The sequence below is a fragment of the Juglans microcarpa x Juglans regia genome, chromosome 3S (assembly GCF_004785595.1).
Source record: "Juglans microcarpa x Juglans regia isolate MS1-56 chromosome 3S, Jm3101_v1.0, whole genome shotgun sequence".
Lineage (NCBI taxonomy): Eukaryota > Viridiplantae > Streptophyta > Magnoliopsida > Fagales > Juglandaceae > Juglans > Juglans microcarpa x Juglans regia.
In genome coordinates, this window is record NC_054599.1 from 3,668,483 (window position 1) to 3,793,588 (window position 125,106).

The window sequence follows — 125,106 nt, forward strand, 5'->3', positions numbered from 1 at the left end:
TGCCTGCTCCCATGGCCTTAAAAGGTTTGTCTGGAAGCATTGTCCAGTTGGTGATAACCATTACGCTAACCGTACTGGTGGGGAGTAGCCCTTGCACGACCCCTGTTATGGTCGACTTCCTGGTGGTAAAAACTCCGTCTGCATACAATGCTATCATTGGGAGGCCCTCCCTCAACAGTTTAAGGGTTGTCATGTCGACCTACTATCTCAAAATGAAGTTCTCAACTCCCCAGGGAGTGGGGGAAGTCCGAGGAGAGCAGGTATCGACGAGAGAATGCTATGTCCAGGAGCTGAAACAAAAAGATGAAAGGCCCACCTCAAAAGGCACCAACAGAACAAAATAGGCCGAACACCACTGAAGAAATTGCGACAGGCCTCCGTCTACAACTCTTCTTGCCAGTTTTGAGGGGGGAAGGGATGGTGCACGACTTCAGAGAGAAGGATGGACGATGACCTCCCCAGACCGGGATTTCGTTTCCCTTAATTTTGTAACATCTCTTCACCTAGCTTGTACTTTCCTTTTCATTTAATAAAAATGCGACCTTTCTGGAATATGCAGAACATCTGCTCCACGATTTCCTATTACCAATAAGGCGCCAACAATAAAATGCGCAGCATACGAAACCTACGGCAACAAGATCATCAATAGATTACCTCCCCTCGGGGCACCATAGGGAAAGGTAGGCCTAAGGGTTGCCTTATCCCTCTTGCGGCGGAGTGAAGGTCAGCCTTTGGTGGCCCAAAAATGAAAATTTACCTTTCTTGCGAACGTCAACAGACGGGTGTGAATCTAGTTATAAACTGTTTGAAAAACTTACCTCCCCGTGATATACTATAGGGAAGGTCGGCCTAAAGGTGGCCTTATCCCTCCCGTGGGGGAGAGTGGGATTGCCCTTATGGCCCCCCAAATAAACTACCACAACCTCCGCTGCAACGAAAAGTGGGATCAGCACCAGTCTGACCCAACACTTACCTCTCCTATGATATTAATGAGCGGGAGCGGGTCCTGTAACAGACTGTTCGAATAGCTTACCTCCATGCTGGAATCAACAAGGAAAGACCGGCCTTATCCCTCTCGCAGAGGAGAGAGGGTTTTACCTTCAATGCGGCCTGAAGAACTTATCTCGTCTCCTATCATGGTGAAGAGCGGCCAACCAATTGCTATTCAAACTTATTTCCCTGCGAGATACCACAGGGAAGGGTAGGCGTTAAGGTTGCTTGTCCTTCTCGCGACGAAGTTCGGGTTAGTCTTCAACTACTCGAAATTAGAAAATGTACCTTTCTCGTAAGTGTTAATAGGCGGGAGCGGGTACAGTGACAAATTGCTCGAATAACTTACCTCCCTATGGAATTCAAGGGGAAATGTCAGCCTAATGGTGGCTTTATTCCCCCACGGAGGAAAGGGAGATTGGCCCATTGTGGCAACTCGAAAATTTACCCCGACTTCCACTACGAGTGAAGAGCGGGTGTAGCACCAGTCTTGCCCAAAATAGTACATTTCCTTATGATGTCAACGAGCAGGAGTGGGTCCAGTAACAGACTGCCCGAACGACTTACTTTCTTGCGGGACTCAACAGGAAAGACTGGCCTAAAGGTGGCTTTATCCCTCCCATAGAGGAGAGCGGGTCTTGCCTAAAGGTAGCCTTAAAATCGTTGTCCACGTTTATGGACGAAAGAAATGAGTTCAAGATCTACAACTGTGTGTGTTTTAGACAGTGATAGCCACCACGACACCATAGCAACAAAAGCCCTTCTCCACTGCTACCAAGCAGCAACAAGTTCGGTGCAGGCAGCAAGTTGGGAGAAGAGTTTTAAAGTCAAACCCCATAAGCAAAAGGGCAAGAACGAGTGAGACACAATAAGTAAAAGGGCAAGAACGAAAACAAGGGGTTTGGGACCCCAACAATGAAGGATTGGCGGCTCTACCCTCCGACGCTAAGACCGCCATAACCAGCAGCGACCTAAGCGCTACCAGAGGACCTGTTGCCCACTAGGGTGTAAAGGTTTCATCAGAACCATGAAAGAAAGAAGAAAAGCAAAGGAAAACAAAAGAACTGTGAACTCGAGCGATAAAGCAAGAATCACAGAATAAAAGAGAAAGATAGAAATGAGTGTAATGGATTTTGTAACTTAGAAAAGGGTCCTTATATAGGCGGGGTTGATGCTTGGCTTGCCAAGGTGTCATAACTCCACGAATCACCATAAGTCGCCATGTGTTCCCCCCCTAGGAGAACCAGAATCCTTTGATTATTGCAACCGCTGCAGAGCATATCTACTGATACAATGTGCAGAGTTAATGCTAGTAAAGAACAGAGCCATGGCACGAAAATCAAAGGGTCTCCATTTAATGCGGAAACGTAACTGACATGGTGTTGCCATGTACACGAAATGCAAGCGGTCACTCAACAATACAACCAGGCCAGCTGGGAACTCGACAAGGCATAAGGTCAGAGGAAATAAGAAGAATTTTTCCTGGACCCGTTTGGGAAGAATTAACGGGGTAACTATAAGGGATTTATTCCCATTACTTAGAACCCGCTGGGTTTCTAACCATTACCAGGCTTGAGAGTGCTGAATAGTAAAAAAGGCAGGTAAGCCTAGCAATTAGTGAATGCTTTCAGAACCCAGAAATTTGCACGAAGCACCAAAAAAAAAAAAAAAAAATTGGGAGCGGAAATAAAAATGAAGAGCAAGGAAGGAAGAGAAAAATCAAACAACAGCGGGCAAAAAATCAGTTGTAACAGCTAAACGCTCCGGTTTGTCTCCTTAAAAACTTGTGTAAATTCTGTTTTACTAACACAATTATTTTTTGTGGTACGAAAATCGACTAGTTTCAATCGGCAAAGTCAACTCCACTAAATGAGAACCCCATCAATAACTTACCGTCCCGCGAGGCAAAAAGGGAAAGGTAGGCCTAAAAGGTTATCTTATCCCTCTTTCGGAGGAGTGCAGGTCGGCCCTTGGCCACCCGAAAACATAATTTTCATCAGCAGAATCTCCATTAATAGAATCTTCAACAATGAAATCTCCATCGAATGAATCTTCACCAACAAAAACTAACATTCTGACTATGTAGAAAAAAGCAAACAAAAAGAAAAGAGAAAAGAAAAAAGCAAAAGAAGCCAGTGGGGTAGGCCGAGAAACTTCAATGGCTAAGCAGCTAACGGGGTCAAAAAGATTAAACTGGATGCCAGCGAGGTAGGCTGGGAAACTTCAAAGGCACGACTGGACACGGCCGCCCGAATAATGATTAAAACAATGACTGTACTCTAAGAAAGACTATCCATAGAGGATAAGCAAGCGCAGCGTGACCGCCCAGCGGGGTAGGTAGGAGCTCTACAGACCCTTTTACCACGGTCCCCCAGGTCGGACGCACAAAAACAAAAAAAATATATATAGAAAAGAAAAAGAGGCAAAGACGAGACATTACAAACAAGATATGTGCATTAGTCAATGTGTGTATATATACAAACAATTGAGCAACAAAATGAGGATACATGTGTAAAAAAAAAAAAAAGTATGACGAAACAAATAAAATCTTTAAGTGTCAACGCCAAGAGCATCGGTCTCAGCGACAACAGGAGCGAGGTTGGTCGATTCAGCGGTAACAGGAACAAGGTCGGCCAGCTCCACTAATGCTGGCACATATACAGCGGGACCAGGGAAAGCATTCGGCATAAATTTCTTTCCCAGTTCACGGTTGGTTTCAAAGGATGCCTCATTGGTGGGAATCTTGGCAAGAGCGAGCCGTTGAAGGTACTTGGTTAAAGATCTCGAACGCAGCTCCGGACTCTCCAGAAGGAATGTCCGTATTGATATGCAATCTTCAACAATCACACGTCCCCACGCCTCGTTGCGAAGTTTCGGGAACCATCTTAGCTGCCCTTGTAAGGAAAGGGTGGCGCCCTGAAGATTTTGGTTCAGTTGCTCCAACCAGTTCATCTCCTCCTGCGCCCAAGATAAGTCACCTTGGAGACTTTAATTAAGCTGCTCTAGTCGGGTTCTCTCATCTTCCAACTTCTGCTTACTTTTCCTTTGATGGCACTCTAGCTTCTTCAGTCTCTTGCGCTTGCTTGATAGGTCGAGCCTTGTCCTCTCGAGTTCGCACTTCAACTGTTCCCTCTCCTCCAAGCTTTCTTGAACGGTGGCCTTCTAATCTCCACGATGGAGTCTGTAAGCTGAGAGCTGCCCTGGCAACATAAAGAAAATATTAAGAAAAAGGAAAAGAGAAGAAAGTAAAAGGCGGGAGAGAAGCGGTCGAACCTCATAAAAAAGCCCGATAGGTACTCAACAACCCAACCAATGGCTTCCTCTCGGCTCCCCTCCAGGGCTAGCTAAAATAGAGAAGGAAGGGCCTCCGCAAGGCCTGGAGACTCAGGCATTTCGCAGAGACTTTAGCATGAGCAGGTGGGTCATCGCTCAAAACCCCCAGATGGGGCTGATCGCAGCATTCGGAAGAAAGTCGTCACCCACTAGACACTCAGCCCGGGCGAGTAGTTCATCACTCAGACTCTCACCGGCTGCATCACTTATGGAGCTTCCGCCTTCAGAGAACTCCACCTGGACGGGTGGGTCGATGACTAGACTCCTCTGACCATCATCAGTCGAAATCTGCCGAAATAGACTTTTCCTCTCTGGGAATGCGGCTTGGACAGAAGAATCCACAGCAGGACTCTTCACAACCCAGAGGATGGCAACGTTTGGAGGGGACTTACTTCCTGTATGATCTCCTACCTCCACGGGTTGCTTGAAGTAACCTCCACCCCTTCATCAGCTACTTCAAGAGAATAATTCACGAAGACCGAGCAGGATGAAGAAGGAGGGGAGATCTATGAAGAAGAATATTGTCCCTCATCAGGAGCGATAGATTCGAAAATGTTTTGAAGGAGAACGTCCATCCAACCTCGCCCTTGGATGCCTCAACAGTGACCACTGATAGCGGCACCGCGGGAAAAGTACTTGTCGGCTCACTCGCCACAACTGGCGCTAGGACCGCCACTGTAATGGGATGGCTAGTCTCCAAAGTAGCTGATCCCTGCATTAAAGGGTCCTGTACCTCGGGAAGAGGCCTATCCTCGGCCGAACACTCTCCCGACGAGCTTTCTTCCCCTTATCCAACAAAGGAAGGTTCGAGAAACGCTTCTAAAGCGGAGCGACTTGGGGCCGCGTAACAACCGGCCTATTATCAGAAGGAAGGTGTCCTAGGGGAGGTAGAGAGCTCCTAAGACTCTCCTCAGAAAGGAGAATCTCGGGAAAAACACTATCGAGATGGTTTTGCACCCATTCCTGCACGATTACAAAAAGCTTCGCTTCGAAATGCTGTCGGACGCACAACCTTATCTTCTGAAATTTTTCCCCAGTCTGTCCATATGGGAAACTCCTGGCGATTCACCTGACCTACCAGAAACTCCTATCTGTGGCCACATACAAAGAAGAACTTGGGAGACCAGTTTTTCACCTTCCAGTATTGCAGCTCCAAGGTGACTAGAGCATTGGATGTCTTAAAGTTGCATACATTCCCCTTTAGGAGTAGGACCCTATGGGCAAGAAGAAAGTCGTGGCTAGTAAGGTCTGTGTCATCCGAAAAGGATTCCAACACAGCCTGCCGCTAGATAATGCTGCAGCAAATCAATAATCTCCAGGTGTTTGGATGCAGTTTGGAAGGGGCCAAGCCTAGGTGGTCTAGAAGGTCACAGATAGGGTGAGGGAACGACAATCTCAAACCGCATGAAAACATGGAAGGCTATAGGGCTACCTTACTGGAATGACCCTTTGCATTGACGGCGCCCTCGTCGGGGCTAGAAACTTCGAAAGAAACAGACTCTGGTACTTGGAAGGTAAGGGCTAAGGAGGCCAGCGTTGATTTGTTGGTAGTCAAGCGTCATCCGCTACCCAAAAACAATGACCCAGTGTCAGTAGAGCCCTCGCCGAACATGTTGGGTTGAATAGATTTTTTAGAAGCCATCACTGCTAGAGCATGAAGTAGCAAAGAAGACTGGTCAAAGAGAAGAAAAATCAAGAGAATTAGAATGGCGGGACAATCGCAACGTAGTGGGCGGAAATCAGGTCCCACTCCCACGTTTTATAAAAGAAGGTGACAGTTAGATTCTCATGAATCATAGCGACAAAGATACTCGCTGTTTCGGTTTTGGAAAATGTGGTTTACGAAGCAACGTCAACATGAAAAGCCGTTTGACACCCATTCATTAATGAGGTTGAAAATATGTAATGAAAAGGTAAGCCCATCATGGAAGATAGGAACGTCGTCAGAAACATCAATAAGCAGAAGCCTCTTGGACCTCAGAAAGTCTAAATGAAGTTCCTGGCCTTGGTAAGGAGGCGGGACAGAATCGTGATAAATCCCCACCGTACTTTTCCGGTGAGAATTAGCGGGATAATTGTAAGGGAATTTTTCTCACAAGGCCCAAAAGGCCCTATCAAGCCTGGCCCAGAGTAGAAAGCCATGAACTTGGCCCACTAGGAGGCTCCTCTGTACATAACTTGCAAGGGGATGGTGTTGCAAAAGATAAGACTCGTTGATCTGATGACCCCTCGAATAATTTCTAGTCCTCGAGTGCCCGCCCACACGGCATGCGTGATTTATAGAGAACCGTTGATCTACTAACAAAAAAGACATGAATGGACAGAAGGAAAACAGACTAAGATGAGAAGGTTGGAGAACCACGCCGCATTAATGGTTCTGCCACTCGGACTGCACGTCACATTAATGATGCCGTCGCAGAGCCACTTCGTATTTAAATATTTTGACAAAAGGAATAGCACGGGGAATGCGAACTTCATGATAGAAGGCACGGTCTGCTCCTCAGGCCTGTAGTATAAATAGTAGATCATAGGTACGAGAATATCTCTCTGATCCCTAAACTTTCTTACTTATTTACTACACTTCAAGAATATTTATTAACTTTAACATCAGAGGTTCCAGGCCCCAAAGCCGCCCTCTCAAAGCCACACTCTTTTCCTACCTTACATAGGGCCCACTTTTGAAGACCTGAGTTATTAGAGTTTGGTCCAAAAGTGTGAGAAACATGACATTAACAGAGGGGAATCAGGGTTATGGTACTTCCATGCTTTTTCTTGGGCTAGACATGGAAGACCAAGTGAATGTGTGTTGTTTTTGGGAGTTGTAAGCGGTATGCCACAGCGCCGACACGACTGAGGATCTGTAACGGCCCATAAAAATGGGGAGACAACTTCATACTCTTCCTGTGAGCCACTGTTTGTTGTCGGTAAGGTTGTAGCCGGACATATACCCATTCCCCTATGTCAAAAGATCTCACATTTCTCCTCAGATCTGCATAGTATTTCATCCTCTCTTGGGCTTTTTGTAGGTTTTGGCGCAACAATTGAGAAATCAACTCACGAGATCGAAGGGTTGAGTCCACGGCCTCCACTTGTGAGTCTCCTGGCAGGTAACTTATTAACTTGGGATGTTGATAGTCGTATAGGGCTTCAAAAGGGGTTAAGAGGGTAGATTCATGCTTGGAGGTATTATATCACCACTCGGCTAAAGGAAGCCACACTACACAATCTCTAGGTCGATCACCAGCAAAGCAACACAGGCAGTTTTCTAGAGGTTCACAGCCTCTGTCTGGCCATCTTTTTGTGGGTGATAGGTAGTAGAGAAGGCTAGTTGAACCCCCTGTTGTCTAAACAACTTACCCCAGAACCTACTAGGGAAGGACTTGTCTTGGTCAGAAATGATGGTGTTAGGCATACCATGTAGTTGGAAAACGTGTTTAAGGAAGAGTTGGGCTGGGGTAGTAGCTGACTATGGATGAGTTAAAGGTATGAAGTGGCTGAATTTGGTTAATATTTGTACAACCACTCACAAATAGTCAAAGCCTTTGTAGGGTTGTAGGCCCTCAATGAACTCCATTGTGACATTTTTCCAAGATCGAGAGGGCATTGGTAGTGTCTATAAAGTTCCCCTGGAAGAGTGTTCTCCTGATTCACCCGTTGGCACACATCACAACCCTTAATGTATTCTTTTACCTCATCCTTCAATCTTGGCTAGAAAAATTCCTTTCTAACACGATGGATGGTCTTATCATATCCAGAATGCCCCTTGTTAGGCTACTGGGCAGCAGTTCCAGCAACTTGAGTTTGAATGTTTTATGGTGGGTGATGTACAACCTTTGCTTGTAATAAAGCAAACCATCCTTGTAGATGTATTTAGGCCTCAATTCCTAATTTCTCCAGTTCTGCAAAAGAACTTGCACTTCAGGATCATCTAAATACAATTGCCTTAATTCTTCTAGCATTTCTAACTTAGGTACTGAGACCATGGTTAATGCTAGAGTTACTAGACCAACTTCCTCATGCCTCCTAGAAAAAGCATCAATGACCTTGTTCTCCTTCCCCTGCTTGTACTCTACTTAGAAGCCATATCCTGGTAGCTTGAGCACCCATCTTTGCTACATGGGTGAACCAATTTTTTGATCCAACAAGAACGTTAGACTTTGGTGGTCGGTTTTGACTATAAACTGAGATCCTAAGAGATAGGGTCTCCACCTTTGTATAGCCGAGACTAAGGCTAGTAACACCTTTTCTTAAGTAGACATGTGTAGTATCCTTCCATTCAAAGCTTGGCTGTAATAGGCAATAAGGTGTCCTTTTTGCATCAGTATAGCTCCCTCTGCCTTGCCCAAGGCATCACATTTGATAGTGAATGGATGTGAAAAGTCCGGAAGGGCAAGGACATGTGGATTCATCACTGCCCATTTCAAGTTGAGGAAGGCCTCCTCATCTTCTTGATTCCACTGAAATCCATCCTTCTTTAATAAGCTAGTTAAAGATGCAGCTATTCCTCTGTAACCCTTTATGAAGCGCCTGTAATATCCAGTCAGGCTTAGGAAACCACGAAGGCCCTTTATAGAGGAGGGTCTTGGCTACTCTTCCATTGCCTTAAGTTTTTTTGGGTCAGCTTTGACCCATTGGACAGAAATAAAATGCCCCAAGTATGCAATCTCTGAGCTGCCAAATCTGCACTTGGACAATCTTGCAAGAGCTTGTGTTGTCTCAATGTGTCAAGAGTGCTTCTAAGGTATAGTTGGTACTGTTCCATATTCCTACTATAGACCAAAATATCATAAAAAAACATCAATATATACTTTCTCCGAAAAGGCCAGAAAATAGTATTCATTAAACTTTGGAATGTGTTAGGAGCATTGGTCAAGCCAAACGGCATGACCAGAAATTCGTAGTGGCCTTCATGGGTACAGAAGGCTATCTTAGGTATGTCCTCAGGTTTGATACAGATCTAGTGGTATCCAGATCTGAGATCTAGTTTAGAAAATATTGTAGCTCCACTTAATTCATCTAGCAGTTCCTCAACAACTAGTGTAGGATATTTATCCTTGATTGTCACACTATTGAGGGCCTGATAGTCAACACACAACCTTCAAGATCCAATTGCCTTCCTTACTAAAAGCACGAGGAATGAATAGAGGTTTTGGCTAGGCCGTATTACTCTAGAGATCAGTAGTTCTTTTACAATTTTCTCAATTTCATCATTTTTAAAAAATGGATATCTATATGGTCTGACTGATATGGGTTTTGTGCCAAGGTGGAGGACAATGGAATGGTCATAGGATCTATGTGGGGGCAGGATGTTTGGTTCAGAAAAAATATCTTGGAAGTGGTGTAGGAGTTTTTGGATTTCTGAGGATGGTTGCTGCTTTAAGTGGGCCCATTTTCCTTTCAATAACTACAGTAGGACCCCTTAGCACTACATGATGTTACTGCCAGGTAATCTCCCTTCTTCAATGAATTTTTGGGTAGTGAGCCCTTTAAGTTTGACTTACTTTCCTGCATGAGTAAATTGCATTAGTAAACTTTGAAAATTCCATCAAATGGTACCAAGGGTTTGGAGCCAAGAGACTTCTAATACTATGTCACAGCCCGCTAGACTTAGAATATAAGCTCTAGTGTCAAAGAAAGTCCCCTGTATAGACAAGGGAATCTTGGTAACCATCCCTTCACTATCCACCATGGCTCCATTAGCCACCTTAACCCTTGCCCTATCACTATTGTCACAAGTCAACTTAGTTTTATGTAAACCCCCAACATAAAAAAAAGTTATGGGTGTTGTCTGTGTCAATAAGCACCACTAACCAACAATTTCCCACAGTCGCCATAACCCTCATGGTCCTCGGGTTCAGTGAACCCATTATAACATGTAATGAGATCTCAGGGTTATCTTTAAGGGGCTCTAAATGAACTACATAGTCCACTGTTTTTCCCTCACCCACACTTATCTTCTGTAATTGCACATCCTCAGGTTGGTCATAAATTTCTTCAATGAAATGCAACTTAGGTTTCAGGTTAGCCTCACAGTAGTAACAGAGGCCTTTCTCATGCATGTCCTTCATCTGTGTTTTAACATTCTCTTAACATGAGGAGGTTATGATTTTTGTGAAATGTATATTTTGTGATCTTATTATGATTATTTAAAACATAGAATCTGATTTTTAAGTGTTACATAAATCGATTTTAGCATAAAAGTTAAAGTTGAAAGAATTGCAACAAAAATCAAAGATTTTAGCCCTAATATATTCGGCCTAAGTATAGTTCTTATAGTTTTGATGTATTTTAAATTTTTTTTGATTAGATATTTGGGTTTAGGACAAAATTTACATAAAGAATGTAATTTTTTATGAGTTTTGGAGTTAAGATGCAAAATCCTTAATCTAGAAGAAAAATGGTCATTTTTCCACAAGTAAATGGGTAAAATGGTGATTTTTCCATAAGTCAGTGATTTTATATTTCTAAATATTTTAGTAAGAAGTTTCTAATCCTTAGAAACATTTCCTTTCAGTTCACATTATTTCGCGCTAGTTTTTCGTCACGTTACAGTCACTGTAAGTTTGCCTCTAACTTACTTTCAGGATACTTGTATATGTAATTGTATGGTGGTAAGAAACCATTATTCATGTTTCTTATGCTTATATATGTTATGTTAACACCATGTTTCTTATCTGATACACGTTATATTATGTCATGCTATGATTTAATTCTAGTTCATACTTATATATTACATGTTCTATCATGCCATGTCATGTTTATATGTTACTCATCACATCATGTTATGCCATGTCATTTGTCGCACAATCAATTATTTCATATCATGTCATGTCACATGTATAAAGCATGTTACGAAAAATAGTATTTTTAAGTTAGTCGAGTCTATATATTTATCACGACCCCAAATGTTAAGATGAGGCATTATCTTAATAAAACTTCTTTGTTCATGCTGGAGTGTTTAAATTAGTGTAAAATTCTCTAGGTTGACAATATAAAAATCAACAGGTTTTGAATTAGACTTAAAGAACTAGTTTCTAAAGTGAAGTCATGCACCGACACTGGTTGTGTACATTATGCACTCACAACAGGTGCAGATATCTATAAAGTGATGCATATGTTAATGTACTCACAACTGACGTAGATACCTATGATGTGATTGTATATTGGCAGAGGCAAACGACTTAAGGGGACCTGTGTAGCATCTACATTTCATTTTAGTTAACCAGTTTAAATTGTTAAACAAGATTCCAAGTTTATGTTCAGTTTCAATACATATCAGTTTTTAAGTTATGTCAGCACATGTCATGCTATTTTGCCAAGTCATGTCACGTTCATTCATGTTCACGTCAACATTCAAAAAACTGTCATGCATACATTTGTAAACTATTAATTTAAGTTGGCTGTTAACTTGTCGGGATTTGTAATCAAATATCACTTGATAGTCTCAACTTCCATTCCTTCCGGAATAATAGATCTTGTGTCAAGATCTGGACAACCAGTTGAAGATCACCTAGACGAGGTCAAATAGGCCGCGATACGACAACGAGGAGCTCACCACGTCAATGATCTAATTTTTAGATTGGATTATGATTATCTTGGTTGAATTGCGCGAGCTACTCATTAGACTAGTTTAATAGTTATGTTCGTTTAATTATATACTTAAGGAGCACTATCTCCAGTACTCGTGTTGTTATAAACCTTTTGGACAAGTATTGTAACTTTTGGACGTTAGTTATTATATGATAATGAAGTATGTTTATGTTATTTTGGAATATGTCATATCTTGTGCATAATATTGCTTAAGAAAATAATTATCCGCTGCGAATATTACGTATTGTTAGATGCATGCTAGGTGCATTGTATCTTTATCAGTCACGAACGAAGATAGATAACCTTGTATTGCATATCCTTACGATTCAGAGTCTACCAAATCCCAAGCAGAATCAGGGGCTTATTTGGTACAATAATAAAAATATAGGGTTTGATAACCCAAAACTTGGTGCACCTTCTTCGCGCGTGGATGTACCCCTCCAATCACGAGTTGTATTCTCGTAAGCTCGTCCCCAAATCGGCCGACGCGCGTTGCAAAAGCCGTTGTGTTTCCGTACTATTGGTTGCAATGGAGGCACGTGGGAGAGATTGTGATTACGCAATTTTCATTGGAGTCCAACGAAATGATCGATCGATGCCACGACGTTTACTGAAAATTTACAAACTCTCGTCCTTGACACGTGGCACTCCAGGGCCAGACCCACTTATCGACAGAATTAACGTCTATTTACCGCTTCCCACATATGATTCTTATGTGTGAGCGCAATACACGTGAAGGAAAATTCTAGATGCCCCGCTGGGAGCTCCCGCTGAGCTCTAGTGTTTTTTTATATGTGTTTTTTTAAAATTTTGTTTTTATATAGATATTTTTAATATTTTTTAATATTTTTAAAAAATAAAATAAAAATCACAATATTATTAAAAAATACTTCTTTAATCACGAAGTACAATAAAAAATAATTTTTATTCTACGTCGTGATTAAAGAAATATTTTTTAATGATTTTTTTTTTTACTTTCTGATTAAAAAAATATTTTTTAATGATATTTTAAAATTATTTTATTTTTTAAAAAATATTTAAAAAGTGTAAAAATACTCTATATAAAAAATAACTTAAAAAAATACACAAAAAATACATGCTAAGCCCAGCGGAGCCCTCAGCGGGGCTGTAGCATGACCCTACACGTGAAACCCGCAGACTGATTAACATAATCTGTTTTATGGGACTGCAATTACGGAGTTAACCTTTGTCTTTTTAATCCGGCCAGGACTCGATGAATCATGAGGGGAATGGGACACGGCACCCCTCGTGATAAACCAGGATGTTTTCGGTAATTCGCTTTCCTCGGAAGGATAAAAGTGGATTATGATAAAAAAATTACTAGATTAAGAATTCGCCGGGTTAATAAACGCGACCGGAGAAAAAACCTACCGGCGAGAGGGGTTCTATATTTCCTATATAAACCCGTCACCACGCCCTTTGTTCCCCCACATATTTGCATTCTCCCTTCGCTCTCGAGCTCTCGCTCTAACCTATTACACACACAGCCTCTATCTCTCTCTTCCTCAATAGAATTCCTCTTTAGATTCAAGCACTCCCTTAGAGGTAAAATTCTATCTCCAAACAGTGAATTTAATATCTAATATTTAATTTTAAGTTTTAATTCTTTATTCGACTTAAAATGGATAATTTGCTTATATCAATCAGTGGCATGAATACGAATGAATCATGAGGTTGGCCATCGGATTAGTGCCTCAATTTCCGAATGGGGGAGATATGAACATGTTCGATCCGTGTGAGAATGCTGGTTTAGTGTGTAGATTAGTGGGGATTAGGTGTGTGGTATGGGGATTCGAGCTCTGTGCCAAGAGGGATTAGTTTTGAAGGTTTGACTGCTTGATTCTTTGAAACCCTAGAAAACTAATGCCAGCTTAGTTGGTGATGTGGGGAGTATTGTGATTCGGAGGTTGATCTGTGCTTTTTTTTTTTTGCTTGATAAGTGATGGGAGTGAGGCCTGTTCTATGTGATGCATATGTAATTGAGTATATGAAAATCGGGGTTTCTGGATTTGGTGCACTGTTACTCCCCGTATGTATTTTTAGAACTGGGTGGTGGCAAGGGCCGCTAAATCTTTTGGTTAGGATTATATGCATACAGGTTCTGCTATTTGGTGTCATTGCTGGGTCTTAGTTAGCAATATGAATCAAGGTTTTAATTTCAGTTTCGGCCAGAATTTGCCGTGCGGGAACGGTATGAAATATGAAATTATGGATCAAGGTTCTGTCATTTGGTGTCATTGCTGGGTCTTAGTTAGCAATATGAAATTATGAATACCTACTAGAAGGTTAATCATGCCTATATCATTTCCTGCTCTCTTGTATTCTCTCTGCACATTACATGCTTTATTTGAGTACTTGGCAATGGATAGTGTTGAGTTTTTATCTTGGAAAACTTGATGCACATGTCGAAATTAAAAAAAGGTTTCCATTTTTAGCACTCTATGCATTGTGAATTATGGTTTGATTCATTCAACCTATTAAATAGACTTTAACTGAGTGAGATCTGGGTTTAAGGTTATTCTGTTTTTTTCTATTCATGTGATTTTCGATAGGTAAGGCTTTATGCATCTGTCTTTAAAATGATCTCATATCTATATGTTGGCTTGCTTTTTAAATTTAGCCCTGATTGCTTTCTTAGCTTCCTTTCTACTGTGCTTGTAGACTAGTTTGCTGAACTTGATCCACCGAAACCAGCGGGCGATTAAAACTTTTATTAGCAGTTTTTTGTGGATCCTTCTGCCTTGGGTCATTGCTGGCATGTCATGTGAATTTTTTGTTAAAGAGAAAACTAGAAGAGCTTCTGTTGAACCTGTTTTCAGAAATAGTTTCGATTGTATGCATTTACATATGAGATGGGTTCGCGTGGAAGGCCATTATTTGATCTCAATGAACCCCCTGCTGAGGATAATGAGAGTGATGGTGTCCTCAGCCTCCAGCCGCAAAAAACACATCCATCTATGAAACCCAACACTGCTAACTTGGTTGCAGCTTCAACTGCTCCCCAAAGAATAACAAATAATCATGCCTTTTCACATGCATCATCAGTATCCGGCTTTCAGCCCTTTGTACGGCCCAAACATGCACATGGCCCTGAAAAGGGTACTGAACAGGAGAGGGCTGGGGATAAGAATCCCAAGACTAGTAATGATGAGGAGATGAGAGCCTCACCTTCATTTGTTCAGGTTTCAGCAGAAGTTCCATCTGCTGAAAGAGAAGAAGGAGAATGGTCTGATGCTGAGGGCTCTACTGATGCATATGGAAACACTAGTTTGAGTGAACGGGGTAAAGCTTCACAAGAGCGAGGAACATCTGAAGTGAGGGATCGCTTTGCTTCTGGTGTAGCTACTGACAATATCTCTTCTGGTGTCAAAACTTTTCAAAGTATCAAGGATGAAAGTAGTACTTGTGCTGCTTTAGAATTGGATCCAGATCCCAGTGATCAGAAAGCCAATAGTAGTCGAAATATAGAAGGAAATGCAAGAGGTGATGTGTCCTCAGATGGTCTGGAGGAACCTGGCTTGGTCCCAAAACAAAGAGAAGTTAATGGTATTGAAGCGATCTGTGCAGTTAAATGTGCAAATAATCCTGGAAAAAGGAAGATTGACCAGAAAAGGGAAGAAATGCTAGGCAAGAAACGCAGTAGACAGACCATGTTTCTTAATTTGGAAGATGTCAAACAAGCTGGTCCTATGAAAACTTCAACGCCAAGAAGGCAGACCTTTTCACCACCAATCACAACTCGTTCTGTGAAAGATGTCCGTAATGCTCCTCCATCTTCTGAGCGAGTTGGAGAAAAGCAGAGTCAGCCAATGATGCAGGATCAGAAACAACTTGATGTTGCATGTTATGAAGGAGGCACCTCTTTGGAATCTACTGAACTCAAATCTGAATGTAACGGTGATATGAGCTCTGGACTACTTGGTAGGCCTCGGATGTTAAATGGTGAAACTGATTTTTCTGCAGAGGCATCCCTGCCACCCATTCCTAGACAGAGTTCATGGAAGCAGCCCACAGATTTGAGGCAGCCAAAGAATTTTCTGGTCTCAAATAGGAAGTCGGCTTTGATCACTCAAAACTCCATGGATTCCAAATTGGGAAGCAAGAAACATCTTCCACTTAAGAAGCAAACTTCTAACATTACTCCATATCAGGACACGTCGGTGGAGCGACTTATACGGGAGGTGACCAATGAAAAGTTTTGGCATCATCCAGGTATAATGTAAACATATGTTTTTGTTAAGTTTTAGCTGTAATTATGTCTATTGGCTATTTATTTTCCCCATTTGAGTTTCGCCACATCTGAATGATGTGTCCTTCCCTATTTCTCATGTTAATGCTCTAATACTCTCCGATTATTATGTTTTTCAGAGTATCTCTTATCTGCACTGAATTGATACTTAAAAAATTTCACCATGTAATTCTTGCCATCATTTTGTGCCTCTTTCCAATCATCTTTCTTGTGCTGTGCTTGTTTATATGCATGAGTGATGAAGATTGTTTTTCCTCTTTATATTTTGTGTCGTTATGAGATCTGAAGTTTTTGCCACTCATTGTCCATATCCTATTCCCATTAAAAGTTGGAATTGCGGATGAAGTATGATTCCTTGCATGAATTCTGAATGAGTAAAAGCTGATGTTTTGTATTGCTCAGGCCCACACATAGCGAAGGGGTCCAACCGTGAGGTGATCCTGTTAGATAGAAGAATATATGGGTTATGGGTATGGGGTCAATGTGAAATAACAAGGATATGATTTACTCTCCTATCAAATGCAATTTTAGAATTTCGAGCACCAAATGCTTCAGAGGTTTTAGATTTTTTGGTTGTTTACAGTAATAGAATGCTGTTAATATGTATAATTCTGCTTTCCCCTTTTATATACAGAGAAATAGATTGGGAGGTTTGGTAAATTCTAGTTAGCCGTTTCTCGTTTACATCCTATATACTTAGGTTATGTCTACTCTTCTATTAAAAAAATTAATGATTTCCCATCAAAAAATAGATTGGTAGTTTTTAACAATGATCTCTGCCCCTTTTGAAATCTATAGGAAATCACTAATCCATTCTATTTTTTTAAACTTATAAAAGAATAAATCTCATTTTTTAACTTCCTATCTTGCTACTTTCCCTACTTTTAGCACACTTCTCCCTCGTCATGTTACAAATAAAACCTGTTCACCCTGTTCTGTAATAATTTCCACTTCAGTTATGCAGTTATGAAAATCACTAATTTTATTGGATTGCAGCCATATCATATGTGCCTGTGGTTGATATGCTCAAGCGTTTTGCTGTATGGTCTATCAATTCTATTGTTTTTTCCTTGTCTTTTCTCTTGGTCGTTTCTTTGTCCCTTGGAGTGTAAATTTGCCTTTGTTATGTGTGCTACTAATTAATATTTTTATGCATCAGAGGACACTGAGCTCCAATGTGTGCCCGGTCAATTTGAATCGGTAGAAGAGTATGTTAGAGTATTTGAACCTTTGCTTTTTGAGGAATGCCGGGCACAACTCTATAGCACTTGGGAGGAGTTAACTGAAACGGTTTCAAGGGATACACATGTGATGGTCCGTGTAAAGAGTATAGAAAGGCGAGAAAGAGGTATCAAAAACTTTTCATTCAGTTAATTAGTTCCAATGTCAATTGAATATAAATCAAATGAAGTTTACTCAGTTGTTTGGCCATTCTAGAAGATAATTTAAATTCAAATTTAGTAGAACAGTAGTAGTCCTGTATATTTTCTGCAACCTTCAATAGGCTGAAACATTCCTATAGGATTTCTCAATTTCATAAGCAATGAGTTTTTCTTCACTCATTTTTTTTGCGCTGATGCCTTTTTTTCTCTCTCAACTGATCTAGTGCAGAAAATAATTCTTTCAACTTCCGTGGAGCTGTGTTTTAGAATTATATTTTTGATATCATATATTCATTTTCTTAGTGCTATCACACATTCGTGAATTTTATGTTTGACGTCTGTGCTTATATAAGCAAGGTATTGTTGTTATTGCCCTGCTAATATCAACTAGTTGAAATGTTTCTTTATTGTCTCAGGATGGTATGATGTGATAGTCCTTCCTGCAAATGAGTGCAAGTGGACATTTAAGGAGGGTGATGTTGCAATTCTTTCATCCCCCAGGCCTGGAGCAGGTTTGATACAAGAATAGCACTTCTGATTGTTTAACTTGTATTATGAATATTGGTGTTTTCACGGTACTTCTACTGATGTTAATTGTCATCATGTTAAGCAGTTAGATCTAAGCGGAGCAACACCTCCTTAAACGAAGATGAAGGGGAGCCTGATATCAGTGGACAAGTAGCTGGTACTGTCAGGCGTCACATACCTATTGATACTCGTGATCCTCATGGGGCAATCCTTCATTTTTATGTTGGGGACTCATACGAACCTAATAGGTTTGTCAGAATGCTTTACTTTTCTTTCCTAGAGTTTGATGGTTCTTGAATCGCTTGTCACTGAAATTTTGTTCTTGGAGTTGTTAAGTGTATGCACCCGTTGGCCAATATGTTGACAATTTTCATCTTGAATGTTTTTTTATTGTTTTTTCCAGCATGGTTGATGATGATCACATTCTGAGAAAGCTTCATCCCAAGGCCTTTTGGTATCTAACTGTGCTTGGTTCTCTTGCAACGACGCAGCGGGAGTACATTGCATTGCATGCATTTCGCCGTCTCAATGTGCAGGTGACAATATGAATTTATTTTATATGGTCTTAATATTTTATGCTATATAGGGATGTTTATACGAATAGAAGCTTACAGATAAGTCTTCTGCAGATGCAAACTGCAATCCTTCAGCCTAGTCCTGAGCACTTTCCAAAGTACGAGCAACAGTCCCCTGCCATGCCCGAATGCTTCACTCAGAACTTCGTTGATCATCTGCATAGGACGTTCAATGAACCTCAGCTAGCAGCAATTCAATGGGCTGCAATGCACACGGCTGCTGGTACAAGTAGTGGGATAACAAAGACATGGCCCTTCACTCTTGTTCAAGGACCTCCAGGAACAGGTAAGACACATACAGTCTGGGGAATGCTAAATGTCATCCATCTGGTCCAGTATCAGCACTACTACACTTCTTTGCTCAAGAAACTAGCACCTGAAAGCTATAAACAAGCCAATGAGAGCAATTCTGACAATGTTGCTATGGGTTCAATTGATGAGGTTCTTCAAAACATGGACCAGAATCTCTTCCGTACACTTCCAAAACTTTGTCCAAAGCCTAGAATGTTAGTCTGTGCTCCTTCAAATGCTGCAACTGATGAGCTTCTTGCCCGTGTTCTTGATCGTGGATTCATTGATGGTGAGATGAAAGTTTATCGGCCCGATGTGGCTCGAGTGGGGGTTGATTCACAAACCCGTGCTGCCCAGGCAGTTTCTGTTGAGCGGAGAACTGAGCAGCTTTTGGTCAAGAGCCGTGATGAGATTTTTGGATGGATGCACCAGTTAAGAGGCCGTGAAGCTCAGTTGTCTCAGCAGATAGCTTGTCTTCAAAGAGAACTCAATGTTGCTGCTGCTGCTATTCGTTCCCAAGGATCCGTTGGCGTTGACCCAGATGTTCTTGTGGCCAGGGATCAGAATCGAGACACATTGTTGCAGAACCTTGCAGCAGTGGTTGAAGGCAGGGATAAAGTTCTAGTTGAGATGTCTCGCCTAGTTATTTTAGAGGGTAGGTTTCGTGCTGGTAGTAGCTTTAATTTGGAAGAAGCCCGTGCTAATCTTGAGGCAAGCTTTGCAAATGAGGCCGAGATTGTTTTCACTACTGTCTCGAGCAGCGGCCGCAAGTTATTTTCTCGTCTCACTCATGGTTTTGATATGGTAGTCATTGATGAGGCAGCCCAAGCCAGTGAAGTAGCAGTCCTACCTCCCCTTTCACTTGGTGCAGCGCGGTGTGTTCTTGTTGGGGATCCTCAGCAGCTCCCAGCAACTGTTATCAGCAAGGCAGCTGGAACATTGTTGTACAGCAGGAGCCTCTTTGAAAGATTCCAGCAAGCAGGATGTCCCACAATGTTATTATCCGTGCAGTATCGAATGCATCCTGAAATCCGGGATTTCCCTTCTAGGTACTTTTATCAAGGGCGCCTTACTGACAGTGAAAGTGTTGCTAAGTTACCTGATGAGGTTTACTACACGGACCCTCTGCTTAGACCTTACATATTCTATGATATCACCCATGGACGGGAATCTCATAGAGGTGGATCTGTCTCTTATCAGAACATAAATGAAGCGCAGTTTTGTCTTCGTTTGTATGAACATCTTCAGAAAACTTTGAAATCTTCTGGTATAGGGAAAATCTCTGTTGGCATAATAACACCGTACAAGCTCCAACTAAAATGCCTTCAACGTGAATTTGAGGAAGTCTTAAATTCAGAAGAAGGGAAAGATCTGTACATCAATACTGTAGATGCTTTTCAAGGCCAAGAACGTGATGTCATAATCATGTCTTGTGTGCGTGCATCAAGTCATGGAGTTGGATTTGTCGCAGATATCCGCCGAATGAATGTTGCTCTTACTCGTGCAAGAAGGGCTCTTTGGGTATAGTTTTCTATTATTCCTTTCATCTAAGCTATTACACAAGCATCTGCACTCAGCCCTACATGTCCACCATACGAAAATGCATGATTCTAGGTTTATTTTCTGATATCTTACTTGATTCTTTGACAGGTGATGGGGAATGCCAGTGCCTTGATACAATCTGATGACTGGGCTGCGCTGATTGCTGATGTGAGAACCAGGAAGTGTTACATGGAAATGGATTCTCTCCCAAAAGATTTTCTCATACCTAAGGGCTCAGCTTACACACCATTGCCAGGCAAGGGATCATCTAATACAAGGGGGTTGAGATCAGCGGGTAGACATAGACAGTTGGATATGCATATGGAGTCCAGGTCAGGGACACCATCAGAAGATGATGAGAAGTTGAGTGGGTCACTGATAGCTAGGAATGGGAGTTACCGGCCCTTAAAGGCATCGATGGAGAAGTCTTTGGATAACTTTGATCAATTAGGTGATAAATCTAGAGATGCCTGGCAATATGGCACACAGAAGAAGCAAAGTTCTGCTGGATTTGTGGGGAAGAGAGAGATGTAGTTGTTGATTGTTGGGTGCAATTATCTTAGTGCCTTAAGGGGGAGCTTCGGTGTTAATTAATTTTATAATGCTGTGATGCTTGCACCTATTGTCACAGAGCACTCGGGGAAATCTCTGTTTGCTGGCTGAGCTGGTGAGTCAGACACTTGTGATTTGTATCAAGTTTGGGCTGAACCGTGTGGCTGATTCTTTGCGGAGGGAAAAAGAGGGTTTTGGAAGAGACAGCTGTCGATCTGCTTGGAAAGTTTGTTCACGTTTTTGCAAGAGCTGTTTTGCTCGAATTGAGTACGTGATTTCTTGTAAGGAGCCAGATGCTCTTGGGTGGATCGGGGGAAACCATACCACCCCTAATCAACCAGCTTACCATTGAAAAAGGTAAGAGATCTTCTTCCTCCGATGTTAACACAACTGTCTCTGTGGATCTGAGCATATTGCACTGTCTTTTGATACATGTCATCTAGGAATCCAGTGGTGGCCTCAGAAAAGCTGTAGCCTACTAGAACCTCTTTAGTTGCATCTCTTTTTACATTTGCGGTCAAATCCATCCCAAGTTGCCTATATATTGATGACCTAAATTGATGTGGGACTGGGGAAGCTTCCTGCCATGGCCCTGTCACTTGTGGTTCTCTTCTCAGACGTACAGTTTACTCATTGGCTCTTGGGTACTCTCATACATTATATTGCTTTAGTTTAGCAGTTCACATTTTAAAGATGGTATGTACATTCTTTGGACATGCAAATGCAAATGACAGGGCATTTAGTTGCAAATGCCCTTTTACTGGATGACATCTGAAGTGTTGTGTAAACTTTTGGAGCCTTTTTTTTTAATCTCCTTCCTTCTAATTGTTCGAAGGAGAAGCAAAAAATGACGTAGCTGCCTTGGTGGAAGGAAATACACAAATTTAAATTTATGTACAGTGATGGAAGGGAAACACTCCCCTTAATTTTGGTGGCATTTGTGATGTCAAATGGCTTGTACATACATCTTTACTAGTTGAATCATATATCATTCTTTTTTTATTTATTTCTTCAGATTATTAGCCAATTTGAAAAGTGTAATTATTTTTTTCTAGCAATGCTCTTGCCGAATGATTAATATATGGTAAATTTGTGCTGAATGAAAGGTACTTAACTTATATGAATAAAATTTACAAATTGATATAGTTATATGTATTATTTTAATTTTATAACTTTTTTGAATAAACCAAGTATTAATGTTATTAAATTACATTTGTATTTGGATAAACTATAGAGCTTGAAGAAAAAGTCTATTAGTCATGTGGATAGGACGGATTCGGTGGGTCCATGCCAACAACAGTAGCAAATCAAATGGCATGTGTAAAACTTTTCATATCTTCAGGCCCACATGTTGGCTGAATCTGGGCGCTACGCTTTCCTGTGCTGACCAGTGGGTCGGTGGGCCCTTAGGAGTTGGTAGTTGAAGTTTCCTTCTTTTTTTAAAAGGGTGAATTTAAAATGTGTCCGTTTTTGTTTGATTTATTATGTGGAGTCCAGTGTCTTCGCTGGATTATAATTTATCACAGCACCTCTTTTTACAGTAAAAAACGAGGGGAAAAAAAACTTGGCTTGCCTTTTTTTGCCCCTTATTTGCTCACACAAATAAAGTAATTTCCTTTTATAAAAAAAAAAAAGAAAAAAGTAACTTCCTATTTTTTAAAGGTTCTCGATTTGTTTAAATAAAAAAAAAAAAAAAAAAAAAATTCAATAAACAGTCATTTTCTCTCGTTTAACATAAGACAAAAGTCAAAACATTTTTTGAAGGAAAAAAAAGAAAAATGAAGAAAAGTAGGCCATTAAGGCTGAATCAAAAATCGACAGGTCAATTCTTCTGACTTTTTCAGCATTAAATGCCCCTAATCCATGCCTGTACCATGCACAGGTAAACTCATGGGGATAATAAGGATGTATATATAATTTTTTAAAATTTTAATATAAAATATTAAAATAATTTCTTTTAAAATTTTAAAATAATAATAATATTAAAAAATAATATTTTAATAATATTTTATCAACTTAATTAACGCAACTTAAATCTGAAAAAATATGCTGAAAAATGTCCATATTAATTATGTTTTTAACGTGATTTGTTGAGACCCTGTCCCTGTCTCATTCCCCCGGCATCGTCTGTCATGAGTCTATCTCCTATCGCTATGAGTGGATCCGAAGTAATATTCTTCCGAAATAGTCTACACCCATCTTCCATCTTAATCTCCTAGTCATATACCTCTTTTCTTTGTTGACCTGGTTTCTGCCTGCTGAGAAGCTCCGAAATACTTGCCTCCTTTCTGTGCGGCTTTCTGGCTCATATCCCTGAATCTTTCAGGTTAGCTCCTTATTTTAGCATTCGCTTTTCTGGATCTTGACATCGTGCGCCCGGGATCCCATATTTCCGTTGATTTACTCTGTTTGTTTTATCGCATTCAGAACCGTTAAACTAACCTATTTCTAAGGTTGGTAATTTGGGTACGTTGGGCGAATGATGTGTTTGTAAAATGGTTGACCCTTTTTTTTTTTTTTCCTTTTGCTTTTTAAGAAATCATTGGTCCTCATTACGAGCCCGACAGGTTGATTTGGATGGTTTTTGTGAGTCATTTACGTCTTAGATTGCTCATACCGTTGCTGGGTTAATTGAATCCGATCCAAAATGTGGACCTCCATGTCACATTACATGCAACTTTTAGATGATTTCGAATTGCTAATGTGAAAGCTACCAGCTTTTATGATTTTTCCGGCTGTTTATATCGGATGAAAAACGTAGAAAATCCTTCACTGTTGGATGTATCAAACAGACCATGTACCATGTTTTAACATAAGCCCCACGCGCTTGGCTGGTTTGCCAATTTAATATATTTTACAAATGAGAGCCAGGAGCTGGCGGTCGAGTAACTAATATCAGATGATTTTGATTTGTTTTTCTTCTCCTACGACTTCGAAGAGATAAAATGAACGGTATTTAGTCAAACTGGCAGTCGATAGGGAGTAACATATAATTTTGCTGGATACAAAATTGATGTCAATCTACTCGGCCTTTTCACTAAGTGGTGACTAAAATTTAAATAGAGACGTTATTATGATTGCATGTCATTTGAGCTCGGTTTTTAGGTTTGGACTCCCTCAAGTTGGCTGCCAAAATGGTGTTAAATCACGGTTTACAGAGGACCCGGGCGGAGAAATTACAGATGGTTTATATTGTTTTTTGAGGCTATCTGATTACGTCTATCATACACAGAACATTTCGGGGATTATGCAAGCTGCTATCAAACTGATGTACTTGGAGGGAAGTTGCCATCAATATAAGGGTGTATTTGTGTTTATCCCACTTAAAGAATTCTATTTGAATCATGTAAATGTGGGATCTAGAGAAGTATCTTGACTCGTGAGAGACTTGAGGAAGTAATTTAAACGTTTTTGGATCCTGCCAATGGTATAGTCTCAGTTGTTAATATTAAAGTATAGGCCAAAATATTTGATCCAGTCGCATGCAGCATAATTTTGATCATGCAGGAACTCTGAATATCTTTAAGGGTTTTTTTAAAATTGTTCACGTTCTCAAAATATCTATAAAGCTAGTGACATTAAAATATCTATTCATTTTTTCTTTCAATTTTAAATGAAGATGCCTGTGCACGGGGAAGATATTCTCAATATCATGCTTTCTTCATTTTGTGTTCCCTTTTTCTTAGTACTAGGCTTTGTAGTTTCATCCCCCCTTAAAAGGAGGAACTAGGTGATGTGGGACATAAAATCTACAAAAGATGCAGTTAAATAAGTTTTATCACATACAAGAGATTACTTTTGGGATGACTCTGATCAAGATTTCTCGCAATGAAAAAATAACCTTTTTCCTTTGTTTTAATCTCAGTCTCAAGCAATTTTAGTGCTTATTGCTTCATACAAGGTCATCGATTGAGCTCTCATTTGATTTTGTTATTCGATGACTGAAAATAAAGGGCAAAGAAAAATTTTCATTCAAATTTTGTTTTGTTCTTCAATGTTTTTCTTAGCAACAAAGCATAGCTATACTGTGGATCAATTTTCTGCTTATTTAATAATATTATTAATTTTATTTGTTCCTAAGGGTGCATGTAAGAAATTTCTCTGGTTGGCTGGAAAAGGAAGAAACTTAGCTTTCGTGAACACATTGTTATTCTTCTAAGCTTCTACTTGTTTCATAATATGGAACAAGAAGTATGCTTTTGTTACTCATGCTTGAGCTTTATCTTACTCGCGAAATGAAGAGTAAGCAATGGCACTCAAGTAGTTCTGAAGTTTCCACTATTGACCTACAGGTGTCTTTGGAAAATATGAGTGTGGGCTTAAAGAAATCCCCTTCGAATGGATTAGATAAGCTTTTGACATCTGATGAGCAGCAGGCTAAGGTACCTGACATTTGTATACTTGTTTAGTTTGTCTTGAAAATGCTACCATTTTTGTGGGAAGAAAAGCTTTTTAAGCCTTGATATTCTTTTTGCAGATTAATGAGTTGAGAAGGTTAATAGGGCCATTGCCAGATAAGTTGTCCATTTATTGTTCTGATGCATCCATCTCAAGATACCTGCGGGCACGTAATTGGAATGTCAAGAAAGCAAGTAAAATGCTGAAAGATTCCTTGAAATGGAGATTGGAATACAAACCAGAAGCGATACGCTGGGTACACTTTCTGTTAATCTTGATACTATTCATCTCTAATTTTTAAGTTAGAATCCCTGGACGGAAGGCATGCTGGATTCTACTTTTAATGTCCGCTTGTAACATCCTTTTATTGAAAGTTTATGAAATTAGGCTACAAGTAGTGATTCAGAGGCTCGATGATCTTGTCATAATAGTACACCTTTTTGTTTGTTTGTCTCGTTAGTCCTCCTCTCTCTCTCTCTCTCTCTCTCTCTCTCTCTCTCTCCTTTTTTCCTTTAGGAGTTCTTTTTCATTTTTCTTTATTTCTATTCTTCACATTGCACTATTCCGTGGGTCAGGTTCAAAGTTCTTGACCAAAGACCAGTTGTTTCATTTCTGGCTGGAAAGGTTCAATCAACCCGTGCCTGTTTGGAAGGCTGCCCAATTCTCCAAATCCAACTACCACGCTGTAAAAAATTTAAAACTGATAGCCAAGCTGAAGTTATTTAAATAGTCATGGAAGAACTGCTAGAGTCCAAACTTTCTTTAAAACTGATTCAAGCTTCAATGAACAGATAAACTCAAACTCTTTTAGCCTTTGGGTTATACACTTAAACTCAAACTCTTTTAGCCTTTGGGTTATACACTTCCAGCATTGTGATACATCTTTATATATTTATTGTTTATATAGGTGCTTTTTGATATAACATCTTGAGAACTCATGTTTCTAGATGTCATTGTTTTTGCTTGTGATGTAATGTCTTGAGAACTCATGTTTCCAAATATCATTGTTTTTGCTTGTGATGTAACATCTAGAGAACTCATGTTTCTAAATGTCAATGTTTTTGCTTGTGATGTAGGAGGAGGTTGCTCATGAAGCAGAGACAGGGAAAATCTACAGATCAACTTCTATTGACAAGCATGGGAGATCAGTTCTTGTCATGAGACCTAGTCGCCAGGTTTCATCCACAATGCTTTCTTACCTCTATGCTCTAATGTTCTGGCTATCAATTAATAATTGAATAAATTTTCTTTCCGGGCAGATGTGTTCCACACAACCATCCTTTTAATTGTGAGGAACATGGATCTTTTTTGTCAAAATATTAATGGTTGGGATTATGCAGCATAGCTCCCAAGATGTCATTGTGAGTTGTTAGAAACTAACAGCCTGTGTGCTTCTGGTGTGCAGTTCTGATATTTTTTTATTTGAAATATAAGAATTTTCTTGTAGGATGTGTTTTCATGCATGGAACTAATAGTACATAAATAATGACCTGGTGGTTTAAGTTTTGGAAGAAAAATATGTGCCTTGCGTTGCTTTTACTTGATGCTTTTTTCATGTTTATTTTGCTTGCAGAACTCAAAATCAACAAAAGGACAAATCAAGTATTTGGTCTATTGCATGGAGAATGCCATTGTAAATCTGCCACCAGACCAGGAACAAATGGTTTGGCTCATTGATTTTGAGGGTTTTAATTTGTCAAATATTTCAGTGAAGCTGACAAGGGAAACTGCTCATATTTTACAAGACCGCTATCCCGAACGCCTGGGTTTGGCAATATTATACAACCCGCCCAAGTTTTTTGAGCCATTCTGGATGGTATACACATTAAGTTGTTTTTCAATATTATTATGCATGCTATTTCTATTTATTACGTATGATTTTCTGGTAGAATTTTAGGCTGCGTTTGGATGTTGAGGTGATTTTAGATGATCTGGGTTAATCTATGAATAACAGTACTTTGTAGATCCCATTGGGATGTGTTTGAATGTTAATAGGTTGAGATGTGTTTGAATGTATGAAATAAGTTTAGATGAGTTTAACTTTTTTATGGAAAGTTGAAAAAGTAGTAGGTCCCATCAATGATTGATTTGAGATGAGTTGAGCTCATTCCAACAAACAAACATGGCTAGTCTTCCAGTATTGAAATAAAACCTGGCGAAACCAATCAAGATTTAAATTGAAATACAAGATTTGTATTTGTTCAATTATTATAAAATAAATTAGTCTTTTTGGCAAATTACACAAGTTTGTGCAACACGGTGCAAGATTATGGTCAGAAAGATCGTGTGTCTACAATCGGTTCTTTGTTCCTAATTACCAGTTTTGTACATCATTGACATTCCATTTTTTTCTTTATTTGTTGCGAAGAGGTTAGTTCATAGTTCTGTTACTAGTTAGTTTTTGACATTGGCAGAATGTATTAATGTAGGTGGTGAAGCCCTTTCTGGAGCCCAAAACTTACAATAAAGTCAAGTTTGTTTACTCTGATGACGTCAACACCAAGAACATAATGGAGGATTTATTTGATATGGACCAACTGGAGTCTGCATTTGGTGGAAATGGTGACGTGGGTTTTGATATAAATAAATACTCAGAAAGGATGCGAGAGGATGACAAGAAGATGTCCTCTTTTTGGACTAGGGGAAATCCTCCCTTAGCATCCCCACAACCAGCTTTGACAAGTGCTCCAATAGATTCAATCAATTTAGGCTCAGATTCTGACGCTTCTGATGTTGAGAAAACAGACTGTTCCCCTTCTCAAGGGGTGGAATTGGAAGTTACATTCCCAGGTCAGCAAATGCCAGACACCGATGGTGGCAAAAGTGCCATCTGAAATGTATATATTAGAATGGAGACATAACAAAGTTTGAACTCCTTGGTTAAGGTATGGTGACTGAACCATATACCAAATGCCCTTTGCTGACCATTTGACATTTAAATTAGAAACCTGAAAAAGTTTCAGATTTATGTGGACTTATGTTAGCATTGTGAAGATTCCAAGGATTATTTTGCCTTGTAATGAAAAGCAAATGAATTCAAAACATCATTACAGGCAGATGTCTGTCTTTTTGCATTCTTTCCTGTCTCTGATTTAACCAAATCTCAGGCATCTTCCTTGAGAGGGAGAACTACCAATAGACCACAAGAGCACTTGCAACTACCTCCCTCACTGATAAAGGTAAGAAGTCAGTGTCTCCTTCAGTTTGGCAACAATGCTTGTTGCATGTTGTATGCTGTTCTTTACAATTGCTTTTCCTTATAGGTGACCTACCATTTGTACTATGAACCAGGACCATCTATGGGATGGGGTTCTTGACACTGGTTTTGATTAGGGATGATATCCGCAAAAATTAGATAATGGCATGTAGTGGTACTGTAACACCCCCTTCCCAAAGGCTAGGAGTGTCACGTACTTTTCATAAAAATAAAATCCGGCAAGAGATCTCAAATTCCATAAATGAAATCAGAAATTTATTTTGTAGAAAATGTATAATAAAAAGTCTTTCAAAAATTTAAATGAAATAAACTGAACAAAACTCATGTCATAAAAGTATGTTTTATTTTAGAAAGTTTGAACTAAAATTTAATACTCCTTCTATTCCTGGCCTACCTGCTCATATTCATCATCCTCACCTGGGTGGTTAAAAACATGAAAACAAACAAAAATAAGTCGAAGACTCAGCAAGAAATCCATCACAACGTAAACATACTAAACACAAGGTTTTCATAAAAATTTTCATGCTGAGAGTTTAAATTCATGACTATTCATACTGATGCTTGTACTATGCATGACTGTTTTAACTAAATTAACTGACTGATCTGACTGATTAATCTGACTGATTTGATTTATCTGACTGGCCAACACACTTAACCCTGTGTGCGAGGTTGTGCACCAGCCCCATATCCCACGGCCGCAAGGGGAGCCGCTGATAGTATTCTGGCATACTATGGTGGACCACGACTGAGTTCGTGGCTTGCACATCCACCCTGAAACTGAACTGCATTGGTACCATGCATCTGAATGACCATCTTATTAACTAATCTGATCTTATCTTTCACTTGGATTTAAGATGGCTTACGTATCTTATACACATAAGATGCATGACATACTACATACATAATCATAATTTCTGAATTTAAACATGATGCAGAATGACAAAATAGTATGCTATGCTAGATGGCATGTTTGCATATGACATGAGTGGTGTATAAATAATTGGCTGGAAATGAACTGGCTTGAATATTAATTATCTATAAACTGAACTGTGATAATCCTAAGCTTGTGATCAAATTACTTACCTCGCTACGTTTCTTCTTGAATAACACTTCGTAACTTGAGAGAGACCTATATGAAATAATAATTATCACTAAATTTATTTGGAAACACAAAAGTACTAATATCTTACTTAATTAAATTCACAATCTAAAAGATAGTCAAGTAAATCTTTTGTTTAACATCATAATCAATAAATCCTGGCATTTAAATTACTTAGATACTAATTTATAATTTAGTAAAATATTCGAGCTATTTTAAAATAATTCATAAAACTTAAATTCTTAAAATAGGTTTCATTTCTTATAATTAACATAATTAAACAATAAATAATAATATCATTTAAATATTCTTAACATGTTTCCTTATTAAAAATTACAACTTTAATAAATATATTAAAATCTACTATAATAACATTACAGGTTCATTTCATACCATAGATTTAAAGATTTAAACATAAACGATTAAACACTTGCTATTTACTATGAAATTTATTTGTAAAATTAATAATAAATACTATAGTTTAAAATTCCTTAATATAACGTAATAATTTTATTAAAGAAAATATGACTAAATAGACAAAGGAAATATTAACTAAAATATTAGGCTCAATAGTATATTTTAATAAAATATATTTCAAATTCTTTCAACACTTTCTTAATAAAAATGAACACTTGACTAATATATTTATTTAATAAAATTAAACTCAACTTGAAATATTAAACTTGACTTCAAATAAAATGATGTAATAATATTCAAAAGAAACATATATTTAAACTTAAGGTTGTAAATGTAATTATGCTTGAAACACTATGGAAAGGAATTAAAAAGGGCAATAAAGTAATCTCATTTAACACCTGCACTTAGTAAATTAAAACCTAAAACCAAGTAATATATGATGTAGAGAAACAGAGGCAACGGGAGAGGCGTCCGAGGCAGGGGCTCACCGAGAGAGAGAGGTTGACGTGTGGCGGTTCCGGGTGGCTGGCAGGGGTTGGCGACGCGACTGCTTTGTCTGGGCAGTGGTGTGAGACGCCGAGAGAGAGAACGTGAGTCGGAGAGAGGGTGCTCTGACACGTTGAAACACTGTCGAGAGAGAGAGAAGGGTGGCGACGGTCGTGGGCTGTCGGAAAAGGAGTGGGTGTGACGGAAAAAAGATGGCCGGCAGTTTCTGTGTCGTCGGAGGGGTGGTTCGGCGTCCCTTGGGGTTGCTACCGTGGAAGAGAAGCAGAGGCTTCTTCACGTCCGTGGCTGCTGCGGCGTGCCTTGGCTGCTGAGGATGGTCCGCTGTCTTCTGAGGTGACTGGTGGTGGCGTCGGCGTGTTCTGAGCAGCGTGGAGTCGCCGCGGAGGAACGTGGGTGACGGTGGTGTTGCTGCAAAGGGGAGGAACAGCACTGGTGCTACGGTATTGCATGGCTGGGTAGTGTTTTCTCTTGCTCCGAACGTCACGGTGGCGGAAGTCTCTTCACAGTGGATGTGCACGGTCTGGACGGTGGAGTTGCTGTGGTGGTTTCGTCGTCGAGTCGTGGCCCTTCATGATTGCTGTTGCCGGTGCTCTGTTTGAGGAGTGTAAAACAGGGCTACGACGTGGGGAAGTTTTGACGAGTGCACGAGTTTTCCTTCTCTGTGGTGGTGGTTTGCGGCGCGATAGATTGTGGGATTTCTCTGTTTTTTGGTGAAGCAAAATAGAGTGTTAACGAATGGTGGCATCCTCGTGGTTCTGCGAAGTGAAAGAGTTTTGGCACAGGAGGAAGCTGCAGCTGTTTGGGTCCTCTTCATGCATGAGGGAAAAACGTGCATTTATAGAGTTTGATTGGAGAAAACCTTAGATGAGAACAAGAGGATAACGTGCATGAGAGACGTGCATGGCATCAAACATGGAACGAGCCTGACGTGAAAAATGGATTCCTGGCTTTATGGGCTCAGGGCCCATAAAAAAAAATATTTTACCTAATCCAATAATATAAATATTTAATGATATTATCTAACATAACAAGTCCAATAAAATTCGATATCTACCAAATATATAAAATAAAAAAAATCTTAGGCACGTAGTCTATAAAAAACTACTTAAATGCTCAATTGGGCTTATAAAATAATTGGCCCATTATCCTAATTTAGGCCCAATGACATTCTCATAAATTATCCTTAATAATATTGGATCGGGTCGTTACAGTTACATCCTATGAACCATCTCTGTGGTGGGAATAAGGTCCCCCATGCTTCTCAGGCAATTAACTTCTTGTTAGTTATCACCAAAGCCTAACTACATTAACTAAATAGGCTTATGGAGTAGGGTAGGGACCTTAAGATTATTTTGATTTGAAATTGAACTGCCGTTTCCTTTCCTAATCATTGCTACACACTAGATAAATCCTTTGTAATTAATACTTCAAAGAAAAAAAATCCTTTGTAATCAGTTTTGAACCCAAGTCCCTTAAACATGAAGGAAAGATCCACAGTGTGCTAGGTTTCTTCAGCCCTAACATCATAGAGAACATAATTCATAACTCACGATTTACTTTGGAGGATTTTTTTACTGGGCTAAGAACCTAGGGATGGAATAACACTGCCTCGTTTGGTTATGCAGTTTAGATGAGATGAGATGAGATGAGATGAGATATTTTGTTGAAAGTTGAATAAAATATTATTAGAATATAATTTTTTAATATAATTTTTATTTTGAGATTTGAAAAAGTTAAATTATTTATTATATTTTGTGTGGGAGCTTGAGAAATTGTAATGATGAGATGAGATGATTTTGTATATCCAAACTAGGCCCTTGATGTTGTCTATCTAAGAAGGTGGACTGAACCATTAAGATTGATGCTTTCCATTTTGTTTTTTCCGATTCTGTTTGGTGTTGGTGGTGTTTCTGTATTTCCGACTTTATGTCAGTGTGGTTTTGTTGATGTTTTGTTAGTTGGTTTTTTTTTTTTTTTTTTCATAGGAAAATAAAGTGAAATTGGCTATTAGACTTTTGCCCATAGCAATATTTGGTTCCTTTCTCCTCCGTGTTAGGAGGATGGGTGTGTTGTTCACTTCTCCTCTTTTGGAGGATGGAGTTTTGATGCAAGGTGTGTTTTCCTTTGCTTTAATACAGAGAATGATACTCTTGTTGAGAGTTTTCATGAAGTTTAGACAATGTCCGTCGCAAAGTATTTGTGTACGGTATGCTTACAACATATGTTAGTTTGACTTGTAATTTTGAGTCACAAATGTAACTTTTTTTATAGAATGAAATGAAGTCTATTTCTTATAAATATATATATATATAATATATATATATATGGCTAAGAATTTGACTGAAAAAATGGACTTTGCTTGCTTAGATTTTCAAAAAAACACCGATTCTGTTTTGCACGAGGATGCAATTGCAGCATCGCATCTTGGGGCTAAGAATTTGACTGAAAAAATGGACTTTGCTTGCTTAGATTTTCAAAAAAAACACCGATTCTGTTTTGCACGAGGATGCAATTGCAGCATCGCATCTTGGGGCAGTTTCTCTCTTCATTAATCTTCAACACAAAGAAACCCCTGGAAGGGCACATACATAAAAAAGAGAAAAAAAAATGCACTGAAAGAAAAAACTAGTGGTTCCAAGATGAAATTCTTATTTCAGTTCTACTAAACATCAGGTTTCAAAGCCAAAAAAAAACCATCAGCTTCCTGAAGTTACATACTTCGTGCAACTAGCTCTTACAAAACGGTACCCATAACAATTCTTTCTTTATAATCTAGTAATGACACCAAATAGTAAGCCTTGAACGCCATTCATTGAAAATGTGCGTGTATTGAGATTATCTATACTTCGATGCATATTAATGCAACATCTCATCTAATTTTTGCCTGTACAGAGCTAATCTCTGCAATAACATTCAAGTGCAAATAAGTGTCAGTATTTTTCTCAGGTTAATTCTGGAGAATATAATTAAGTGACCAAAAAAGAAAAACAAACAAATAAATAGCAGTTATTAGATGGTTTCATCCTTTTAGATGTTTTGGTGGATGTTACCCATAACCTCAAGTTCTTGTCAGAGCACTCTCAAAGACTATCATCTTATTCCAGTCATTCACAGTCTCCCGAACTGATAATTGGGTTAATCCAACAGCTGGACTTTTGGCAATGGCTCATTTTGTTTTATGAAAATGATTTCCTGACACATGTGTTTAGTCAGTTGTTTCATTTAAGAAGCAGGTAAAGTCTAGCAAATAATTTTCTACACTTCAAACTGGCACCGATCTATTCTAGACTTAAAATTGTGGGTTTCTTTTTCTTGACTTTCCAGATGATCTAGCATGTGGTGTTATATACCAGAGGATGTCCGAGTTACATGTTTATTGAATCACTAGAGAATTTCTTCTTTTCCTGTTTTTGTTTTCTAGCTAAATAGGGAAAGAAAAGAAGTGAGGATAATAGGTGAGCATGTTTCTCTCAGACTTACAAAAAGTTTCTTCAATAGGATAATAGGTGAGCATGCTTCACATTCTTTAAATTATAAGAATATTTGCTCACGAAAGGGGAAGCCAGAGGACAGATATGGGAGATAACAGCAAACCTATGTCTGAAACAACGGTATCACAGCCTACGATCAAGGTTGGGAAACAGATGAAAGAAAGCCAAGGGTTATTGGTAATGATTTTTCATGGATATCTTCTGCAGGTTCGAATTTCCAGAAAAAAGAAAAAAAGACCCAAACCCATGGAGTTTATTACTTTAAGATCATTACCACTCACCCAATCCTCAAGAATATGGAGCATGAGCTATACAGAAACTACATATGTTTCAATGCAAAACAGATCTTTAAAGAAAAAGATGACAGAAGTTGCATACCCTAGTATAAGCATAAACTCCTGCCTCAGTAGGTGCAACGGGACTTCCCCTCCTTATAAATTTTCCCTCTTTGAAAATGTAAAGCATGGGAATTCCAGTTGATAGTTCTAAACTGATAACCTGCCAGGAAGGAAAAAAGAAAAGAGGGGGAGAACATAATTTTGTTATATTGTTGTAATAATAGGGTCTGCAAAGATGATGGAAAGCCAAATAGTAGAACTGTATATATCACCTCTTGGGAAGTTAATTCGTCGAGATGCATAATGATGGACCTCAACGAATTCCCATGGGCAGCAATCATTACATTCTTTCCAGATAGAAGCTGGGGTTCAATCTGCAGCACAAGAATGATATGTGATTACTTGAACCTACGATCCTTATCAGATTGAACTACATATGCAAGCACACAGTCGTGCATACTTGATCTTTGAAATAAGCTACAGCTCTTTCTGCACACATTTCCAAACTCTCGCCATTAGGAGGAGGAATATCGTAACTCCGACGCCATTCATGAACTTTTTCCTTCCCATATCTATCAGCCGTCTCCTGCTTGTTGAGACCCTGTAATTCTCCATACCTGAAAGGAAGAACAACTTATAGACGCAGAAAAGTCTAAAACAGAATAACATGAAAGAAAAGTAATCATTGAAGCAGAGGCAGAATAATTACATTCTTTCATTCAATTGCCAAGCTGCTATCACAGGAATGGATTGCTTTTTAGTGTCTTCACTGAAAACCTCACTCCAAGCCCTTGCCTGCTCACTCTCATTATGAATAATAATTGGCACCTGCAGCAGGCTGACAGTTAACAGGCTGACGTATAAGAAGAGATTAGGCACAGAAACTCTGTCATCAAGAGGAACATATTACCCAACCTGAACAAACTGCAAGCAACAGAATTCAGCTTGGTAATGCTTTTTTTTTTCCCAGGAAGAGGGTGCATGTGCCTAGAAACAGATTAAAAACAAACTCATCCTACAATTTACTGGCTGGATGACCAGTAATCAAAGGCCCACTCAATTGTATGTGGAACCAGGTGCCAAGTATCGCTAGCTTATATTTAATTAACTTCCAAGATGTGATACTCATGAATGAAATTGTTGTCCTTGAAGTTTGCGCATCTAAAAGCTATTTTCCAAAGTTACCTTCCTACGACGGTGCTGGGTCATAGCAAGCATGGCAGTCATCTGTGCACGGATCAGTGCAGATGTATAGATCATGTCGACAGGTATATTGCTGATTCTTTTGCCAGCTTCAATTGCCTCTTCCACACCCTTCTTAGTTAGTGGCACGTCAACACAACCCGTGAACAAGTTTTTTTCATTCCATAATGACTCTCCATGCCGGATCAGAATCAAAGCAACTTCATCTGAATGAAAAACCAGAACAGGAGTAAGAAAATTCCATAAAAAGGGACTACTTCTGGATCCAAGTTATGGGGAACAGTCTAAATGAAAATTATTTAGTGCGCGACTTAAGGGGATTAAGATGATAATCACCTAATCAAGCGAGAACAATGTTTGATTCTTGACTACATTTTCTGATTATCATTAAAAGTCATAAGAAGTTTACTTGATTTCTTCTGAGAGTTACTGGTGTTGCTCTGTAGGGGGGTTGAAACTGGTTCAAACACTGAAGTTTGAGATGCTGAGGCTTGAACACGATCAAAGTTCCTATGGTCAGAGTAAATATATCCTCTTCTTGAAGGGACAATTTTGATCTTGAGATCCCTTGAAATGAATCTCAGTGAATTGTCCCCAACCTCATGATGAAGACTAGGGCTGTTAAGATATCCATAGGACTGAGTCCCAATAGCGCGGTGAGATACTGAAGCAGCCATTCTGAAAACAAAAAATCCCAAGAAACGATGTAAGTATACAGATTTTATGAATGGGTTCCTTCCATTCGGAACATAACAAACCACAAGGTAGGCAGCACATACTTCAACCCAACCAAAAATACAAAAGGAATGGAATCATGTAGAAATATTTTTTAAGCTCAAGGAATAAAAGAGTATTGTAACCCAAAAAAGAGAGAGAGAGAGGAAAAGAAGAATTGGCGACAAGGAAGTAAAAGGCAAAGTTTAAAAGCAGTGCTGCTGAGCATGCTCCTAATCACATCATTATGTTTTTTATGTATTCTAAAGCATCAGAACAAACAGAATAACTGTAAAATGATTTTGAAGGAGCGTCCACAATATTTAAACTCACAAACAGGAGGCAACATGCTCAGTAAGCATCTTTTACTTATTTGGAATCATAATCCTTAGATATGATAAACAAATAGAAAGTAATCTTTCAGGAAAAAAAAAAGGCTTATATCCATGACACCGGTAAGATAGATATTACCAGATATATATATATATATATATATATATATATATATAAATAAACAGATCTTAATCAAAAGATTCTGGATAACAACAAAAGTAAGGGTGGGAACAAGCAAATCCAACGCTCTCAAGCTTGAATCAGCGATCTACACACACGGGTTTTTCCAAGAAATCATTAATCAAAGAAGACCGAGCATCAAACACGAAACATTTCCCCATACAACGACATCATAGGTCAAAATCACAAACACAAAGAACACCCCCCCCCCCCCCCCCCCCCCCCCCCCCCCCCCCCCCCCCCCCCCCCCCCAAAAAAAAAAAAAAAAAAAAGTGTGGAACGAATAACACGACCCAGAAACCAAAATGCCAAGAAGAAAGAAAAGCAATATGAAACCCACAGAGTTTGATGGTACATAAAACGGGTACCAGAGTATGGCCTTGTTATGTAGGAAAAGCGAAGTAACCGAGGCAGAGAAAAGTGCAAATAAGCTGGAAGGGAAGAGTTTTCTAGGAGAAACTCAGGCGGAGAAAACGACGATGACGAAGTTACACATCCGTTTCAACAAAAATATTGAGAGGGACCGACAGTTTACCATATATAAAACAGCAGTACATACATCTGTGCGCATGTAGATGTCAAAGAGATCTAGTTCTTTGTTGTCTTCAGATGCGCTTAATAGGAGGAACAGCGCGATGACAAGTAAGCTTTTTCATCTCCAGTTGGCACTTCTGTGTTCTCTGTGCAATAGATAACAGACAGATTCTCATGGAGTTTTTATTTCCATTTTTATTGGCACCTGATCTTGTCAACTTTCGGTAAGGAATTTCTACAATATTTTTCTCGTTTCGAATAATCGCAGAAGTGTGAATCAATCCGGGGTTGCAATATGTCACGTAACTTATTCAATACAAATACGATATTAATGTATTTATATTTAATCATAATATATTCGGATCAAAATAGGTTAACCTATTAAAGCACAATTACTTAACGAGTCAACTTGTTATAACCCGTTATGACCCATTAAAAAAGTTAAAGTTATAATTATACCCTTATATGTAAAAGTAAAATTATTGAAATTTTAATTTCAATATTTTTATTCTTTAGATTTTAATTTTAGACTTGTAATTAGTTTTATACTTTTTATAGATATTGTGATTTTAACATTCATATAAAATTATGTTAAACTTTATTAGGTCAAACAAGTTAATTTCGAATCTATTCAACACATTTACATAAATGGGTTGAAACGGGTCAGGTCGTGTCGTGTTAACCTATTTCGTAATATTCACTAACGGGTCAAAACGGGTTGATACGACACCACCCGTTATGTCAATGAGTTGTGTTAAGATTTGAGATTTTGACAAGATAAGCTTAGCGGGTCGTGTCAAGTTGACCCATATAGTATAATATACACGTCTTGACACGACACGAATATGACCCGTTAACACGATTTGACACCCCTCATATTTACGCCACTCCTTTTATTATTTTTTGTTGTAACTTATTTTCTCTGTTATATACAATAGTTCTTTCAATGCCTATCATCATTTTGTTTAGAAGTGATGAGCTTTGTGCAAAAAGGAAAATGGAAATATATACCCCACTTAGAGAAAATTTTATACTGATCTATCTTAAAAATGGTCAGGTAAAAATGAAAAAAAAAGTAATATAATCACGAAAAGATTTTACAAAAAGTAAACTCACAAATTGATATAGTTTCATATAGGCATAAAGGGCCTTGGGCTCAATTCGTCCAAAATACCCAACTTGCCCAACCCGTCACAGACGGGTTCCTCAGGTAAAAAATTAATACCAGGTTTAAACAGCAGCCAATCTGTCGAGCCCGTGAAATCAATAATTTCCTCTCGCGTCTCTTATCCCACTGCGAAAACCCTAGCCGTTCTCCATCACCCTTCTTCGTCACCGTTTGCCATCTTCGTCGCCATCCGCCATCGCCAAAAATAGCTTTGTTGTTGCTCCCCTAGCTTTCGATTCCACTTCACTGACAAAGAAATTGTCTTTTACTATCAAGTGCAAAGTCTCTTCCAGTTCTTTCCGCTTCGACCCAATCTTCATTGTTGACATCTACAAATCCGAGCCCTGGAATTTTCCAAGTAACTCCTCTCTCTTTCTCTTGCTTTATGCATTGCTTTTATTTTATTTTTTTTCATTTTTTTGTTTATTTTGGATTGGTATTTCTTCAATGCACTGAACATATAGCCAAGCATACATAAGTGATGAGTTGTTTTTCCTTTTATGTGGGTTTTGATGTGAATGTTTAAATTTGTAACACAAACCCAACCCCAAAATTTTGTTACTGCTTTAAGTTTGGCATGATGAAACCCATCTTTTGTGGTTTATATATACTGATGTCTAAAGGGAAAAGTACATTTTAAACCCCAAACTATATATAATCTTGTTTATATAAAAAAGGAACTACAAGCTTTTTGTTAATTTGCACCCTTACTTTAGATTTGAGTGTGAAGATTGTTTTAGATCATGCCCTATTCTTCATTGATCTTGGTGAAATCTAAACCAATGATGCAATGGCAAAAAAGTGAGAGTTTAGGTTACAAATTGGGAAAAATGGTGGTAGCTAAAGCTAAACCATTTAAAGGCTACGTTTGGGTAGTGAAAATATTTGAGAAGTATTGAGAATGTTTATGAATAGTAGTGAAAAAGTAGTGAAAAAGTAATAATAGAATAATGAATAGTAGGTAAAAAGTAATGAATAGTAAAAAAATAGGTGAAAAGTAATAATAAAGTAAAAAATAGTAGTAAGAGTACTTGAGGTACTCTTGGTATCCAAACGTACTGTTAATCTAGGAATGATTGCTAACATTCTAAGAACCATCGAAACTGAACAATTTCATACCAAGAACCAAAAGTTTTGGTTCTTAATTTTCTTTTGTTGAATAGATGAAAACTTTGCCAATTGACACTTATATAAGTGAAACAAGATAAACATAGTAAGATTTCTAGAATGGCTAGAGTCAAATTGGATCAAAATTTTTCAAGATTTATAGATTAAACACTTATTTTTCCTCTGTTTATCTTTAGTATTTAGAAAAAATTGAATTTCCATGGTTCAAAACAGTATGATATTCTTATTTTCTCAAGCTTTTATTATATGTTAGTTTATACTATGGATTCTTTCAAAAGTAACATTCCTACAAATTTAAGAGACGATGAGTTACTACTCCTTTAACTTTAAACATTAACTTGTCTACTAGTAGTAATATCATCTTCCCTCCCAATAGGAAGGTAAGTAAGGATCCCTCCGCGATGTGGAAACATTTCACAAAAATAGATGGATATTCATCAAGTGATCCAAAAGCGGGACGTAATTACTGCCACAAGATTTACACTTGTCACCCCAAAAAACATGGTACATCAAGTATGCTGCATCATGTTGGTGTTTGTAGGAAAAACCCTAATAGAATTAGATCTATGGATCAACAAACTACACATAAGTTTGATCCAGAAGATGTACGAATGACAATTATAGAGATGATCTTAATATGATTGATTCTGATTCTCAACAAAATTTTTGGGGTTGAGTATGAGTAAGAAATTATTGAAAGTAATTTAAGGAACAAATCAAAGATTAATCAATACTTGGAACATGGTTGTGAGGCACGAGTTTCAAATTTTGATATTTTGGATTGGTGGAATGATCAATGAAATAAAATATCCTATTTTGGCAAGAGTTGCATGGGATGTGATGGACATTCTTATTTCTATTATTTCTTCTGAGTCAACTTTCAGTGCAGGGGGTCGTGTGCTTGACCCATTTCGTTCTTCATTATCTCCAAGAACAGTTGATGCACTCTTTTGTACTCAGAATTGGTTAAAAGATCCAATACATATTGGTCTTCATGCCTCCTTGGATAATGTTGAAAGTTTTGAAATAGAATCGGGTAATAAACATATTTATTACTTACATATTTATTAAACTTTTTCATAATATTTATTTTTATATCAGTTAATAGTCTTTTTTTTTCACAGTTTGATCCCAAATCAAGTTTTATTTATGTTAATGAAGAGTAACTCAAGGTTTATGGTCTGTACATTCTATATTTATTGTTAAAGATTCATGTTTGAGGACTGTTTGTTGACACTGAAAAGCCATGTGGGGTTCCTTTGATGGGTCTAATATTTCTAACAATAATGAATGAATTTCTTATGTTATGGATGTTTATTGTTCAGTCATTTAGAACCCATTTATGTTAAATTATGAAGTTTTGTAAGGTTGAGTCTATCACTTTTTTGGGTTGATGTTAGATGTGTACTCCTTTATGCAGCAAAAAGAAAAAAATAATTTCTGCACAGCTTTTCAAAATGCTAAAAAAAAGGGCAGTGAGAAAGGAAGGTAAAAAAAAAAAAAGTGAGTAAAGGCAGGTATATATAAAAAATTAAAAATAAAAAAAAAAACCAATAAATTTTACCCGATCCGAACCTGGTTGCAAGCCAAGTCGGGTCGGGCCAAAAAAGTGCCTGGACAGGCCAATGTGCAGACCTAGTTTTATTTAATAATACACATATCATATCGAATTACATCAATTTATAAATTTATTTTTATTGAATGTTTTTATAACTAAAGCAATTATAAAATTTAAACCCCCGTAAATGTAAATGAACTTTGCAAAAATACCATAATTTTTTACATCTCACTCTCAGGAAAATGCAAGACACTCTATAACTTGTGGCCCACACAATCTCCTCTCTCAGAATAAAGTAGTGTTACTCTGTTGTCTGAGTAGTACCGCTTTAAGTGACTGTTAGGTTAAATTAGCCTTAGGTTAAATTGGTCTTTTCATTTTTTTTAATTTTTTTTTCATATTTTTTTTATCATTTTAAAATATTTTTAAAAAAATATATAAAAAAAATTAATATACTAATAATCACTTCTTTAATTATTAAATAGAGAAAAAATTTAAAAAAAAATACATAAAATATTAAAATAAGAGACAAATTGAATGAGCAAAATAACATTTTTCCTAAAAAAATTACCCTGACAAATAAACTAGATATCTGAAGAGTCTGCACTAAATGCCACGCCACCTAACTCGACCATCAAGACCAATTTAGACAATTTAATTTTAAACCGAGTTTAAGATTCTAACATTAAAATTTTAAATTATTAAATTTATCATAATTCAAAATCTTTTTATATATAAAATTTATAATTTTTTTTTAATTTTATATAAATATATCTAAATTCATATTAATATCCACACATATAAATTTATTTTAAATAAATCTCATAAAATTCACTTTAATATTTTAATTTATTATTATTTATAAAAAATTTAATTCATTTTAATTCAACTCATCAACTTTATCTTTAAGATGTGTGTGGATATTGAAGTGAGTTGAGTTGAGTTGAGTTATGATAATAAAATATTGTTAGAATATTATTTTTTAATATTATTATTATTTTAAATTTTGAAAAAATTAAATTATTTATTATATTTTATATTAAAATTTGAAAAAATTATAATAATAAGTTAAGATGAATTTAATAACCAAATACATCCTTAATTTATCTGTTAATGGGGTTTGATACAACACGCGCTTTCGTCACAACGTCTAAATTCGAAGGTGCCCACCTAACCGTCGCCTTCCCATCGGTCCTTTACGCCTTCCTTGCGTGGAAGAACCGGCATCTTTTTTTGTGCTGGTTTCTTAAAGGAATATGCTCTCATGCTCTTCTTTCTGCTCTGAAACAGCTGTGTTCTGTTTCTAGGCTGCTAAATGAATTCCAACAAGTCAAACAATGGTTTTATAAAAATAAATTCAAAAATTAAAAATTAATATGATTTTATTTAATTCATTAAATTTTCTTTTCGATAAATTTTTTTTTTCTTTACTATAACATGAATTCCAACCAGTCATACAAAAATATTATAAAAATAAACTCACAATTTGGTATAAATTCATATAATATATTATATTTTTTTTATAATAAAAAAAATTTTACAATCTAATATATTACGTTAATTTACTTTTGTGAAACTCAGTTTTGACTAAAGCATTTGACTCCGAAGAAAGATCTGTTGGTCCTTCACAACATATTAAAATTTGTGTCCTTCATTCTAATACTCTAGAAATATCTCCGGACATTATCTATAGTTAAGTTTAAGATAAGTCTACTGGTAAAGATAAATACAGAATAAAATACACTCAGAAAGAAAATTGTGGAGAAAGTATATAGAAAAGAGCATCGACGCTGCCTTTAATTGTCAAGCTCAGGCCCAAGCAGACTCAGGTGGGCTTTAGAGTGTTCAACAAGACAACTAAAAACTTTATTAAAAAACCTCTCTTATTTGAGATGAACAAAAAAAAAAAAAAAAACATTTATGGGTGATATAAAAAGAAGAGAGGTGAGACTATTGTAATGGATGCAAATTTCCAATAAAAAAAAAAACAAAAAAGGGGCTTATTATTATTAAAAAATGACTAATTTAATAAAAAATTCAATGTAGAATTATTACTAGAAATATGTTAAATTTATGAAAAATATGTACTTTTCATTAAATTTTAGAAATAGTTTGACGAAGATAATACGAATGATCTTAATTTTCATTTTTGGGGCCTTGATAATCTTTTTCCTTTGGAGGCCTTCTCAAAGGGGCTTCTCAAGTGCTGGTCTTGATTGTCTACCTCTTTGAGGCGGCAACCACACCACAGTAACAAGAGGCATACCCACCCAAAGATACATTTGTTTTCTTTTCTTTTTGTTTATGAGACAGAAAATTTAAGAATCAAGAGATTTGTAGAGATTAGAGCTTGGTCACAAGAATAATACTATATACCACACTATTATCTCACTTTCATCGTAATTTATAAACGTGACACTTTCCATTGTGTAAGGATCAGTATAAGAATGTGAGATATACGTTTAGTTAGCATCAGTTATTTAAAAAATAACTTTGACGAAAAGTGGCTTCATGCATTCGTGCTTGAATTTGATCTGTGTATAGCATAAGAAACATGATGTTTGTTTTAAGAACTCATTTTACATCTATATTTCTGAAAATGTGATGCTGAGAATTTAAATTTTTACAAATGCCACTAAACATGCATTTAGATATGATAAGAACTTGATAGGATTTATTTCTAAATATCTTTGTAATATTAAAATAATAACCATAACAAGACTTTCAAGTAGTCTGACTAACAATATCCAGTTCAAAAAAAAAAAAAAACCATAAACAAAACAAAACAAATAGTAGCATCGAAGGGTTATAAATTGTGGTTGTGAATTTTTTTTATTTTTTATTTTTTGTTGGCTTAGGGATATATTTTATTTAAAATTCTTAATTTGGGGATTGGGAACAACGAGAGAGAGAGAGAGAGAGAGAGAGAGAGAGAGAGAGAGAAGGGTTTTATGGCAATTTTCAAGCTAGAACAATGGTATCATGTTATCACAAACTTAAAGAATATGAATTTTCAGAAGCAATTAGCAACAAATCACAACACTTCATAAAGCTAAAGAAACCGAGCTTAATTTAAGTGTAGTAGGGTCCAATCAACAAAGACAATGAACTCACACTAGGTATCGTGAAAGCAATCCATCAAGATACAAGTAAATACATACTAGAACAAACATGACAAAATGACTAGACTGAGGAACTTGAAAGAGATCTACTCATCATCCTCCTGGTATTGCTTGAGAACCTCGGCACATCCAGACAAGGCCCTCTCCTTTGTGAAGCCCATTGCATTGACAAAACGATTGTTGGAAGCCATACCATTGTAGCCAGTGAGGATGACGCGGGCACGGTCACGCCCTGGGGATGCTGTTGCACAGTCATGCTGGGGGCTGCTAACGAGCATGGCATCACAAAGCTGGTCCTTATGGTCTTCGGTGACCAAGATGCTATAGGTTCCAGTGGAGTCGGCTGTCCCCTCCTTGCTGTATACAAGTTGCATTGACTTTCGGTCTTTACATTCCACCCTAACCTTGGCACCTGTGGAGCACATGAACGATTACATGTATAGCAACATCAACTATAAAAGAGTCAGAACAAAGATCTTCTTCAATCAATTTGAACAAACAGATGGCTATTGAGGAGATATAGGATTAAAATGATACATACTGCAGGTGATGGTCATAAGTTTTACATCGTTCTGCAGTACCAAAAATCAGCAATCACATATGACATGACTGGATAATGCATGGATAGAGCCATATAGGCCATCAAATACCCAACGAACTCACAGAACCTCTTCGAATGAACAAGAGGTTGTCTCGATGCTAGGACCAGACTAGTGATCACATCTGGGAACTAAACGGGCTTTTATTACTAAAAGTTTGTGCGAGACTATGATCAGAGCTCCATTTGCCAAAAACAATTTCTTAAAAGCGATCCCTCTTAATAATGTGTCATGGGGGCCGATTTTTCGAGATCCCAACCAGCATTGTGGAGGTAAGGGGCACCATCATTGAATCACAACGGCTCCTACCAATGAAGGATGTCCGGACCCATGAGTCATGACAAATCTCTTTTACTAATCCTTGGATAAAATGATTCACTCTCCCTAAAAGATGCCCCCTTTTCCGGTTCATCCCTGGGGTTTCCCACTCTAGTTTCCTCCATTACTTCAAGAACGAAAAAGGTTTTATCACAGAGACCATCCGGAGAGAGGATTATCTCTAAACGTCACGGAGACTCCGCAATAAATTAATAGCTCAGGTCCATCATCTGTTGCAGACCTCAAATGAGTAATCTTTACGATTTTTGTGCATATATATATATATATTAATTTCAACACTTCGTTGGTCTTGATTTAAACATTAATTTACACCTACTGTGCACGTTATATAAACAGAGGTCAATGACAGACGTAAAAAATATCATTTTCTTCTATCACTGATCTAAATCAAAACTATTGTGGTATTTAAAAACAAGATCTTTCAGATCCAAATGGCAAAACGAAATCACCACCACCACCACCACCACCGATATACGATTTGTACACCCAAAGCCACAAAACTCAAAACAAACACTATACTAGCAGTAGTTTCTAAGATCAGCCAAGCAAATCTCAGATCCAACATATTAGGGACCCATTAGCAAAAAGAGAAAAGAGAAACGTGACAGTACCCGGAATGTAGGTGGTGGCGGAGGTCTCGAAACCGGCGCGGCAGGTGTCGCAGTAAACTTTCCCTTTCACTATGAAGGGGTTTCTGGTCGGGCGGCCAGCGCTAACCATAAGCGCAGGGAGGATTACAGAGAGCGCAAAAAGCAAAGCTGTTCTCGACATTGTTGCTTGCTTGGAGCGAATTGAGAGATAATGTAATTGAGTGAGCGAAGTGTGAGAGAGATTATAACTCGAGGGACATATATATGGTGGACAACTGGACATTGGAATCATGCCGCGTTGGAGAAGGGAAAAAATCTATTATGTCGCTTTGGAGGAAATGTTAACACGTAAAATATAAAAAATTATTGTATTTTTTTTATTGTATAGTAAAAAATTAAATGAAAATGATTTTCGATGATATTGTAATTTCTTTTAAATACGAAAAAAAAATAAAAAATAAAAACCAATTGTTCTTGTTGGAACCATTAGAGCATTCACATTCGTTTGGACAAATAGAAAAGTTAATAAAATTTACATAATTGATATCAAAAATACCACATATTAAATTGGTCAAATCTAAAATAAGATGAACTTTTACTACAGTGATTGGCCAAAGATAAAGAACCACAATTGATTCATCAAATATTAAAATACAAATTTTTCATTCCAAATAAACATTAAAATATTAGTTTCTCACTCTAAGCAAAAATACTATTTGGTTTGTAATTAAGAAATTTAAATAGAATTTTAGATAAGTTTAATCAAATATTTTTTGTTATTAGTATTAAATGACTTTTGAAAATATGATTTTTTTTAATATTGATTTAATTAGAATATAGTTATTAATAATATTAAATTGCTAGAATTATAAAATGTGATACAAATAAATTAAATAAAAAATTACTAATTTAATAATATTTTATTATTATATAGAGAGTGAATAACTAATCCAATATAAGAATTAAATTTAAATAAAATAAATAAATATAAAAAAGTATGATATTAACTAAATTTTGAAAATACATTTAGCCAAAATAACGAGGATGCTCTTCACACGAAGCGTGGCTCATGTAGAAACCTTCCATGTTATAATTGATTTTTTTTTTTACTTTTTAAATTTATAATAGGCCTCACTATAATTGGTGTGTTACACACAAGGCTTTTTTTTTATAGTAAAACTCTTATTAAATATAGAAATGCTTTAATATTTTATAAAAATAAATTTATAAATTGACGTAGTTTAATATAATACGTTAGATTATAAATTTATTTTTATTATGAAGTAAATCTAACATCAAAATTTAATGTTTACAATTTAGAATTTATACACAAGTGAAGGTGACACGTCATCTATACATATTAGGAAACATTTTATGTTCTGTTATACAATATCATATTATTAAAATTATTTATATAAATACTAATTTTTAAGGACGTCTAGCTATAAGATAGGAATACAATATGTTTATACTTTTAAAACTCTAAAATAATCACTCACATCATGAACAATGGTTTCAATTTTATTGACGAGGGATTGTTTGAATTGAAAGAGTCTCTTAATTCATTTTATCTCATTTTATTTAATTATTATAATTTTTAAAAACTTCTTACATAAAATATAATAAATAATTCAAGTTTTTCAAATCTTAAAATAAAAATAATATTCTAACAATATTTTATTTAACTTTCAACTTTCATCTCATCTAAACTCAACTCACTATATATCCAAACATGCCTTATGAATCAATCGTACTCCAATTTGAAAATTAAATTGATCGTATCCTTCGACTAACGTTTGGTTTCTAAATTCATCTCAACTCATCATTATAATTTTTTTAAATTTTAATATAAAATAAAATAAATAATTTAATTTTTTCAAATCTTAAAATAATAATAATATTAAAAAATAATATTTTAATAATATTTTATTATCTTAACTCAAACAAACTAAATTCAATGTCTAAACGTAATCATTCATGGTGAATCGTGAAAACAAATTACACAAACTCATAGAGGCGTGTGTGGATGATACTAGGGGATTGAGAATGGATGCCCCGCATTGCCCTCACAAGTACAAATATAATTTTTTTTCCAAACAATTTTAAACATTTATAAATATTTTAAAAAAATATAAATTCACTAATAATTATTTTTTTAATTATTAAATAAAAAAAGTATCGGTCAAAATAAGGCCTTCATTTTCGGTTCCCCTATTATTTTCCTTTAATTAAATAAAACAAGTCATTTTCAATAAAATAAAAATAGATCAAGACATTCAATTTGAATGCATTAATTTTTGGTATTAAAGCTGTAATTAAGTTTTAGGGATGATGGAAGGAAAGAGGTTGGTTGGCGGGTGGAGAGAAAGAGAAAGAGCAGGAGGAGTGGCGTAAAGGGAGAGAACACGGCTCCATGTGTCGGTGTTCACATGGGAATGTCGGGTTTCAACAGCAAAACTTAAAAGGACGATGAGCTGTAGTCCAACACTCCTCCGCGGGTTCTTTCCTAATCTCTAATTTTATTTTATTTTATATATATATATATATATATCTATTCTATTATGATAAGTGACTATCTAACTGTAAATAGTAACTTTTATTTTTTTTTCTTTAACTTTTCTTAGACAAATAAACTATTGATTTTTTTCACTTTTTTTATTCAAATGATTATGTCAGGTGTATCCCAAGACTAAAGCACCTGGGGTCGTTCTGTTGAAACTTCTAAAAAAGTGATCTAAGTACAAGTCTCGACACTGTCCCTAGAAGCCAAGGACAACACCATGGCCAATCTACATGCATGCCTTGGCCCATGCCGTGACACGCACAGGGCACCCAACACGCATTGACCTGTGCGTTGACACGCACGGGACACCTAAAATGCAGGCCAGTGAGGTTAATGTCCGCACACAGCCCAGCACACAACCTGCCATGCGCATGCCCATGCGCATGACCAGGCGCACAGCCCTGCGCCGCGCGCCCATGCGCCCGGCACTGCACGCACCCCTACACATGCTCCTTTGCACGCTCCTGCCCACACCCATGCACAAGGCCTTGCATGCACGTGCCCCTGCGCAAGTCTCTGCATGCACCCCACGCTGCACGCCAGCGAGGTTAGTGGCATGCCTTGGCAGGCATGCCATCCAACATACAACTCCAACCTATGCCTTGCAGGCTAGGCCAGTGGCATGCCCACTAGGCATGGGCTGGAGCCATGCCTTACAGCTTCAATGCCCAGGTCACCAGCCTGGGTCATGCAGCACGCACACATGGCTCATCACAAGCAGACCTTGCATGGCACAAGACCATGCACACCAACAAACCCTTGCATGGCACCATGTCATGCCCATCAGCAAGCCATGTCGTGCCACCTAACCATGGACCAGCCCAAAGACCACCATGCACCATCTTAGTCTATCATGGACTCATGCATGCCACGGTCAGCTTGGTCTATGCCACTATGTTATTTGTTTTTATTTATTTATTTCCAAAGGACCTATTGGGAGTTTCCAATTTGTATTACTTATAAATAGGACATCATTTACTTGCTTTAGGATCTTTTGACAAATTCCTTTTGGACGACTTTATTTTTGAGATCAACTATTTCGGTGCTTAGCACTTGGGCTCTTTGGGGTACAATTCGTGAATAAGTGTGATTTGGTTTATCAATCTTATGAGTATTATTCATTCATTCTCTTGTCTTTCATTTTCTCTATATTGATCTTATTATTTTATATGCATTAATCTTGAATTGTTCTTGAGAATACATTGTGTTCATCCATTGTTCATTGTCGCAACCATCTCATTGCCTCATTTGATCCATCTAAACACTTAAGTGTCGCCCACTAAAGTGTTTGCCCTAATCCACTTACCATAATACACGTTGCCGCCACTTCCATAAAACCCTAGCCCTAATCCTCACTTTCCATATTCGGCACTTCCCTAATTGCCCTTCTTCCATCCCAATTTGCCATAGTTGAAACCCTCAAGTCTCTATAAGGAAACTCTTTCCTTTTAGGAGTCTTGACTTCCTCCAATTCAAATCTCTTAATTTAAGAAATTGATAATCCTCTTCAATTCCTTAAATCTCTCATCCCTAAAATCACTCAATTCAGCCATTGACTTTCCCTACCAGCCAAACCCGAATTCCCCAAGATTCCTACCACTTAGGAATCTTTCCTAAAACATCTCCCCACTTCCAATTCGGCAACCATAGTTGCCTTGCAATTCGAAACCCCAACCTCCATTCCCCTTGGGCGACAACCCTAATTCCTTTAACCAATTTCGACAACCCTAGTTGCCTCATACCCGAAGCCCTAGCCTCACTACCACTCATCAACCCTAGCTCCATCAACTTGGCGTTACACTCAAAGAACAAACCATAGTCGTCCACATTGAATTGCAAGCTCTAAACACGTAGCCTACCCAATTCCACCACCATCCCCCTCAATCCATCACTCAAACACCAACCATTTGTTAAAGGCCAAGCAAGTTGGCAAGATCACTCGGTCATCATCTCCACCAAGGTGAATTCGAGGACTTAATGTTTAAGGACGAAACTGAGGTCCCTAACATGTTCCCTAAAGTATATATATATACACACACACTTCCACAAGAACTTGGAGATAATTAATATTTTATTTATCAATTAATTAATACTTGGTTTTACCATTTTACATTAAAAATTATATGCAACAATCTTATACTATACACTTGTTTAAAAAAAAAAAGATAAAAAAAGATAAAAACTGTATAATATAAGATTGCTGAATAGAACAACTCTTTTAGATTTCTCATACTCAGTCTATCCAAGTTAGAGTTTCTTTGGATTCAAAGAGTGTTTAATTTCATCTCATCTCATCATTACAATTTTACCAAATTACCACACAAAATATAATAAACAATTCAATTTTTTCAAATCTCAATTCAACTTTTTCAAATTCTAAAATAATAATAATATTAAAAAATAATATTCTAATAATATTTTATTCAATTTTTAATTTTCATTTGAAATTATCTCATCTTATATTTGAATCCAAATGAGAGGAGTCGTTTGAATTCGAAAATGAGTTGAGATGCGTTGTGATTAGTAGTGAGATTGTTGAGATAAGTTGAGTTGAGATAGATTTTGAAAATTTGTGTGTTTGGATTGGGGGTGAGTTGAAATGGTTTTAACTTTTTGGAGATGAGATAGATGTGAATCCCACAAATTATTACATAGTGTTTTTAATAAATTTGTTTTATTTATAAATATATTTATTCCTTAAGTAATAATAATTTATAAATTACCTACCCAATTTTTATTTTTTATAATATATTTAATAATAATATTTTTCGGATTACAATATTTTTGTATAACGAATTTTTTTGTAAAATATTAAATAAAAATTGATTAATAGAAATTGTTTTAAAAATGATTTTTAAATTGTTTCCAAAATCATTAAATAATAATTTTGACTATTATATATAAAATAATTTTTTATTTTGCACCCGTGTGAAGGCATGGGTCCCTCGATCTTCAGAGCATTCATTAGACCAGTCCCTTAGAAAAATAAAAAGCAACGGTCAGGAAGCTATTTTGTCGTATATGAAAACAAATAAAAAAAACCATCCGATAACGTCAATGCACCGTTTGAATTGGACAAGAGTTTACCGTACGGGATGAGTTGAGATGTTTTGAAATTATCTTCGAATCCAAACCACACTAATGTGTTGCTAATTAGTATTCTTTACACTAGATGAAAAAAAACTAAAAAAATATTTCATAAAAAAACTTTTCAAAATCTAGATGAAAAAAAAAAGCTAAATTAGTATTCCAAACAACGCCTATAATGTGTTGCTAAATGAGTATTCTTTTTTCTAGATGAAAAAGAAAAAACTAAAAAGTATTTCATAAAAAAAATTTTAAAATCTTTGAAAAATTTCGCTTGAGATGCACGTGGACCGCAAAGGACGGAATTAATAAGCTTATTTTTCAATCAATTTTATTTAGAGCAGTGCGTTATTATTCAACGGGTTCGCATTATAGACATAATACTCCTTCAATTCCGCTGTGACAGCCGGTGTAGTTTTGCATTTTCAACATCCTCCCTGGTATTTGGCTGTCCATTAATAATGCATGCCAGGGAGTCCCATCCCAACCGGATCCAGATTAATTTCTGTCTGTCACCTTTTTACTTGTGTCATATAGTCCAACTTCATAGTTATTGCCCAAAAAAAAAAAAAAAAAAAAAAAAAAAAATCTTCAATCAAGTCTAAAAGATCATATTAACAAGAAGGATGTCGAACGGATAAAAAAATGATCACATTCACAATAAGATCACACCGTTCTAGTAATAATACAAACACCAAGGGAAATCTCCCAAGGCATGCATATCAGAGCCGTTCAATAACGTATTAAAGAGATTCATCCCTGAACAAAAATGGTGAGAGGAGATAATCCAAGGTGTGACCATGGTAGCACCTTCCGACTAATGTGGCTCAAACCCATTAGAGCTAAATTAGAGAATTCAATCATAGTTTGTGGAGTTGGCTCCCTCGTGTCAAAGTTCAATAACCTTATAAGTCAGGTTTGATCTTAACCACACCAATGAATTCTTAAGTGATTAATACTAATAATTTAAGGTGAATCCATATTTAGATTCGAACTCATTACTTAATACATACCAAGCCACTTGAGAGTAAACCAAGAAGTACCATTGAATCATCGCCCTTAATAGTACGGTATCCGTGCAAACTACACACACTCACCATTTTAACCCAATCCTCCAAGCAAATCACACACTCCCCACCATCGTTAACCCAATTATCCAAAGCAAATCACATGCATCAACTGGATTTCAAAATGGTAAAAATCATAGTTTTTCATCAAGATTAGCTTTCTATATATACTTTTATTGTTAATTTTAGTCCTCCCTTACAGTTTTGTGTGTCTATCTATGAAATCTGAGGTTGGAAACTTTGAGTCAAGTTGACATTAGGATTCTTGCTTTCTGACTCTAGACATTTTTGATTAAGGAAACTATCAACAAGCTCTTTAAGGTGGGCGCACACAAAGGTTACCAAATATATATATTGCATGGGTTGTTGAATTTGGTTAAATTTTTGTGGGAGTCAGAAATTGTGGATCATGGGTATTGGCTACATACAAACCCCTACCCAACCTGATTACAGATTACCTAGTTCAAGTACGCCATGACCATTTCCCTCTTAACTCTGTTGTATTTTGTTGTTTGTGTGCATAACTCTCATGCGCCGCCTCTTTCTATGAACATTTGAGGCTTTGTTATAAAACCCGTCGGTTCGAACATTTGATGGTACGATGGTCAACTCTATTATCTTCGATACATTCGGCAGCCTAATCCTAGCCAATTCTATCTTTATTCCATCTCCTTATTGTCCATTCTTTCCCAAGCATACCAATAGCTATAGGGAAAATGGGTTGCTCAAATTTTCCTTGGTTACACCCACTTTTCATTAGTTTTAGTAGAATCATCTTGCATGATTCCTACATTCGCCATCAACTATATTTTGAACGGTCTCTTCTATTATTGTAGGAGTGACATTAGGATGCTGTCCAGCAATGACCTTTGGCCTTGCTATCTAGGCAAAATTCATCTTTTTTATTTTTTCATTTTTTCTTTTCACATTTTTTAACATCTTTAAACATTTTTAAAAAATAAAAAAAATATCAAATCACTAATAGTCACTTCATTAATCAGTAAGTAAAAAAAATAAATACATGAGCAGTCAGAATGAATGGGCATAATAAGGGGGCATACTAGCATTATTCTTATTGTAAACACGATGATACTCTACATGATTGTGCGTTAATCCAAATCTCAAGTTTCATTATAATGACTTAGCTTGGTTTGGATAAAGAGAAGTTTCTATCTCATCTCATCTCACCTCAATATCCAAACACTATAAATACAAATATTTTTCAATCTTAAATCTTTAACTTTTCCATTTAATCATTACTTAATTATTATGAGTTTTCCAGACTTCCAAATAAAACGCAAAAAATAATTCAACTTTTTGAAATAATAAAACAAAAATTATATTCTAACAATATTTTAACTTTATAATATTTCTATTCAACTTTTTATCTCTCATTTTCCAAAATCCCATAAAACAACTCAAACAATTTCTAACTTATCTCATCTCAACTCAAATATCTCACTACTATTCATAAATCATCTCAACTCATCTTATCTCATCTCAACTCATTATTTAAACTAGACCTTACTTTGTAAAAAAATAAAAATCATTACAAAAGCAACATTATCTCCTAATAAAGTCATCAAACTTGAATAGAAAGCTAAAACCCTATTCTTAGGTTAGGTTTGGATAATGAATTGAGATGAAAATTAAAAGTTGAATAAAATATTGTTAGAATATTATTTTTTAATATTATTATTGTTTTGAGATTTGGAAAAGTTGAATTGTTTATTGTATTTTTTGTGAGAATTTGTCAAAGTTATAATGAAAAGATAAAATGAGATGAGATAGGTTAAGAGTATTTCTCAATACAAACTGAGCCTAATCTTAATATTTAAATAGGAAAATCAGGCCACAAAAAGATTACATAAAAATAATCCACAAACTGACGTAGTTTGATGTGATTAATTAGATTGTAAAATTATTTTTATTATAAAATAGATCTAACGGATTAAATAAAGTTACGTCAATTCATAAAACTATTTTTATGTAATTTTTTTTAAGATATAACACTCCACATTTAAATAAGCATGATGTGTTTATGGATCTATATCTAATAACTCGCCGAAGTCATAGCCACTAATTAGCACGTATAGAACTTGTAGGACCAGCTTCTAGTACTCGATCGCTTTTTATGTTAGTTTTCACTTTTCAAAACTTATCATTGCCGCAACTAATTGAATCCGAATATTTTTTTAAAAATTCTATTTCTAAAAATTAATTCACCTATTCATTTGCCTTGGTCTTTGTGAAAAAAATCCACACATAAATCTTTTTGAATAATGCTATTTAGTTATCTAAAACTTACCCTTTAAATGATTCTATGAACGTGACGCCATTATGTCATACCACTTGATTTATTAAAAAAAATTAAAATTACAAACTCAAAAGGGGAATCTAGAATTTAGTCTTACTATTTTTATATTTTTGAAAGTCATTTTTATTTAAATATATTTTTTTGTGTATTTTTTAAATAAATCACGATATTACATGATGGTGGCACGTTAAAAGGACCATCCAAACAATTTACTGATAGTCCAATCTAAAAAACTTTTAAATCCTAATCACTGATATTCATCAACCCTAAAAACATTCCTATTCCATCCACATACTTTCACAAAATTTAGAAGATCTTACTCAAGATTTCTAAAAGATTATAGAAATATTCACTCGCAGACAAGTATTAATCAATCATTTTCTTCGAGTGCCCTTCCTCTCAATCATATACGACCATTACACCAACGTACAAAGGGATGGAAAAAAGAAGTTCAGTTCAAACTTTAATTTTCTATTAGCTTTGTTTGGGTTCGAAACTCACCTAAACTCATCTTATCGTTATATTTTTTCTAAATTCTTATATAAAATATAATAAACAATTCAACTTTTTCAAATTCTAAAACAATAATAATATTAAAAATAATATTATAACAATATTTTATTCAACACATCTCAATTCATTTCTGAATCCAAACAAGACCTAAATAAGTAATCGACTAATAAACAGTTGACTACTTGTATATTTCATGTTATATATATATTTGACCAAATAAAAAAACATTTTAAAAAATAAAAATTATAAATTCCTATTTATTTAAGAGAATGTTAAACCAAAATCAAGAATAAAAAATAAAAAATAATAATTATTATAAAATGGAATGTTAAATAATATCATTATTCTCCCTGAGTATTATGGTGAAAATTAACAAGTGGGTTAGTGATATAGTCCATTAAAGAAGAAGAAAAAAAAAAAAAAAAAAACTTCTGAGGGAAGGAATTAAGATAGCTTTTCCTGTTTGATCCACCCAGTTGTTCAAATTAATTAATTAAAATTTAAAAGGGTTATCTCCACTAACCGACAAAATAATGATGCATCCTTCTCCAATATTATTTTCTTTTTCCTTAAACCTTTTTAGCTAGGTAGATGGACCAGCTAGCGGACAGGAGTTAATTAATCTTACTTTTTAGGTAAATGTCACTATATATATATATATATATATATATATATATATGCTCCCACCATATCATTTATATCATAAACTATATATATAGCTTTTTGGTTTATGACTTAATGCTTCCTAAACTGGATTTGTTGGGTACTCCATCTGGATGCAGTTTATAAGCTAGAAAATGAATCAATCCTTGTCATTTGTAATCTCTAGGGTTGTAAATGAATCAATCTGTTCGATAGCCTGTTATGTATTCATACGATTCGAATTGAACTCGATTCATAAAAAAAAAAGTTCGTCCATGAAGCAAATACCTACTCAATTAGTAAATGACACATACCAGACAAAACTCCACTCGATTTGACTAGACTAAGGCTCGTTAAGGTTCACTTGTTTATGTCCGAGTCAATTCATTAACTCGACTCAATTATAGCTTATTCATATACTGATAAATATATATATATACATCTATGTATATATACACATATATATTTATATTAGCTAATAATATATATGTATATACGCATAAAAAATTGTTTGGATAGCATTTGTGATGGGTTTTTATATTTTGTTAATAGAAATTTATATGATTTGTACAAGTTCTAAATATACAATAAATCTCGGACTCTCATAAGAAAAAAAGTGATAAAAAATTATCTTGTTTTCTAGTAGGCTAACTTTTCTGTGTAGGTTTGTATATTTAAAACTTGTACTTAACATTACTTATATATAAATAATTAAATAAAAATATTTTGAAAGGTTTTTTAAATATTTACAATATGTTTAGATTAAAATTAGTTTTTTTAATAATAAAATAAAATGATTGCTGAAATACAAATTATTAGATGAATATTGGGAGTGGGTTGTTGGGGATCTAAGAGCCTCTTTGGGATTGAGTTTGAAAGCTTAGCTTCGTTTGGAAGTTAAACCTATCTCAATTCATTATTATAATTTTTTTAAATTTTAATATAAAATATAATAAATAATTCAACTTTTTTAAATCTCAAAATAATAATAATATTAAAAAATAATATTCTGACAATATTTTATCATCTCAACTCAACTCAATTCAACATCTAAACACAGCTTAAAAAATTTTTATTTTTTGTTTTTATTTTATTTTTAATAAAAAAATCATGTCAGCATTAGTACGTAGTTTGGTACCGCTTGTACCTAGTAAGGCTCAATTATATATAACGGGTTATTGCCGAGTTTAATATATTAGTTGGTTGTAAGGCTGTTCAACGGGACTGGATTCTTTTCCAGTCCGATCTGAAATCCAAATAACTGGATGCGGTTTTTAGATTGGATTTTATCCGGTCTGAAAACTATCAGCATCATCCAACCCATTCTTATATGCGCCGGTTACGGGTACGAGAACCGGGTACCGAATTTAAAATCCGATACCCGCAACTTTTATGATTTTAAAGGAAGTCTTGTTGCCATTCAAGAACAATGCTGGAGAAATTAACCGCAAATACAGAAGAATCTTGGACATGTTGCCGTTGATCTCGAGAAAAAACTCTGGCTCAGCGTCTCCCAAACCTCCTTGTCGCACTCCTCATCTTTGTCTTCGACCATCTCATTCTCTCCACGTTTTGGCAAGGGTGTGGCGACTCCGAGGCTTCCTTACAGTGGCAGTGTCATCCATGGTCAAGTCCACCAAAGATCCCGAGTCAAGCCTCGTCCTACATGCATATAGTAAATACATAAACAATTGAATATATGTATTATATCTCTCTTGGCTTTTGCAGAGAAAATAAAAGTAACAAGGTTTTATATCTCGAGGAATCAGATGAGCAACGGTGGCAATGGCCCAACCGAGATTCTGGAAATCCATATTACCTTTATGTATTATATCTCTCTTGGATTTTGCAAAGAAAATGAAAATAACGAGATTTTATATTTTAAGATATTAATAAACTCATCTCAACTCAATTCAATATCTAAACAAGTCTAAATAAGCAACGGTGGTAATGACCCAATTGAAGTTCTGGGAATCTATCGGATGTAACACGGGACGGATTCGATAAGAGTAATTTTTTTTTTCATTTTTTTATACTTTAAAATATTTTTTTAAATTATAATATTATTAAAAAAATACTTTCTTAATTATTAAATTAAAAAAAATTATCGGACCAATCAGAAAGCAACTGTAGGTGAGAGTAGATTTTTGTTTAACAAATAAGAACGGTGTGTTACTGCTAGTTGCGGAAGTAATTTTTTTTTTTATTTTTCTGTTTATATTTTTTTAATGTATTTAAATATTTTTAAAAAATAAAAAATATATCAATACATTTAAATTTTTTAATGTTATTTCATATTATTTTTATAATTTTTTTAAATTTTTATATAAAATATAATAAATAATTTATTTTTTTTAAAATCTTAAATAATAATAATATTAAAAAATAATATTCTAACAATATTTTATTCATGTTTTAATTTTTATCTAAAATTTCTTGATCTTATCTCACTATCCAAATGGGTCTTAATGTTTTATGAAATTTTGAAAAATAAAAGAGAAAAAGTTGAATAACAAATATTATAAATTAGTTAAAATATTATTAGAATATAACTTTTTAATATTAATTTTGTTTGAAAATTTTAAAAAAATTAATTTTTTTCTTTAAAATTTAGAAAAGTTGTAATAATTAATTTGAAAGTATTTGTGTTTGAGTGATCTTTGAGAAAGAGATGAGATGAGGATTTTGGGATAAAAAGTTTTTCCAAACAAGCCCTAAATCGGGAAAAATATGTAGCCTGATATGCTTGTAATTTATTATCATACAGAGAATTAATGTCATACACATTAGATAAATGCTGACTTTCTAGAAAACGTGGAGTTTTAGCAATATGATGTTTGCATGGCTAGCTGGAGTCAGCTTTGATAGGGCTTATTTTTTTCCCTCACAATGTATTAATGGTGTTTAATTCCTGCCTTGATCAATGAACCGAACCAGAACCGCTAAGAATTCTCTTAATTACCCATGACATTGACCAATAGTATCCACAAAGAATATTCAACTCCAAACTGGTCAACGTTTCTCTGCTATGCACATGCTAATCCTTATTATATATATGATGATATACTCGAAGGGGATCAATAACAAGATAAACAAATGGCGATCAATTCAAGAATATTGCTACTTGGCATAGTTTTTCTTTTCTGTAAGGTATCTTTATCTCATGGGAGGACAAATCCCAGCTTTCGAGTAAAAGCTGTTAATCTGGGAGGTTGGCTGGTTACGGAAGGATGGATTAAACCTTCTCTCTTTGATGGCATCCCCAACAAGGACTTCTTGGTTTGTATCTTATTTTTAAAATTCTCATTCTTGCAAATCAAATCATCATGTCACAGCAGCCGATCGAAGGTCTTGCATGATTCCTATGACCGAGTTGTAAATGTCATTGTTTGCTTTTGTTACTTGATTAGGATGGAACTGGACTACAGTTCAAATCGGTTACAACTGGGAAATATCTTTGCGCTGAAACCGGAGGAGGAACCATCATAGTTGCAAACAGAAGTGCCGCTTCAGGATGGGAGACATTCAGCGTAAGTTGTTTTGGTTAAAAATGGTTCATTATGGTTTGAAATTTCCGATCGAGCTAACGTTCTTTGGTTTTGCTGACATATACGGGTGGGTGTTCTTTGTTTGGTGTAGTTATGGAGGATCAATGAGAAAACTTTCAATTTCAGGGTCTTTAACAAGCAGTTCGTGGGGCTAGACACCAGGGGAAATGGGATAGATGTGGTAGCCATTGCTAGCACGCCTGGAAAATCAGAGACATTTGAGATTGTTAGAAAACCGGGTGATTCCAGCCATGTGAGAATCAAAGCGCCCAATGGATTCTACCTGCAGGTAATAATATTATTTGTATAAATCTAGAGAGAAAATAAACACACTACGTACAAGGTTTTGTACCTCGCCATCATTAAATTGGATGAAATTGTACAGGCAAAGACAGAGACACTGGTGACTGCAGATTTTGCAGGGAATAATAGCAAATGGGGAGAGAACGATCCCTCAGTCTTTGTGATAACAAACACAGGAGGGTTGCACGGCGAGTTTCAAATAACCAATGGCTATGGACCAGAGAGAGCCCCACAAGTCATGAGGGTAAGCAAGCACTTATTTCATCCTTATTGCTTTCATTTATGTTATGAAAATAGACCACCTAAAGCCGGTGCCCCATTTGTTATGAAACAACTTAAAGAAATGGTTAAAAATTCATTTCATGTGTATAATATATAATAACTCAGATCTGTATGTGGACATTGAATCTCAGGAGCATTGGAGCACATACATAGTGGAAGATGACTTCAAGTTCATATCACAAAATGGACTAAACGCAGTTAGAATTCCAGTTGGTTGGTGGATTGCAAGCGATCCGACCCTCCACATCCCTATGTCGGGGGTTCCTTGAAAGCTCTAGACAATGCCTTCTCCTGGGCTCAGTACGTACATATAATACTGTACATGTTTTGGTAACATTATTCCACCTTTTTGGACCGAAGAAAGTTAGGTGTATCTTTCATTGGACGAGAAACTATGAGAAAAAGCTACAAAAATCGTGTTCATTGTTTCAAGTATCATGTTTTCCCTCTATCGAATCTCTCAAGTTAAGAGATTGCCAAGTTCCAACCATTTGAAAGGCTTAGACGTTCTTGTTGATTATGATCATAATGTGCACCTAATTATTATATAGCTTATCAACACATATCTAAAAGGGTGTTGTACTTTGTCTGCAGGAAATATGGACTGAACATTATAATTGATCTGCATGCAGCACCTGGCTCCCAAAATGGTTGGGAACATAGCTCTTCCAGAGATGGCTCTCAGGAATGGGGAAAAACAGATGAGAATATTCAACAGACAGTTGCTGTCATAGACTTCCTAACTGCAAGGTACATAGTTACATGTAAATATATTCATTTTTAACCACATCTGCTCGTGAAAAGTAGCATTTCTAAGAGAACTGTTACAGACAAAGAAATTAGATAAAAGTAAAATTGCAAACTGACGTAGTTTTATGAAATCCGTTAGATTTATTTTATAATAAAAGTAAATTTACAATCTGATGTACCTCATCAATCTACGTCAGTTTATAAATTTACTTTTATATAATCTTTGTATCTAAAGTATTTTCCTATTTCTAATATGAAACCATAAAATGCAAAGGGCCAAAGCCTTCATGCAGGTAGCTCTTATAGTACTTGTTGACTCGTTTGTTTATATACGTGTACTCTCATTTACAAGTACAGGTATGCAAAGAGCCCAAGCCTATATGCAGTTGAACTGATCAATGAGCCTCTGGCACCAGGAGCATCCCTAGAGATGGTAAACAAGTACTACAAGGCCGGTTATGATGCTGTCCGCAAGCACTCCTCCACGGCTTATGTGGTCATGTCTAACCGGCTAGGGCAAAATGACGCGAGGGAGCTGTTCCCTCTAGCTAGTGGCTTAATGGGCTCGGTCATTGATGTGCACTATTACAACCTCTTCTCCACCATATTTGACAACTTGACTGTCCAGCAGAACATTGATTTCGTCTACAACAACAGGACCCAGGAGCTCACTTATGTCACAACCTCAAATGGACCACTTACTTTCGTTGGTATGTCCAAGTGGTGAATGGCCTTAATATTCTTTCATAAAACCATATTCCATTAAGAGGATGTCATATTCTCATTGTTTACAAATGCTGATCAGATTGAGCCGTATACGAGTAATGCTACATACAGTCGTGGAGTGCACAAGCGTTGTGCAGTCGCTTTGAAAAAGAATGTGATCCACTTTTAAAAATTAATTTTTTTATATTACTTTCGTATTTATCCACTTTTTTCAAAGTGATTGCGATTTGTTTATCCACTTACGACTACAATTATCATTTCTCAATGGTATCATTAAAGTCGAAAGTCGTAGATCCATGTCGTAGCATCATCATGAGGAACGAATTGTGTCCACAATATCACTCCTTGCAATCCCTAAAAAAAAAAAAAAAAAAAAAAAAACTCAATACGTGTCCTAAAAAAGAAATAGCTAATGGTAATACTCTTTGTGAAATGTATTTACAACCCAAATATTTTTTTTTTTGCAGGTGAATGGGTAGCTGAGTGGAGAGTTGAGGGAGCATCAAAAGAGGATTACCAAAGATACGCGAAGGCCCAGCTTGATGTCTTTGGAAGAGCAACATTTGGGTGGGCTTACTGGACTCTTAAAAACGTGAACAACCATTGGAGTTTGGAGTGGATGATCAAGAATGGTTATATCAAGCTTTAGTTTTTACAGCACTATGTGGTCCAATCTGCCTATCATATTTGATATTTTGTCTGCAGCATAATTAGGTAGATTGGCAGCTCATGGTCCAAGTAAAATGTTTACTAATATTTCCAAAAAGAATAAAAAGGACTAGGACTTTGAAGCTCCTAAGCATTAGTATTAGTATGTGTATATGCATATACAAAATCACCTCTTTTGCATAATTATTTTTTCATTCAAACAAAATTTTCACATTAACTTATGCATATTTCAGACAAAATAATAATAAAATATTATTATTATTATTTTGCCTAAATACAATTCCATAGCATCTAATAACATATATTAATACTCTAGCTTTTTTCCCTAACTTTTTTTGCCTAAATACAATTTCATAGCATCTAATAACATATATTAATGCAATTTCATGCATCTAAATTTAGCAATTCCATATATAATAAATACATCAAATTTATATACACCAAATGAATCCAATGTGCTCATAAACAGCACATATTTAACATGTCATCTTAATACAAATTCTATGTATCAAAATCAACTCGATACAAGTTCCAAAAAGTTGATTTTGATACAAATTTATTACAATACAAATTTGATTCAAGATCATTACAACACAAACAAGTAGCAGCAACCACATCCAGCAACACAAATTTCCAGCAAAACCAAACCCCACCAACAACAAAATTCACCCAATCGATTGGTACCCACCCACCACCAACCACCAACCAAAATATAGTTCCATATAGAGGTACAAAAAACAGGGGTAAAACCAGAACCAATTTGGGGTCTTTTTACCAAGTTTAAATAAGTGTACATAGATCAAGCTTAAGAAGTTCTATATAACCCAATATTTAATCTTCAGTGGGGACAAATCAGTGGAACAAACCATGAGTTCAATGGCTAAAATTTACATTTAAAAACAAGAATCTAAAAGCAAGAATAGAAACCCTAATCTAAAACCAGCATCATCGAAACCCTAGGTGCCCTTTCATGTTTCTACTTTCAAAAGCAGCCCAAAAATTAAAGAAAGGCGCAATTCTCATTCAGATCAGACACCTCCCTCTCTATCTCGGTGCAGTTAATGTTGTTAGTTAGGCTTAATCTAAAACCCTAATCTAAAACCAAGAACAACAAATGAAGAAATAGCACAAATCAAAACCATGAAGGGATAGCATCACATCGAAACCGTGAAGAAACAGAGGGAGAAGTTTATGTGCTTTTCAACCTAGCGATTTCATACCTGAAATGTAAAGAGCCAAACATAAAATCCAACCATGAAGAGCCCAGAGCCGTCGCAATCTCCGTTGACAGCCGTCGTGAGAGAGAGGTGCACGGGTTTGATCTCCGTTGGAATTTTCGAGTCGAGAGAGGAACCAAGAACCAGAGAACCAGAAACGAATGGGGGAGAAAAAAAGAAAATAATCCATTGGGGGGGTCGTCGATCGAGAGAGGAGAGAGAGATAATTATTAAAATATGATTTGTAGAATGAATAGTGTTTATCCAAATTTGAATAACTACTGTTCATAGGTAGCTAAATATATAGATATGCATAAGCCAATACAGATGATTTTAGGGTCAGATTATGAAAATATGACTATACATATACATATGCATAGTTCAATGTGGATGCTCTAATGATGGTAAATTTGCATATTGATGAGAGGAGCTGCTTTCACTGATTGGACATGTTGTCCTCGCCTACCATTTGCCCCACAAATGATATTTATTCAATAAATTATAAAGACCATATGAAAAATTATTAGATATTCTTAAATATAGATAGTATTATCCTCTAATTTTATTACAACATGTTATATAATTAAAATATTTATATAAGTTTTAATTAACACGACATTTTAAAATAGGATGAAAGTGTTTGTGTATTCAAAAAGTACCTAATTAGACTTACATAAAAACCCTTTGAATTTTAACTTCATTTCTTTAGTAGTAATTGATGTCTCCCACCTGCATGGGCATGGGCAAGCAAACTTGCAATAGTCAATTACTCTACTCTGTTTTATTCTCTATTGTTCCTCGCTTCGTACTTAAGATACAACGATTTAACTGTACAATCTAAATAAGCTTTCCATGAGTTTTAGAAAGAGAAACTCTCTATTCTCTCTAAAACACTTAAATCTCTTCAAGTGTTTTCGCCGGAGAGGAGTCTCTATTCCCTTTTCAATACCACTTTGTGTATATGCTTTGGCTTTTATGGTAGTATTTTTATTCTCTCCCCTCCACCAGTTTGGTTTTGGTAAAATATATCGCACTCCAACAACCAACAGTCGATACACACCCCACCACGCAACCTTGCCGATCTACTGGAACGATGCGGAACCGCGGCAAAAATCTTGGCGAGTGACCCTCACACGCGACTTGCTTCGGTGCATGGCCTTCACGTGCCGCTGTGCCTTGACGAGCCTACCGGCTACACGCGTTGCACTAGCAAATCTCCCACCTTAAGATCTTTCAGATATGCCCCACCTCACCTCCCAACCATCGGCGCTGGTCTCCACATACCACAACAGGTGCGTGGGAAGACAGATGCTCTGCCGCATATCAATTCATCCGATATCATATTTTCTATTATGTTATCGCTTTCTTTAACCAATGATTTTGAAAAATGGAATACGGATATCTCCAAGAAATATTCCAAGACAACAATCTACAATGCACCCACAGCTTCCACCGCCTTCAATGATGGTTCTATAGTTCGCATGGCTATATGAACTATTAAAAACTGTCTTTTAAGACAGCGCCTTGTTTGTAGGGCATGGGTGGGGACCAAGAAATTGGTCCCAAAACCATTTTTTCTTCTTTTTTTTCCCTCCACATTTGTACTGTGGTTATTATATTGGGGCGTTTCTTGGGGAACCCCACCTCCTCCACATGTATTATCTTTTCTTTATCTAAATGAAAACTTGCTTTCTTAGAAAAAAAAAAAAAAAAAAAAGATACAACGATGTAAGACTTCTTTATTAAATTATCAAATGCTCAAAAGACTTAAATTGATAGGTAAATTTAATTAATTTATATTTTATCATTCCTCATATTAGAAAACAAAAACCCTTTAACCGAATTAAATTGCCTTATGTTTGCCACAAAATCTTATCACAAAATCATTCACTAGTTGTAGATTTTCACAAAGTACATTTTATAGAATACAAGTCAAATCTATTATAATTTTACTCTGTACTTAGAATGAAAGAGAGACAAACGCATGTAAACTTATTTATTACACATCTGCCTGCACCCACACGGAACTTGCTAGATACAAGCTGTTTGACGCACTAAATCGCGTATAGTTAATAGGTATAATGAATATTGAGTTATTTAAAGTAACGTCTTAAATGAATGATGTGCAGCCAATGCATAATTCAGAGAAATGTTCGCATAATTAAGAGATTATTACAAAAGCAAACAATGAAGCAATAGTCTTTGGCGCAGCCAATAAAACGTTTGCAGCAATACATGAAACGTTTTTGCATTGCAAACAACATCATCATGCATGGCAACATGATATAAAAAAAAAACGTTACAAAATTTCGTTTCTTAAAAAGGATCAACAATATCCACATGAAAGACTATTCAATCCCAAAAGGATCAAAGTTTCAACTTTCTGGATTTTGACTGATCCGCTGTGTATTCAATTTCATCCTTGTTAAACCTTATTATAAATATGATATACTCGATCATAGGGGATATATAACAACATAAACAAATTATGGAGAACAATTCAAGAATATTGCTACTAGGCTTGCTTTTTCTTTTCTGTATGGTATCTTTTTCTCATGGCAAGAGGTTAAAACCAAGGTTTCGACTGAAAGCTGTTAACCTGGGAGGTTGGCTGGTTACAGAAGGATATATTACACCTTCTCTCCTTGATGGCATCCCCAACAAAGACCTTTTGGTTTGTACATATATGCATCTTTTAGTTTTTACTTATCTTTATTTTAAGCTTCTTTGGAAAATCAAACTAGTCTGTGCTATCAACAGTGCATGAGATGGCCGTGCCGCATGACCATCTTCTAAAGATAATAACTATTGAAAGATTGTTTTCTTTTGTAACTTCATTAGGATGGATCTCAGATTCTGTTCAAATCGGTTGCAACTGGGAAATATCTTTGCGCTGAAACAGGGGGAGGAACCATCATAGTTGCAAACAGAACTGTTGGTTCTGGGTGGGAGACATTCATTGTGAGTTGCTTGGTTAAAAATGATTATGATTTGAAAGTTCCAAGCTTGTAAAAATTGGCATTCTTTGATTTCGATCACTGACACATACAAGCTGTGTTCTTTAATTGTTTGGTATAGCTATGGAGGATCAATGAGAAAACTTTCAATTTCAAAGTCTTTAATAGGCAGTTCGTGGGGCTGGACATGACCAATGGCCGGAATGGGGTAGATGTGGTAGCCATTGCGGACACGCCTGGAAAATCAGAGACATTTGAGATTGTTAGAAAACCAGGTAATTCCAGCCTCGTGAGAATCAAAGCACCCAATGGATTCTTCCTTCAGGTAATATTGCTTTCTGATCTTATGCCAACTTTAGCAGCTTGGATCCCAATAGAGATGCTATTATATTTAAGATTATCTAAATAAATATTTAATATTGTGTCTATCTTGATCTGCTTAAATTTGGTGAAATTCATGTGCAGGTGAAAGCAAAAGGGGTTGTGACTGCAGATTTTGCAGGGAAAAGCAAATGGGAAAAGAACGATCCCTCAGTCTTTGAGATAATAAACATAGGAGGGTTGAACGGAGGCGGAGAGTTTCAAGTAACTAATGGCTATGGACCAGAGAGAGCCCCACAAATTATGAGGGTAAAACATGATTTGTTTCTTCCTAATTGATTCATTTTATGCAATTTTCTCTCTTCCATTTAAGACATTCAAATGCAGATAAAAACTTGAAGATTTTGATCATCTAGTAGTACCATAACATGTGGACATTCATGATTGATCTCATACATGCAGGAGCATTGGAACACATTCATAGTGGAAGATGACTTCAAGTTTATAGCAGAAAACGGGCTAAACGGTGTTAGAATTCCAGTTGGTTGGTGGATAGCAAGCGATCCGACTCCTCCATATCCCTACGTTGGGGGTTCCTTGGAAGCTCTAGACAACGCCTTCTCCTGGGCTGAGTACGTATACTTTAATGCATGCATTCCTACACACACACACACATATATTTATATATAATGTACATGTTTAATTTGGTAACAATATTTTATCTTTTTATGATCATAGATTAGGGTTTAAAAACTCACAAACATGCAAGCTCGATCGAGGCTTATATATATATGAAACATTATATATTATTCTAATATTTTATGTATTTAATACTACGCTAGCTAGCTATTGCATCAAATTATATATGTGGTTTATGATCAATAGGTATCTCTGCATGATCATTAATGGGTGTTTAATTTATTTATTTATCTGCAGGAAATATGGAATAAAGATTGTTATTGGCCTACATGCAGTACCTGGTTGCCAAAATGGTTGGGTGCATGGCGGATCTAGAGATGGCAGTCAGGATTGGGGAAAAACAGATGACACTATTCAACAATCGGTCGATGTCATAGACTTCTTAACTGCCAGGTACTATACATTTGCAAGCATTTATCATCACGTTTATTCATCTTCAATTACGTCTGCTGAATTATTCATTCGATAACATATATATATATATATATAAAATACTAATTGAGGTAGAACTCATCCTACAAAAGTACTTTTGCAAGAGAGGGTGCCTCTCTCAATATAAAGCCACTAGCAGGATCACTACTAGCTGATGTGGGACTATCCCGGCCCGCATACTCGACCCTCCCTCGGGGGTCCCTTGCAGCGGCCCCACACGCCTACCAAACCAAGGGACCCTTGCCAGGAGTGGCCCATACTACCTCCGGCGATATCGGTTTTGGCTCTGATATCAATTGAGGTAGAACTCATCCTACAAAAGCGTTTGTGCAAGAGAGGGTGCCTCTCTCAATATAAAGCCATAGCAAGATCACTACTAGCCGATGTGGGACTATCCCAGCCATATATATATATAATATGAGAGAATCAAGTTTAAAAACCACCCCCCCCCCCCCCCCACTAGTCCTGGTATAAAAAAAAAATGAAGAGATGTGACTTTAATCTATAACTACGTGATCATAATATGCATGCACAAAGCTAGCTAGCTAGCTAGAACCTTTATACATGAGGTAGATTTCATGATCATGTACTAGTGGCCGACTCGATCGTTTGTGTATTAATTATGTTTATTACTCTGATCATGATGATCATGACTTGCAAGTATAGGTATGCAAAGAGCCCGAGCTTTTATGCAATGGAACTGCTGAATGAGCCAAAAGCACCAGAAGCAACCCTAGAGATGCTAAACAAGTTCTACATGCTTGGTTATGATGCCGTCCGCAAGCACTCCTCAACGGTTTATGTGGTTCTGAATAATCGGATTGGGAAAATTGACGAGAGGGAGCTCTTCCCTCTGGCTAAGGGCTTAAAGGGCATTGTCCTAGATTTGCACTATTACAACCTCTTCAACACTAAATATTACAACTTGACTGCCCAACAGAACATTGATTTTATCTACGGCAACAGATCCCGGGACATCGCTTATGTCACAACCTCAAATGGTCCCCTTGTTTTTATTGGTATGTCCAAATTAACCACAAATATTATATACATATATTCTCTCACAAGACCATAGAAGTTGCCAGATCATCATGTGCTTTTTTTGCAGGTGAATGGGGAGCTGAGTGGCTAGTTGAGGAGGCTCACAAGAGGATTATAAAAGATACATTAAGGCCCTGCTTGATGTCTTTAAAAGAGCAACATTTGGGTGGGCTTTCTGGACTCTTAAAAACGTGAACAACCATTGGAGTATGGAGTGGCTGATCAAGAATGGTTATATCAAGCTTTAGTTTACACCAGTACTTAGCAGGCCTGCTACTTGTAATTGGAGTTTCCTTAATAATTAGTTTCATGTCTTAATTACTCCTTAATTAGGTCATCAGATCATCATCATCATCATGTAGACCAATTTACTTATGATATTTGACATTTTGTGATCTACATGATCTACGTCCATAATGATTGGATGGTGCCTAAAAGTAGTTGCATAATTATAAGTTAATTACCAGTTTTCAAAATGTTACTAGTTTTCAAATTAAAGGAATAAAAATTGAGGACTCAACACTAAAGACTTTGAAGCTCCTTATGATAATGAATTGGTCTTTGCTATACATCAACTACTATTCACCCGCACAGCCCATGCCCCACATCTGAAAGCTTTTTTTTTTTTTTTTTTTCATAAGATGTGAGGTGTGGAATAGTGAATAGTGACTAATGAAACGATTAATCTAATGAATTACATATATATATATATATATATATATATATATATATATATACTGATCATGACAGAAGCTTTTAATTAGCTGCTTTTACTTATTGGGTTTGTTGTCCTCTTCAACCATTTACACCACGGATATTGATACTTCTACAATAAATTGTGGAGCTTTCAAAGGAAAATTATTAAGTATTCGTGGAGTACAGATGGTTTGGTATTCTCGTCATATCATATCACATTTAAGTTGACATTCATCTTATGATAAGATAAAAATAAAAAATAAAAAACACAGTGGAGTCCACATATATAGAAGGAACTGGTCATATAGCCTTCCTGAGGACATGATCGTAAAGTCTTGCCCATGCCCATGTCGGTTGGAAACATCAATTATTTCAATAGAAATTAAATTAAAATCCAACGTTTCTTTTTCTCAATCGTCATCGACATTATTCTGAAGGACTTGCAATATATATTCAATTACTCTACTGTATTTTATTCTCTATTGTTTCCCATGCACTTTGAGTTAAGATACAACGTCCATTTAATTAAAACTTCATTGTAAAATTATCAATTGTTCAAAAAATCTAAATCTATAGATGAATTTAATATTTATTACTTATTGTGCAAATCTCTCATACAATATTAAATATTCCTCAATAACAATGTATAACACGTACATTTTATCAATGATATGTGTATCTCTCTTTCGGTATTTTCTAAACTTCGAACAAATTAATACTAGAAGGAATCAAAATCCTTGTAATTAATTTGGATTATGGTAAATAAATAAATAAATAAATACTAGCCGCGGCCTATACTAATTGTATCATGTAATGATAGTGAAAAAAAAATTAAACTAAGAAGCTGCCGTAAAAGTCTAATTAAAGGTGACAATTAATTAATTTGCAAGGGACCACGACCTTTGAAAAGTAATACTAAAGAAATGAAAAGTAGAAATTATATAATTTTCTAAGGTTCTTACAAAAACCATTGATATATTGCTATTGTACGTTGTGAATTCGGTTTTAATATCTAATGTCTAATCAATGAGAGCATAATAACTAATTAAGTGGATGATGACTTTTTTTTTCCCTCTCTAAATATCTAAAAAATTAGAGTTTTGTTGCCTTCATATTAATATTAATATTGTTGCCTTCATATTCTAAATTTAAATTAATACTGTTTTCAATAAAATCTACTTTCTGACTAATCATATTGAATAAATGTGTGTATTAATGTAAAGAATCGCTTACAATTAGATTTTTTCAAAATATTAATCCAAATTTTTGCGAGGTTCAACTTACTAACACCGTTCTTGTTGAATATAATGACTAAATATTTAGGCTGTCTAAGTAAATTTAGAGCCATAAGTTTTAACAACATTATTCATGGTGATTACATTTACGAGTGTGCCGTCTAAATAAACTTTACTTAAATGATAAGTGTCGTAAGTTTGAACCCTAATTTCACTTTCGAAATATCGTCCCGGCATATCAATTAGACTAAAATTAAACATTAATATATACATATGATCAAGATAATTAAAAAAAACTAATATTCTTTTAGATTTTCTGCCTGCTTAATTTTACTTACAAAAAAAAAAAAAAAAAGAGGAAAAACCATTAATTTTAATTTTGGGAATCCTTGAAATCTCGGAAAATTGCAAATTATAAGCTGGAGACTTGCAAGTTTGCAAATTATAAGCTGGAGACTTGCAAGTGGGCAGACCTGGAGTTGGAACCCACTAAAAAATGATTGATGCCACTGAGAACGACCCACCCCTCATACTGCCAATCAATTGGCTGTCTTTTACTTTAATTTGGCTATTTAATTTTCTGGGAAATGTAATTTACGCGCTAGCTGCTCGAGTCGTCGACTCCTCTTCCTTTAGGCTTTAAAGTGCAAAATTAAATTTTAATATCTGTTGTATATATATTAAAGATATGTTATTTCATTTTCCAGAAACTAGGCTTTTGACTTCTCTTTTGTCAAGGAAGCAGTGGAAATGAAGAAAAACCTCTAAAAGCTTACCAAAATGTCATTTTTGTATCTTCCCTTGTTTTGATCAAGAAATATATGAAAGGATGGCTCCAAATTATCATTTATTGGGTTATATTCATTTTTGGCAATATATTATATATACTTATAATTCTTTTTAAAACTTATTTTACAACTAATCAATGGAGTTGTATTACTCTATTTTTATTTGAGTTTTTACGTAACTATCCTCAATTTCAAACAAAGTTGCAAGTTTATTTATTATTATTTCCTTTACATGCATTGCATTTACCTTGATAAAATGTTTTATCAAAAGCTTCCCTTGTCCTTTTGGTGTTCTTAGATTTTTTTTTTTTTTATTCATTCACTATGCCGGCCTTGAACAAACAAAAAAATTACGATAAATTTATAAAATTAAATTTACAAATTGTTGTGACTTGATACGATATGTCAGACTGTAGAATTATTTTTATTATAAAATAAATCAATAAAAATAAATCTAAGATATGGTATTAAGCTATGAAATATTTTTGTAATTAAAAAAAATTAAATCTTATTAATTAAATCTTACAACTTCGATAATGTAAATCGTGTGTACTCTACACAGCCTGCTCGTTCATGAATGGTTATACAGAGATTTCAGGTTGTTTATTGCATGACGTGGCAACATTTGGGTGGCCAATAACTCTCACTTCCAAAGTGATTGGTCTTTGGAGACTCCAGTATCCAAAGCTTCTTTTCACCTGGAAAAAAAATTCAGATCTTTTTAGCTTTTTTAACCCAGAAGGATGGAGTGGACTGATTTTTCATCATAAGCGAAATCACAAATCGACGGCCCATATTCAGTCCTAGGCTTCTGGCTCTTCTTTTATCTCTCACAACCTCCATTTTAGCCCTTCCACCCTCTCTAGCTCGTTCGTTTCAGGCTTTTCACTCTTGCACCTTTTTAGAATTCAGTAGCAGAAGAGATGATGTTGCTGGGAAAGAGGCAACGCCACCCGATGAAAAGGACGACGAGCATGACGGAGATTACCTTCGATCTAAACACCGGCGCCGTCGACGGTGCTTCTGCTTCTCCGCCGTCGACCGATCCTCACAACCCCTTAAACTTCCAGGGACAGCCAGGTGGCGGGCTAGATCATCAGCGGTTGCTGGCCATAGTCTCTCCCAGAAACCTCAGGCGGAGTTCGGCCGATTTTGTAGAGACCACCTCTGCTAACTTCTTAAGGTCTTGCTCTCTCTGCAAGCGCCGGTTGGTCCCTAGTCGTGACATCTACATGTATAGGTATTATTCTCCCTTCCCCCTGCGTCTTCTGGCTTATTATAGTTAGTTCAGTTGTTTTTCATTTTTCCTTGATTCTTCTATGTTTGTTACTGATCGAGTTTTTTAATTTAAAACTCAACCCTTACATGGGTGTTAAGATCTGTTTGGCAACGTTTTGAATCCAGACATCTCTATGATTTTGCGTGATTTCTCAGAATCTCTCAAGTTGGAGTTAAGGTTTTTATGTTTCGGCCTGATTATATATATGCCATGCCAAATATTCGGTATCCGCAACAATAAAAGCTTCAATTAAAGTTTTGAACTTAGTCATGACCTATATAAATAAATTTGCAGGGGTGACACTGCTTTCTGCAGTCTAGAGTGCCGGCAGCAACAGATGAATCAAGACGAAAGATCGGAGAAATGCTCATTGGCTTCCAAGAAGCTGGAAACTGGAGGATCGTCCACCATCGCCGGCGCCCCCGTCTCCACCGAAGGGGAGACAGTCGCCGCCTAGTAACGCTACCGGCAGCCCTTCAAAACCTTTAATCACTCTTGCTTATATATATAATATATACATATACATACACAGCATCTTATATATTTGCATGTATGTATAAGTAATAACTATTAACTAGGAATATGAATTATATATAGCCGAGATGTAAGAGCAGCAAACTAGCAGGGGCGCAGATATCTTTTGGTGGGAAAGATGGGATTGGGAGGGGTCGACTGTTTTTTTTATATATATATATATATATTATGTATACAACCAGAAAGCCCTGTGCGCAATTCTTCTTCAGAGTTTCTTCCCCTCCAGCATGTGTTGCCTTTTTGTTGTAGTAATGGAAGAAATATGCATATTTTTACAAGTTCCAGTTTCCATTTTTTTTTTTTTTTTTTTAACGCGAATGATGCTTGATTTGAACGAGAAAATCGATGCCCACAACAAGTTTGAATGAGTTGTTATTGGTTTGGAAGAGATTCCCATGCAGTACAGTTTTAAATTAACATGCACCTGGCTTTTGTTGTCTTGTTTTGTTTCAGACGATGGAGGAAATCATAGCTTTTCTTTTCTTTGAATCTTTGGGACACCAACAATACTGCCGTCTCTTCCCAGGCATCCTATTTCTGTTCTTAATAAACAAATGGAGAAAACATGTTCAGAGATGAAAAAAAAAAAAAAGAAATGGCCAACTAATTGACTTAAAAAGTTCTTTCCGGCGTCCGCTCATTGCCTTTTTCCTTACAAGATCTTCCGACAAGACTAGCCTTTGAGAAATGATTCGTAAAACCCTTAAATAGATGACTCTAGCACAAACTTTTGTAAAATAGTAGAGTATATTTTAAAAAAATGTAAAAAAATTATCATTTATTAGTGTGATTCATTTTTCTTATAAAAGATCTGTACGAAATTTATCTATTTAAAATTTATATATAATATTACTTTTAATTAAACGGAACATTAATAATTGAAAATTTTTAACCGAAAATGAAATTAATGTAAAAAGTAGAATGAGTAATCTTATAGATAAATTTAGAGTATACAAATCTCAAGTATTTTTTTAAAAATATAATTTTTTATATAAAATTTAATTTTATCTATTTTTTTTTAAATAAGGAAAAGAAATATAACTTCTCAAACTAATATAACAGCCTTCCTCCTCTCTCTCCCTTTTTTTTAAAGGATTCATATATTATTTATGATGAAAATTATAGTACGGAGATGATGCTTGAGAGTTGGCCACTTGGATGTGGGAGGTGGGACCACTAATATGAATACCAATGTCCTCTCCCCCCCCCCCATTCTGTGGGCTCCACGTGATTATAATTTTCTTTTATGATATGACTTGCCACTTGGTGACGAGGGTGGAGTAGAGAGAGCAAGGGATAAAAAAGTAATTTCGGGTAGGGGTATGCATTGGAAGGACTATAATTAATTAATAAAGGAGTCCCAAGTTTGGAAAGGGACCACAATACAGCTGGTTTAATGTGGACATTCATCTGGAGCAACACGAGTGACGACACACCCCAATATGTTTTTTTTTAACCGTTGATTAATTGCTATTTGCCTGCCTTAAAAAATAAGAAAAAGAAATTGCTTATTTCTCATGCCCATCTCTACTCATGACTATATATGAATTAGAGTTCTTTTCCGGTCACCGAAGATTTGTCCCGACTGATGTGGCATGTGTCACGTAATTTATTTAATATTAAAAAAGAAAATGAAAAATTGAAAATTAATTCAGAACTAGATGACTCCCTCAAACCTATATTGCAGATGACCCCCATAATCCATACGGACGGAATCCCTCTCCCTCTCCCTCTGTTCAGCACCGGCCTTCACTTCGTGCGGTAGCAGCCCTCAATTTCCGACGTCATCTTTCAACTCCCCTCCATCTGGCCTCGCTTTTCCAAGAATCTAAACGGTAAATAACATTTCTTCCCTCTTGTAGTCGCTCTAAGAAGTTATTACCAAACATATTGGATAGAATATTAAGGATAATGATTTACGGAACCCAGACCATGACGTGGGGCTAAAGGTTTTTCTTTTCAAATGAACTTTTGAAGATGTTGCTTTTTGCATCTGAACTGTCTCTTTTAGTAATCTTATTTTGGGTTCTATCGCTAGAGGGGGATCCCCCAGTATGTATTAACTACATAAAAAAATATAGATTTCTTTCTTTAGAAATTGTTGTTAGAAGTACTCTTTGATAAATATATTTATTTGATATCTCTTGGGTAACATGGTATAAAGGTAACTCCAGGAGAGATTTGAGCTCTTCATAGTTCAACATATGTGGTGTAATATAATCATTTGATGGAACTTTGCATCCATCTGAGTTGGGATGATCATTACTTTTTTTTATCTTTATTGCCAATACAACCTCATTTACAATCATGAAAGTTCATAAGCTAGCATCACACCTGTATCGATCATCCAGTTGATCATTTATGGGTGTAATGCTGCTGGTGGTCTTAATCATCTTAACCATAACAAATATATAGTACATTCTTCGCAATGAATTTTTATTTAACATTACCGAAAATTCTTCCATGTAAAAATTTAAATGAGTTGTAATGATTGCTTGGTTTTGTCTATGCACACTATTGTCAGGCCTTGAAAAAGATGGTCCAATACGGCTAAATTTGTCATTTCAAATCCAGAATTTTTTTTAATTTTTAATTGTGTCTGGTTGTAGGGGTGTAATCGATCCGGTCCGGTTCGATTTTGAACAAAATTTAGGACCGAATCGGTATATACCAGTTTTGTATTTTTCAAAACCGATTACGCACCAGTTATCCTCCTAAACCGGTACTTTCAATTTTACCAGTTTCCGATCCGGTCCGGTCTGATTTTTCGATTTTTTTAAAATATAAGTTTCACAATTTGTCATTAAAAATTTGTTTATAAAATTTTAAAAAAAAAACTGGTTTATACTTTTATTAATATATTAGACTATATAATAGTATTAATATTAGCCTATTGATATAGTTATAAGTTATATATTAGTATTAGTTATAAATTATATATTTAATATTAATATTAGTTATAAACTTTTAGTAAAAACTTGTAGTATTAATTATAAGTATAACTATAATCATTAGTCTATATTAGACTATTAGTATTAGTTATAAACTTTTAGTGATTTAGTATTAACATTTTATATAATAATTTATAAATTATAATAAGAAATTATTTTATATATGAATATATATAATTATATATATTATACATAAAAATTTCACATAAAAATTTATAATTATACATAATATATAAAACTTATATATATTAATATATATATAATATTTTGTATAAAACTTATATATACAATAATACAAATATTAATTTTTATAAATATTTTTTATTAACCGGTTCGGTCCGAAAAATCCTAAAACCAGAACCGGACCGGAACCGGCCGGTTTTTACATTCTAAGAACCGGTAAAACCGGTTCGGACCCGTTTTCCAGTTTGAATTTACACCCTTATCTGGTTGCAATATCAAACTCATAATTTTTTTTAATTCTTTATTTGAATCTGGTTGCAACTTCTTAAGTATTTTAAAGGTTGGATTTGCAATGGATTCAAACACAGAACATGCAGAAAATGAGGGTGATGACGTAGGACTTGCAAGTATACACAACAGAGGCTCTTCATATTAGACCAACTGCTCCTTCGATGAATTATTATTTGTGGAGATGACATTTTTTGCTGGAGATGACATGTGGCTATTATAAATTTCAGACATTGTGGCCATGTGGCTATTGTAAATTCCAGATACTTTTATTCCAAGCAAATATGCCTTTCTTAACATTTTGTATGAACCATATATTAGTCGAACCTTTTCATCTCTCAGTTTAAACTTTTAGTTTGGATTTGGTATCAAAGGCGAGGAAATCTGAGAGGATGACATTTCATTGAAGGAGCAGAGGAGATCTACAAAAGATGACATTTCTGGGAGGAGATCTAAACGGGATGAGATTTCATTCTACAGAGGAGATTTGATTTGAGAGGGACGGAAGGGAGCTGGAAGGAGAGAGAAAAATGAAAGAGGAATGACGTTTTTTGTTTTTAAATTCAAATTGGTTTTTTCGTAATAAAACGAAAGTGGCTTATCCACGTGGGTCACTCCACGCCATTCGGGATGCAAAGTTCGGGACATTTCATCGAGACCTCTAGCATTTCTGTATAAATTATTATTATCTTTATTAATATAATCATTTATATATATAAAGTCAAAAGACCGTTCTTCTAATATTTGTAGTAGATAAAGCTATAAAATATAATATAAGTGATCTATTCTGTCAAAGTTATATAATTCGTAAATAAACTCAAACTCGTTCAAAAAATGAGTAAGCTTTTTTTTTCGTAAACATAAAATGTAACTGATCTGTGATAAGTTCAAACTCAACTACTCATGTTTGAATAGAATTTAAATTATCAGAACTCAACCACTTGTTACTTGTTCAAACTCGATTTATTTACAACATTGATTTCATTTGGATGCATATCCGAGTAAGAACTTCATTGCATTCAAAACACAGATATTAATGGTAAGAATAGATCAATCTCATTTTAACCAGCTTGCTTGTTATTGTTACTTTATTTGCAATGAAATTTACTATGCATCAGTCATTACTCACTCTCACACCTTACAATAATTTTTCATAAGATCATATGAGGTATTTTTCATAGGTATTTTTCATAATTTGGTTAGTGGCACATCCAATATTAATGTCATCGCCACCATTGTCTTCTATCTTTCCACTCATTTAAACCTCTGTGTCGCCGTCATCCTCTCTTTACCTTTTTTTTATTTTATTTTTTATTTTACTCTCTTTTTCCTCTTCTATTTTTATAAGTACAATTTCATTCTTTTCTCCCTACTCATCACACGCGACGGCGCCATCGCTACCACTTCTCTTCCTTTTGCTCCATGCATGTACGTAGCCATGCACCCGTATGATAACCTTTACGTACTCTATTTCACTAGTCCCACCACCATTGCCACTACAAGTCCGTACGTACATGTGCCTACAAGAGTTTTTATGAGTTTTGATGTACATAATTTAGAAAAAAAAAAATACGCGCGCACACATATATACACACGAGGAATATTACTTTAATTTTCTTCATTGCCAATCATGATCAATTATTTCATTCAAGCGCGATGATTTTATATTAATTATAAGATCATGTGGTATTTTGGCATTCATTTAATTAGAGCGATGATGAAGTCATAATATTCCAGCTTGATCAAGAGACGTCAGATCATCGACGAAACCATAGTATTATTAATATATGATTGCTCATTGTATACGTATATATAAACGTAAGAACGCAAAAACATGAGGTCTACACCAAGGTTTTATTTGTGTTCCACGTAATTTCTATTTGTCATGTTCGCTTTCCTTGTACACACACAACTGGTCCTCGATTATTTGACATTAATTAATCGTACCAACTTGCATGGAAGCAAAATATTCTTCTTTATTTATAATAATGCAATTCTTTTTATCATATTTTAAATTGAGGATATTTTTATAAAACGATATTATCTTTATAAATTTTTTTATCAAAACAACGCCTCTTATTTTATTTTATTTTTTGAGAAAATTATCATCATTCATTTATTAAAAAACTTACATTCATGAGCAGATATTGTTTGTGAAATCACAATAATATAATAAAAAATTACAATGAAATTAAAATTAAGACGAAGCTAGTTTGGACTGAGGTACGGAAATATCGCTCTCTTTAAAGAGATTCAAACCCTCTGCGGTGTATAAGGTCTCAAATTAACTAGTGCAGCAGATTTTCTCTTGACTTGACTCCTTCAAGATACAACAATCCAACTGATCATCGTATGACTCAAGCCTACTCTATACAAGTAGTTGAGTCTAAAGTACCACTCAAAAGAACACATTTCTTTTATCTGAAAATATTCTAAAAAATATATACACACTAAACTTATTTTTTATATCTCACTTATTCTCAAGTATATTTCACCATAGTCTGCACAAAGAACTTATAAACAATATAAATAGACTAAGAAAGGACCCAGGATGTACAACGACGTAAACGGAAAAAGAACAACCACGAAATAAATGGCCAACGTTCTTCCGAACGTAATAAACGTCAATTTTGTAATCAATGAAAAAATAAATTGACAAAAAGTTGACGTTTTACAAAGGGAACGGCAAAAGAAAAGATCATCAAGAATAATAACGATAGCCAATCAACGGTCATTTTAATAAGCATTAATTAAAGCTAAACTGCGTACGTACATAAATCCAAATTCAAGAGAAAATAAAACCGAAGCAAGCAACGGTAATGATCTCTTAACTAAAACTTCAATGAAAAAAAAATTATTTATTAAAAAATACTAACAGATACATTATAGAATCTCTCCATATCAAATATGATATCATAAACTAAAATAACACATTTAGAGTTCTACCAGTATACTATTTTATTTTATGACTAGTCTAGTTTTCACTATCGTTGATACTCTTTATAAACAAACATCCAAGAGACAGCCTAATCTCACTCTTTATAAAAGGAAATGACTCAATTTCTACAGAAAAAAATCTAAGAGACGAACTCTTTTTTTTTTTTTTAATTAACAATAAGAAAACCAAAATAGAAAGCAGTAAGATAGATATGAAAAAAAAACAGATTACAATTTGGACCAACTCGGTAAATTTCAAAATTTGTGACAGCGTGTGAAGGTAACACGCTTGTCTCTTTTCAATCACATATATCAGATCTGAAAGATCTAGTGATAGCAAATCCGGTGATCTAAGTTGTGCAAGTTATTGTGAAAATAATTCTATGCTAGTCATTTTCCATTTATTTATACAGTCTCTCACCCGCACATAAATATACATAATCTTACCTTCCAATATTATTTCACCCGCGGTTAAGGTAGTCGTAGCCATGCCCGTACGTGCATGATGTCCGCTTCAATAAATTTGGAATTTTTAATTGTTAAAACAATAGATAAGTGATCTTCCTAATTTGTCAAATATTAGTAATAGATCAAGCAATTGATGATCAAAATATCTATTATTTGTGAGAAGGCATACAGCTTACATAATTGGTCATGTGATTATTTTATAGAGAAATCAATGATAATTATTTAATTAATGTGAAACATTTGTTTCATTTAGATTGTTAACTGATCATTAAACTGATTTTTTCATTTTTAAATTCTTAACTTATTAAACTATTTAAAATATGTCACATCAAGTACTAATATAATAATTGAGAATAATAAAATTTATAATAAAAAAATAACGTCATGTTTTCTATTTTTATATGGTCAGGCGATGGATGATGATCATGAGATCATCTCTAATGAATTGATCAGTGCAGAGTTGAGAATTAATGGAGGGGGTTTGGTTTTGGGTTTGCTTTCAAGGTTTGCATAAATATTAGAGGCTTGGGGTGCAACCAAATTTATAACATAACACAATAATATATATATATATATATATATATATATATATAATCATCATCGGCACCATAACGTACGTTCGGGGTTATGACCTCGATCTCTTAATAATTAATACTTCTTGATTCAAAGTTACTTTATTCAATTTCTTACATAAAAAGTGCAACAAGTCTTATATTTTAACAATTTTCTTCAATTTTTTTTATTTATTTATATATATAATTAATATAATTTGATGTAAATTTCGGTTGTGGCCTGAGTACTCATCTACTGTCTGCATCAAGTGCTAATTATAAAAGAGTATTAATGAATGCACTTGAATTTTTGGGTTTCAACCTTGAATTAAAGAAATTAAAGATCAGATATATATACCGTGACGTCGCTGATCACTCTAAGATATTTTTTATCTTTTGTGCGCATGCATGCGGTGATCAGCTACTTAATTATTTTATAATTAATGATCGATCACTCCAGATATTATTAATCTTTTATACCTTGAGACAAGTTATAAATTAATAATGTTTATAAATTGACGTGGCTAATTATTATTGTTGTAAATTATATTGTAAAGTTCTTTTTATTGTAAAAAAAAATTTAACGTATCATATCGAATCATGATATCAGTTTATAAACTTTAGTTTTATTAGATTTGTTTATAAATCTAGTTCTTCTCTGTTTTAGTCTAGCGAGCCTACTTATAATTGCCATCAAATTTTCAGGTAGCCAGACAGTCAGATCGCCCAACTTCTTCTATATTTGTAACTTCAATAATGGTGAAGTCTATTATGTAACATCTTCTATACATGCACATCCCAACTTCTTTTCATTGGTCTGCCGCAAAAAAGGGTTTTTTAAGATGCCTCAAAGGTTCTCTTGAACATGGCGTTCTCTATACTAAGGGAACTTGTCAATTGTTAGTATATTGGACTCGGTTTGGAGATTGGACATGTAATCATGATGATAGAAGATCCACTTCTGAATTTGCTATATTTCTTGTCAATAAATAAATATATTGTTTATAGATCCTCCACAGAGATTGAATATAGACCTTGGCCATTGCGACAGCTAAACTCTGTTGGCTACGCATGCTGTTAAAAAAAGTTCAAGTCCCTCATTCCTATGCTCATATACTCTGGTGTGACAATATTTACGTCCTTGCTTTTTCTGCAAATCCAGTATTTTATACTCGTACAATGTTGAGGTTGGCTTCCATTTAAATGGTCTGCAAACACCATTTAAATATAAATATTTTTTAATTTCAAGTTTTCAAATTTTTAAAATTTCCATCTAATCATTACAACTTTCTCAAACTTTCAAACAAAATACAAAAAAATAAAAATTCAAAAAATTCAATTCTCGAAACAAAAATTATATTAAAAAATTATATTATAAACATCTTTAACTTTATAATTTTTTTATTTAACTTTTTCTATCAAATTTTCCAAAATTCCATAAAAATCTTAACTCAAACTATTTCATTACTATTCACAAATTACCTCATTATTACTCATAAATTTTTTATCTTATCTCATCTCATTTGTACAACCAAAAAGGCTAACTGGTTTGGATTCACAACTCATCTTAACTCATCTCACTACTATTTACTATTATTCATCAACTTTAACTCACAAATCTCACTACTATTCACAACTCATTTCACTATTATTCGCAACTCATCTCAACTCATCTTCGAATCCAAACGAGGCCCGACGATCAGCATAGTAATCCTCTTTGGGCGGCGTAACCATAGGAGTCTCTTCCGGCTATGAAATGTCCGATTTGAGCCAGAGTTATTACCTTAAGGGCGAGCTTGTCACCACAACACCCCCAAAGTATCTAACTGGTCCAAAGCCATAAGTGATTTTAACTTATGTTATCTCAAACTCCTAACCTTGAAACCATGAAATACTAACTCATACCAACTGAGCTACTACCTTGGTGGTCTCTACAGTCTTGAATTGGAAGCACAATCTTAAGAATTTCTCAGACATGTACAATCTTAAGTTTATTTTATTTGGTTATCTTTCTTCATTTAAGATCCCGTCTGAATGTTGAGCTGATTTAAAATGAATTGAGTTCTTTATGAATAGTAATGAGTAGAGATGATGGAGTGAGTTTTGTGGAAGCCAACTAAGATGAGTTTATATGCGTTTAGATATTAAGATGAGTTTAGATGTATTTATAGGAAGCTGAAAAAGATTGTAGGTCCCATGTATAAAGAGGTGTTGAGTTGAAAAAAGTTATAAATCCCATGCATAAACACCCAACTCAATTCAACTAAAAATCTTTTTACTTGTATGACCCACAACCTTTTTCAATTCAATATATTTTTACACGCGGAATCCACAACCTTTTTTAACTTTTCATAAATACATCTAAACTCATCTTAGGTGGGCTCTACAAAACTCACTCCACCATCTCAACTCACTATTATTGATAAAGAACTCAACTTAACTCAATATCTAAACGAGATTTTAAAGTCTAAAAATAAACCTTACACAAAGATATTTACACATTAAATTAATTAATTAATATAATATGTTGGAAGAAAGAAAAAATCCTAAGCGCCTCCTTCCCCCTCTCTCCCTCTAGTAAAAAAATAAAGGCTCCAGATCTAATTTTCTCCTGAGGGGGAGTAGGCCTCAACTTCCTTCTCTTCCTTCCTCCATTCACCCACCTTGTTTATCAATGTTCATTTTGCTTAGTTTTATTTTAGTTTCTTGAAGGCCAAAAAAGATAAATTTACAGCTTTCTGGCAACTCTCGATAGACACGCGCGGCATAAACAGATTCACAAGTCAAGCATCATTTGAAAGTGGTGGTTTTGCAAAAATCACTACGCTTGGTCCTCATACGTCACCCCTTCCGGTAGCTCTTCTCAACACACCCACTAGATCACCAGACACCAGACCTTTCAATTCTGATCTTTGTGGCTAGAAATAGATAAGTGTGTTAACTTAACCGGCCGTCCCAGATTCTGAAGTCTACTAGAGTTGGTCCAAACTATAATCCGTAATTTTCTGCATCTATCTTACTGATTTACTTTTTGGTTTCCTTATTGTTAATTAAAGAAAAAAATAGTTCGTCTCTTGGATATTTTTTTGTAGAGGTTGAGTCATCTCTTTCTATGAAGAGTGAGGTTGAGTCTATATTTAGACAAAAAGTTGTGTCTTTTGAACGTTTGTTTGTAGATAATATTAACAATAGTGAAGACCAGACCACTCACAAAAAGAAATAGTGTACTGGTGGAATTTCAAATGTATTGTTTTGATTTATGATGTTATGTTTGATACAGGGACATCCCAGAACGTACCTGGTTATGGATTTAAGTTTTTCTAATGAATGAATGATGACGATTTCTCTTAAAAAAGAAAAGTAATATAATACGTTAAATATACATTACAATAAAAAAAAATTATAATTTGATAGATCACATTAAACTACATCATCGTGTAAATTTCTTATATTAAAGAAAATGAATATATCAAAATAATTCAGTCTAGCCAGCTGCATGGAGCATATTTACTAACCATTTTTAATTGAGATTTATTTAACGATTTAATCGAATTGGATGATTTAATGCACGTACAGATAAATATAATATTAAAAATTTATGTGATATATATTATTAATTTTTTTTTATAGAAATAAAATTCACTATTATAAGTAGGGGTGAAAAATAAAACCGATAAACCAGATAGACTGGTGGCTTTGGTCTAGTACCGGGTTCGTTCCAGTCCAGTACCAGTTCTATTTTTCTCAAAACCGTTCAAAATCAATTCGGTTCCAGTTTTCTTTTTTCTGACACCGAATCGGATTGGTTCATATAATATATATAATTATATATAAAATAATTTTATACTATATGATAAATTACTAATTAATATAATATAAAATTTTAAAATTCTATATAAATAACTATATATTATCACATAGTCTACTATATTAGTAGTTATACTAATACTATATCAATACATATTATATTATATTATAATATATCACTATATTATATATTATAATATATCACTATAGTCTATAATATCACTATATTATATATTTTAATAAATCACTATAATCTATAATATAATTACAATATATATTATAATATTATCACTATATTATTATATACTATATAATATATAGAAAAAACTGGACCTAACTAGTTTGGAACCGATAAAACTAGAAGTATCGATTTAGAGATGAAACATGTGCGATATTAGTTTCAAATCTCAAAACCGATATTTACTGATTCGATTATAAAATATATCCAACATCGGCTAGAATTGGACATATTTTACCCTAATTAAAGAACTGCATAATATATTTATCAACTGATAAAATTGATGGAGGTATCATATAATAAGTTGATTGCAGCACGCTAAACAAACTTTCACCTATCCTTTTTTTTATTTTTTTTTAAATTATACTCATCATCTTTATATTACAAATTACACATAATTTTTTATTTTTTTCTCGTACAAAATGTATAGTGTATAGATAATAAAATATATAGTGTATGGATAATAAGTAGAAGAACACAATTAGTTTAAAAAGAATAAACCAAAAAAAAGTAAAAAAATAAATAAAAGATAAAAATAAATATGTTGTGTAATGTGTAGAAATGATGAATAACATTTCACTACTTCTAAAATATTTGTAAATAAAGAAAATTAAAAAAAAAAATTGTTAATGGATAAACTGCACGGCGAATGACTATTCAAAACTTCTAAAATAGTGATTGCTTTTAATCATTACTTATTTAAAAAATTTGAACAAAAAGAGAAGAGTGAATTTAAATTATTTGAACTATATTCTTTACTAATTACCTCACATGGCAGATCATATAACAAATAAACTAATATATTATAAAATATTATGCTGGATACAGTTTTAAAATCTATAAATTTTGTATATTCTTTTTTAAAAATATTGGGATTTATTATTTATTATTTATTATTAAAAAAATAAAACTCACTTATAAGTCTCGTATTTATTTACATTTTTTTAATAAGAATACCTAAAATTTATATATTTTAAAATTATAAATATAATTTCTTTATTATAAAATAATGAATTTAATAATTTTGAACTATATTCTCTAACAGAAGCTATGGTGGAAGATTCAGCATATTAATCTTAAAAAAGAAAAGACAACTCATCCTGCCTTCTCTAATCTCGATGATATCAGTAAAGGTGGCTAAATTTAATGCTCTATTTTATGAAATGATTACTTTAAAATGGACCAAAGAAAAAGGGACCATCTCCTAACATCATCCAATCTCAGCCATCTTGTATGACTGTTGTGTAACAGTTTATTGTGGTATCTCTTTTTTTTTTATTTTTTTATTTTTTCATTGAATTGAGCTTAAAAATAGACCATAACAAAGGTGAGGATGACATATAGATGAACCTAACCCCCAACTATAACCAGTCCCAACCCCATGCCAAAATAAATATTCTTATTTTCTTATTTGATTTTCTTATTTTACAAATCAAATCTCCACCTACACATTCCCAATCCATGAATAAATTCTCGAGCCCACTTAATAATCATGATAATAATAATAGTGATAAAATTTTCGTAAAAAAAGTTTATTATTATCAAATCAACGCTATTTTTTTTTTAAGAAAAAAAAAAAAAGGGAATTGAGTTTGATGGATAGAGCTGGGTACGTGACTGGTCTAATACGTCGAAGGGTTGGTCGACAACACCACCCAACTCACAGTCAAGAGAACGCCAACCTCCTAGAAAATTGATTCATTCATGATGTAATGTCTGGTTTTTAATATTTCGTGTTTGCTTGGTTTGGTTTTTGCCCCCAATGGTGATTTTAAGACATTCAAGACTTTGAGGAAGAGGTGCATGTTTAACTAGAGTTGGTAGCTGGGAACTACTACAGCCAGAAGAAATGAAAGGAGCGTTGTGGCAGTAGCAGTGGGCAGGTACCACGTGCAGCTCTTCATTAAATTCGGTATAGCTTAAAGGACCTCCGATCCCCACCCAGTACTGTCCAAAACCAAACCTACCTCTCTTTCTCTGCATTCCTTTTAATTTATATCACTATTGCCCCGATCATCGTATGAACGTACAAACCCACTCATTCTTGGCTTGTATTTGTTCGCAATGCTTCATACCCAGAAAGCAATTTGAAGCAACTTGATCCCAGCAACCTCGAATTCCAGCTTCTGTTCCTCTTATCCAAGGTCTGTGATTCGTTTCTTCTTTGCCTTGGACTCGTATCTAAGAATTGTCTTTGTCTGATTCGGGTATTTGCTTTTTTCTTTTCTGATATTAATGTTTCGGGCAGAAAAGATAGTTAATTGGAGTTTTGAATTGGTTATGGAAGGCTTGGAGGTTGTACTTTTGTGGGTACTTGGTTTGGCGTGAATTTGGGAATCTAATTTGCACCTTTTTGAGGTTTTAGGTGGTTCGAAATACGTGCTTTATCTTTTGGGCAGTGCTCTTTTCGTTGCAAGTGGTATTTATGCAATATTACTGCATCTGAAAAACTGTACTCTTAAGGTTGTGTTTGGTTGCTGAAAAGTGGAACTGGATAGTACAATTCATGGACCAACGGATTTGGATCGGATGCAATCAGGAATATTTCCATTTTACTTAAAACAGTAATCAGTTGGAACACTCCACATCAGTCAATTATCTGCAACCAAACGCGGTCTTCATTCACTAACGCATTTCCTTAGATTAATTCATTTGCAACGTGTAGTTTAGTATTAGTTAATTAGCCCATATTTAAAATAAGGCAATTATGGAATGCCTAGTAAGGATTGGAGTGGCTTTTGAACGTTCTTCAAAGTTACTTGCATAGGTTTCTTGAAGAATAAAGTGAGCTAGATAAACTCAATTTGTCTGTTAAATTTTCAATCCCCTAAACCGTTGCTTATATAATCTCTGGCAGGGCAGCATGTCTGAATCCCAAAGGATACCCGCAATGGCTGGTGCTGGGCATGGGAACGGTTACATCAATGGGGTAGTTTCTATCAGGAGCCCTGCTACAATATCTGAAGTCGACAAATTCTGCTATGCTCTTGGAGGAAAGAAGCCTATCCATAGTATTTTAATTGCAAACAATGGAATGGCTGCTGTCAAGTTTATGCGTAGTGTTAGGACATGGGCTTATGAAACATTTGGCACAGAGAAGGCAATCCTGTTGGTGGCCATGGCTACTCCAGAGGACATGAGAATAAATGCAGAGCATATAAGAATCGCCGATAAGTTTGTGGAAGTTCCTGGTGGGACAAATAATAATAACTATGCCAATGTGCAGCTCATTGTAGAGGTGTCACTCATATACCCTGGCCGTCCTGATACTTACAATTATTTGAATAATTCTGGAACTGATTAACCTTTTATTTATTCCCTGATAAATTGTAATTCTTCATTACCCAGATGGCAGAGATAACACATGTTGATGCAGTTTGGCCTGGTTGGGGCCATGCATCTGAGAACCCTGAGCTACCAGATGCATTGAATGCAAAGGGAATCATATTTCTTGGGCCTCCATCAACATCTATGGCAGCATTGGGGGATAAGATTGGTTCATCATTGATTGCTCAAGCAGCCGAAGTGCCCACCCTTGCATGGAGTGGCTCCCATGTAAACATATGTCTCTTTAGTACGGAAGCCCTATTATTTATGTGCAAGGTCATTATACATCTAATATAAAAAACATTTGTGATCCAGGTGAAAATCCCACCAGAAAGTTGCTTGGTGACAATTCCAGATGAAATATACAGGGAAGCATGTGTTTATACAACAGAGGAAGCAATTGCAAGTTGCCAAGTTGTTGGTTACCCTGCAATGATAAAGGCGTCTTGGGGTGGTGGTGGTAAAGGCATAAGAAAGGTTCGCTTCAGGCATGCCGATGTTGCATCATTCTAACAATCTATATAATCCTCTGTAGTTAATATTCTGTCATAATATATGGACTATATTGACATGGTGAATGTAATAAAATGGTATAAATAAAGTCAGTTAGTCATGGATCATATCTAGGAGATTGCTTGGACTGCCTACTTGCCTTATTTACAAAGTAAATCATATGTTCATATGAATTTTCTAGGTTCATAACGATGATGAAGTTAGGGCATTATTCAAGCAAGTACAGGGTGAAGTTCCGGGCTCACCCATATTCATAATGAAGGTTGCTTCACAGGTTAGATCATCTACTGTATTTTGATTTTACCGGCCAGAGATGCCAAACTCTAGATTGTATTCTGATAGTCCATTTGGTGACTTGTAATTAGAGCCGGCATTTAGAAGTCCAGTTACTCTGTGATCAGTATGGAAATGTTGCAGCTTTGCATAGTCGCGATTGCAGTGTTCAGAGGCGGCATCAGAAGGTAGGCTCATTCGTTATGTAAATTTAGACTTGCTTATTCGGTAGCAAATGGCTTTCTTTTTTTCCTTATTACAACCATTATATTTTTATGAATTGCTGTTAATTTATGTCTCTCTTCATATTCTTTCTCCTAACTTTTCTCATGTGTGGCATCATCCTTGAGATCTAATTTGGACATCTATGTTGAACAGATTATTGAGGAGGGTCCAATTACTGTAGCTCCTTTAGAAACAGTAAAAAAGCTTGAGCAGGCAGCTAGAAGGTTAGCTAAATGTGTAAATTATATTGGAGCAGCTACAGTTGAGTATCTCTACAGTATGGACTCTGGCGATTACTATTTCTTAGAGCTCAACCCTCGGTTGCAGGTATGTGATATTTGCTTTAACCTTAATTATAGTCTTTGCAATGCTCATTTAGCTGTCATTCTTATGAATTCTTTCTATGCTCCTTTTCATTTTGTTTGTTCGAGTTCTATTCTGAAAAAGATCATTGAGGTGTGGACCTGCAGTAGATGTAGAGGCACCGTGTGCCTTCAGTTAGTTAGCAAACAATTTAAAGTCTTTGGTGGAAGAACCTCTGACAAAAGATTTAAATTGCTTAACATAGTAAGAGTTTCAGCTAGATGTTTAAAGCACAGGCAGGATGTACTGGTGACTGTTATTAACAAGCACAGCATAATGTTCTATGGATTAATCCCAATATAGGTGGAGCACCCTGTCACTGAGTGGATAGCTGAAATCAATCTACCAGCAGCTCAAATTGCAGTTGGGATGGGCATCCCTCTCTGGCAGATTCCTGGTATGATCTTACTGTATTTCATAGTTTTTTTAATCTCTTTTTCCCTTTTGATAAGTTAAAAAAAAAAAAAAAAAAAAAGAACATTATCTTCACCATCAACTTTTAGTGTTTTACCTTTCATGTTTATGTGCCTTGATTAGAGATCAGGCGATTTTATGGAATGGAATATGGTGGAGGATATGATGCTTGGAGGAAAACGTCTACTCTTGCCATCCCATTTGATTTTGATAAGGCAGAATCTACAAGACCAAAAGGTCATTGTGTAGCTGTTCGAGTAACAAGTGAGGACCCAGATGATGGTTTTAAGCCTACAAGTGGGAAAGTACAGGTTAGCCGACAAGGATTAGCTGTCTCAGTTTTGGTGTTTCTTATTCTTATGTTATAAACCTATATTAATGAGTTTTACTGTGTAGCAAGAGATATATGGTGTTTAATTTAATGTTGATTGGGTTATGCCCAAAAGGGTGAGAGAGTTGTTGGTAGCCTGAAGAGAACAGTAGGGGCATGGTAATATTTTGTAAGTGTGAAGATTGGCTCCTTTATGTTTAATGTGATGCATTTGGAGGGAGAAAAATGCACAAACCTTTTAAGATAGGGCCTCGTGGTAGAACTGAAAAAGAACGTCCTCAACACCCTTTGTAAACGGATAGCAGCTCACGACAGTCTGCTTTATCTAGCTTTTCAGATTTCTTGAATTTATCTTTTTTCTCTTTGTTCCGAATAGGGGTTCTCTTTTATGCTTTCTGTGTACTAGGATTGTGCCCCTCTAATCTTTTTAGTGAAATGAAATTACTTATCAAGAAGTTATACACTTTGTGCAGGAGCTGAGTTTTAAAAGCAAGCCAAATGTGTGGGCATACTTCTCTGTTAAGGTAATTAATTGTCTGATTTTATTTGGACTTAACTTTGAAGTTGAAGACTGAATTGTGCTAGACATCCTGATTTTCAGTCTGGAGGAGGAATCCATGAATTCTCAGATTCTCAGTTCGGTAAGTATTATGAAATGAATACTGCAAATTTGATAACTTGGATTGGGCAAATAATAAAAAGTGTCTCCTAATTAATTTAAATTACTCAGCATCTGATTCTCCACTCTGCATGAGCAATTCCTCCCCCTTTAAGGCCATTATGTTGCAAAAGCTGTTCTATGGCTTATGAAAATACCTGCAAAATGAGTGTTTCCTTAGATATCTTTTAACAGTGTTAATTTTGATTCATTACTGTTGTATTTAGGAACGAATCAACTTATAACCAACTAAGATATCATTTGTGTCTTATCTCAGGACACGTTTTCGCATTTGGAGAGTCCAGAGCTCTAGCTATTGCAAATATGGTGCTTGGTCTGAAGGAGATCCAAATTCGAGGAGAGATTCGTACCAATGTTGATTATACAATTGATCTTTTGCATGTAAACCTCTCACTTGTTAACTATCCAATCCTATCTATTTTCTAAAGGGAAAAAACAGAGGTAGAAAGAAATACAAATACAAACTGACAATGTACAAATGTTGTGCAGGCTTCAGATTACAGAGAGAATAAAATCCACACTGGCTGGTTGGACAGCAGAATTGCCATGCGAGTTAGAGCAGAAAGGCCACCTTGGTATCTCTCCGTTGTTGGAGGGGCTTTGTTTGTAAGCACACTTTCTTTTTTGACAAGTAATAAAATATTTTATTCCCAAAAAATAGGCATAAGCCCAAGTACACAGGACGTATACAAAGGAAATACCTACTACTCTACAAAAATGAAAGGAAAACTAAAACAGATTCTGGAAATTATCTTCCATTACAAAAGCTTTAGCCCACAAACTCAAAGTACTAAAGAAAAAATCCCTAAGTTCTCCCAATGAACGTTCTTTGTCTTCGAAGCATCTCCCATTCCTTTCAAGCCATAGGCACCACATGAGACAAGAAGGAATCATCTTCCAAATATGAACAACATTCTTGCTACCCTTCAAACCCTTCCACCCTACCAATAAATCCACCACTTCCTTGGGCATTACCCTAAGTAAATCAGTCCGATTCAAAACCTCATTCCACAAGAACCTGGCCACTTCACAGTGAAGAAAGAGGTGATTAACAGATTCCCCATCCTTCTTGCACATGACACACCAATCAACAATGTACATACCTCTCCTTCTAAGATTTTCAGTTGTCAACACTTCGCCTAAGGATACTACCCAACAGCAAAAAGCAACCTTGGAAGGAACTTTCACTTTCCATGTGTTTTTCCAGTGAAATTCACAACTCCTGTGACTGGTTAATATTCTGTAAAAAGAGGAGACTGAGAACTTAGAATTTCCTGCTAGAATCCACAGCATGCTTTCCTTCCTGCCTAGCATCAACTTTGAACTATAAAGTCTTTCCAGAAAAGCCTTAACACCATCCACTTCCCAGTCATTAACATCCCTGATAAAGATAACATTCCACTGAATATTATTGTCAATGCAACAGAAAGACTTTCCTACAGCTGCATTTTGATCCCTTGCAATTCTGAAAAGAGAGAGAAAGTCCAGCTTAAGTGAAGAATCCCCACACCACAAGTCATGCCAGAAAAGTATCCTCTTCCCATCTCCCACCTTCAATCTAATATGATCTGAAAAAAAAACCCCATCCTTTTCTAATGAACTTCCACAAACTCACCCCATTCACACCACTTGTATCTTTAGAACACCAACCTCCCCACAAATTACCATATTTTACATCAATTAACATTTTTCCACAAGGCATTACTTTCCAAGTGGTATCTCCAAAGCCGTTTCCCAAGTAATGCTCTATTAAACAATCTTAAATTTTTTATCCCCAACCCACCACAATCAATCGGTTGACAAACCTTCTTTCCAACTAACCAAATGGAACGTTTTTTCAACTCCTTTACCACCCCATAAAAATTTCGAAATAAACTCTCAATTCTTCTTTCAACCCTTGCCGACAACGGAAAAATAGATAAGAAATAAGTGGGAAGGTTAGACAAAATACTTTTTATTAGAGTTAATCTTCCCCCCTTAGACAAGTAGATCATTTTCCAACCAGCTAACCTCCTTTCCATTTTCTCAATCACCCCATCCCAAATGCTAACAGATTTAAAAGAAGCCCCAAAGGAAGCCCAAGGTACCTCATAGGGAGTGAAGAAATTCTGCAACCCATAATATTTGCCAAGTCTGAAATAGTCTGAACAGAACCCACAGGAACTACTTCAGATTTTGATAAATTAACTCTTTACCCCGAAACAGCTTCGAAAGACAGGAAAAGTGCTCTTAAAACACATAGATTGTTAGAATCGGGCTCACTAAAAATCAAAGTATCATCAGCAAATAGTAAGTGTGAGACCTTTAAACTACTCCGTACCTCATTACCCATCACAAAGCTGGACAGAAAATTACAATCCACGGCCTTCTCAATCATTCTACTCAAGGCATCCATAATCATAACAAAAAGAAAGGGGGAGATGGAATTACCTTGCCTCAAACCATGTGAGCTACTAAAGAAACCAACCGGTTCTCCATTCACGAAAATAGAAAATTTCGAATTCGACACACAATGCTTCATCCACGAACACCATTTATCACCAAAACCATATCTCCTCAGCAAATAATCAAGGAAATCCCAGCACACATGGTCATAAGCATTTTCCATGTCCAATTTGATTAAAACACCAGCTTTCTCTATTTTAATTCTATCTCCAAGCATTCATTTGCAATTAAAACGGAGTAAAATCTGTCTTCCCCTCACAAAGGCATTTTGTGATTTTAAAATTATCCTCTCCATCACCCTGCTCAAACGGTTGGCCAGCACCTTAGAAATGATTTTATACACTCCATTCACCAATCTAATAGGCCGAAAATCTCTCATCTCCACAGCCCCTACCTTTTTCGGAATAAGTGCAATGAAAGTCGCATTAAAACTCTCCTCAAACCTCATATACGAATGAAACTCCCTTCATAATATCTTCTCTAACTATGTCCCAGCATGGTTGAAAAAACGCCAAAGAGAATCCATCCGACCAGAGCCTTATCCCTATCAATACCTTTAACCACATTAAGTACTTCTTCTTCTTCAAACTATCTCTCCAACCAATCTGCTTCGACCTGATCTATAGATTCGAAACCATGTCTGACCAGTTTTGGTCTCCAAGAAAAATCTTCTGAAAACAGCTGCTGATAAAAATTCACCATGTGAGCCTTAATGTCTTCTTGATCTGTGATAAGCCTGTCCCCATCTCGAAGAACCTCAATCACATTATTTCTTCTATGAGAGTTCGCCATTTGATGAAAGAATTTAGTGCACCGATCTCCTTCCTTCAACCACAGCACCCTAGATTTCCGCCTCCACGAAATTTCCTCCATTAACGCTATATTTTCCAGTTTGGATAACCACACTTAATTTCCTTTTTTATTTTCTGCTTTTCTTGAGGTGTTTTGTTATAGGATAAGCTCACCTATATTTTCTACCGTGTGCAACTCAGAAAGCATCTGCTAGCAGTGCGGCTGTGGTTTCAGACTATGTTGGTTATCTTGAAAAGGGGCAAATCCCACCCAAGGTATTAAGATAAATAATACCCTATTTTGGGTCCTAATTTTGGTGACTTGTTAATTTAATTCTTTTTCATGTTAATGTTTGCATATACTTGCAGCATATATCACTTGTCCACTCTCAAGTGTCCTTGAACATTGAAGGAAGCAAATATACGGTATGTATTCCAATGATGTCAATTCAATATAAAGGGCTCCTTATTTCACCAACCTGATGGAAAACTGTTTCTAGATTGACATGGTTAAAAGGGGACCCGGAAGCTATAGGTTGAGAATGAATGAGTCAGAGATTGAAGCAGAGACACATACTCTACGTGATGGGGGTTTATTAATGCAGGCAAGTTTTTTCTCTAGAATTTTTGTAGTTTTTGCTATATTAATAGTTGCAGTCTTGCTTTTAGCTGTTTATATTTAGATGATATATATGGTAGGCAAAAATGAAGCCAATAAGGTATGTAAATTGTTATCATTTATTATTTCTGAATATAGTCACAACTTATAAACTTTGTCGATCAAAGTTGTACCATGTATCTGTCACTGTGTGTGTGGTTATTATGTCAAATATCCAGGCTGTACTATGCGTATGAACGTGCATGTGTGCACTCATGCGTTTGAGTACACGTGTGTGTGCTTGCCTTTGTTTGCACTTGTGTGAGTGCTTGTATTTATTTATGTGATAGTGGATACATACATATTGAGAAATGGTGAAGTGACAACTAAATAACAACTTGTATACAACTATGTAATAAAATAATATTTTTTAAAATTTTATTTTGACTTTTACTTTTGATTTGATTTGTTTAAATTTTTAAAAAATATTATTATTTTAAAGTTGTCTATAAGTTGTGAATGGGTTTTTACCCCTATCACTACTCATACATATTAGTCTAAACTTGTGTGAATCATTAGAGTGGATCCTAATAACTTGCTTTGAAATTTATATTCACAGTTGCTTTTGCACAAAATGTTCGTGCCATTTGTCAGTTTCTGTGAATCTAACTCATCCACAAATGACAAATCTTTCTCAAGTTTCATTGCTCATATGATTCTGTTCATTTTTTGATTAGTTGTAAATATTAGTTTCTATTCGGAAAGATCACTTTCATGTAAATCATCAGAGTGGATGCTAGCTACTGTCTGTTCTGATGCATTTTAGAAAGATAAGTTAATTAGGTGTCAAACAATAGCACTTTTGCAGGTTTTATGATTGACTTATAGATTTTGTCAACAAGGTTTCTATAGGAGTACCATACTTAAAGATCTATCATTCTTGTGTCAATAAGTGAAAATTCCATGTTGACTTGAAAAGACTCATCACTATGTATAGGAGTGGCACTAAGTATCAAGTTCATGGGTGAACCCATTAATATCGTAAAAGAAAAAGTATGTTTCTTATACTTAGCAAATCCAGAAACTCTTATGATATTGTTCCTAGAACCTTTTATGTTATTCTAGTATACTTTGGTGAAAGAAGATAAACATTACAGGTTAAGAATTTGGCTCTTTAAATTATTATCCGAAAATATCAGTGTGGTTGCTTGCTAACTGTTTATGAATTGTGTATGTAACTGTGACTGGTAGTGTCAATTTTGTTACAGTTGGATGGAAACAGTCATGTTATATATGCAGAGGAAGAAGCAGCTGGAACTCGCCTTCTCATTGATGGACGGACTTGCTTACTTCAGGTTGCCCCGATTTTCGTCTTTCCTCATGTCCTACCTTTCTTTTCTCTTTCCCCGGCTTGATGAGACTAGTTGTCAAAATTGGTTGTATTCAGAATGATCACGATCCATCCAAGTTAGTAGCAGAGACACCATGCAAGCTACTGAGGTATCTGGTTGTTGATGGTGGTCATATTGATGCTGACACACCATATGCAGAGGTTGAGGTTATGAAGATGTGCATGCCTCTTCTTTCACCGGCTTCTGGTGTTATCCACTTCAAAATGTCAGAAGGTCAAGCAATGCAGGTACATTATCTTCAACATTAGGCGTGAAATATTTGATTTTGACATATGTTAAGAAGTCAAATTTTTTTGTAGGCTGGTGAACTTATAGCTAGGCTTGACCTAGATGATCCCTCGGCTGTAAGAAAAGCAGAACCTTTCCATGGGAGCTTCCCAATTCTGGGGCCTCCAACTGCAATTTCTGGAAAGGTTCATCAGAGGTGTGCTGCAAGTCTAAACGCAGCCCAAATGATTCTTGCGGGCTATGAACACAACATAGGTGAAGTAAGTACTCTATTACCAATTCCCCTCATGACTTAAGAGCTTTGAGCAATGTTATGAACCTTATTAAATTTGACTGGAGACCAGTCTTATCAAAAGTTTTACCATCTCAGGTGGTGCAAAACTTGCTCAACTGCCTTGATAGTCCTGAACTACCTTTCCTTCAATGGCAAGAGTGCTTGGCGGTTCTGGCAAACCGTCTCCCAAAAGATCTTAAGAATGAGGTAATTAAATGTCTTGTAAATCTTCTCTAAAGTTTTATGGTCACTTAGTGACTCTAAAATAATATTTCAATCTGAATTGTCTTCACTCTTCTATAATTTTCAGCTGGATTCAAGATATAAGGAGTTCGAGGGGATTTCAAGCTCCCAAAATGTTGATTTTCCAGCAAAATTATTACAGCGTGTTCTTGAGGTGAGTTTCCTATTTCAAGTTTCTCATTTTAAACGAATTTTATTTTCCTCAAACTTACAACACAATAAATTTATATGCTTATTTTGCTGCAGGCCCATCTATCCTCCTGTTCTGATAAAGAAAAGGGAGCCCAAGAAAGGCTTGTTGAACCATTGATGAGTCTTGTGAAGTCCTATGAGGGTGGAAGAGAGAGTCATGCCCGTGTAATCGTTCAGTCACTTTTTGAGGAATATTTGTTAGTTGAAGAACTATTCAGTGACAACATCCAGGTAAGTCTGCATCATGGAACATAAATTGTTTTTCTATGTTGGCCCAATAGTGCATTTATCTTTGCTGCATATTGGGGATTGCTAATGCCAATCTTATATGGCCTGCTATGAATGCTCCAGGCTTTAATTGATGGATTAGAATTTTGATGCTTGTAATTGTTTCCTTCCTCTACTCTTCTAGAGTTTCTTTCTTATACATCTTTTCCCAACATGAATTTTGTTTTGATGGAATTCTGGTTTTCCATCTATACCTGAAAAAGAACCCTAAATTGCTATATCCATCTTATCATTTATGCTAGACTACCAAAACTTGTTCAATGTGCATTTAGAATTCTATGTGTGTCAATTCCCTCCCTTATTTTCTTCCCAGCTTTTTGTTTTTTATTTTTATTTTTGCATTACTCCATCAGTGTGTATATTTCACTGCACTCTTGTACTTCAAGACAAACTTAACTACTGTGCCTTAATCCAAGTTTAGAAGGGTTTCAAAGATTAAAAAACATAAAATTCCAATCATGAAGTTGCTTTCAAGACCATTAGGAAGAAGAAAAGAGGGGGTATGGAAAAAAAAAAAGAAAAAAAAAGAAAAAAAAAAAAAAAAGAAAAAAAGAAAAATAGAAAGAGGTGGCTGAGGAAATGGTGGATCATCCACCTCCACATCTGGGGCACTTTAAGAAGGTGGCTTCTAGAAGACAATTATTCAACGTTCTTCACTTGTTGTTGCTGTTGTTTTTCCCTCGATCCTTACTTTCTGCCCCTAATAAATTTGCCATATAACCCTTAAACTAAAAATTAATTCTCATAAAGCCAAAAGTTTCAGGAACTTTGGGATGATTGCACAAACATGAATGTTTATTTTATAAATGTCTTGTCCAGGCTGATGTAATTGAACGTCTTCGACTTCAATATAAGAAAGATCTTTTGAAGGTTTTGGACATCGTGCTTTCTCATCAGGTACTAATTATAACACACTCAGTTGGCTTGTCCTTGTCTATTTTAATTTTCCCCAAAAAATATTTGTGATATGACTGCATTTCTTTGCTTGCAGGGAATCAGGAGTAAAAATAAGCTGATACTGCTACTCATGGAACAGCTGGTTTACCCTAATCCTGCTCCATACCGGGATATACTAATCCGATTCTCTGTACTAAACCATACAAATTATTCTGAGGTTGGCCTTTGCATAGAGTTACTCGAGCATTAATTGTTAATTCCAAGATTTTTTTCTATGTTTTTTACCTATTAGATTGTGAACAATTACTCTTACTCTGCGATATGTTGTTTTCTCTTGATTTATGTTACCCTTTCGTCATTTTGCGGTGATCAGTGTTTATTTCCATTTTCAAGTAATTTCATTATTAACATCTAAACAAAGTCCTTAAACCCAGTTTATTTATGCAGTCGGCACTAAAGGCAAGTCAACTGCTGGAACAAACTAAATTGAGCGAACTTCGTTCCAGCATAGCTAGAAGTCTTTCTGAATTAGAGATGTTTACTGAGGATGGTGAAAGTATGGATACTCCCAAGAGGAAAAGTGCCATTAATGAAAGAATGGAGGATCTTGTGAGTGCTCCTTTGGCAGTTGAAGATGCCCTTGTAGGTCTCTTTGATCACAGTGATCACACCCTTCAAAGGCGGGTTGTGGAGACTTACGTTCGTAGGCTATACCAGGTGTGACTCAAGATCTCGTAATTTTGTGATTATTTTTAATTTTTTAATGATTTAGTTTTCTTAACTCTATCTCTGTCATCAGCCCTATCTTGTAAAGGGGAGCGTAAGGATGCAGTGGCACAGATCTGGTCTTATTGCTTCATGGGAGTTTTTTGAAGAGCGTATTGAGAGGAAAAATGGGAACAAAGATCAACTATCTGAACAACCACTAGTTGAGAAACACAGCGAGAGAAAATGGGGAGCCATGGTCATTATTAAGTCACTTCAATTTCTTTCATCAATTATTAGTGCTGCACTGAGAGAAACAACCCACAACCTTCACGAATCAGTCCCAAATGGATCAGTAGAACCGGCTAGCTTTGGGAATATGATGCATATTGCGTTGGTTGGAATCAACAATCAAATGAGTTTACTTCAGGATAGGTAGTGTAGCACCCTTTATACTCACATTAAAATATGTTATGTTAAAGGATAAAATCAATTTATTTATGTCATATAGAAGCTGGAAGTTTATTTAGGATTTTTCGGCTTGCTTTAATGAGTTCAGTAAAAATCTTATGTAATCTCATTTTATTGGAATTGAATTTATATGTAATCTCAACCACTGGACATCCCCATCTTGGATAACAAGAAATGGCTTCAAGTTATTTTCTTTTTTGGTTTTCCTTCTCTTCTATGATTTCTTCCTTCTCTACCCCCCTTTATTCTTCCCCTTTCTTTCTCCACATCAAACGTATGCCAGATTGTTTAAGTTTCAGATTGTCAGTCTAATGATCAGAACCTTAATTTATAATAACACCCCTTCTAAACCAGAGTTATCATTTGATGCTTTACAGTGGTGACGAAGACCAGGCTCAAGAGAGAATTAACAAGTTGGCAAAAATACTTAAAGAGAAAGAACTAGGCTCTAGCTTACATGCTGCAGGTGTTGGAGTAATAAGCTGTATCATACAGAGGGATGAAGGGCGAGCCCCAATGAGGCACTCCTTTCACTGGTCAGGAGAAAAGTTATATTATGAGGAGGAGCCTCTATTGCGTCATCTGGAACCTCCTTTGTCTATTTACCTGGAACTGGTTAGTAGATATATGGTTGAGTCCTCTGTATATGATTAAAAATGAAAGTGAAAAGACATAATTTCACAAGCATCTTTCATCTGATAAATTATCAACATTTTTCTTGGGGCAGGATAAGCTTAAAGGTTACGACAATATACAGTATACCCCTTCCCGGGACCGTCAATGGCACTTGTATACCGTTATTGACAAGCCACTACCAATCCCAAGGATGTTCCTCAGAACGCTTGTAAGACAATCCACATCAAATGAAGGGCTTACAGCATATCAACGGCTGGATGCTGAAACAACACGGAGCCAACGGAATATGTCTTTTACTTCAAGGAGCATTTTAAGGTCCTTAATGGCCGCAATGGAGGAGTTGGAACTTAATACACACAATACTACAGTCAAATCTGACCATGCTCATATGTACCTTTATATTGTACGGGAGCAACAAATAGATGATCTTGTGCCTTATTCAAAGTAATTGTGATTATTTTCTTTTCAGTGGTTTTTCTTTCAGCATAAGATAGTGAGTTTCCTTTCTGGGGTCTTACCATAAGATATGGTTGTCAGGAGGGTTGACATAGATGCTGAGGAGGAAGAGAGTACTGTTGAGGCAATCTTGAAGGAACTAGCACACGAAATTCATGCATCTGTTGGTGTAAGAATGCATAGATTAGGTGTTTGTGAGTGGGAAGTGAAGCTTTGGATGGCATCTTCCGGACTGGCAAATGGTGCTTGGCGGGTTGTGGTAACAAATGTGACCGGTCATACGTGCACTGTACATGTAAGTGTATTTGTTAGTTATAACTTTTTTTTTTTAAATAAACAATGTTTCCACCCAGCCACGCATTTTCAGCATAAAATATGCAAAGGTTTGTTTTGCAAGATTGTTAGAAAGCAAACTAGCGATTGGCCCATTACCCATACAGGTGTCAGTAATTAGCATCAGAGGTCAAACTCGGATTGAACATAGATATTTAGTCTTGCTGATTTGTCAACTATCTACAAACTATTAAGAAGTGATTAATGAAGAAATCTAGGGTTGGCACTAATAGCAAGAATTTGAAAATGCCAATACGTTGTCTTCTATGTTCTAAGATTGTATAATGGTGATGTCTCATCATCAACTGAATGGTGCAGATGTACATCATTTTCAATTTATGTTTGTCATGCTAGAGCTGGTTTAAGACTGTCCTAAAGGCTCTGGCAATCAATCCGTTTACTTTTTTGGATGAATTGAAGACAAGTATGAAAGATGAAGATAGACGAGGGACAGAATTTAGTGATGTGTATAAAAGGTAGTTAATGGTAGTTTGGGTCTTTCCTGAGTGTCAATGGTCCAGGAAATAATATTTCGTGTAGTAATACCCATATAGGAGAGGTACAAAGTTTGCAATGTTAGTAACTTTAATGGAACTTGACGTGTTTTCCTACTATAAATTAATATCTAGGTTGGGTTCTTTCTAAATTATCGTTATATTATTGTTTGATACAATATTCAGACATATCGGGAACTAGAGGATACCAGCACACACAGAGTGGTCTACCATTCAATCTCTGGTTTGGGTCTGCTGCATGGGGTGCCGGTCAATGCACAATATCAGTCTTTGGGAGTTCTTGATAGGAAACGTCTTTTGGCCAGGAGAAGCAACACCACTTATTGCTATGATTTTCCACTGGTGAGGACTATGCTATGAATATGCTATGATTTCACTCTCTCTCTCTCTCTCTCCCCTTATTGCAAATACATAGAGATGCAGTTTAAATTTTTACCTGAGGAGATGTTTTTCTGTAGGCATTTGAGACGGCCTTGGAGCAGTCATGGGCAGTCACATATCCAGGCACTAGGAGGCCCAAGGATAAAGATCTTCTAAAAGTTATGGAGCTCAAATTTGCTGACCAAGAAGGTGCCTGGGGTACTCCTCTTGTTCCTGTGCAGCGTCCACCTGCATTCAATGATGTTGGCATGGTAGCCTGGTTCATGGAACTGTCTACTCCTGAATTCCCTTCTGGAAGGACGATTCTAGTGGTAACAAATGATGTGACCTTCAAAGCTGGTTCTTTTGGCCCAAAAGAGGATGCATTCTTCCTTGCAGTAACTGATCTTGCTTGCAGTAAGAAACTCCCATTAATTTATTTGGCAGCAAACTCTGGTGCCCGTATTGGGGTAGCTGATGAAGTCAAAGCCTGCTTTAAAGTTGGTTGGTCTGATGAATCAAGCCCAGAGCGTGGTTTTCAGTATGTATATTTAACCCCTCATGATTATGCTCGGATTGGATCATCTGTAATAGCACATGAAATAAAGCTGGTAAATGGGGAAACCAGATGGGTTATAGATACCATTGTAGGAAAGGAGGATGGCCTGGGGGTTGAGAACTTAACTGGCAGTGGGGCCATTGCTGGCGCATATTCAAGGGCATACAAGGAAACGTTTACCTTAACATATGTGACTGGCAGAACTGTTGGGATAGGTGCTTATCTAGCTCGGCTTGGGATGCGGTGCATACAGAGGCTTGATCAGCCCATAATTTTAACTGGTTTCTCTGCACTAAACAAGCTTCTTGGCCGGGAAGTATACAGCTCCCACATGCAACTTGGCGGACCTAAAATTATGGCAACTAATGGGGTTGTTCATTTAACAGTTTCAGATGATCTTGAAGGGATATCAGCTATCTTGAAGTGGCTTAGTTATATCCCTCCCCATATAGGTGGTGCACTTCCCATTCTTAATCCCTCAGATCCTCCGGAAAGATCTGTTGAGTACCTCCCTGAAAACTCGTGCGATCCCCGTGGTGCCATTGGTGGTGCATTGGATAGTAGTGGAAAGTGGATGGGAGGTATTTTTGATAAGGGCAGCTTTGTTGAGACGCTAGAAGGCTGGGCAAGAACAGTTGTTACAGGAAGAGCGAAGCTTGGAGGAATCCCCGTGGGGATAGTTGCTGTTGAGACACAGACAGTCATGCAAGTTATCCCTGCAGACCCAGGCCAGCTTGATTCGCATGAGAGAGTTGTCCCTCAGGCGGGGCAGGTATGGTTTCCTGATTCTGCAACCAAGACAGCCCAAGCATTGTTGGATTTCAACAGAGAAGAGCTCCCACTTTTCATTCTTGCCAACTGGAGAGGCTTTTCAGGCGGGCAGAGGGATCTTTTTGAAGGAATCCTTCAGGCTGGATCAACCATTGTTGAGAATCTTAGAACATACAAGCAGCCTGTTTTTGTATATATCCCAATGATGGGCGAGCTCCGTGGTGGGGCATGGGTGGTTGTGGACAGTCGGATCAATTCGGACCACATTGAAATGTATGCTGACCGAACAGCTAAAGGTAATGTCCTCGAACCTGAAGGAATGATTGAGATCAAGTTCAGAACTAAGGAGCTGCTAGAGTGCATGGGTAGGCTTGATCAACAGCTGATCAATCTGAAGGCAAAAATCCAGGAAGCCAGGAGCAGTGGAGCTCATGGGTTGGTTGAATCTCTACAGCAGCTGATACGAGCCCGTGAGAAGCAACTTTTGCCTGTGTACATCCAGATAGCCACCAGATTTGCTGAACTACATGATACTTCCCTAAGGATGGCTGCAAAAGGGGTCATTAGAGAAGTTGTGGACTGGGCTAATTCTCGTTATTTCTTCTACCGGAGATTGCATAGGAAAATTGCCGAAGAGTCGCTGATCAAGACTGTAACAGATGCTGCTGGTAACCAACTGTCACATCAATCTGCAATGGACTTGATCAAGAGCTGGTTTTTGGACTCTAATATTGCAGGAGGCAGAGAAGATGCTTGGGTAAATGATGAAGCTTTCTTCAAATGGAAGGATGATCTAAGTAATTATGAGGATAAACTGAAGCTGCTAAGGGTCCAGAGGGTATCACGTCAATTAACAATTATTGGCGATTCAATTTCAGATTTGCAAGCCCTACCTCAAGGTCTTGCTGCCCTTCTAAGCAAGGTAAGCCAATAAACAAAAGTCTCTTATTTCCAAAGCATCCACGTATATATCATATAGAACCTGAGGTGATTGTTTGAATGATATGCAGGTGGAGGCAACTACTCGAGCACAATTAGTTGATGAACTTCGCAAGGTGCTTGGTTAAAATAGTTGTGCTTTACAGGTGATTATTATGTTCTTGCACTTTTGCTGCTTCAAACCCAGTTACATCTTGATTATTTGATGTGTTGATTGTCAGCCTTTATTTGATTTTAGAATCCATCTGCTACTTTCCTACCCTACAGGTAAACGATTTCGTTGCCTGTATGGAACTTCACCACAAATCGAAGATGGCAGAGCTCTAGGTACCAGTTTCATTTGTTGGCAGTGTAAATTTTGTTAGTCTGTTTTGTTAAACGTAGCCAAGCATATATTCCTATAGCTAGAGGAGAATCAGCTTAGCAGGTTCAGTATAATTGGTTTCCTGCATGTCTGATCTGCCTTAGCTTCTTAATATTTAAATATCTTCGTAATTATCCAATCCATTGTTCTACATTTCAAATACTAAGGACTCGTGAGAAAAATAATGACACTCGAGAATCTTAGTTACTGCCCTCGCTCATCATATTACACGTGGGTTGTTTCTTTGAGCCATTAATTCTTAACACAAGTTTAGGAATCAGAAATTTTCAAGATTTGGAACCCTCAATTTGGGTTTGGCCATGTTTGGCTCAACCTCTGCCACACTTCTTTCCTTGTAAATTCCAGTTCAGAAGAATTTTTGGAGCAACATGAAAAATGTTTGGGTGCTATATCAACTTTGGTCATTTACTGGTTTTTCTTTGGTTGAGGCTGAACTCGGGCAGAGCTTCCGTCAATATGTTTTGTGCCCAAAAAGCAAGCTCTGGTTGACATTACCAATCAGTTTCTTTCTCAGATCTCCCGAGTTTCAATTTTATTTTGAGTAATGCTACGTACAGTTGTGGAGTTCGCAAGCTACTTGCAGTCGCCTTAAAAAGGAGTAGGGTCTACTATTAAAAAATTATTATTATTATTATTATTATTTTCATATGGGTTCCTTATTTATTTATTTTTTATAAAGTAATTGCGCAGTACTTGCTTGCAACTATCATTTCTTTTTTATTTTTATCTGGAAGATGACAGAATAATATGTTTGATTTCATCTCAAAAGATAAAACATTTTCATTAGAAAATAAAAATGAGTTGATACCCCTTTACACTTCTATTTTTGGATTCGAAATGAGGTAATGAGTTATACAATAAAAATTCTGGTTCGTCCTCCGTGTTGACCCCCTTTGAACAAATATATATTCTGTGCCGAGCCCAAGCAAGAATCCATCTTTATTGTTTCAATGAAAAATAAAACGAAGGTGGAAAACAAATATTCAGAGCTTGATCGCTCTTTCTTCTGGGCATTACTTCATCTTGTGCTTGAGTTTCTGTTTCTTCTCTCTTTCCTTTCTTTTCAACTCTTCAAGTTTTTTCTTTTCCTTCTCTTTTTTCCGTTTCATCTCGTCTTTTGCCTGTTGCTTCTTCTCCTTCTCTTCTCTCCTCTTTCTCTCCTCCTTTTCTTTTGCTTTCTTTCTCTTCTGTTTCTCTTTCAATCCTTCCCTGCTCACTTCTCTTCTGATTTTGAAACACATTTTTTACTCTTCGTGAAAAAAATGAACCCAAATATAAAGTGTGGGTTTATTTTGTATTTTGTGAGCTGGATTTGCAGGGTAAATTAAGCCGTCTTATTGTCGGTTTCCAGCATTCAACTTTTCTCTTGTCATCAATCAATTGCCGTCCGGCAGTGGCACTCCCATGCATAAATAGAGAGGATGAGTTGGCCACAACATTTATACTGATTAGAGAAGTTTGTTTTTTTTTTTGTTTTTTAATTACCAAAAAAAAAAAAATGTTTCTTACAAGTATACAACTTCTTGTAGTAAGGAATATGGAATATGCATGTAATGTAGTTTTGTGATAAATACTGTGTTTTTCTTTTGAGGTTTGAAAAGACTTTTATGTTTGGATATTGAGATGAGTTGAGTTGTGAATTGTAGTATTTTGTGGGTCCCATTGAGATGTGTTTAACTTTTTTAGATTGAGATGAGTTTAACTTTTTAAGTTGAAATATATGAAATATGTTGAGATGAGTTTAACATTTTTATGGGAAGTTGAAAAAATAGTGGGTCTTATCAATTATTGGTTTGAGATGAGTTGAACCAAACTCAACCTTACAGTTCATATAGTAGTTTTTACAAGGCCTTAGACTCTTAGCTTTGTAATCTGTGGCTTTTGCTTTGTATAGGGTTTTCATCCGTCATAAACGAGGATTATCAATAAAATTAAGATTCTAATCCCTCTTTTTTTAAAAGAATCCTATAACTAACCATCTATGTGTTAGATTGCATCTCTCCTCAAATTCATCAAATAATAGTTAGCATTTTCAAATAATTTATCACAAGGGTTTTTCCTCTAGGCTTCAAATCAATATCTTTTGGTCATATTTGGATTTGTTGTTTGAACCATCTTTTTGTGTCAGAACCGTGTTCAGTTACTTTGCTGTTTGCCTACTAAACTAATTGATTTCTTATACTCATCATCCTTATTATGTGAATAAAAAGATAAAAAAAATCATGTGTAGTGTGTGGTGCAGAGATGATGAATAGAATTATTAAATGACAATACACCGTTATATTTTTATCAATTCATCCTCACTTGTAGCATATGACACTGGTAACAATCTAACACCTTGGAAGAGATTACTAATAAATCCCCAAAACCAAAGCTGTGTTAAGAAATCATTATTCCCGATAAACAGAAAACTCAAAATTCAATTATAGAGCATCTATTTCTGAAATACCAAGTATACTGGACGAGTAAAGATACAATTTAAAAAAAAAATGTAAAATATAGTCTTAGAGTATGTAAGTTTCTCGTACTTCTTTTAAGATTTTTATATATTTTTTTAATAATCAATTTAGTAATTAATAAATAAATTTTTTGAAGAATTAACACAGAATATTAATTCTTAGGAATATCTTTCCAAGATCGTGGTTAACAGCAGGATGAGCTTCACATTGAAATTTGCCACCCACCATGGCCATGGAAAAATCAAATTTATGTACTTCGTCGACAAAGCCCCCAAAGTCCACTATCTTTAAAAGCAGGAGAATTCAGTATTCTGTCATCTTTAATTATATCAGTTGATATGGCACAAGAATGGTACTAGGGAGTAGGGCCACCTATTAGTTTATCCTCTTTTTATTTATTTATTTATTTTATCAATTAGTGTAATTTATTTTTGAATATTTTTTAAACTCCTTTAAATATATTTTTTAAAAAAATTATAAACTCATTAAAAAATACTTCCTTAACTATAAAATAAATAAAAAAACAATTCAGTACAAAAATTCGATAGGTATAGAATGGAGTTTTCGATGAGTTGGCACGACAATTAATACCGGATAAAAAACAACATTTTCCTCGTTAAATTGGCAGGATGCATCATAGAATGAGTTTTGCTATATAATCTCTACTGCACTCTATACTTTATATTTTTTTAAATTTTTAATTTTTTTTAATTTTTTTCTTTTTAAATTATTTCAAATTTTCTATTCATTATTCATATAATAAATATTTAATAAAAAATAATAATAAAAATTTAAAAAAATGTAGAGTGTGAAGTGTTGGGTGGTTGGAAAGATTTGTTTTCATAGAATGGGAGTGAAAAGACGTGAAGATATATAAGAGATAGACATGCTAAGTTCATTGCAATCAAATGGGCAGACAAATCAGTTAACTATTAGATTTTATAAACAGATTTTGTCTCTTGGTCGTTTGTCTGAAGAGAGTATCAGTAATAGTAAAGACAAGACCAATGACAAAAAGAAATAGTGCATTGGTGGAGTTTCAAATGCATTATTTTGATTTATGATGTCATATTTTGTAATGGAGACATCCCAAAATGTATTCGGTCATAAATATAAGTTTATTGGAAGAGAGTATCAACAATAGTGAAGACTAGACCAGTGACAAAAAGAAATAGTGCATTGGTGGAGTTCCAAATACATTATTTTGATTTATGATGTCATATTTTGTAATGGAGACATCTTAAAATGTATTTGGTCATAAATATAAATTTATTTGATAAATGAATGATGACAGTTTTCCTTATAAAAAAAAAACCACCATCCTAACTATCACTTATTGAGGTGAGGTGCACAATTTTCAAACGAGTCTTTCTCCCACCCTTTCCATTTTCACGATGCTTTCTCATAACCTTTTCTTCCTCCCCCATTCCATTTCACCGCAGACTATTTATGCGTCTGATCATCTCTCATGCAAAAACTACATTCCTTTTAGTTGTACCTGGCTAGCTTCTTCCAACAATCTCTTACTATGTGGAAGAACATGTCCTCGCCAATCAAAGTTGTAAGTTTGGAGGTATGAAACTCCTCCACCAGCTCAGGCCGCTTGGTCAGAACAAGCTGTTCAACAAGGGCATAGGCACTTCTTCTAAGGTAATTTGACTTGATGCCAAAGCAACTGATATGCATAGATGATTTCAAATCATTTATCTTCTAAAGACTTCATTTTATTGTTCTTTTAATTATGAGCTTATTATGTTGTGAAAGCTCGTCTTTTGGCCTAAATAAGAAAGAAAGAAAAATCATAATTTTAGAAAAATCATAATTTTATGGACCAATACCTTCAATCAGGGAAATGGACCCCATATACTGAAAATAAAAAATAATATGGACCAATATGTCCAGCTGATGTCAATCATGAAAACCGTAATCATGAAAGTGAGCCTTCTTTAACATGATGTAAAAGGGAATCCTATTCAGACGAATTTCTTTTCCAAGCAAGTTGCAATGGCAATTTAAAAGAAACTGCCTCGTTTAGTTTTACGATGAAATGAGTTAAAGATTAAAATTAAAAATTAAATAAAATATTATTAGAATATATATTTTTAATATTATTTTTATTTTATGATTTGAAAAAATTGAATTGTTTAATTTATTTTGTGTGAAAATTTAAAAAAATAGTAATGATTAGACGAGATGAGATGAGTTGAGAAGAATTGTGAAAATAAATGAAAGGAGATAGGGTGGAGACAAGGAGAATGCTTCCATACAAGCTGTTTGAAGCTATCCACTGCTATGAATTCAATTGTCCAGTCTTGTAAGGTGGGGGCTGAGCAATAAGAAAAACTTCAAGCAAGCAATAGGCACTTGAGGCTTTGTTTCTCGTGAAAAGGATAAAAAGCATTCAAAAACTGGAAGAAAACATTCCTCTACAGACGCGTCTGAAGCATTTAGATTTCTATTGACCTTTCTGAAAATTTGAAAGTATTAAATAACACCTCATCGCTTTTTGAGTGCGCAATTATGCAACTTTTTTCTTTTCTTTTCTTTTGTTCTCTCTGGGATTATGATCACAGAGTCCACTTAACCACTTTTATAATGACCTCGTCACCACCCACTATGACTCAACAAGACCTGCTTTCCTATCCTTCCTAGCTTCTGCTTTTCATTTTATCTCATACAACAATCACATTCCCTCCTTATCAAGCTTCTTCGACCATCTTTGGAGAACAGGATGAGACAGCTTCTGCAACTGTGAGGAAGATTTTGTCCTCACCAATCAAGTCTGCAAACGTGGAAGCGTGGAGCTTGTCAATCACCACAGGCCCAGGATTTGCCAGAATGAGCTGAGAAACAACATGGGAGCTTCTGGTAAGGCAAGTTACTCGTACAGATTTGTAGTGTGAATTGTTTCTTAAGGAAGTATTTGATGCTGGCACATTCAAAATTTTTGAAGTAGTTTATATTACAGAAAATGTGGTTTTAGCATGGTTGTGCATATACCTGAACTTCTCTCTTCTGGAGACTCCTATATAGTTCTTCTAAGGCATGAATGCCACTGGTATCGATGTCAGTCACAGCTGAATAAACAGAAAACAACATGAAAAATGAGTTCGGATGCAAACAAGAGTTTGTGCTGGCATATGGAGTTTGGGAACCTGGGTGAAATAAATGCTTACGGGACATCTCAACGATCAAAAATTGGATTCTAGGTTGGTAGTCTCCTTTTCTCTGTTCTTCCTCATCCGTCAACCACCTTAATATCCTGAAATAAAGTTTTTTTTTTTTTTTTTTTAAAAAAGGACTTCAGCATCGTCGAAGCTATTGAAATTTTAACCAAGTTCGCATATTCTGAAAACTTCAAAGTAACCCTAATTCTTATGTTATCCTTCATTTCGATGCAACATATAATCCTGCATATCATCAAGAGTGGAGAACAGCACGAGCTTAGTACAAGATAGAGATCACATTTACCTTTCCTTAACATAATTGGAGTTAGAAAAGTAAATTGCCGAATCAACTCTCACAATCAGAATGCCTGGAACTTTAGTTGCATCTGGATATTGTTGGATGTTTCTGTACACTGCCGTTCTCGGAATATTCCCAAGGATTGCAGTTCTTGGTCTGGTGACTTGTAAGAGGATTTTAGCAAAGGATATTGAGACCTGCCACAAGAGACAGTGAAGATGATTTAGATTAGTTAAGGCAACTCATTAATTTGGCAATTGGCACAGAGGAATTTAAGAGTGGTAGATATCTTAATTCTTACCGCAATTAAGAGGCCTATCTCAACAGAGGAAAAAATTACACCAAAGAAGGCTCCCAAACAAGCAACAAAATCAAATTTATCAATCTTCCATATCAGAATTGCTGCTTGGAAGTCGATTAGATTGATCACAGCAGATATGATGATGGCAGAAAGAATGGCATTCGGTGTGTACTTAAAAAGAGGTGTGATGAATTCCAAGGTTAGGATAACAACAAAAGACATCACAATGTTTGAGGCTGCAGTTTCACAGCCTGCCATGTAATTCACAGCTGACCGAGAAAAGGAACCTGCAAGTATTAAGCAGATAGAATCAGTCATAGGCAAATATTAATCATTTTCAAGCTACTCAGCCACGCATTTCTGAACATTTCTTATTTAGGGTTTCGTGTGTGAGGGAACTCCACATATATCTGGTTGTTAAAATTCGATTTTGTTTGCCAGAATTTTAGTATATATTTTACCCATCTTTAAATGGTTGCACTCAGAAGGATAGCTACATTTAAGCTTGTGCCACTAACAAAGGACAATGGGATTGAACTCTTTGTTGGACATGAATATTTGTTCCCATCATTAAATTAGCATCATCATTTGGAAGTAGGTAGGTTCACATGACTTGAATCTTGGTTCCTTCCCACCTGTTGCCACATAACAGGAAGTCATCGAGCCAACGATATTCATTGATCCTAGTGCCACCATTTCTTTGTTGCCATCAAGTTGATAGTCTTTCATGGAAGCAAATGTTCTTCCGATTGCTATTGCTTCCTGATAGAATTTCCCCAAGAAAATATATGTAAGAAAATTGCCTTAGATACAAGAATCAGTGACCAGATTTGCTTGATTAGAAATGGATTGTGCAAGGCTCACCGTCAATGCTATCATTCCAGCCACGATACCAATCCTAAAACCTTTTCCAAGATATTCACCACTGAAATATATTTGATTCACTGATGAGGGATTAATTCCTTTCTCTATATATCTCACCTTTACATACCAATTACACTGTTAGTGTCAATGCTGCAGCAAATACTACTACTACAGTTCCTACCATGATTAGGATTGTCATTACAACCTATCTTGTCCAAAAAAAAATAAAGAAAAAGAAAAAGAGAATGATGAGTAAGTGCTTACAATTTCAACACCTTTCTTTTCAGCATGGGTTATATACACAAAAAAGGTGGACAGGATCACAGATACCAATGGAGCAATTGCAGGTACCCAGAAGAACTTCTTGTTCTTTTTTCCCTGCTCAGCAGAATATGAGAGAATCAGAGAAACAATTCACAGCCTTAAACATTTTAGGTAAATAGTGCTAGTGATTAGGAGCTCTTACTATGTATTTAGCGAATAGAAGAAAACTCAAAAAGGTGCCTCCAATAAGTATAGTCTGCCAGTTCCACTGCAAAATGTTTGATATAAGATTAATCTGGCTTAAAGTTTGTTTGCACTTTGAGCTTCTCAATGTCATTGCAGAACCTTTTCTTCTGAAAAGGATGAAGGAGCCAAAAATAAGTGAGGAAGATAGAGAAAAGAGAGGTCTTACTCCATGATTAACTGAGCCCCATACTGAGTGCATTACAGAGACAATATCAGTTTTCTTTGTGAACTTTTTTATGCCCAGAAAACCCTTAAGCTGTTGAAGTGCAATAGTGATGGCAGCACCACCCATAAAACCGACAATGGCAGCATGGGATAGGAAGTCAATCAAGAAACCCAACCTGCCAATAAACCCAAACCACCATAATAATCACAGTTGACAGAAAGCTAGAAGCCTTCGAGGGACCGAAAGAAGATTACAAGCAATGCAAAACCAATAGGAATAAAAATACTTTATCTGAGTGGGGATGGTAATAGTAATAGGAATTACCTGAATAATCCTAAGGTGGCTTGAGTGACTCCTGCAAAAAAAGTAGCTGTGAAAGCAAGCCGCCGGTACCCTATTGGATCTGTACTGGCATCAATCTCATTCTGAAGAAGCGTTCCCAGCAAGAGAGACACCACAGCCACAGGTCCTATGGCAATATCTCTTGAACTACCCATGAAGGCATAAATCAATGGTGGAACAAAGCTGGAATCTGTATTGATTTGGAACAACGAGAAACATACAAGCCTTGTCATATGTCCAAGGAGGGAAGTTCATAGGAAATGCATTGTGTTCATGCGTGGTACAGAAACTTACACAATCCATATTGTGGGGCCAAATTTGCAAGCTTTGCATATCCAATGTCCTATTTTGGCAGTCAAATGAATTGTTAGAACAGCGTACATGTTGGGGGGGGGGGGGGGTGATTCTTATGTTTTTTTGGTTCTTTAGGCAGAAAATTTACCTGAGGAATGCAGAGACTTGCAATAGTGAGTCCTGCGATAAGATCCCCTCTAAATTTAGTTAGGTTGTACCTTCTCCCCCACTCAAATATGGGGAAAATTGTTTGGATGCCTAAGATGAACTTTCGAGACCTAGGTTGATCCTTAAAGGGACGTAAGGGATCGTCTGAAAAGAGTGTTTCTTTCATTGTGGCTTTGAATTCATTGATGAGATTTTGCTTGGGGGGAACTCCCACCTTGTGAATGTGTGGGAAGTTTTGTGACTGATGGCGTGAGGATGATAGACTTCTGGTGTCTATATCTTTTGTTTCAAGTTCGTCATTAGTTGAATGACCCATTAGAGGCACACAAAATTAGCCCACCTGCAACACAAGAAAAGCATAGCGACCTCATGACCAGAAATATCAGAATGCTAACAATCTAAAGGAGAATAAAGTAATGGAGCAAACGCTTATAAATTCTGCAATCCAAACTACAAGTAATATAGGTTCTTTTACATGCAAAATGTATTTATGACAACACTTAACTTCAAAACTATGAAAATAAAGAATTGAGCATTCTCAATAGCTTATGGTTCCATAACATTGGTCTCAGAACTCATGGAACCCGCACCTACTATAACATCAAGACAGAGTCATAAGTAAGAATTAATGGTTGAGGATATTTTACCTGAACGAAGTAAATAGATGCAAGCAGAAGACTTGGACAGTAAAGTGCTTGAGAGCGTAGAGCCTTCTTGATGTCAAAGGATGTTGGGGAGCTTTTTCTTATTTAAGTTGTTAGGATTTCTGGTCAGACTTCTCAGCCTGAAAGAGAGACCCCTAAAATTAAATTATGCATGATAAACAGCTAAGTGGACAAAATTGTTAATTGCAGGCAGCAGACAGATGGGATTTTTTAGCACCTTGTGACTGATGTAAGCACATAATCATCTCTTCCATAGTTGTAGTGCTTATGGATTCAAATATGGTGGTTGAGAAGGTATTGACTTGCAAGCACAGATGGTAGCAATTGAAAAACTAGAAGCACATCCACCTTTTTAGATCATAAGGTCCCCTTCTATTTTTCCCCCTTTCTCAAGGAAGAGAAGGTTTGGTTCTTCAACTGAAAGAGCCCCCTTCAAGCGGTGCAGCTGATAAAGAAAACTTGAAGTCAACAAAGTGTATGGAAAATGCAATAAACCTTGCTAAAATAGATATTGGAATTACTATTAATTTCGATTGACACTGACATATAAAAACACAGCGTCCAAGCCTTTTTAACTTCACTTTTAAGCGTCATAAAAAAATATGATATTCCCGAAATGAATTAAAATGATACAAATTTAGATCCTTCAAATTCAAGAAGGAATCAATGCCCCCCGGGACTACATTAAAAGCGAAATTGACCAATCTCATAACACTAGTCATGGCCATCAATTTGATCACTATGATATTCATAATACTCAAACATCAAACCCTCTATTTCATTAAACCTAAATACATACGTCTCCACCTACATTGTACGAGAAAGATTGTCTTTTACACGTTGGGAGAAGAATCCAACCAATCCAGAGGCATAGAATCTTAAGCAGTCGTTGACATGAATCAAAACCGAGAGATTTTTTTGCTTCTTTTGTGGTGATTGGTCCTAGTTTCCAGAATGCATGAGACTAAAGGTTAAAATGGAGTCGACCCTCACCTTCGTTCATATGCTTTGCATGCAAGCCATTGATGGTGGGTGATTCGATTACACCTAGGACAAAAGAGTTCCCCACCCTTCCACTTTAAATTAGCTCATATCCTAAGTTCCTGTAGGCAAGTAAAAGAAAAATGAACGACCAGTACGACTAATAAGAAATTGAGGAGGAGAAGAAAAGGGCAAAAAGAACTGGCTATTATAATTAATTCATATAATACATAAAAGTTTATACCCAAGATCAGTTACCGCCTTCCCTTTTTGTTCCCCACATTAGATGGTCCTCATGTTTCTGAAAAAGTTTATTCATTCCAATCGAAAAGTTCAATCATAAGTTTATATGAAAGAAAATCCGGGAAAAAGAAGAAGAAGACGACGACGAAAGAAAGAAAGGAAATTAAAGCAAACAAAAAGAGCCCGGCCAGATCGAAGTTGTCTAGGTGCAATGAATCCGAAATTGCGTTAAATTCTTACAACTTCACGTAGCAGTCTGTCACAGAAAAAAGGCAAAAAAAAAAAAAAAAAAAACGGGTGAATCGAAATTGAAGTTGTATAGTGATACTTCTTGTTTGCAGGGAAAACAAAACATGCATCAATTTCTCCGCAAAACTGGTTATTTTAAAGTCATCGTCTTTGGAAGACGCTTATTCATTCGTTTAGGCAGTGAGATATATTTGTGAATAAGTAAAAACAAAAAATATGAAATAATAATAATAATAAAATATTAAATAATAATAGAGTAATCTCTATATCCAAACACAGGCAGTTTATCGTTGAAAGAAGCAGAGATGTTTTGATTAAAGACACTATTCAAGATAAAATGCTCAAGAAATTCTAAAAAACCTCTGTTTATTTCTTTTGCTTTAAAAAAAAAAAAAAAAAAGAAAAAAAAAAAAAAAGAAATGGTTGGATAGTCCGCAGTCAACTGAACTTGTTTTTCCTCTCTACGGAAATGATTATAAGCAATATTTTGTCTTCTTATAAAGAAGGAATTATTGGTCATCAGCTTGGCTAAACAGACAGCTCCACGCCGTGTGTTCAGCAAAAAAAATCGTTAATTAGTTTAAAATCAATTATAAATAAATATATATATATATATATAAGAGAATAATTATAAGTATATTATTATTATTTTAATTTCTGTCGTGATTTAATTTGTGTACATGTACACGTGGCAGTGTGTGACATAGTTGCACACGTGGTGCAGAGAAAGAATCGGGACTTGTTTCAGGACAGATTCGAGTTTTTTAAATTTTTATATAAAATATAATAAATAATTTAATAATTTAAAATTTTTAAATAATAATAATATTAAAAATAATATTTTATTTAATTCCTCTATAAACTAAAACTTATCCGATCCACGTACCGAAGTTACTCTTTCAAAGATGTGTATGGATTTTCTTTGTTGCAAAAGGGGAAAGGGACCACCTTGTCTGTTGATATAAAGTTGTTTTGTGTGGCTTTAACAATATTATATATAAAAAGGTGTCACACCGTCAAGGATATTTAACTTAACAAGTCTTAAATAGACGCTCAAACTTTTCTCTTCCTTGACTTTACATCATCATGTTTTACATGTCGATTTTCCTTATAATTAACTGAAGTCATTTTGAGGTAATATTTTAATAATAAAAAATTCCAGAAATCATGAGGGCAAATTAAAATTATAAAAATCTGTCGAGGTAATTAAAATGAATAATATAACACTAATTAGCATCAAAATATATAAATTACAAATTATAATTATATATAGTTGAATGTTTTAAATAATAATTATTAGTTTTCTGAATTCATCATGTATATATAATTCTTTAGTTATGCAGAACTTCTTCTTCAACTTTTTAAATTCTTTAAGAAACGAAATGGTCCACAATCCATGCTTGCATTTATCCCACAGTCAACAAAAACGTCCTCATAACAGCATATCTTTAATTCCCTGTGCTTGTACGTATCATATATGTTCTTTATATTATAGGAAAATCTTCTTGAAAACGAGTTCGTACACCAAATTACATACTAATGTTAATATGTAAGGTATATATTTAACGAAACGGTGCGAATTGAAAATGGAAACGATTTTTATGAAATAGGAGATCTTCTTTTTCTCTTAAAATTTGTATTCTTTTACTTTTCTTTTTAATAAAAAAATCATGTAAGCATCGATACGCGGTTTAATATGCGAACTCAGTTGTATTATTCCATATTCCTTTCCTTGCGTGTGAATGCTCATCCACAAATCTCCCTCATTCTTCCCTCCTTTATAGTCAAGGATTAACCGACAAAACATTCCTATCATATATATGTATGTATGTATGTATATGAATTATATGCACATGGCATTGTTAACGATTTCTTGTCAAATAGTTAGACTAATTCTCCATCTTTGCTTTCTTTTTTCTTTTTTATTTTTCTTCGAGAGAGGAGGGGATATTGGGTGGGGGGGTGAGATTTAGTCATAATTAGCATCTTTATCCTTGAAAAAGATAACATACATTTGACTTTTGTAATGAAAACTAAGTTGTTCGATCGATCATAACATAGATAATGAGTTACTGCCTAATAAGTTATATTAAGCATCTTTTAACAATTATCTTAATTTGCGACGTGATATCAAATGATTAGTAGATAAATAATAAATAATAAATAATTTTTTAGTTTTTTAATATCATATAAAAGAATAATGACTAAATAAATATTCTTTCTATCAATTTTTTTTTTATTTCTCAAAAATAATATAAAATTCCGCCGGTAAATACAAGATCGATCTCACCTTGCATGCATGGACTGATCCTCTCAAGCAAGAAAATATTCCTAATTCAATTTTTACGGCCTGAAATTGATGAAATGATCTTGATATATAGATCTCCGGCCCAATTGCATTAATACTTTTGAATAATCTTTTAAATTTGGAGATCATGCACTCATGAAACTTGAAATAAATAATTTAATTAATTAATTAATGTATCCCAATCAAACTTGAGATATATGGTATCGGTATCAAATAAATGGGGCTGAAAAAGACCACTAAAAGAGGGACCTCCTCCCATTAATTCTACGCTTCATTTCGAATGAGAACAGCTTCTATGTACACCTTCTCTCATCATATTCCATTCTTATATGGTCGATCTCTCTCTCTCTTAACAGTCGACATATATATAGATAACTTTCACATCGAATATTAATAATTAAAAAAAAATCTATTTAATTCTAAAACTTTACTTTTTTACGTATAATATATATCTTATAAATAAATATGTAACAATCTTCAAATTTTTTGAATAAATAATTAGACTTGTAACCTATATAAATATATATATATATATATATATATTTCGCCATGAAAAAGTGGGATTGGGAATTTGAGATATATACCATATATATATATATATTATAGTGGTGTGGTGTGATGTTGATCATGACATGGAATAATTAATAGAACATAACAAGTTCATGTACGTAATTGACTGTGAATGATTTGTAAATAGCATAATCGAGTCACACAAGATTGCGACAACTATTATTATATAGTGATCTTTTGAATTTCGAGAATAAATTAAAACAATGCAATCATGCGTAGAAGACTTTGTGTCGTTTGCTTGTCGTTGTCGTTGGTGAAAGTGTTTCTGAATTTTTAAGATTTTATATGTAATACTCTACTTCCAATATATATATATAATTGCATGGCCGTCCCGTAAAATTATATATTGTGAAATGTTAATTTGAAGTGAATCTTGAGGATTAGAGAGAAGATCATCAGCACACATTTTAATTATAACAAACAATAAAGTAATTTTCTTTTATTTATTAAATTAATCTATTATATATGCTTTTCATATGCGTAAACGACAAGAATTTAGTAAATATTGGTCATTTTTATTAGAATAAAAGTTAATTAGTTCGAGCTTATAAATTATCGAGTTATATTTTATATTTGTGAAAAAGTTCATTTATTTTTTTTTATATTTATTTTCATATTTATACTTTGTTTAAATTAGCAACAGTACCTCCCCTATTATTTATTCTTGATTTTAATTAATAAGTCGTAGATTTTTTTATTTTTTTTTTAAATATTATTCTTTTTGAGAATAAAATGTCATTTTCCAATTTGATGGAGGAGGTGCATTTTCAAATCCTTTTCTCCATAAGAGAATTGTGGGGTCCTTAACATAATACTTGTCTTTCAGTACTTAGCCTGATCTTGCTTTTTTGGTCAGTAAAATGTGTTAATTTCTTCCAACCACATTTTTCTGCTATTTGAAACACATTTTAGATTATGGGCTGTTCTATATTAAGCTTACTCTAACGTAGATCATTTTCCAAGATCTACATTCTGGTAACTATGTGAAATTATCATTTATTTTAAAAGTTTAAATTGATTGAAAGATATAGATATTAATTATTTATATTAGAGAGAGTTTTGTCACATCAATCTCCTATTAGACTTTTTATTTGGTAAATGAACACTGGAGCATTTAGATCATGATAAATATGGTTAATTTAGCTTCTAATAGTTTAAAACATGGTTGTAATTTTGCTGCATCTCTAAGTCCTTCCACATGACCTTAATTTCTAATATTATTTAAACATATTGAGTCATCAGCAAGATGCCAAGATAGGTAAGGTAGCCTAAACTCAGAAAATCGATAATGATGATAATTAGACATGCATTTACTAATTAAGAAACTAAGTAAAAAAAAATCTTAATGTCACCAACTCTTTTTTTTTTTTTTTCACCATGTAGAGTATATTTTTAAAAATTGGTACCCTAACTTTTTTTTTTTTATAACCATGTTATAGCGGAGAAAGGTCCTGTATAACACGTACGATGTGTAGTTTACCTACACAGAAATATTTCAGATAGTATGGATTTGCCAGGTTTTGGACGTTGATTAGGCATAAACTGGCCTAACTGATTAAGTTGTTGACCTCCATACAATTTAGATGATAATGAATTCGTCAATAAGCTTATATACACTACAAGAAAAATATGTATTTATGATATTTTTTTGCGACGAAAATAACTATTTGAGATGAAGATAAACTTATTTTAGCTATAAATAGGTATTTTGCTGAAAATAACTAATCGTAAATAAATAATTTTCTTACTGTGATATAATGAGACATATTACTTAACTGAAAGCTACTGCAATTAACATTATCTGATATGGAAAAAATGATATTAAAATCAGGACTTGAGATTCATTGAAGATTTGGCCAGTAGTGAATTTTGGGTTGCCCAGTCTTGATTTGATAGTCCGCAAGTTGAGAAGGCCTACATTAGAGAAAAAAAAAAAAACATAAAATTAACTCATTTATATATATATATAGAGAAAGATGGGGACAAAGCTAGAATTAGCTTAGCGTTTATAAAACTTCTATGTATAATTATTTATAGTGAGTTAAAGAATCATTAATTATCAGGTGATTCTGAAGTATTGATGTATGGTATTATTATCCTATTACACAACATAACATTCTATTGATAGGATGAGAGAATCTAGTCATTTTTATTTCGAGAGTAATTAATAATTCTTGATGAAGGAATATCTAGATGGGGTAGAACTAGGGGTGCTACCCACCCCTTACGGGGCGGGGCCACCTCTTCGCTGACCCAGCCTGCATGGGCAGGGGTGGGGAATTTTTCTCCGTACCCCACCACCGTCCATGCGGGGGCAGGGTACCCCATTAGCTGCTAGGGGTGCGGAGGTAGACCTCCATCCGTCTACCCCTCCGCCCCTCCTACTGGGCCTTCAACCCAATTCAGTTATCTGGGTCCTAAAGGTTCATAATCTGTTTTTGAGTCACTTTGGGTCTATAATTTAACTAAAAAATATAAATGTATTTAAAAAATAAAAACAAAAAATAAAATATATAGATAGAACTATTAACTATATACCAAGTTTCAACTAATACTATTAAGTATTAACTAATTAAGTAATAATCATCACTAAGGTACTAAATTATTACAATTTACAATTATACAAATTAAGAGAACTAATAAACTATTACAATATTACAAACTCCTCTAAAAATATTAAATATTACAAATTGTACTATTAATTATTGTAGCAACAATACAATTAATTGTAAATTAACAAATTCATAACATTTTAATTTGATCAATTTGGGGTGGCGTCGTGGCAGTGAGTTCACTGAGTGGTGAGTTGTGTCGACTGCTATGAGACTGAAAATCAAGATCATAAAAATTAATAAGTTATAAAACTTGAAATATTAATAAGTTAAAAATAAAAAAAATTAGAATTATAAAGTTATAAAGATGAAACAAAAATTAAAAATACAAAATATTAAAAGTACTAACCAAGATGAGATTGGGATTGAGCCATTAGAATTTGGGATGAAGATGAGGCAGATGAGCATAAATCAGTCATTAGGATTCGGCATATGTATATTGAGAATATAAAAACTAAAAAACATACAAGCAAAATAATTAGATACTAAAATATTATATAAAATTATGAATGCAAAAAACAATTAAGGGACAAATTGTGCAAACCATGACAATGGTGGGACCAATACACACAAAGTCATACTACATCGAAGGTAGCCGTAGATGCCGTCTCATGTATCACTATAACAACCCTCCTCTTCGACGACGGCCTCCTCATACTCAAGAACATCCGGAACATGAATTGGAGTTCCCTTGATCCAATTCTGCGTGCAAATCAAAACTTCCACAGTGGTTGGAGCTAATGAACTCTGAAATGAATCCAATACAAGCCATCCGGTACTAAATAAAGGTCGACTATAAGGCTACGGTGCTAATAGGGATGACCAAAAGACTGCGGGCTATCTCCCCAAGGACGAGATACTTTACAACATTCACATTCCACCAACTTAATATATCGAAGTCTCGAAAAAATGGCAGAAGCTCCGCTGCTAAGTATCTATCTATTTCTGACTGAGCCTCTATTGAACTCCAGATGAAGGGGGTATGCTCCAACCTCTCATCTAAGTCTAATCTACTTCTTTTCCCAATCTCGACTTTTGGAATTTGTCGGGGGTAGGTGTAGGTGCCGCAATATTACCATCCTGCAGGACGGTAAACTCATCAAATAATCCACTAAGGGCTTTCCGAAACCTTGTTGCAATAAGATCCGCCCATGCTTGCTTGTACGCAAGGCCTAATCCAAATATCATGTCATTCACCTTAAACTGAGAGTCAAATGCAACAGCTACATAGAACAAAATATTAGCTCTAGTAAATCTCCCCAATACTTGTAGTACTTTGTCTTCATAATCAATGTCATCTCCCACAATTTAATGTGACCATTCATGACCATGTCATCTAATTTTTCTTTTACCCTACGTATTTGTTAACAAAATTGATGGAATGTAGGGTACAAAGTTCCAGATAGCGACGTGGTGACCTCATAAAAAGGTCTCAAAAACTCTACAAAAAATTTTCAATCATCATCTACGGGTTTTCCAAATCTCCCGTGATCATCAAAATATTTAACATATTGGATGTATTCGTCACCCAATAATGCAAATACCAACTTATATTCTTGGACCGTCTCCAACATAAAAAATGTTGAGTTTCATCGTGTAGGCATATTAGTACAAAGGCCATTCTTGGATGTTAGGCCCGCAGATCTCGCAGCAACTTTAAATTTCTCCAACCTCAAAGGAAAAGATCCCACCCATCTTATAGCAGTTTGGACCCAAGCAATCGCGTCATGAAGATCGCTCAAACCTACAGTGACAATAAGATTCAGAATATGTGCCGCAAATCTTACATGCAGATACTCACCACCCATGACTGTCTTATTTGCCTCTTTAAGATAGGTCTTCAAATGTCCCAATGAGACATCGTTAAACGATGTATTATCAACTGTGACTATAATAACTCGGGTCAACTCCCACTCCTTTACTGCGGCCTTCAAACCTTCCCAATTGTTTCACCCTTGTAATTGATGATTTGACAAAATTTTATAATTTTCTTATGCAATGCCCAATGACAATCAACAAAATGCATAGTAAAAAACATCTAATTAAAATTTTGGACGGATGTCCAAATATTAGTAGTGAGGCAAACAAATTGACCTGCCAATTGACTCTTCAACTTATATTTTTCAAACCAAAAATATTTTTTTACATCATTTGCCACCCTGTGACGAAAATAAATATTTAACCTTGGTTTCAAGTAGCGAGAATACGCTTGGAACTATTTCCCATCAACAACTTGAAAATATAGCTCGTCCATGATGACCATACGAGCTAGCTGTCTTCTACACTCATCGGGATCATACTTAACCCTACCCCCTCAAAGTTGCACCCCCCACTAGTCCCATCCGCCATTTTTTTAAGTCCAATTTCTAGCCTAGATTGACTCTTCTCTTATAATGATCTTAATATTAGACATATTTTACATTGCTTTTCTAAGTACACCTTTAATTGTGAGGTGTTATGTTTTCTATAGTGACATCCATAAATTTTTTCACAATGATTACACTTGACTTGGGGGTTATTGGGGTCACTACCATCTAATTTGATGAAATGAGCCCAAACTATGGAAGTAGGGTTTTTGTTGGGTTTGGGAGTAGGGCAGGGTGACACAGGGGTAGGTGTTGGGTCAAGGGTAGGAGTAGGAGTAGGGATAGGGGTAGGGGTAGGGGGAGGGTTACCCTGGGCCTGGAAAGGGGAGCTCGCACTAGAATCTGCCAGCATATCCATGAACCGAAGCAAATAAGAAATTTGAAATTATAGTAAACATAGCAACATGCCAAACAATTAACATCCAAGCATTAACATATATATTGGAAGTTGGAAGATGGGGAAAATGATTATGGAAATTGAGGAAATGGTATCGAAAAATTTGTCTTAAAACAGAAAGTCACTTATTTCATGATATTGATCCTCTGTCCTGAGTTGAAATTTTGAACCATATATATATATAAGAGCCAACTTGTATAGATAATCTTTTTTTCTTTTTAAGCAAAATTCTAAACTTAATCCAAATTAAATTTATGATATTTCGAAACACTAAATTAATGTAGAGATTGAAACCCCTAAATTGAAACCCTAAATTAATTTAGAATTGGATTTAGGATTCCAATTCGAATTAATTAGCCACAAATCAAGTCATCAATTATCAAAATTCACACAGACTACATAATACAAACCCAAAAAAATAAAAAACACATGGACAGATTCACAAACAGTTACACATCGTTCATCAATCATCAACTATTCAAACCACATATACAATCAAGTCTCCACAACACACAATTCACAAAATTCCAACCTCCATCTCTGATTAAACCATATCCTTCCTCTAATCTCCATTCCATAAAATATAAATCATAAAAATTAAAACTTTAATTTAGGGTTTCTTACCTTCGGCGATGGAGATGAAGACGAAAGGCTACGGCGAGGGCGTAGTCCTCACGATAGCAAAGACATAGTTTGCTTGTTCTTCGACGACGATGGAGATTCCAGAATTGGAGATGCATAAACAAAATAACGTCGTTTCATCATTTGTTATTAAATAGAAAAAGTCAGGCCTGAAATGACGTCAGTTCATGCATAGTTTTTTTTAAATATATATATATATATACACAGAAATATTTATATATTTAATATATAATATGGGGCGGGGCGGGGCGGGGATAACCCCTATCCCGCCCCGGTCCCCACCTTAGGAACTAGATGCGGGTGGGGCCACCCGCCCCTCGCATCTAGCGGACAAGGTAGGCCGCCCCACCATACATGACCATAATATGAGGTGAATAATTTTAGAAAAATGCTTTAACTACAAAGAGATTGAATAAAAGTAAACTCATAAATTAACTTAATTTGATGTGTTATGTTAAATTGTAAATTTATTTTTATTATAAAATATATCTAATATATTATATAAAATTATGTCAATTTATAAAGATTGAGAGATGAGACTTTTTACATATAAAAGCCCCATTGAAAACTGAATACAAATATGGCTTTATTTGGAGACCTTAATAAGGCAGGAATTGGGATGGTTCTTCATGATGTTGCAGGGAATGTGATCATGACTGCTAGCAAGACTGAAAATGATGTTGAAAGTCAGAAACTATTGAACTTTTAGATGTTTTTAGGGCTACATATCAGGCCTATTCATTGTAAAATTACTATAATAATGATTAAAAAGACTAGACTTATTCAAGTAATGGAAAAATACTA

General features: G+C 35.4%; 9 protein-coding genes across 13 annotated transcripts; 6 read left to right on the forward strand and 3 right to left on the reverse strand.

Annotated features, from left to right (window-relative positions):
* Positions 1–13,321: 13,321 nt before the first annotated feature.
* LOC121257860 (uncharacterized ATP-dependent helicase C29A10.10c-like) lies at positions 13,322–22,056 on the forward strand. Its single transcript, XM_041159110.1, has 9 exons — positions 13,322–13,479; positions 14,596–16,146; positions 17,343–17,531; positions 17,982–18,077; positions 18,179–18,341; positions 18,497–18,629; positions 18,723–20,480; positions 20,610–21,410; positions 21,497–22,056. The coding sequence occupies exons 2-8, from the start codon at positions 14,787–14,789 to the stop codon at positions 21,033–21,035; spliced, it is 4,125 nt and encodes a 1,374-aa protein (XP_041015044.1). The 5' UTR covers positions 13,322–13,479; positions 14,596–14,786; the 3' UTR covers positions 21,036–21,410; positions 21,497–22,056.
* Positions 22,057–23,102: 1,046 nt separating this feature from the next.
* On the forward strand, positions 23,103–28,528 carry LOC121258425 (phosphatidylinositol transfer protein 3-like). The gene is made up of 6 exons (XM_041159935.1): positions 23,103–23,379; positions 25,346–25,435; positions 25,531–25,707; positions 26,528–26,626; positions 27,025–27,267; positions 27,881–28,528. Exons 2-6 carry the CDS (start codon positions 25,361–25,363, stop codon positions 28,283–28,285), a joined length of 999 nt encoding a protein of 332 aa, XP_041015869.1. The 5' UTR covers positions 23,103–23,379; positions 25,346–25,360; the 3' UTR covers positions 28,286–28,528.
* Positions 28,529–33,143: 4,615 nt separating this feature from the next.
* Positions 33,144–37,666, reverse strand: LOC121257570 (2,3-bisphosphoglycerate-dependent phosphoglycerate mutase 1-like). Of its 3 annotated transcripts, none has more exons than XM_041158625.1 (8): positions 37,319–37,666; positions 36,133–36,401; positions 35,706–35,929; positions 35,230–35,348; positions 34,981–35,137; positions 34,793–34,894; positions 34,561–34,680; positions 33,144–33,263 (listed from the first exon to the last, which is right to left on the reverse strand). In XM_041158625.1, the coding sequence occupies exons 2-8, from the start codon at positions 36,398–36,400 to the stop codon at positions 33,240–33,242; spliced, it is 1,014 nt and encodes a 337-aa protein (XP_041014559.1). In that variant the 5' UTR covers position 36,401; positions 37,319–37,666; the 3' UTR covers positions 33,144–33,239. The 3 variants fall into 3 exon arrangements, with proteins under 3 accessions (XP_041014559.1, XP_041014556.1, XP_041014558.1); XM_041158622.1 differs by lacking the exon at positions 33,144–33,263 and adding an exon at positions 33,327–33,592 and having other exon boundaries at positions 37,319–37,663; XM_041158624.1 differs by lacking the exon at positions 33,144–33,263 and adding an exon at positions 33,327–33,592 and having other exon boundaries at positions 37,506–37,662.
* A 6,719-nt stretch (positions 37,667–44,385) lies between these two features.
* LOC121257571 (protein DOWNSTREAM OF FLC-like) lies at positions 44,386–46,288 on the reverse strand. Its single transcript, XM_041158626.1, has 2 exons — positions 46,010–46,288; positions 44,386–44,872 (listed from the first exon to the last, which is right to left on the reverse strand). The coding sequence occupies exons 1-2, from the start codon at positions 46,278–46,280 to the stop codon at positions 44,547–44,549; spliced, it is 597 nt and encodes a 198-aa protein (XP_041014560.1). The 5' UTR covers positions 46,281–46,288; the 3' UTR covers positions 44,386–44,546.
* A 12,985-nt stretch (positions 46,289–59,273) lies between these two features.
* On the forward strand, positions 59,274–62,585 carry LOC121257569 (probable glucan 1,3-beta-glucosidase A). Its single transcript, XM_041158621.1, is given in 9 exon segments — positions 59,274–59,456; positions 59,588–59,707; positions 59,817–60,014; positions 60,111–60,272; positions 60,442–60,544; positions 60,547–60,610; positions 60,905–61,060; positions 61,418–61,770; positions 62,254–62,585. Coding segments are annotated over 9 exon segments (1,521 nt in total). The 3' UTR covers positions 62,436–62,585.
* Positions 62,586–66,135: 3,550 nt separating this feature from the next.
* LOC121257568 (probable glucan 1,3-beta-glucosidase A) lies at positions 66,136–69,515 on the forward strand. Its single transcript, XM_041158620.1, is given in 9 exon segments — positions 66,136–66,346; positions 66,514–66,633; positions 66,751–66,954; positions 67,095–67,259; positions 67,413–67,582; positions 67,887–68,042; positions 68,748–69,100; positions 69,190–69,222; positions 69,225–69,515. Coding segments are annotated over 9 exon segments (1,533 nt in total). The 5' UTR covers positions 66,136–66,160; the 3' UTR covers positions 69,371–69,515.
* Positions 69,516–72,645: 3,130 nt separating this feature from the next.
* LOC121258435 (FCS-Like Zinc finger 5-like) lies at positions 72,646–73,932 on the forward strand. Its single transcript, XM_041159946.1, has 2 exons — positions 72,646–73,081; positions 73,415–73,932. The coding sequence occupies exons 1-2, from the start codon at positions 72,765–72,767 to the stop codon at positions 73,575–73,577; spliced, it is 480 nt and encodes a 159-aa protein (XP_041015880.1). The 5' UTR covers positions 72,646–72,764; the 3' UTR covers positions 73,578–73,932.
* Positions 73,933–86,690: 12,758 nt separating this feature from the next.
* Positions 86,691–104,886, forward strand: LOC121258873 (acetyl-CoA carboxylase 1-like). Of its 2 annotated transcripts, none has more exons than XM_041160403.1 (33): positions 86,691–87,221; positions 87,935–88,315; positions 88,426–88,632; positions 88,720–88,881; positions 89,099–89,191; positions 89,283–89,378; positions 89,569–89,742; positions 90,082–90,175; positions 90,316–90,503; positions 90,997–91,047; positions 91,125–91,164; positions 91,459–91,583; positions 91,692–91,808; positions 94,640–94,714; positions 94,808–94,864; positions 94,939–95,043; positions 96,305–96,391; positions 96,484–96,675; positions 96,748–96,936; positions 97,047–97,157; positions 97,261–97,347; positions 97,440–97,616; positions 98,493–98,570; positions 98,665–98,787; positions 99,018–99,287; positions 99,370–99,710; positions 100,124–100,361; positions 100,474–100,826; positions 100,920–101,133; positions 101,852–102,028; positions 102,145–104,298; positions 104,387–104,461; positions 104,583–104,886. In XM_041160403.1, the coding sequence occupies exons 2-32, from the start codon at positions 87,941–87,943 to the stop codon at positions 104,441–104,443; spliced, it is 6,807 nt and encodes a 2,268-aa protein (XP_041016337.1). In that variant the 5' UTR covers positions 86,691–87,221; positions 87,935–87,940; the 3' UTR covers positions 104,444–104,461; positions 104,583–104,886. The 2 variants fall into 2 exon arrangements, with proteins under 2 accessions (XP_041016337.1, XP_041016338.1); XM_041160404.1 differs by having other exon boundaries at positions 87,940–88,315.
* A 4,700-nt stretch (positions 104,887–109,586) lies between these two features.
* On the reverse strand, positions 109,587–115,581 carry LOC121257710 (sulfate transporter 1.3-like). Of its 2 annotated transcripts, XM_041158873.1 has the most exons (18): positions 115,399–115,581; positions 115,160–115,216; positions 114,928–115,037; positions 114,152–114,379; positions 113,917–114,053; positions 113,250–113,609; positions 113,102–113,150; positions 112,790–112,997; positions 112,466–112,640; positions 112,256–112,321; positions 112,054–112,167; positions 111,790–111,906; positions 111,561–111,687; positions 110,926–111,212; positions 110,631–110,821; positions 110,336–110,421; positions 110,160–110,236; positions 109,587–110,002 (listed from the first exon to the last, which is right to left on the reverse strand). In XM_041158873.1, the coding sequence occupies exons 6-18, from the start codon at positions 113,583–113,585 to the stop codon at positions 109,859–109,861; spliced, it is 1,977 nt and encodes a 658-aa protein (XP_041014807.1). In that variant the 5' UTR covers positions 113,586–113,609; positions 113,917–114,053; positions 114,152–114,379; positions 114,928–115,037; positions 115,160–115,216; positions 115,399–115,581; the 3' UTR covers positions 109,587–109,858. The 2 variants fall into 2 exon arrangements, with proteins under 2 accessions (XP_041014807.1, XP_041014806.1); XM_041158872.1 differs by having other exon boundaries at positions 115,160–115,581.
* Positions 115,582–125,106: the final 9,525 nt, after the last annotated feature.

Coding starts and splice junctions, on each gene's coding strand:
- LOC121257860 (XM_041159110.1), top strand. CDS start 14,787: ATGGGTTCGCGTGGAAGGCCATTATTTGATCTCAATGAACCCCCTGCT. Junction 17,532..17,981: donor TATAGAAAGGCGAGAAAGAG/GTATCAAAAACT, acceptor TTATTGTCTCAG/GATGGTATGATGTGATAGTC. Junction 18,078..18,178: donor ATCCCCCAGGCCTGGAGCAG/GTTTGATACAAG, acceptor CATGTTAAGCAG/TTAGATCTAAGCGGAGCAAC.
- LOC121258425 (XM_041159935.1), top strand. CDS start 25,361: ATGAGTGTGGGCTTAAAGAAATCCCCTTCGAATGGATTAGATAAGCTT. Junction 25,436..25,530: donor CTGATGAGCAGCAGGCTAAG/GTACCTGACATT, acceptor TTCTTTTTGCAG/ATTAATGAGTTGAGAAGGTT. Junction 26,627..27,024: donor TCATGAGACCTAGTCGCCAG/GTTTCATCCACA, acceptor TTTTGCTTGCAG/AACTCAAAATCAACAAAAGG.
- LOC121257570 (XM_041158622.1), bottom strand. CDS start 36,400: ATGGCTGCTTCAGTATCTCACCGCGCTATTGGGACTCAGTCCTATGGA. Junction 34,895..34,980: donor TAGCTTATTTCAAAGATCAA/GTATGCACGACT, acceptor CTTGTGCTGCAG/ATTGAACCCCAGCTTCTATC. Junction 33,593..34,560: donor GAGTTTATGCTTATACTAGG/GTATGCAACTTC, acceptor ATGTTATTGCAG/AGATTAGCTCTGTACAGGCA.
- LOC121257571 (XM_041158626.1), bottom strand. CDS start 46,280: ATGATTCCAATGTCCAGTTGTCCACCATATATATGTCCCTCGAGTTAT. Junction 44,873..46,009: donor CGCCACCACCTACATTCCGG/GTACTGTCACGT, acceptor TGTGCTCCACAG/GTGCCAAGGTTAGGGTGGAA.
- LOC121258435 (XM_041159946.1), top strand. CDS start 72,765: ATGATGTTGCTGGGAAAGAGGCAACGCCACCCGATGAAAAGGACGACG. Junction 73,082..73,414: donor CGTGACATCTACATGTATAG/GTATTATTCTCC, acceptor ATAAATTTGCAG/GGGTGACACTGCTTTCTGCA.
- LOC121258873 (XM_041160403.1), top strand. CDS start 87,941: ATGTCTGAATCCCAAAGGATACCCGCAATGGCTGGTGCTGGGCATGGG. Junction 89,192..89,282: donor TAATGAAGGTTGCTTCACAG/GTTAGATCATCT, acceptor ACTTGTAATTAG/AGCCGGCATTTAGAAGTCCA. Junction 100,827..100,919: donor GATCTTGTGCCTTATTCAAA/GTAATTGTGATT, acceptor TATGGTTGTCAG/GAGGGTTGACATAGATGCTG.
- LOC121257710 (XM_041158873.1), bottom strand. CDS start 113,585: ATGGGTCATTCAACTAATGACGAACTTGAAACAAAAGATATAGACACC. Junction 112,641..112,789: donor GCCACCTTAGGATTATTCAG/GTAATTCCTATT, acceptor GTTTATTGGCAG/GTTGGGTTTCTTGATTGACT. Junction 111,907..112,053: donor AAAAGAAAGGTGTTGAAATT/GTAAGCACTTAC, acceptor TGGTATGTAAAG/GTGAGATATATAGAGAAAGG.